The following is a 144,179-nucleotide window of genomic DNA, read 5'->3' on the forward strand; positions in this document are numbered from 1 at the left end:
ATGCTGGCCCTGGCTGAAGGACACAAGCCCTGCCTCATGTTTGTGCAGGTGTTCCTAGAACAACTGCCCGAGGACAAACATCTGCTGTTGGCCGACGCAGATTTCAGTGACCCCCGGAAGGTGGCGGCCCGGGCAGACGTGCTGTGGAAAGCCAAGAGGGAGAGCAGGGCGTCCGTCGGACAGATTACCAAGCCACGCGCCCAACAGCAGGCCAGACCAGGCCCGGCAATGGAGCACACACAACCCAGAGGCAGGAGTGAGAAGGCTAATGAACAGTGGTGTTTCTACCACCAGCGGTGGGGTACGGAAGCCCGCCATTGTCGCCTGCCCTGCAAGTTCCCGGGAAACGCCAGGGCCAGCCGCGGCTAATGGCTATGGTGGCTGGCCACCAGGACAGCCTCCTGTACGTCTGGGACAATCAGTCAGGACGCCGCTTCTTGGTTGACACCGGAGCGGAGATCAGCATCTTACCCCCGACGGGGTATGACACCCACAACAGGGAGACGGGACCCACCCTGAGGGCCGCAAACGGCAGCACAATTTGGACCTACGGCTCCTGCACAGTGCAGCTACATTTCGGCGCCAGCCGGTTCACGTGGGACTTCACACTGGCCGCAGTGGCCCAACCACTCCTGGGCGCAGACTTCTTGTGAGCCCACAGCCTGCTGGTCGACTTGCAAGGGAAAGACTGGTCCATGCCAAGACTTTCCAGACGTTCTCCCTGGGTGAAGCTAAGTTGCCGGCCCCACACCTGGACTCCATCACGCTGTCTGACAATGAATTCATCAGAATCCTGGTGGACTTTCCATCAGTTCTGGCACCACAGTTCATGGCAGCCATGCCCAGACATGGAGTACAGCACCACATTCTGACCCAGGGACCACCCCTCCATGCCCGCCCACGAAGGCTCCCCCCCCCGGACAAGCTCCGACTGGCGAAGGAGGACTTTAAGAAGATGGAGGAATTGGGTATCATACGACGGTCCGACAGCCCATGGGCCTCCCCCTGCACATGGTGCCCAAAGCATCCGAGGGCTGGAGACCATGTGGCAACTACCGCAGACTGAATGAGGCTACAACTCCAGACCGCTACCCTGTGCTGCACATACAGGACTTTGCAGCAAACCTGCATGGGGCAAGCATCTTTTCCAAAGTAGACCTCGTCTGGGGATACCATCAAATCCCGGTACACCCTGAAGACATCCCCAAAACAGCACTCATCACCCCGTTCGGCCTGTTCAAATTCCTCCGAATGCCGTTCGGCCTGAAGAATGCCGCACAGACGTTCCAGCGACTAATGGACGCGGTGAGACGTGACCTGGACTTTGCGTTCATCTATTTGGATGATATCCTCATAGCCAGCAGTAGTCGTCAGGAGCATCTGTCCCACCTCCGCCAGCTCTACTCCCGCCTGAGCGATTTCGGCCTCACGATCAACCCAGCCAAATGTCAGTTCGGACTCGACACCATCGACTTCCTGGGCCACAGGATTACCAAAGATGGGGCAACATCTCTGCCCGCCAAGGTAGACGCGATCCGCCACTTCGTCTGGCCTAACACAGTCAAAGGCCTGCAGGAGTTCGTTGGTATGGTGAACTTCCACCACCGCTTCCTCCCCTCAGCAGCCTGTATCATGCACCCTTTGTTCACCCTGATGTCGGGTAAGGGCAAGGACATTACTTGGGATGAAGAGGCCGCAGCCGCTTTCGTTAAAGCCAAGGAAGCCTTGGCAGACGCCGCGATGCTGGTGCACCCCAGAATGGACATTCCAACCGCCCTCACAGTGGACGCATCCAACACAGCAGTCGGTGGGGTGCTGGCAACCGCTGGTGTTCTTCAGCAGGCACCTACGGCCACCCGAACTCAAGTACAGTGCCTTCGACCGGGAGCTGTTGGCACTATATCTGGCAATCCTGCATTTCAGGTACTCCTTAGAAGGCAGGCCGTTCACCGCGTTCACGGACCACAAACCATTGACCTTTGCGTTCACGAAGGTGTCTGATCCCTGGTCGGCCCGCCAGCAGCGACATCTGTCCTACATCTCTGAGTACACGACGGACATCCAGCATGTCTCGGGAAAGGACAACGTCGTGGCAGACACACTATCCAGACCAGCTATCCAGGCCCTGTCCCAGGGGGTGGACTATGCAGCACTGGTGGACGCGCAGCAGGCAGACGATGGGATGCCCAGCTACAGGACCGCAGTCTCGGGTATGCAGCTGCAAGACTTCCTCATAGGCCCAGGTGAGAGGACCCTCCTGTGTGATGTGGCTACCGGCCAACCTCGCCCCATCGTCCTGGCAGCCTGGCGGCAGCGAGTTTCCAACTCCATACAATGCTTGGCGCACCCATCTATCAGGACAACCGTCCGGATGGTCTCCAGCAAGTTCGTGTGGCATGGACTTCGCAGACAGTCAGTGAATGGGCCAAAACGTGCACTCAGTGTCAACCAGCCAAGGTGCAGCGGCACACCAAAGCCCCGCCACAGCAGTTCGAACCCACCCGCCGGAGGTTCGACCACATTCATGTGGATATCATGGGGCCCCTGCCAGTGTCGCGAGGAGCGTGGTACCTCCTAACTATGATAGACCGGTTCATGAGATGGCCAGAGGCAGTCCCGCTCAACGACACCGCCAATTCCTGCGCCCGAACACTGATTGCAACCTGGGTAGCATGCTTCGGGATACCAGCCCACACTACCGCCAACAGAGGCACCTAGTTCACCTCCAGCCTGTGGTCGGCCGTGGCCAGCCTGTTGGGAACACAATTACACCACACAACTGCCTACCACCCACAGTCGAACGGACTAGTGGAACACTTCCACCGTCACTTAAAGTCAGCTCTCTGGCCTGCCTGAAAGGGCCTAACTGGGTGGACGAGCTTCCCTGGGTCCTGCTTGGAATCCGCACAGCACCCAAAGAGAATCTGCACACCTCGTTGGCCGAGCTGGTGTACAGCACACCCCTGGTCGTCCCAGGAGAGTTCATACCAGCCTCAAGGGGGCAAGAGGAAGAACCCGCAGCAGTCCTGGACAGACTACACGAAAGGCTCAGCAACCTGGCCCCCGTACCTACTTCACAGCACGGACAGATCCCGACCTGCGTACCCAAAGACCAGCAAAACTGTAAGTTTCTATTCGTACGAAGGGGCGCACACCGGGAACCGCTACAGCAGCCGTACGAAGGGCCGTTCAAGGTGATCAGTAACAACGGGTCCACGTACGTTCTGGACATTGGGGGGAAAGCGGAGGTTTTCACGGTGGACCGACTCAAACCGGCCCATGTGGACTTGGCGCAGCCGGTCGAGGTTCAGGCACCGCGGTGTGGAGGCAGACCACCCAAATAGTGACTGATCCAGACTGTGGACATTGGGGGTGTATCGCTGGTTCTGGGAGGGGGTTTATGTGGTGACCCACTTTCTACACAAGCGAACCGGCTCACAAAATAGCCCGCGTGCGGGGAGAGACTTTTGTTATGCACGTCTGACGTCTTTCCCGCTCGGTGTGGGCTGGAAGGGAACTGCTTAAAAGCCAGTGCCGCAAAGTTTGAATAAACGAGTCTCGAGTGCGACTTACAGACTGCGTGTCATTATTTCTAGCTCTGTGTGTAGCACATCGCTACATTCTGTCAAATATACTAAACGACTAAGCAGCCATTTTAGTCCCATGTGGAAAATTTCTCTGTTTCTCATTCCTCAATAGCTGAGCTCTTAACATGAGATTTGACCCCTAGTTCCAGGTTCTAAGACCTGAGGAAGCATCAGCCACCCTGTCAGTCTTTGGTCCCCTCTCACTTTGTATCTATTGTACCTTGTGCCTTCCACCTGATTAGATGTTGTATATAAACAACTCAACAAACGTTATGCATTGTGAGTGACAGAACATTCATTAAGTGCTAAATTGAACACCAGCCTTCATGTTCAATGTTGCTGACATATTACTTACCTAAATCAATTGACCTCCTAACTCACACCTTCAGATCAGCTAAATGATTCAAGGGTTTAACACTTCTGACTTTTCACTGTAAGACCAATGTTATCGAACATGTTTGCTCATGTTTGCTGCCAATTTATCAATATTAAGAAAATCTGACTATATTTTCTTCATGCTGGTTTGTTAGAACCAGTCAACAGGACTGGTTTGACACCATAAAGATGGAATGGTAATTCCACAAAGTTCACCATTGATTGCACTTTCCAGTTTCCATACTTGGCAGATGCTTTGGAGAGCCAGCAGGTCAGCAGAATGTGACTTGTGGTATACTGAGGAATTGGTGTGTGGGCCCCAACTGCTCACCATCTATAAAATGATTTGGCTGGGAGGACAAGACTTACTCACTTCTCGTTGCTGACATTGGGAAAGAGTTACAGGAACCTTAGGTCCCACAACACTAAGTTCAGGAACAGTTATTACTCTTTAAGCACCAAACACCTGAACCAGTGTGGATAATTTCAGTCACCTCAACTCTGCAACCCATGGACTCACTTTCAAGGACCCTACAATTCATGTTCTCAATATGAATTATTTATCTGTCTATCTAATTATATTTTTTATTTGCACATTTTGTCTTCTTTTGCTCATTGGTTGCTTGTCAGTATTTGTTGATGTGTAGTTTTTCATTGATTCTATTGTATTTCTCCATTTTGAATGCCTGCAAGGTCTGTGTCCATCCTAAGCACACAGATTCCGACAAGGAGCTGCACCCAAAGGTCAGTCAGATGCTGATTGACTCTCAGCGTACTTTCTTTATTATAGTAGGACTGAAAAGCTGACTGAAGTAATTAAGGAGGTAGGTATTTTCTGCCTACCTACCTCCTTAATTACTTCAGTCAGCTTTTCAGTCCTACTATAATAAAGAACTACTTTTGTTCTTATGTTATTATGGAGGGAGTACATAATAACATAAGAACAAAGGTAGTAAGAGCAAATAGAGAAATAGGGGTAGTCCACCTGGTCCATTGAGCCGGCACTACCATTCACTAATACCATGACTCAGCTCCATCTACCTGTCTTTTCTCCATAACCCTTCATTCCCCCGCTCTGCAAAAAATCTGCCTGTGTCTTAAATATATTTAATGAGGTAGCCTCTACTGGTTCTTTGGGCAGATAATTCCACAGATTCACTGCTGTCTGGGAAAACAGTTTCTTCTCATCACCGTCCTAAATCTATTACCTCTGAATCATGAAGCTAGGCCCCCTAGTTCTAGTCTCGCTCACCAATAGAAACAACTTTCCTGCCTCTATCTTATCTATCTCTTTCATAAATTCATATGTCTCTATAATATCCCCTTTCATTCTTCTGAATTTCAGTGAGTAGGTTAAACATAGAACATAGCACATTACAGCACAGTACAGGACTTGCCTTCCTGCCTAAAACATAAAGCTATACATTAAAACTGAGCTGGACCGTTTAAGAGTGATGTCAAGCAGCAGTTCTTCAAATAAAAGTTAGAGGAAATTTGGGACTCTTCTTCCCCTAGCAAAAACTGTTGAGGTTATGGGAAAAAATAAACTTTAAAAACTGAGAAGTGTAGAAGTTTGTTTAGGTAAGAAAATGAAGGATTAAAGTGTAAAGGAAAATTGAGGAACCTTGTTATAACTGACACCAAAATAAGTTTGAAAGGCCTCCTCCTCCTCTTTCTATATTCCAATACATACATCCTTCATGAATATTCAAACCTCATAATCTGATGTGACATATTTCAGGATTCTTAGTAGCCAATTTCCTTTGTTGCTTGAGCCAATGTTTAAGTGAGATCAAATAGATCAACTCTAGTTAAATATGGCCACTATTGTGCTTCAGAACTATTTTCTGAAACAATTGTTTTAAGTCCATTCTCCATTCCCATTCTGATATGTTGGTCCATGGCTTCTGCTACTGCCAGGATGAGACCACACTCAGATTGTAGGAGCAACACCTCATATCCTATCTGGGTAGCCTCCAACATGACAACATGAACATCGATTTCTCCAACTTCCAGTAATATCCCCCTTTCCTCTTCTCTCTTCTTCCATTCCTCTTTCTGGCTACCCTCTCACCTCTTCTCTTCTCCTAACCTGCCTGTCACCTTGCTCTGGTGTCCCTCCTCTTTCCCTTTCTCCCATGCTCCACTCTCCTCTCCTATTCTTCTTCAGTCCTTTCCCTTTTCTGCCTGTCACCTCCCAGCTTCTTGCTTTATCCCTTCCTCCTCTACTCACTTAGCTTTCCCCTCACACAGCTTCACCTATCACCTTCTAGCCTGTACTCCTTCCCTTCTCCTCACCTTCTTATTCTTGCTTCTTACCCCTCTCTTCTAGTCCTGATGAAGGGGCTTGGCCCGAAATATTGACTGTTTGTTCATTTCCATAGATGCTGCCCTGACCTGTTGAGTTCCTCCTGCATTTTGCCTGTGTTGCTTTGGATTTCCAGCATCTGTAGAATCTCTTGTGTGTATGTATAAACATTTCACTCATTGTGATTCTAATCTTATTTTAGAGACTTGAAAATTTCCAGAGGAGTCTTCCAAACTGTATTAGAGATTTGTTTTGTTGTTAAACACGAACTATAAAATTTCCTATATTGGTTGGATTGAATGTTCTCTGATCTTGGCAATTTACTTGAAAACCATGTGAGGAAACATCGTCAGTACGCCGATAATGTCTCCTATTACCTTTTTTCCCTCATTTCCAACATCTGCTGCATTTGCCGATAATGTCTCCTATTACCTTTTTTCCCTCATTTCCAACATCTGCTGCATTTTACGTTTTCATTTAACTGCTTGACAAACTCTTTATTCTTAACAAACTGGAATCTAATGGAATTACAAAACAAAAACAAAAAATTATAGGTAATGGCAAGGTGTGCAGGCTAGATTGTATTTTTGCTCACTTCATATAGAACCTGCAAACCAGGTCTCCAATCAATGTACTCTGAGGTGTCACAAACAACGTCGCTCTGACAGCTTTGGCCATCAATTAAAATTAAGCAATTAGATTAAAATTAACAAAACATCTGCAAGTACAAACATTTGTAAATTCCCAAGATTGGAGAACAACTCAACCCAACCATCGACCACCTGAGGTACACATTTTCCGAATTATTTCCATTGCCTATATTTTTTTATTTTTGTTTTGTAATTCTATTAGCTTCCAGTTTGTTAAGAATAAGGAGTTTGTCAAGTAGTTAAATCAAAACATAAAATGCAGCAGATGTTGGAAATGAGAAAAAAAAGATAATAGGCTATGCCTGAAATTCTTCACTGATCAGGCAGCAGCTATGGAGACAGGGCAAGGTGAGCAGGCTAGATTGTACGTTTGCTCACTTCATATAGAACCTGCAAACTAGGTCTCCAACCAATGTATCCTGAGGTGTCACAAACAACGTCGCTCTGACAGCTTTGGCCATCGATTAAAATTAAGCAATTAGAAAAATTGATTTATTTACTGACATAGAAAATAGAACAGTACAGCACAATCCAGGACCAATAGCCCACGATGTTGTGCTGACCCTTTAACTTACTGTAAAATCAATCAAATCCCTCCCTCCCACATAACCCTACATTTTCCTTTCATCCCCGTATCTAAGAGTCTCTTAAATGTCTCTAATGAATCTACCACTATCACCACCACCCAGGTAGTGCTTTCCATGCACTTAAAATTGATGTGTTAAAAAAAACCTACCTCTGACATTCCCCCATATGTTCCTCCAGTTATGGCTTCTCATATTAGCCATTGCTGCCATGGGAAAAAGGTGCTGGCTGTCCACTCCATCTGTGCCTGGTATCATGCTATACACCTCTATCAAGTCGCGTCTCATCCTCCGTTGCTCTGAAGAGAAAAGCCCGAGCTTACTCAACCTTTCCTCATTTACAGTGTTCTCTAATCCTGACAACATCCTGGTCAATCTCATCTGCACCCTCCCTAAAGCTTCCACATCCTTCCTATAATGAGGTGACCAGAAATGAACACAATACTCTAAGTGTGGAGTACATATTAATAATAATAGGCATCTGTTAGTCTCGTGAAACCATAGATTTTCGCCTTGGAAGGTTTCCAGGGCACAGGCCTGGGCAAGGCTGTATGGAAAACTGGCAGTTGCCCATGCTGCAAGTCTCCCCTCTCCATGCCACCGATGTTGTCCAAGGGAAGGGCACTAGGGTCGATACAGCTTGGCACCGGTGTCATCGCAGAGCAATGTGTGGTTAAGTGCCTTGCTCAAGGACACAACATGTTGCCTCAGCTGAGGCTCAAACTAGCGACCTTCAAATCACTAGACCAATGCCTTAACCACTTGGTCACACATCAACACGGAGTACACATTAAGCTACAATTAATTAATGTGGACAGATAAATGGCAGATGAAACTTAATGTAAGTGAATATAAAATATTGCAAATAGGAAGCAGAAATATTAGATATAAATGTACAATAGGTGGGTCCTGAGTTAGAAAATGTGCTGTATAGATGGATTTGGGTGTCTTGGTAGACTCATCACTATCAACATCTAGACGGTGCACAGAAGTGATTAGGAATGCTAATAGAATGTTGGGCTATATAATGCACTCAGTGAAGTTCAAGTCTACAGACGTTCTCCTTAAGCTATACTGTGCACTTGCGAGGCCACACCTTGAGTACTGCGTACAGTTTTGGTCTCCATATTCTGTGAGGGATGTGAAGGTATTGGAGAGAGTTCAGAGAAGGGTGACTAGACTCATTCCAGGTCTGCAGGGTATAAGCTATGAAGAAAGATTGAAAGAATTAAATCTTTTTAGCCTGACTAGACATAGAGTGAGAAGAAACAGGATAGAAGTGTTCAAAATCATTAAGGGTAGAAGTAAGGTGGATGCCAGCTACTACTTCAAAAGTAATCTATCATCAAGGACATGGTCCATAGGTTGGGACTAGTTAAGGGGAGACTTCAGACTAACATCAGGAAACATTTCTTTACACAGCGAGTTGTGGACACATGGAACAACTACCTAGTTGTGTAGTTGAGAGTAGTACCTTAGAGCCTTTCAAATCTAAACTCAATAGTTATTTCAACACACTATGTGAATAGGAATCTGGCGAGCTTTGTTGGGCTGAATGGCCTGTTCTTGTCAAAAACTTTCTAATGTTCTAATAAATACAGAAGAATATTGCAAAATAAAGAACTTAACTAAATCTTTTAAAGGAAGGTTAAAGAAAAAAAATGGGTTGATGCAAGATATGGTCGGCGTGGAGTGGAGTGTGGATACTTTAGCTTGTTAAGCTATGGGAAGCCCTGGTGGTGAATTTACAATGATAAACACAGGAGATTCTGCAGATGCTATGAATCTTAAGCACAACACATAAAATGCAGAAGGAACTCCACAAGTCAGGCAGCATCTATGGAAGGGAATTAACGGTCAACATTTTGGACTGAGACCCTTTATTAGGATTTACAATTCTGTTTCCAGGGTTGGAGTGAGAAATCAAATGTGCCCATATCTGACCTCCTGAGCATTCTGTGTTTCAATAGTTGGCACTGAAGTGCAGCCGGGATTACTATTCTTGAGGCTCCAGGATACCAGGTCAATCCTGACCTTGAGTATGTTCTGAGCAGAGCTTGCACATTCTCTCAGTGACCAACCCACATAAAATGTTGGAGGAACTTAACAGGTCAGGCAGCATCTACAAAGGGAAAATAAAGCGTCGACATTTTGGGGCGAGATCCTTCATTGGGACTGGAAGGGAAGGAGACAGAAGCCAGAATAGGAAGATGGGGTGAGTGGAAGGGGAAGGTATCAAACTGGCAGGTGATAGGTGAGGGAGAAAGAGGGTGGATGGTCCAAAACATTGACTGTTTATTTCCTTCAATCAATACTGCCTGGACTGTTGAGTTCCTCCAGCATTTTGTGTGAGTTGGTTAAGATTTCCAGCATCTGTAGAAAGTCTTGGTCTCAGTGGTCTCTCTGTGACCACTGAGATTTCCTCTAGCTTCATCCATAATTCAAAGATACTTCAAATGTCTCCTCACTTGCACATCACTTCCTTCTGGTGCCTTTCCTCCTTTCCTTTCTCCCATGGCCCACTTGTCCTCTCCTATCAGATTTTTTCTTCAGCCTTCGGCCTATGACCTGCCAGTTTGTCCTCCTTCCCTTTCCCTCACTCTCTTATTCTGGTTTCTTCCCCCTTCCTTTCCAGTCCAGATGAAGGGTCTGGACCCGAAATGTCAACAGTTTTGTTCTCTGCACAGATGCTGCCTCTCTACTGAGTTTCTCTAGTATTTAGTGTATTGCAATATACCCCTTACTGCAGGTTAATGCCACAAAGAATTAATGCAGAGTTGATGGGCATGGGTGAAAGAGAATAAGCAAAGGGTTATAAGGGAGGGGAGAATAGGATGAAAGGGATTGTTCCCCTGGAAGTCAGCGTGGACCCTATGGATCTCTTCTGTGGCCATTATAAACATAATGCGACTGAACAGAATGAGAGTCTGAAACATATTGGAATTAACCAGCAGTCTCCACTAAATATCCATACTGTTAGTACAGGAAATCCTTTCTAGCTATCTATCTATCTATCTATCTACTTCTCTATTTCTCTCTCTCTCTATCCATCTCTATCTCACTCTCACTCCATCTCTCTCTCTATCTACTCTTCATATATCTATTGATTTATCTTCGGTATCTAGCCATCTATTATCTACCTATCTACATATTTATCCATATCTCTTTCCCTCTGTCTGTCTAACTATCCAACTATCTATCTATCTATCTCTACTTCTGTCAATCTATCTGTCTATCTAACTATCAGTAAGCAAATTCTAAAATAAGGAAGTGAGGTACATTCAAAGTCGGAGCAGTGGTCTCATCGGAATATTATTATCTTTTCCCTGCACATGCGGCCAAGCCAGCTGAAAATACCCGTCATTTTCTGTCCAATTACGTAGTTGTATCCCATTTTTGTTTTGCCGTGCCTGTCTACCTGTGAGTGAAAAAACAGAGAGTGGGGCGGAAGGCTTAAGTGTGCTGGCTGCAGAATGCAATGACCAGCCAAGTGCTGGTAAGGCCTGCGTCAATTATGCTGCAAATCCACTGAGAGCCAAATCTAGTCAGAACTGATCTGGGGGCTTAAATGATAAGGAGTCCCAGTCTGCAAATGTGGAAAATGTAGCTACATTGATATTTATAACTTATTTTAAAATTATTTTGTTCTATGTTTTTAAATATTCCAAAGGGACTAATGCATTTTTAGGTATCCTTATCTTTCATTTCATAATTATTTAAAGCAACCGTTAGTTTATAAATGTCTCAAAATATCAATCCCTGACCTTGCTTCAGGGTGTTGTGAGGGCAGGACTTCAACAGTGCATCTTCTCTCTACTCACTGTTGAGGCATTGTGGCAATCAGCTTGTCGGGCCCTCAAGTGTGTGGGTGCGTGACACGGGGGAGCAATGGGTGGAGGACCTGATCTGACTTGAGATGGGCCGTATGTTAGAAGTACATGGACAGAACAAATTAGCCCTGTAGAACTTGTGGTGGGATGACTTTTCAGGTGGGACACCTCTTCCATCACTCCATGTGTCAGCCACTGCTTCTCTTTATGATTTATATTTACACTTTAACCTCTGTTCTATATTATTCATCAATCTTCACAGACTGACAGTGGGACTAATGCCATCAGACTGGTAGCAGTGGAAATCTCAACACTCAGGCACTTAATGTAGAAAGCTGTGAAGAGACACGTATGTGAGTGGTGGAGTAGGCTGTATATTAATCTTATTTCATTGTATTTTGAGCAGGAGGTCCAGAGGGACCTGTGACTATGCATAAACATGATTCTGGACTGGATATTGAAGCTCTCATGCTGGGTTCAGCATGTTTTAGTTTTAGTACTTTTCAGGCAAATATTTGAGACATGGAAAAGCCTGTTAGCCAAGAGAATAGTCAAAGACAATATAAAGTCTGAGTTAAGAATCCACATGATGCTCTAAAGTAGGGGGTTCAAACCTTTGCTATGTCATGGGCCCCTACCATTTACCGAGGGGTCTGTGGACCCCGGGTTGGGAATACCTGCTCTAGAGGGAGGTGACACTGAGATGGTGAGCTAACAAGGTGATCAATCACCCTCAACACAACCTTGTGTTTTGTTGCCCACTACCCTTCCAGTTCTCAATTCTGCTCAGTTGTCAACTAGTTCCTCCTGTTATTCATCGACACCAGTCCACAACTATGAATATTGAAAAAAGTGTTCTGCAAGCTAACTTCTTCTATATCCGTTGGTATATTAAAGTTAATATATGACTCAAACTTAATTCCTGTTTAATAGTGTACAATCCGATTACAAAGTAGTCTGAAATCCATCAACTAGTTAAAGAGCAGATTGTTTGCCACATGCTTCCTCAGCACCTGGAGAAACAGATTACCTGAAAATGTAGACTGTAAGATCATAAGGCATAAGAGCAAAATTAGTCCATTCAGCCCATCATCTGCTTTGCAATTCTATCATTGCAGATTTATTTTCTCTCTAAACCCTATTGTCCTGCCTTCTCTCCATAACCTTTGACACCCTTACTAATCAAGACCTATCTGCCTCCACTTTAAATATTCCCAATGACTTGGCACTCATAGCCATCTGTGGCAATTAATTTCACAGATTCACCACCCTCTGACTAAAGAAGTTCCTTCTCATCTCTGTTCTATTCTGAGGCTGTGTCCTCTGGTCTTAGCTTCCTCCACTATAGGAAACATACCCTCCATATCCACTCTATCTAGGCTTTTCAATATTCCATTGTTTTTTTACGGATCAGCCTCAATCCTGTGCTTATAAGACTTTGAAAGGCTTCCTAACCTGGCAAGATGGACTCTTGACTTCAGAATGTACCTGGTTATGGCCTTGCACCATATTGACTACCTGTGCTACATTTTCTCTGCAACTCTACATTTTATTCTGAATTCTATTATTGTTTTTCCCCTGTACGACCTCATTTACTGATGTGAAGAAATGATCAGAATGACTGGCATGCAAAACGAAGTTTTTGACTGTACCTCAAAACATGTGACAATAATAAACTAATAATAAATGAAAAATCCTACAAAAAGCAGTGGATACAGTTCAGTCCATCATGGGAAAGTCCTCCCCACCATTGAGCATATCTACATGGAGCACTGTCGCAGGAAAGCAGCATCAATCATCAAGGACACCCAAACCCAGGTCATGCTCTTTTCTCACTGCTGCCATCAGGAACAGTTACCTCTCAGCCATCAGGATCTTGAACTAGAGTGGATAACTTCATTCAATTCCGCTTGCCCCATCACTGAACAGTTCTCACAACCTTTAGACTCACTTTCAAGAACTCTTCATCTCATGTTCTTGATATTTATTTATCTATCTATCTATCTATCTATCTTTTTATTTATTTATTTATTTATTATTCATTTTTAAAATTTATTTTGTCTTTGCACAGTCTGTTGTGCTTTGCATGCTGGTTGTCTGCCCTGCTGGTATGGTCTTTCATCGATTCTATTATGGTTTATTGGATTTATTGAGTATGCCCACAGGAAAATGAATCTCAGGGTTGTATATGTTGACCTATACTGTACTATCTGCTGATAATAAATTTACTTTGAACTTTTTGAACTTTGAACTTTGAAACTAACTTAACTATTAGTTATTAGGCTTTTCTCTTTTCTATTGTACCAATTCACTGTGGTAGGAGAGAGTTCAGAATGGATATCGAACTATTAAGCAGACTCCTAAAAGCCATTGTTGTTAACTTCAGTCTTGGTGCCAAAGAATGTAGCAGAGAAGAAATACTTTAAGGTACTTTAGGAGTGTTTTTGCATTATAGTAAGACATTTCATTGGATTTTAGTGTCTGGCATATATCGTCCTTCACTTCTGAAATGAAAGGGATTGCATGTATGGCTAACTCAGGATATACAATAGATGAATTTATTGTCATAATCTGAGCCCTGTAATCAGAAGAAAAGTCCTGCAGCAGTGAGTGCCAGAATATTCCAGTATTTCATGTGCATATCTGCAGCTGGACACTTTGCTAATACATTTCATTTTGAAACATTTCATTTTATAACAAATTATTTTTGGCGAAGTGGACTGGCAGCTATTGCCTAACACTTAAGATGTAATTTCATTGGGAGTGAATCTGCATTAAGGCTGATTTATACTTCTGTGTCAACTCGACGCCGTACCTACGGCGTCGCCGTGAACCCTACGCAGAGCCTATGCGGATCCCTACGCCGTAGACTGACACACACCTCTCCCAAAATATAACTACGTGCCGCGGCAACGCAGAATGCAACAACTGTGATTGGCCGCCTGGGAGCATGGTATTTCCTCCTATGCTGCAATAGCTTCCCATTGGCCGACTGAAGGGCAGGGAAGGATCTCTGACTGCAATGCTTTCCATAAAGCTTTACAGACCTTCGGAATTATGGAGGATACATTTCGCTTTTACGAAAAAAGACGCTTACTTTAAAATTGTTTACCCCGAGAAAGACTACCATGACCATGAAGCCTTGCATGTGCAGGTGTGTGCGCATGCGCAACGTGCCTGAATTGCAGAGCAACGCAGACACACCAATGCACAAGTATAAATGCTTACAACGCGTGTAGGCCACTTGCGTAGGTTACGGCGTCGAGTTGACGCACAATTAGAAATCAGCCTTTATAGATAGAACTTTTTCTGTGCTAGTTTATTTATAAATGTACAGTGGATTCTGGTTAATTGGGCTATTGGTTCATCAGAGCAGCTGTTTCTTTGAAATTCTTAAAGAACAAAGACAAAACGGAGAAAATAGCTGGGATTCCCTTAGCTTATTTGGGACACTATGCCTTTTAATTGGTCAGGAGACTGTTGCTGAACAGGTTCTAACTAATGTCAGTCACGTGCACTTGGTGGCCATTAGATGCTACACCATGCTTAGAGCAAACAGTTTGAAAATGCATCAGTTACGTGTGTTTGTGTTCAAAAGCAGTGATACTTGTCACTGATAGTTGGTGAGAAATAAGCAGTAAGACAATTCAGAACTGTTTTGCTCACTGCAGTTTCAAGCATTCAGGCTTGGAGACGTCAGAAGTGGCTGTGAGTGAAAATGTTACGCAGAAGCAAACTGCCATCAAAGTCAATGTAAGTATTTACATTCAGTTTGCAGGATCATTTTTAGATAGTACTGAAAAAAAAGCATTTATATCCTTGAATACCTCATTTCAACCAACACTGTTTAGATATACTGTGAGGTTAAGACTATGTATTTAAATGTAAATATACACAAATATTGACATGTAAATTGATTTACACTCGGGGCCACTTTATTAGGTACAGTAGGTAACTAATAAAGTGGCCACTGTGTGTACTTCTCCATGTTCGTGGTCTTCTGCTACTGTGCACACCCACTCCAAGGACTGACGTGTTGTGCATTCAGAGATGCTCTTTTGCACAGCGCAGATGTAACGTGTTATTATTTGAGTTACTGCCACCTTCCTGTCAACTTGAACCAGTCTGGCCATTCTCCTCTCACCTCTCTCATTAACAAGGTGCTTTTAGCCACAGAATTGCCTCTCACTGGATGTTTTTTTTTGTTTCTCGCACCATTCTCTGTAAACACTAGAGACTGCTGTGTGTGAAAATCCCAGGAGATCAGCAATTTCTGAGATACTCAAGCCACCCAGTCTGCAACCAACAATCATTCCATGATCAAAGTCAGTTAAATCATATTTCTTACCCATTCTGATGTTTGTCTGAACAACAGCTGAACCTATTGACCATGTCTGAATGTTCTTATGCATTGAGTTGCTGCCATATGATTGATTGATTAGGTATTTACATTAACAAGCAGGTGTACAAATATACCTAATAAAGTGGCCACTAGGTGGATGTGTTTGCTGAATTCAGGAGACTATATTTAAGCCCAAACTTCATTGCTTCTGTACCTGAGGGGTAAAAATTCACATTTTTGCTGGGACAGCCTGTTATTATAACACACCAGAAGGTTTGCCTTTGATTTCATTTACAAATGTTATTAAGACCATTAGACCATAAGACATAGGAACAGAATTAGGCTATTCAGCCCATTGAGTCTGCTCCACCATTCCATCATGGCTGACCCTGGATCCCACTCAACTCCATACACCTGCCTTCTTTCCATATCCTTTGATGCCCTGACCAATCAGAAAACTATCAACTTCTGCCTTAAATTATATGCACGGACTTAGCCTCCACCGCTGTCTGTGGCAAAGCATTCCACAGATTTACAACTCTCTGGCTAAAACAGAGTCCTCCTTACCTCTGTTCTAAGAGGTCACCCCTCAATTTTGAGGCTGTGCCCTCTAGTTCTGGATACCCACCATCGGAAACATCCTCTCCACACCCATCCTATTTAGCCCTTCCAACATTCGGTAGGTTTCAATGAGATCCCCCAGCATTCTTCTAAATTCCAGTGAGTACAGGCACAAAGCTGTCAAAAGCGCCTCATATGTTAACCCCTTCATTCCCAGAATCATCCTTGTGAACCTCCTCTGAACTGTCTACAATGACAATACATCCCTTTTGAGATTTGAAGCCCAAAACTGTTGACAATACTCTAAGTGAAGCCTGACTAGAGACTTATATAGCCTCAGCATTATCTCCTTGCTTTTATATTCTATTCTTGAAATAAATGCCAACATTACACCTGCCTTTTTTACCACTGACTCAACCTTCTTGGAGTCTTGCACAAGGACTCCTAATTCCCTCTGCACCTCTGATATTTGAATTTTCTCCCGATTTAGATAATATTGTTTTTGATCTTTGTAATAATGTCCAGATTTAAATTATTTCACTGTTAACTTTTGCTGTTTTCTTCATTAAATTGTCTTGGTCTTACAAAATTATATGCATTGCTACACTCACTGATTTACATTAATATGAGTCATCCAGATGTGAAGAAAGGATTTTAATTTGAGGCCAGGTTAGTTGCCAATAAGTTGTGTTTTTAATGTGAGATGATTTTGTTTGACAAAACATACAGAACAGAAGTAGACGCATATTAATAGTTTTTTGAGCATAAGACACAGGAACAGAATTAAGCCATTTGGCCCATCGAGTCTGCTGTGTCACTCCATAATGGCTGATTTAATATCTCTTTCAATCCCATTCTCCTGCCTTTGCCCTGTAATATTTGACGCCCTTACTAATCAAGAACATATCAACCTCCACTTTAAATATACCCAGTGACTTGGCTTCCACTGCCATTTGTGCCAATGAATTCCACAGATTCACCACTCTCTAGCTAAAGAAATTCTTTCTCATCTCCATTCTAAAGGGAGGTTCGTGTATTATGAGGCTGTGGCTGACTATATGAAACCTCCTCTCCACATTCACTCTATGTAGGCCTTTCCAGTATTTGATAGGTTTCATTGAAATCGTCTCCAATAAATTCCACAGAGATCAGTCCCACAGCCATCAAACATTCCTCATACATTTCATTCCTAGGATCATTTGTGTAAACCTGCTTAGGACCCTTTCCAATGACAGCACATCCTTTCTTAGATAAGTGATCCAAAACTGCTCACAATACTCCAACTGTAGTCTGACCAATGCCTTATAATGCCTCCGAATCAGAATCAGGTTTAATATCACTGGCATGTGTAGTGACATTTGTTGCTGTGCAGCAATGCATTGCAATACATAATAATAAAAAATGTAAATTACTCTAAGTATGTATATATATTTTTTAAAAGTTAAATTAAATAAATATGCAAAATGAAAGGAAAATAGTAAGGTAGTGTTCATGGGTTCAATGTGCATTCAGAAGTTAGATGGCAGAGGGGAAGGGGCTATTCCTGAATCACTGAGTGTGTGCTTTTAGGCTCCTGTGCCTCCTCCCTGATAGTAGTGACGAGTTAAGGGTATGTCCTGGGTGATGGTGGTCCTTAGTGATGGATTCCGCCTCGTCGAGGCATCGCTCCTTGAAAATATCCTGGATGCTGGGGCGGCTAGTACCCGTGATGGAGCTGACTGAGTTCACAACATTCAGCAGGTTATTTCAATCCTGTGCAGAGCACCCCCCCACCCCTCTTCCCAAACGGTGATGCAGCCAGTTAGAATGCTCTCCACGGTACATCTGTGGAAACCTGTGAGTGTCTTTGGTGACATACAAAATCTCCTCAAACACCTAATGAAATATAGCTGCTGTCATGCCTTCTTTATAACTGCATCAACATGTTGGGCCTCAGCATTAAATACTTAATCCTCAACATTACATTTCTGATGGTACCATATTGTGTAATTCAACTGTTAAGTAGGATTACCCAAATGTGGGTACACTTGGGACTCATTTCAGTGAAGGGCAAACCATTTGTGCTGACTCTACTGGTTTAAAAAACACATTCCCGTCTTCTTATTGTCTACAGGATATAGGGGGTGGTGTGAAATTCATGATACAGAATGAACAGAGAATTGAGAAGTACACCTCTCTGACAGACTATTCGTCTAGGGATCTTTCCTATGGAAAAGACTTTGTTGACAAGGTGATTTTATATAGTGGTGCAGCTAATAGAGCTGCTACCTCACAACCCTAATACCCTGGGTTGAATCCTGATCTATCTGCCCTCTGTGGAGGGTTTGCATGCTTCCCCTGTGACTGCATGGGATTCTCTCGAGTGCCCCAGTTTTTCTCCACATCCCTAATACACAGATTAGTAGCATATTTTGGCGCTGTTTATTTGCTTCTAGTCTGCGCAGAGGGAGTGGTTGAATCTTGGGGAGTAGGGTGTGAATAGGTGGGGTAAGTGGATGGGTTACAGAGAAAATGTCTGTGGGTGAATGGGATTGATTTTGAAGGGCAGGAATGGATTCAAGGTGGCAGAGATGCCACCTGGACTCCTCCCATGTCTAAGAAAACAGAAGCTATGATCCAATCAAAGTCTTGCAGTTTGATGCTGTTGACATTGAGAAGGTGTAATACATACAAAATGCTGGAGGATCTCAGCAGTTCAGGCAGCATCTATGGAAAGGAATAAGCAATTGGCATTTTGGGCCGAAATCCTTCATCAGGATTGGAAAGAAAGGGGGTATAAGCCAAAATAAGAAGGTGGTGGGGGGGGGGGAGAGGGGGAGAAGGAGTGCAAACTAGAAGGTTACAGGTGAAGCCAAGTGGTGGTGGGGGAGGGATGAGATAAGAAGCTGAGAGGTGATAGGTAGAAAAGGTAAAGAAGTGAAGAAGGAACCTGATAGGAGAGAAGAGTGGATCATGGGAGAGAATGTAGGAGGAAGTCAGCAGGGGGTAGTGATAAGCAGCTGGAGAGAAGAGCAGAGGTAAGATAGGAGCCAGAGTGGGGAATGGAAGAAGGGCACCAGGGAGAGGGGGAAATGTTACCTTAAGTTAGAGAAAACGATGCTCATGCCATCAGATGAACCGGAAGGAATATGAAAGTTGCACTTCCAACCTGTGAGTAGCCTCATTGTGGCAGTAGAGGTGAGCATGGCCCAATATGTTGGGAATGAAAGCTGAAATTAAAATGTTTGGCCACCGGGAAATTTTGTTTGGTGCAGATGGAGCAAACGTGCTTGACCAAGCAGTCCTCCAGTCTATGTCAAGTCTCACCAATGAGAAGGTGAGAATTGAGAAGGTGGGACTTCAAATGAAAACTCGAGGACCGTCATTATTATATCCACTAAGGAATTTTAAAAGAATTGTTACCTAGAGACTGTTTACAATATGAAACCTTTTGCCAAGTATAAAGTGGATGCAAACAATAGAGTCATGCATTTAAGAGATGTCTTGATGAGAGATAAAGGATATTTAATAGGTTAAGCAGCATGCAATGAGGCTGTGTTAATCATTTTCTGAAGCTTAAGCAAATAGGACCAAGTAGCTTGTAATTATGATGTAAATAAAATGTTAGCATTGTATTCCAATCCATTAACAAAGCCAACAGTGTCTGCAAAGTCTGAGTCAGAATCAAGTTTAATATCATTGGCATAAGTCGTGAAATTTGTTGTCTTTGTGGCAGCAGTACAATGCAATACATGATAATAAAGAAAAAATGTGAATTACAGTAAATATATATATAATAGTTAAATTTAAATAAGTAGTGTAAAAATAAAAAAAAATCTCCATTCAGAAAGCTGCTGGTGGAGGGGAAGAATCTGTTCCTGAATTATTGAGTGTGTGCCTTCAGACTTTTGTACCTCCTTCCTGATGACAGCAATGAGAACAGGGCATATCCCGGGTGATGGGGGTCCTTAATGATGGACCCTGCCTTTTTGAGATGAAAATAAAAAATAAAAAAACATGCTTGATACTTCTGTAAATGAAAAGGGAAAAATTAAGAATAAGAGAAATCTTTAAGCTTTTCAAGAACAGTGAGAGTTGTCAGCTTACATTTCTCTGTTGATTATAGGAAGATGTTAGTGAGTTAGGTCTTTTAGTCAGTATCAATGCATAGCAATGAATTCAAAGCCAACTTGTTAACAAAACTAGTTGACCTAACAGGAGAGGTAGGACTTTTTGGTATATTAATGATATAATTTTAGAAATTCATTGATGAACACTTTGTTTTAATCATCAAATTGTAAAATGTTATTGATGAATTTTGCCTTTTTGAACTTATGTGGTATTGACAATTCTAGAAAATATAAGGACATTTTCTGCTTGTCAATATGTTTTCAGACTTCTGCACTGTCAATGTTCGGTAATTCAGATATTAAGTGGAATTGGGAGGGGGTAGATAAAGAGGCACAGTTTTCACAAATGGAGAATCCTCAGACAAAAAAAATGGTATTGCCTATCAATTAGAGCAGGGGTTCTCAACCTTCTTTATGCCATGGACCAACACCATTAAGCAGAGAGTGCATGGAGCCCAAGTTAATTTTAAATATGAAATAAATAGATTTTTGTTAAATAAGAGTATTAAGTAATATGAGGAAAAAGACAGGTGTATGGGATTAGATCTCAGATTAGCTGTGATCTCATGGAATGGTAGAATGGTTTATTCCTGTTTTTCTCTATGGCCTGATTGTGATATTATTTATATACATATGTATATGTATAATATCACAAGAACTTGAGCTCTCTATGTATATGGATTTTTTCCTACCTTGGAATTTGGTCCACAAAATTTCCCACTTCCATCACAGAATACAGCTCTATTTGGGGAAACATTCATTTTGAAATTTTTTGACGTTTTGTGATTGATTTTGTTTTTGACCCAAAAGCAGAAATCTGGGCCCTTCACAATTTGGCAACAAAGCCACGCCCCTTTACATTCAATAATTTGGCTGGGATGAAAAAAATGTTCTCATCATTTTCAATTAAAGATAATATCCACCTCATGAGGAGAGAATGATGTTTTGACCTTTATTTTCTCCCCACTTCTCTGCCTGTGAGTAATTTCTCCGGCCCAAATTTGACACACATGCCTTTACAGACATTGAAGTCAAAGATCCTAGATGTTACTTTTTACTGAGTACTGTTAGGCCTTCTGTATTCCAGAACTGTTATTGCTCTTTATATGGAACGGCTGCCAAGTTAAATACTGGTAACCTTAAATTTATCCATGGATTATTATGAACTATCATTGTAAGCAAGCATGTGATAAAACCAATTTCAACAGGTTAGAGTACTACCCTCTGTCAGAACTGTTTTGAAACCCCACCATTAAGCAGAAGGTGTACCTCATGTCTTAATTGGTACAGTTTCTATATACACGAAGTAAAAACCATTGCAGCTGTTGGATCTGGTGATATTGATCCAAAGATTCATCAAAAGTCAAGAATGAGGCATTAAAATTTGGTGGTTATGGCCAATTTTTATGGCCATTCTTCTCTCATCAGCCAAAGCTGATGAGAAAAGAGGCAGAGAAAAAGGAGGTTCATCTCATACTCAGACTCAAGATAACAGCATAATGTTATCATGATAACAGTACAATAAGGAGGGGAGGAGAAGATGGCGTTGCGACACAGTGCGCGCGGCCGCTCCGAAGTGATATCGTATTTGTTAAGTAGGATGCCGTGCACAATCCTGATTTCATGAAGACAGACGTGAGAAGCATAGAGGAACATCTGGAGAAACTTCTGAAATGCCTGCTTCACTGCCACTGCTACTGTGCGATCGAGAATCTTTGGAGGGGAAGGCCCCAAATCCTTGGCTTTGCCTATTGCCTGTTGCCGGGGTTGAAGCGCTCAGCAGAGATGGTGCTCAGTGCTCAGTGTTGGAGGGCTGGTCGGAGGCTTAAAGTTTTCAGACGGACTCAAGAGTTGGCTGTGGTTGGGTGCTTCCAGGGTGCTGCATCGGCAAGTTTGCGGCACTGGAGGTTCATGGCGGGGAGAGTTTTCTTCCTTCTACCGTCTGTGTGAGATGACGGGACTTTCGAGAGACTTTGAGAATTTTTTTTACTGTGCCCATAGCCTGTTCTTTATCAAATTACAGTATTGCTTTGCACTGTTGTAACTATATGTTATAATTATGGGGTTTTGTCAGTTTTTTTTAGTCTTGGTTTGTCTTGTGTTTCTGTGATATCATATTGGAGGAACATTGTATCATTTCTTAATGCATGCATTACTAAATGACAATAAAAGAGGACTGCGTGTCCTCATAATCTAATCCTAATCTAATGTTCCATTGATAAAATGTAACCTGTAGCATAGCCAGATTCAAGTGGCATGACACCTGCTATAAAAAATTGAGAAGCTTCTAGAAAATACAGAATTTCTACAAAATTCACTGAACAATTACACGTATGTAGGTGATTCTATAAAAAAATTATTAGCCAGCATAGGAAATTTAAACTACAAGAAAAATAACAATTCTAAACCCTAATCCAACACAGCTAGGTGATGAACTGATTTCCCTGCACTGGATTGTTGATCAGGAGACATGAATTTGAATTCCAACATGGCAGTTGTGGAATTTAGATTAAATAATTAAATACATTCAGACTTTAAAAGACTGCTATCAGTAAGGAGGACTATGAAACCACTGGTTGTTGTGAGATCCCATATAGTTCTCTGGTCTTTCAAGGGAAAAAATCTGTCATCCCTACATGCCTAGTATTGATGTTATTCTGACTGCCCTATGAAGTGATGTAGCAAGCCTCTCAGTACAAGAATACTGAATTCATGGGTTTCAAGCTTTATCTAAAGCAGGGCTTCCCAATCCTCAGTTAATGGTAAAGCTCATTGGTGTAAAAAAGTTTGAGAACCCCTAATCTAGAGAATGATTTGCTAAAAGATAACTTAGTCTTAGTAGAATAAACTCATATCACACAGAAACAGTACTTATACTGTATGTCTATACCAAGCATCAAATACCTACATATATTAATCCCATTATTCAGCACTTGGCATATAGCCTGCTAAACCTTGTCATTTCAAGTGCCCATCCAGATGCCTTTTAAGTATTGTGAGAGTCTCTGTTTCCACCAACTTCTCAGACAGTGCAAACCAGACTCTGGGTGAAAAATTTCTTCTTCCTATTCTCTCTGAAAATCTCATTTCTCATCTTAACCCTATGTTCTTACACCACTTTCCTACCACGTACCTTATTTATAGAGAATAGACAACACAGTACAAGTTCTTTGGCCTAAAAGGATATTGTCGTAATTTTATGTATTCCACTGTACTGCTGCTGCTGCTGCAAAAAAAAAAAATTTCATGACATATGAGAGTGATGATAAACCTGATTCTGATGTGGGTCTCTGTTGTGGACTGAGAGTGGGAAGGAGGCCGCAGAGAGAGGGAAATCATGGTTGAGAAAGGGGGAAGGTAGAGGAGAGGGAATAGGAAGCACCATTGTGTAATGATCAATAAACCAACTGTTTGGAATCAAATGACCTTGCCTGGTGTCTCAGGGTTGGGTGTGTATGTACCCTGCCCCTGGCACTCCTTCTCTGCCACCTGTCTCACATCCTTCCCACTGCACTCCACCTTTGCCATTCCCAACATCCTTTGCTCCTTCCAGATTTACAAATTTGCTTTCCTTTCCACATTGACACATGCAAAAGTACTGTGCAAAAGTCTCAGCCACCCTAGCTATATATATGTGCCTAAGACTTTTATGCAGTACTATATGCTGGCCTCATCTCCTCTATTGTGCCTGTTCCTCATTACTCTCAATTCCTGGGTCCTTCTTCACCTTAAATAATCTGTCTCCACCTTAAATATATCTAATATTCTTCCCTGCGTCACCTTTAGGGGCAGAGAATTTCAGAGATTCACTACCCTTTCAGAGATAAAAATTTCTATGCACCTCAGTTTTAGATAACTGGCCCTTATTTAGTAGCTACATCCCCTTTGTCTCTCAGTCCCACGTGTCATAAAATACCCAGTGGTCTCATGATGTAAGGCAATCAAAAATGCTCAGCCTCACAGTGTTTCCTTAGTGATCAATTTAACCTGCCCTTTGACCATCTGGGGAAACGTGTTCTGACAAATTGATTAATATTACCCTTTGCCAGGGAAAACACAAGACTTATTGGACAGGGGATCAACAAGTCAAGCAAGTTTGAGACTTTCCCAGAGTATTTTGTATTCTCTAATACACAATATGAAACAAGCTGTCCTTGCAACATTACATAAAATAAAATTGATGCAGACAGGACTTTTTGAAAGCAATTGCACATTATAGAACAGTTTTAAAGACAAATATTACAAATAAATTTGACATCTACGTTTGTGAGCTTTTTGAAATAGCTGTTGTTAATGGTATGATTGAGACTGAAACACAGGAGTTTTGAGTACAAAATTGTCATAAGCTTCCTACTTTTTTCTACCCCATTGGGTTAACTTATCGATGTTAATGTAGGTGATATTATGTCTGTATGTAGTACTTATGGTATCACGATGGTGCTAGTGTTATGAATGTGGCTGATAGCCTTAATTGTGCTCAATCTGCTACCCTCTGGAACGTAAACACAAGAGATTCTACAGATGCTGGAAATCGAGAGCTACACAAACAAAATGCTGGAGGAGCTCAGCAGGTCAAACAACATCCATGAAAATGAAGTTGGGTCATGACCCTTCATCAGGACTCAGTTGCCTCTTTATTCATTTCCATAGTTGCTACCTGACCTGCTGAATTCCTCCAGCATCTTGTGTGTGACCCTATGGAATGTGTCATGTTCTTCACCCTTTATGACCTTTTTAGGGTAATGAGCCCCAAACCCCAGCCATTTATTGACTGAACTAATTTTTTTTAATCAACTCCTCTCTAAACAATTGACCAGTTAACTTGAATCTATGTCTTTTACTTACAGTATTTCTCTGGTTAGGGACACTTAACCCTGTCAGAATCAGGTTTATTAACATCATAGCAGTTAGTGGGAAGCTATTACAGCTCGGGGCATTGGAGTTTGGAGTTCAATCCTGGCGTCCTCTGTAAGGAGTTTGTACATCCTCCATAAGACCATAAGACAATAAGACGTAGGAACAGAATTAGGCTATTCAACCCATCGATCCTGCTCCGCCATTCCATCATGACAGATCCCAGATCCCACTCAACTCCATACACCTGCCTTCTCACCATATCCTTGTTGCCCTGACCGATCAGGAAACGATCAACTTTCACCTTATATATATGCACGGATTTGGCCTCCATCACAAACCGTGGCAGAGCAATCCACAGATTTACTCCTCTCTGGCTAAAAAAATTCCTCCTTACCTCTGTTCTAAAGGGTCGCCCCTCAATTTTGAGGCTGTGCGCTCCAGTTCTGGATACCCCCACCATAGGAAACATCCTCTCCACATCCACCCTATATAGTCCTTTCAACATTCAGTAGGTTTCAATGTGATCCCCCCACATACTCCTAAATTCCAGAGAGTACAGACACAATGATGCCAAACGCTCCTCATATGTTAACCCTTTCATTCCCAGAATCTTCCTCGTGAACCTCTTCTGGACTCTTTCCAATGACAACACATCCTTTCTGAGATTGGGGCTTTGAGTATCCTGCTTTATGTTATTGGCTAGTTTGTCCTCATATTTCCTCTTTCACATTTTTATCCTGAAGGCCTGAAATAATCAACAGGTCAGGCAGCAGCTGTGACTCAGAAATTTGATGTTTCAGATGGAAGATGATAAGTTAATCCTTGCGTCCAAACTAACACTTACCTCTTAAACAATACTACTATAACAGACTTGGTATGATCACAGCCATGACTGCGAGAGTTTTCCGTGCGTTGTTGGGTTTGCCACATTACATCAGTGACTATGGTTTGGCATGAATAGGCTATGGCCATCAGTGTTAAGTTTTGAATCTCTTGAAGTTGTTAAATATTATTTAACAATAGAAGCCTTGCTTTGATTCAATATTTTTGGTGAAGCGGAAATTAATTCAAATATCCTTAATACAGCAACAGGCAGTCCTATAAAGAAACCATTGGTTTCAAATTTGCATTTTCTATTGACGCAGGTCAATGTTTTTTTTTATTCGTAGAATCATAGAGAAGTACAGCACTGAAACGGGCCCTTTGGCCCATCTCGTCCACGTCAAAGCCATTAAAACTGCCTGCCCTCATTGAACCACCCGGCCCATAGCCCTCTATACCCCTACATTCCATGTACCTATTCAAACTTCTCTTAAGCATTGAAATTGAGCTCACATGTGTTGGCAAGAATCTCACACTTGATTTTCCTTGATTAAATCAAAATACTTTGGGGAGAAGATAGCGGCACGATGACAGCGCACGCGGCCTCTCCGGTGATGAATATCTGTTATCTGTCAAGTCGGGGACCGTGCACAGTTCTGATTTGATGGAGACAGATGTGAGTGCACAGCAGAACATCTGGAAAACTTCTGAAATGTCTGTTTTGCTGCCACTGCTACTGTGTGGTAACCGGAATCTCTGGAGCTGAAGACCTCGAAATCCTTGGCTTTGTGTGTTTCAGCAGCCAGGGAGAGGTCGAAGGTGCTCGGCAGAGGATGACGCTCGTGAGGCTGTATCGGAGACGCTGCTTGGCAGCTCGGAGTTTTCGGATGGATGGACTCAGGGTCGGCTGTATTCGGCTGCTTCCAAGGTATCGGCAAGTTGACGGTGCCTGGAGGTTTATGGCAGGGCGTTTCTCCCTTTCGCCGCCGCTATCGGGGATTTGGGAGTCGATCGACTCAGGGACTTTGAGACTTTTATTTACTGTGCCTATGGACTGTTCTTCATCAAATTATGGTATTGCTTTGCACTGCTGTAACTATATAATTATTTGGTTTTGTCAGTGTTAGTCTTTGGGCTGTCCTGTTTTCTGTGATATCACGCCGGAGAAACATTGTATCATTTCCTAATGCATGTATGCATTTCTAAATGACAATAAAAGAGGACTGAGTGTTCTCATAATCTAATCTATCTAAATCAAAGTACCATAAAATGGGAGTACTCTATAGAAATACAAAGATTTTATTTTATACTTTGATTTTTGAGTAGTTTATTACTACTTGTGTATCATTTAAATGCTAAATGCACTAATTATTTGGAATTGAATTTTAACCACATACGCAATTCACTGACACCTATAAATTCTTTCATTTTAGCATTCTTGCATGTTAAAATAACGTTCCTTCAGAGGTTCGACCAGTTTTATGTGAGTTCTCAGGAAAGTAATTTTCCAGTGTGTACAGCATATAATTTGTTGTGTAAATTTATTTATTTATTTATTTATATTTATGACATAGAGCATTGAGTAAACCCTTCCAGCCCTTCAAGCCGTGCCACCCAGCAATTCCCCAATTTAATCCCAGCCTAACCATGGGACAATTTCCAATGACCAATTAACCTATCAACCAGTATGTGTTTGGAATGTGAGAGGAAACCAGAGCACTTGGATATTTACTCCATTTGCTCAGTGCATATGACATTTATATAACAGGGTGACATTTTCATCACAGGTGACGATGGTGCATACCAGGAGGGTTGGGATACAATTGGCCAAAGCATGTTAGGCCAGCACAGAGCTACAAGCTTCCTCTAGTAAAAATGTCCTAGCTGATTGTGTAATGCAAAAGAAATTTTATACCATAGTATTTGTTTTTCAAAGTTAGATGAGAGCAAAAGAAGGATGTGAATGTTGAAAGCTGAGTAAGGTCGCTGTGTTGTGGATTGTCCAATTCAGGCTGTGTGGACAAGTTGAATGATGTTGCCAATAACAGCTCTAAGAGTTAGGTGCCAAGCTGAGAAATTCATCATGTAGACAAATATTTCTATTGGCATCTGCCAAGGATAAGAGAGCAGTTCCATTCATTAATCTTGTGCCTTCTATGTTGGATACTTGTCTGCAGTCAATGACATTGTTCTGGAGAAGGCGCAAGCTACATTTGGTCTCATTTTCAATAAAGGGAGACCTGATTCTAATTTCCACAGCACATGGGTTTGTTTGAATAGCTGTAATTACTGAGTTATTGATTTTCTGCGTGGTCTGAAGCAAATGTGTTTGAATATTAGAATCTGCATTGCACCCCTATCTGCAATCAATTGTGTACAGATACTAGACCAGAGTAAGAAACACCAAATGCTGGAGGAACTCAGAAGGTCAGGTAGCATCCAATGAGAGGAATAAATAGTTGATGTTTAGGGCCGAGACCCTTCATTGGGACAGTTTTTTTGTTTATTCCTCTCCGTTGATGCTGTTTGGCCTGCTGAGTTCTTCTAGTATGTTGTGTTTGTTGTTCTGGATTTTCAGCATCTGCAGAATCTCCTGCGTTTAGACCAGAGTAAGAATGGAATGGAAGACTTCAGGGGTGGGCATATTTCAGCTCACTAAATGGGACAATGAAAAATGCAAACATTAAAACTACACAATTAATAGTTATTTAATCAAAATGCATCCACTGAATTAATCTCATTGAGCTAGGCCCCTTACCTAAGAAAGGATGTGGTAATATTGGAGGGGCTTCAAAGGACATTCACGAAAATGATTCTGGGATTGAAAGGCCTGTCATATGAGGAACATTTGATGGCTCTGGGTCTGTACCCACTGGAATTCAGAAGAATGAGGGGCAACCTCATTGAAACCTATCGAATGTTGAAAGGCCTCAATAGAGTGGATGTGGAGAAGGATGTTTCCTGTGGTGGGAGAATCTAGGACCAGAGGACACAGTCTCAGAATAGAGGGGTGTCCTTTTAGAATGGAGGTGAGGAGGAACGTCTTTAGCCAGAGAGGGGTGAATCTGTGGAATCCATTGCCTCAGATGGTTGTGGAGGTCAAGTCATTGGGTGTATTTAAACCAGAGATTGATAGATTCCTGCTGAGTCGGGACATGAAAGGATACAGCAGGAGCTTGGGGTTGAGAGGGAAAATGGATCAGCCCTGATGAAATGGCAGAGCAGGCTTGATGGTTCAAAAGCCCTAATTCTGCTCGTATATTATGGTCTTACATGGATATGTTTTGCAATGTAATTAGCTCTCAGTGTACTTGCATCACATCTCATATTTATGGTCCTGAAGTCAAACTAATTTACTTCTGGTAGCAGTGGGATAAGATCAATAGTTGTGAATGGACCCTGTTTGGTACCTTCTTGTAACTGTATGCTGAATGGTTTTATAGGTGCTGGCAACTCTTCTCTGTTCTCTGTCCACCCTCATGGGCACTCAGGGGCCTCTTCTTCATTTATATCACCTATCCATTTATTTTTTCTGTTCAACCACAGGAGTGCCAGAGGCAAATCTAACTTCTCCTCAAGCTATCTACATTCCCACTGGTCTAGAATACTTTGATTGCTTTCTTTCCTGGTGTTGGTACCAAGTGAAGATGCAAGTTTAGATGCTACCTAGACTGAAACAATGTCTAGTGATGGAGTGTGGGCACTTTTCTGATATAGAATATAGTACTGGAATAGGTCTTTTGGTATGCACTGTTGAGCCTAACTCTGTAAGATAATGATGCCAGGTTACACGAATCCTTTTGGCCACCATATGATCCACATCCCTCCATTCTCTGGTATTCAAGAGCCTCTAAATGTTTTTATCATATCTGATTCCACTTCCACCCATGGGAGTGAATTCCTGGCACCCACTGTTCTCTGTGTAAACAAAAAACTTCTCCTTTGAATTTTCCCTTAAATGCATGACCTTGAGTATACTCTCACTCTCTCCTTCTAAGGAACCTGCCCTTTGGTTATTGGTGTCAAGCTTGTGTTTCTGTTTTGGTGAGACTGCCCTTCCCTCCTTGAGTCTTGATGAAGCCATGCCACTGGGTATGAAGCCATTGTGACATTGTCTGGCATCCTCAAGGTATTGATTATCACCATTTTGTATATGTTGCCTTTGTGGTTACCTGATCTACCTTGTTGCCCCCTGGGAGGCCTGTCAGCAAATCTGTGTGAGCATTTTATTCACCCCTCATTCTGCCCTGAGTTTGTCCCCTTGACCCTTCACGGTCAAAATATCATTGTGGGTTGTATTTTTATTATGGTGTGAGATATTTATTTGAATGATACATTACGTTCTACTTAAACTGGTGGATTACAGCTTGGAAAGGCCAGATCTCCTGAGGGTGGGATATGTAGAAGTCAGGACCAGTATGAAATACAGTGTTGGGAAGTGTACAATAATGCATTTTGGTAAAAGGAACAATAGTGTGAACTATTATCTGAATGGGGGGGAAGGTTCAAACATCAGAAGTGCCGAGGGACTTAGGAGTCCTTGTGCAAGACTCCCAGAAGGTTAATTTACACGTTGAGTCTGTGGTAAGGAAGGCAAATGGAATGTTGGCATTTATTTCAAGGGGAATAGAATATAAAAACAAAGACACAATGCTGAGCCTTTATAAGACACTAATCAGGCCACACTTGAAGTATTGTCAACAGTTTTGGGCCTCATACCTCAGAAAGCATGGGTTTTCATTGGAGAGAGTCCAGAGCAGGTTCACAAGGATGATTCTGGGAATGAAGGGGTTAACATATGAGGAGCATTTGGCAGCTTTGGGCTTGTACTCACTGGAATTTAGAAGAATGCTTGGGGATCCCATTGAAACTTACTGAATATTGAAAGGATTAGATAAGATGTTTCCTATGGTGGGGCTATCCAGAATTAGAGGACACAGCCTCAAAATTGAGGGGTGACCTTTTATAACAGAGGTAAAGAAGAATTTCTTTTTCGCCAGAGAGTAGTGAGTCTATGGAATTCTCTGCCACAGACAGCGGTGGCCAAGTCCGTGTGTATATTTAAAGCAGAAGTTGATCGTTTCCTGATTGGTCAGGGCATCAAAGGATATGGTGAGAAGACAGGTGTATGGGGTTGAGTGGGATCCGGGATCAGCCATGATGAATGGTGGAGTAGACTCGATGAGCTGAATGGCGTAATTCTGCTCCCATGTCTTGTGGTCTTATGGTCTTACGGCCTAGTGTTGGGGCTAAGCAGTGGCTGTGATATCAGGGATGCTATGCTTGGGGTTTTGTAGATGGAGCTTCCCACCAGCTAGGTGGAAGTAGGTGTCAGGAGGAGACCCATCCAGGAGCTGAGAGTCTGACTGAGTGTACAGAACTCTATGGAGGAGCCTCTGTCCCTTTGCGTGACACCTCCCGATCAGATTGTGGCAACTTTCCAGACAGTGGATTACAGCATTGTGAACTGGTGACACCTTCTCTCATGAAAGCCACATCCCGGACTGATTCCCAACCTCCTTGATGCCTCAAGGAGCCAATCCACCGGGAGGGGTCACATCACTCTCATTGTGCTGGCTGCAGCCAGTGTTGTCACTGGAGGAAAAACAGTAACTGTGGAGGGATGTCACTCTGTGACAGCAACAGGGAGAAACTCGCTGATGCTGTCATCACTGCTGCTGACCTTTCCTGTGAAGCCAAGGATTCCAATCTGGACCATGGACTTGATAGCTTCGGAAAACCTGGAGGCGAGGTGGACTCATCCTGTGCACTGCTGTTGGTGGACAATGGGGAGGAAGGCAGTCCGCCATTATCGGAGTAGTGGGCACTTCTGTTGCGTGCCGCATCCCCTGGTGAAGACTCAGAGCCAGTGCCTGAAGAGCAGTGGTACAAAATGGAGCTTAAGTTCCATTCAGATGCAGAGGGCGAGGCATTTCTGCCACCTCTCCATGCCAGGCTGAGGAAACGTATCACGGGGAAGCTTCTGCCTTATGCAGCAGTCTGTCCTCACTTAATTCACACCCCCAATTCCCTTCATGGACAGAACAAAGACTTTCCCATAAATCGAGAGAGGACGCAGGGTCCAAGACAGATCCTCCAGCCATCTTGGTATTCTTTCAATGTAGCTCAATGTGTGCTAAATCTTTGAAGAAATGCTTCAAGAAGACACTGCGGTGTTGGCTGATGAAGAACCAGCAAGTTTCTGAGACTTAAAACTTTGCAGAGATGCCTGACTGTAAATAATTCCTTATTCATGTGTCTCTAAACTATATAAATTCAATATAAATCATCGTAGGTAAAGTAATTGCCCGGTTGGCGAAGTTATGAACTGATAGCAGTGGTTTATTAGTTTCCTTCAGTCAGTTAGTCCTGACGAAGGGTCTCGGCCTGAAACGTCGACTGCACCTCTTCCTACAGATGCTGCCTGGTCTGCTGCATTCACCAGCAACTTTGATGTGTGTTGCTTGGATTTCCAGCATCTGCAGAATTCCTGTTGTTTGTGGTTTATTAGTGTTGTTTTGTCATTGTGATGTGTACTGAGATACAATAAATATCTTTTGCTTTGTATGCTTTCCAGGCAGATCATTCCACACACATCGGGCAGAAAAAAGACAACAAAATGCAGAATGTACACTCGATGCCCACTTTATTAAATACCTCCTGTACCTAACAAAGTGGTCACAGAGTGTATGTTTGTGGTCTTCTACTGCTGTAGTCCACCCTCTTCAAAGTTTGACACATTGTGCATTTAAAGATGCTCTTCTGCACACCCATGTAATATGTGGTTATTTGAGCTGCTATCACCTTCCTATCAGCTTGAACTAGTCTGTCTCCTCCCACCGCTCTCATTAACAAGGCATTTTCACCCACAGAGCTGCCACTCAGTGGATTTTTTTTTGCCTTTCGCATGTTTCTCTGTAAAGTCGAGAGACAGTTGTGCATGAAAACCGGCCGATGCAGTGCAACTTTTTTTTCTCTGCTGCTGCTAAATTAGCAAATTTCACGACACATGCCGATGATAATAAACCCGATTCTGATTCTGAAAATCCCAGGGCTGTGGGGTGATGGGAACTGACAAACTGTAGGAATTTGGGGTGAGAGTATGAGGACTGACACAGAATGAAATCCAAGTTCTTTTTCCTGGGTATGCGAATTCAAAGTGAGTGAGTCCTGATTAACTTCCGAAATACGACCACACATCCACTCTGCTAATTCCATTTGCCGACATACTCCACCCTCCCGCCCTTTCCAAAGCCTCCACCTTCTTCCTATAATTTCCCCTTTATTTCATAATGAAGTCTGCAGGGAAGCTAAGCAATTTGTTTGGAGGCATAAATGCAACAGATTCTGGCAGAATAAACAGATGTTTCAGGCTGAGACCCTACATCAAGACAGATATTTCTTTTACTCCAACTACATCTGTAGTTTTGTGTACAATCATCTAGTCTTCATTTGTATATGGTTACAATGTCTTGTGATATATCTCATGTCCAACCTGAATAAGGGTGAGCTCTTGAAATTTCCTCAAACTTTCTTGAACTTCCAGTAATTGCCTCTCCCCCTTTACCATTTCCATTTCTGTTTCCCTCTCTCACCTTATCTCCTTAGCTCCCCATCATCGCCCTCTGGTGTTCCTCCTGCTTCCCTTTCTTCCATGGTCATCTACTCTCTCCTATCAGATTCCCCCTTCACCAACCCTTTATCTCTTTTACCTATGAGGTTCCCAGCTCTTTATTTCATCACTCCCCCGCTCCCAGTTTCTCCTATCACCTACCACTTTGTACTTCTTCTTCCTCTTCCTCTTCTTCCTATAATGGGATGTCCATTATTGAACACAAATTTCCCCTTTATTTCATAATTAAGTCTGCAGGGAAGCTAAACAATTTGTTTTATAGACACAAACGCAACAGATTCTGGCAGAATAATTCTGGTCAGACTTCTCATCTTCTTTTTCCAGCCCTGATGAAGGATCATGAACCAAAACGTCATCTCTTTTCCATAGATGCTGTCTGGCCTGCTGAGTTCCTTCAGCTTTTTGTGTGTATGTTGCCTGAATAAGGTCAACCTTTCTGGGTGGGACATGGGTGGTATATTTTGGGGTTGAGTGGAAACTTAGAAACAGCTACCATTTTCTTTATAAATGGAGACTGATGTGAAATACAATCGGAGCATGCTAGCATAATGAGTCTCTCTGATCAGTCCAATGTCACAACCCTTGTGCCTGTCTGTAGTATTAAACTGAATTAACCATTCCCTAAGCAAATTCAGCACCTTCTGCAAGGGTCATCATCTAACTTGCACTCAGCAATGTATCTAATGAATCAAAAATTCTATCCTAAGCACTGGAATAGCATAAAAAACGGTTTAGTCGTTTTCCAGTGCACGATTCTGTGCCAACTTTAATCGAAATCATCCTTTCCTTGTGCGGAGTGTGGGACCAATTGAATAGGGGTTGGCTTCTCATAACTCCAGGATCTTGAGAGGATTAACCCCTCATTATTGCACTGGGATGTGTAGATCCACCTTTCGTTATTACACTGGGACTCAAGGATTAACCCCTGGTTATTGCTCTGAGATGCATAGATCTGCCTCATTATTATACTGAGATAAAAAGATTAACCTCTCATTATTATGATGATATTAAAGAATAAACTCCTTGTTATTATATTGGGCTGAGGGGATTGACCCCTCATTGTTATACTGAGAAGAGAGGATTAACGTCTTGTTATTATACTGATATTGAAGGATAAACTCCTCACTATTATACCGGGATTGAGGTATTAACTATCATTATTACTCTCAGATCACAGAATTAATTTCTCTTTATGCTGGGATTAGAGGATTATTATATGATATAAAATGGGTGGCAAAGATTAACCCCTTGTTATTTTATTAGAATGAGAGGATTAACCCCATCATTATACAATTAGCTCCTTGTAATTATATCAAGATATAAGAACTGTGGTATTATATTGTGGGGAGAAAAAACACCTTTTCATTATCGTTGGTTGGGCGTCATTTTTTTTATATTATGGGATGTGAAAATGAGTCAGTTTCTTCATATTATTTTAGGATAAGGGACTTGTTACCCATTGCTGTATAAATTAATAAAGCAGGTCTTGGCAAGATGGTGGACTAATTTCACCCACTCCTGGCATTCAGTTTTCAGTTTTCCTGTTCCAGCCCTGGATTTCTTCATCAAGAAAAACAAGTATCTCAATTGCTTCTCAAACATGTGAAAATCTGTGGGTGCTGGAAATCCAAAGCAATAAATACAAAATGCTGAAGGAACTCAGCAGGCCAGGCAGCATCTATGGAAGATCAGAATCAGAATCAGGTTTAACATCACTGGCATATATTATGAAATTTGTTAACTTCGCAGCAGCAGTACAACACAATACATGATAAATATAGAAAAACATAAATATATTACAATAAGTCTATATGTATATTAAATATTAAAAATTAAAAATAATGCAAAAACAGAAAAAAAGTGAAGTAGTGTTCTTGGGTTCAATGTTCATCTAGAAATCAAATGGCAGAGGGGAAGAAGCTGTTCGTGAATCATTGAGTGTGTGCCTTCAGGCTTCTGTACCTCCCTCCTGATGGTAACAATAAGAAGAGGGCATGTCCTGGGTGATGAGTGTCCTTAATAATGGATGCCACATTTCTGAGGCACCGCTCCTTGAAGGTGTCTTGGATACTATGGAGGCTAGCATCCAGGATGGAGCTGATTACTTTTACAACTTTCTGTATCTTCTTATAATCCTGTGCAGTAGCCCTCCGCTCCCTCCTGCCCATCCACCCCATACCTGACAGTGATGCAGCCAGTCAGAATGCTCTCCACGGTACATCTGTAGAAGTTTTCAAGTCTTTTAGGTGACAAAGATGAAGATTAAAATCTACCATTGTTAGAGGATGCTGGGAAGACTCAGGAGGCCATGAGGCATCTGAGGAGAGAAAATTAGAGTTCACCTGACATCAAATTTGCTGTAAGGTTAAGACATAGTGTAAGGTGCAGAGAAAATAACATGGAAAGAGTAAAAGGGAAGGTCTGTGATAGGGTGGTGGGCATCATAAATTTAAAGATAGATAGAGAGGATAGAGTGCAATGCAGATGAGTGTGACAAAGGTACAAGAAACATGGGATGGATCCACAGGAGATGTAAAGAGAAGTATATGATCATTATCTGAAATAGCTGAATTCCATCGTGAGTCTGGAAAGCTGTAATATGCTCAGTCAAAGGACGACTTGCTGTTCCTCCAGAGTGCTTCAAAAGTACTTTATAGCCTGTGAAGTGCTTTTGGGATGTCCTGAAGTCATGAACAGTATTAATGTCAGTACCTTTTTGTTAGACTGAACTCCAGATCTCCAAGGGTTGGAACCAGAAGCCAATCATATGTTGGCTGGTGCCTTTAGGCCATGTATATATTTTTTCAAACAGCTTCCAGCCCGGAACAGGAATGAGATCAGGATTTAAGTGAGGTCTGGGAGTTAATATTATCCTGGGCTTCATCTTCATTTCTACAGCTGCAGATAAAATTCCAGTTTTGGGAATTCTTTTTCCCCTAGATTCAGAATGTCAGCCATTAATTTTTGAGTGGTGTGAGATGCAAAAGCAAAATGCTGTTAGAAAACTGAATTAGAACCAATAAAATGCTGGAAATACACAACAGGCCAGGAATATTTATGGACAGAAAGCTAGTGTTTCTGGTTGATGACCTTTCATCTAACCTGGAAACGCTAATTCTTTTTACTACAATGCTTAGTTGTTAGAGAGAGTAGAAAGTTAGGAATTCTTGTATAAAACAATATGAATCATATTAACAAAAAAAAACACTTTTGAGTTACTATTGGTGTTAAGTAGTTCTGTTCTTCTGCAGACATCTTACTTGAGTCCTTAGGAAGCAAATGAATAACAAATTTGAGGACATATGTCAGTGACAATAAACCTGATTCTGAAGTGTGTGGCTTTGAAGACGTTTTATCAACGACAGCAAAGCTAACATGGCAAGATAAAAAGTGAAGAAATGTCTATTGAACATTCCTACAGATGGGGGGGGGGAGTGGGGTTAAAGAGGGCGTATTCCTTGAAATATAGATAAATGAGCGAGCAATTTGTACAGACAGATTCTTTCTCTGTGAAGGAGATTTAGGGTTAAATGCCCTGCACAGACAAACCCCTCATTCCAAGTCCAATTCCTTGAGGGCTTTGCCATATTTTCTGCTCCTCTACCCTCTGGGTCCTCATTTCCATAATGTATGCGTGGAGAAGGCAGCTTGCCTGATGCCAATTAATTTGTTGCAAAATGTGGCAGTGTGTGAGAAATGACATTATGTTAATATCATCTATGTTCCTTTAAGTCATGCATGTCATATGCTGCAATCAAATTTCAAACATCTTCCACTGCTCAAAGTAATTAAAATGCATCACATTGAAGGATAATGAGACCCTATAGTTAAGTAACTCACATCGGATTCGCATTTAGTGAAAAAATGTCTCATACAGGGACGATAGGATGCATTAAATGTTATTTGCAGCTTGGCCTGCATAGGATGTAAATTTTATTCAATACTTGGGACCCAGACATTGCTGGCAAATATCTTGAGAAGGTGGCGTCCTTCTTGAACCATTGAAGTGCTTGTCATGAGAATGCTCTCGCAGTGCTCTTTTGGAGAGTGTTCCAGGTATTAGACCTCGTGATGATATAGGAACAGTGGTATATTTCAAAGTCAGGATGGGATGTGACTTGGTCAGGAGCTGGCATGTGGTGATCTCTGTGTACCTGCTGCCCTTCTTACATCCCTGTGGTAGAGGTTGCAGGTTTGGGTGGTGGTGTCAAGTTGGACTTGGAGATTAAAAGTCATGAATTTTATATGTAACCAGGTGACAGTCGGACCGTCGTATCGTTAAAAGTGTACTTAGGCATCCATCCGGGTAATGATAGAATAGTTGTCTGTGCCTTTAAGGGAGACGGTGATGTCATTATGCACGCGTGGGATAGTGGGAAGATCATTTTCCTTCATACTGAAGACGTGGTTAGGCGTTGGAATCTGGTTTCTCCCAGAGTGTGTTGGGCATGGTGAGGAAAGATGAGCATTAATTGACGATATCCATGTGAATTCATTTATTCTTGCTGGCGAATTGAGAATATTGGTAGTTTGACATGTTTTACATGTGGATGCTTTAGATTTTCTCAAGTGAACGTCTCAACTTTGGATCGTGTGGCTTGGGCAAAGTTTCTCACCATCCAAGTTGGTCAGGCATTCTGTAATTTAACTACCAGGCAACATCTTATGAAAGTTGTGCCAAAGTGTACCTTTTGTCTAACTTTATTGTATTGGGTCTGATTGTGCATGTAACCGTGTAGTGTGAATGTTTAGTCTCTGTTCGGAAGTTCAGCACGTGTGTACGTCTTAGATGAGATATATTCGCTTACATTTTTCGCTGTTATGTATAAGATGCAGGGTGGGTGGGATTCTAAAGTTGTTTGTATTGTGTTCCTTCAGAATTGCCACTACCATATTTGTACTGTATTTGTACCATATTAGTACCGTGTTAGTTCTGGTATTTTTATACTGCATACACAATTCTGTCCATATACAAGGGTGTGAATCGGAAGTTAAACTGAGATTGTAACGGCAAGAACTGGTTGTAAATTCGTTCATTTTGTTTTGCGACCCTCTACTGACACTTAAACATCGAAAACCAATAGAGGAATTAAAACCCGAAAAAGTCTTTGTTGTCCTGAGCGTGTACTTTTCCCCCAGGCTACATATAGATGGCATGAATTGCAGTTGTGGTAGAGCTGTTGAATGCTTAAGGTAATGGACACAGTGACATTCAAGTGGGCAGCTTTGTTCTGAATGGTATTCGGATCCAGTGTACTCACCTTAAAACACCCTGAGACTTTGCAGATTCACCAAGTTCAATGGTAAGGCTGGTATTCAATATTTAGCCTGGTTGCTCCTATCAATGTTGCAAAAAGCAGTGGCGTGCATCCTTGCTAAACCATTGGTTGTGATTTCAGATTAATTAGTGGCTTGCAAGACCAATTCAGAGGTTGGTTAAGAGATAATCAAATTGTCACTCTAGAGTCAGACATGCAATGAACTGTGCAAAGAAGGTAGGATTCTTTTCCTACTGGAAATGAGTGAAATTACAACAGTTTAATAGATTGGTGATTTTTCAAAAATATACTATTTATGATCAAACTTCTAAAATATGATGTCAAATTCTCAAATATGAACTCTGAATTATTTATCCCTGAAATTCTAATCCCTGAAAGGCCTAGATAGATGGATGTGGAGAAGATGTTTCCTAAAGTGGGGTGGTCTACGATCAGAGGGCACAGCAACAGAATACAAGGAGAACAGAAGTAAGGAGGAATTTCTTTAGCCAGTGGGTGGTGAATCTCAAAATTAATTGCTTCAGACGGCTATGGAGGCCAAGTTGTTGTGAATATCTAAAGCAAAGGTTGATAGGTTCTTGATTATTAAGGGTGTCAAAGGTTATGAGGAAAAGGCAAGAGAATGGGGTTGAGAGGGATAATAAATCAGCCAAGATGGAATGGCATAGCAAGCTTGATGGGCCAAATGGCCTAATACTGCTCCTATGCCTTATGGTCTAATGCAGAAACACAACCATTTCTGGAAATCCAGGAGAAAACATATCAAAGTTTCAACAGGTCAGACAGCATCTGTGGAGGCAAAGGGATAGTTGCCATTTTGGGTACAACCCTGTGTTAGTACTGAGGTCACAGAAACTGAATGAATAATCGGTTGTCTTTTGATTGTGGGAGCAATTAATGCACCTTAGTTTGTTATTTATGTTTAGATTCATCTGCAGATTTTATCCTTACCTTCATAAGTCATCATGTGTTACATGCGTTATGTGTATTACTGTGCTTTACACGCTGGATCGAATAAATGTTGCCTCGTTTCTATATACATTATATGGTTATTTACATTATATACATGTATATAGTTAAATTACAATAAACATGACGACTTGATTTGACTTGACTTGACTATTCAGTTGGGAACACTTTTAAAAGTACAATGGATATTTTATTTCATCCAAACAGATCTATGAGATCTCAGTTTAAGTTTTCTGTTGCAACCGATGATTAATGGTGAAACTCTCGTGAGTTTCATATGCTAATACATAATTTAACAAGACATCAGAGAAGGTGCTGATGGAAAATGATGACACATCACAATGCCAGTGAACGGGGAGGAAAGTGTCAGCAATGAAGGGTCCCCCAGTCATCTGTATTCCATACCCCTGAGCCCTTACACCTTTCTGTTAAAGACCTTGTGGTGGCTGTCCATGCATTAGCCTCCCCACATTAAACAAAGTCATGAACAGGCGTTCTTCGTTAAGGGACATATATGAATCCCAGACTGGCCTCTACGGCAACCTGAAGACCCACCAATGGACAACCTCTAACCAACTGATTAGTAACATTGTTTATTGCCCTTGGATACTGCAGTTTTATTTGCTGTTATTTATGCACATTTTATTCCATATCTGTACCTTAGCCTCTAGCTTTATATCTCATATCATCTTTTTATAATTGTTGAATATTGTTTTTTCATGTCACACCACAACAAGTTCCTAATACACATAAATGTAGATGACGAATGAAACTGATCCTTGATCCATGATTTCTGGGTACTATCTTTGCATCTGATCTTATGTTTAAGTGCTTAATACATTCATCATTATAGTCATTATGTGACATGTCAGTGACCATGATAGTTCTTAGCAAATTTTTCTACAGGTATAGTTTGCCATTGCCTTCTTCTGGGCAGTGTCTTTATAGGATGGGTGACCCCAGCCATTATTAATACTATTCACAGATTGTCTGCCTGGCGCTAGTGGTCACATAATTAAGACTTATGATATGCATCAGTTGCTTATATGACCATGCACCACCTGCTCTTATGGCTTCACGTGATCCTGATCAGGGGGCCAAGCAAGTGCTGTACTTTGCCCAAGGGTGACCTGCAGGCTAGCAGAGAGAAGGAGTGCCTTACCCCACCTTTAGTGGAGACATATCTCCATCCAACACATAAGACCATAAGACCATAAGACAAAGGAGCAGAATTAGGCCATTTGGCCCATCGAGTCCACGCCGCTATTCAATCATGCCTGATCCTTTTCTCCCCTCCTCAGCCCCACTCCCTGGCCCTCTCCTATGATGCCATGTTCAATCAAGAACTTATCGGCTCTGACTTAAATATACCCAACAACCTGGCCTCCACAGAACCCTGTGGTAACAAATTCCACAAATTCACCCCCCTCTGGCTAAAGAAATTGCTCTGCATCACTGTTTTAAATGGACACCCCTCTATCCTGAAGCTGTGCTCGCTTGTCCTGGACTCCCCCATCACGGGAAACATCCTTTCCACATCTACTCTCTCTAGGCCTTTCAACATTTGAAAGGTTTCAATGAGATCTCCCCTCATCCTTCTAAATTCCAGCGAGTACAGAGCCAGAGCTATCAAACATTTCTTGTATGATAGCCTCTTAATTCCAAGAATCATTCTTGTGAATCTCCTCTGAACCCTCTACAATGCCAACACATCTTTTCTTAGATGAGGAGCCCAAAACTGTTCACAGTACTCAAGGTGAGGCCTCACCAGTACCTTATAAAACCTCAGCATCACCTCCCTGCTCTTGTATTCTAGACCTCTTGAAATGAATGCTCAAATTGCATTTGCCTTCCTCACCACTGACTCTACCTGCAAGTTAACCTTTAGGGTGTTCTGCACAAGGACTCCCAAGTCCCCTTGCATCTCAGAATTTTGGATTTTCTCCCCGTTTAGAAAATAATCTGCACATTTATTTCTACTACCAAAGTGCATGACCGTGCATTTTCCAATATTGTATTTCATTTGCCACTTTCTTGCCCATTCTCCTAATCTTTCTCAGTCCATCTGCAGCCTATCTGTTTCCTCAACACTATATGCCCCACCACCATTCTTCATATCATCTGTAAACTTGGTAACAAAGCTATCTATACCATCATTTATATACAGCATAAAAAGAAGTGGTCCCGACACTGACTCTTGTGGAACACCATTAATCACTGGGAACCAACCAGAAAAGGATCCTTTTATTCCCACTCACTGCCTCCTACCAATCAGCCAATGCTCTAACCATGACAGTAACTTTCTTGTAATGCCATGGGCTCTTAACTTGGTAAGCAGCCTCATGAGTGGCACCTTGTCAAAGACCTTCTGAAAGTCCAAATATACAACATCTGCTGCATTCCCTTTATCTATCCTACTTGTAATCTCCTCAAAGAATTCCAACCGGTTTGTCAGGCAGGAATTTCCCTGAAAGAAATCATGTTGACTTTGTCCTATCTTGTCCTGTGTGACCAAGTACTACATAACCTCATCCTTAACAATTAACTCTAACATCTTCCCAACCACTGAGGTCAGGCTAACTGGTCTATAATTTCTTTTTTGCTGCCTTCCTCCTTTCTTAAAGAGTGGAGTCCCATGGGAAGATAGCTTGGAAGAGGCCTTTGAAAGGAAGCTCTCCAAGTACGCAGGACTGGTCAGCAGGCTGGATGGAGAGCGAGGTTGGTTGTAGGGGATTTGCAGCCCGTTCCTTAGTTAGAGCCTTCAGCAATTTGGGCATCGAGGGAGAGAGAAAGTGGAGAGCCATCCACAGTACCACCGATGCGGCAGAGAGGGTCTCAGGATGGCTGTGGCTCAAAAGAGGGGAGCCATGGAGTCATAAGTAGCTAGCCATCTGGACACAAACTGGGGTCTGATCAGTGCCGGCTGGGTCACCTGGTGGAGTTTGTATGATGTTGAAAGACCCGAAACACCCGATGATTCCAGGAACATCACTGAAGATGTGTCCAGAAGCATCAGTAGATGTACGTACACAGCTTTCTTAAAGAGTGGAGTCATATTTGCAGTTTTTCAGTCCTCTGGCACCATGCCAGAGTCAAATGCTTTTTGAAAGATTATTACTATTGCCTCCATAATCTCTACTATTACCTCTTTCAGAACCCTAGGGTGCAATTCATCTAGTCTAGGTGACTTATGTACCCATAGACCTTTCAGTTTTTTGAGGACTTTCTCCCTTGTAATAGTAACTGCACTCACTTCTCTTCTCTCACACCGTTCAACATCTGGCACAGTGCTAGTCTCTTCCACAGTGAAGACTGATGCAAAATACTCATTTGGTTCATCTGTCATCTCCTTGTCCCCTGTTATTATTTCTCCAGCCTCATTTTCTACCGGCCCTATATCCATTCTCACCTCTCTTTTATTTTTTACATACTTGAAAAAGCTTTTACTATCCACTTTGATATTGTTGCTAGCTTGTTTCATGTTTTCCCTCCTAATGATTCTTTTAGTTGTTCTCTGAAGGTTTTTCAAAGCTTCCTAATCCTCTATCTTTCCACTATTTTTTGCTTTGTCGTATTCCCTCTCTTTTACTTTTACATTAGCTTTGACTTCCCTTGTCAACCACGGCTTTACTATTTTGCCACATGAGTATTTCTTTGTTTTTGGAATACATCTATCCTGGACTTTCTTCATTTTTCCCAGAAACTCACACCCTGCTGCTCTGCTGCCATCCCTCCCAGTAGCTGCTTCCAAGTTACTTTGTGCAATTCTTCTCTCAGACCACTGTAATTTTATTTACTCCACTGAAATACTGCTACATCAGATTTTACTTTCTCCCTATCAAATTTCCAGTTGGATTCAATCATATTGTGATGACTGCTCAGTAGGTCAGGCAGCATCAGTGGAGAAAGGAACAGAGGGGTAACATTTCAGTTCAATGACCTGATGTCATTGACCTGAGATTAGATTAGATTATGAGGACACGCAGTCTTCTTTTATTGTCATTTAGTAATGCATGCATTAAGAAATGACACAATGTTCCTCCAGAATGATATCACAGAAACACAGGACAAACCAAGACTGAAAAACTGACAAAAACCACATAATTATAACATATAGTTACAACAGTGCAAAGCAATACCGTAATTTGATAAAGAGCAGACCATGGGCACGGTAAAAAAAAGTCTCAAAGTCTCTTGAAAGTCCCACCATCTCGTGTAGATGGTAGAAGGAAGAAAAACTCTCCCTGCCATGAACCTCCAGCGCCGCAAACTTGCCGATGCAGCACCCTGGAAGCACCCGACCACAGCCGACTCTTGAGTCCGTCCAAAAACTTTGAGCCTCCGACCAGCCCTCCAACACCAAGCACCGAGCACCATTTCTGCCGAGCGCTTCGACCCTGGCCCCGGCAACAGGCAATAGGCAAAGCCAAGGATTTGGGGCCTTCCCCTCCAGAGATTCTTGATCGCACAGTAGCAGCGGCAGTGAAGCGGGCATTTCAGAAGTTTCTCCAGATGTTCCTCTGTGCTTCTCACGTCTGTCTCCATCAAATCAGGATTGTGCACGGTACCTACTTAACAAATACGATATCATTTCGGAGTGGCTGCATGCGCTGCGTCACGCCGCCAACTTCCCCTCCCCTTCTATGTTAACTTTGTAATTATTTGATCTATTATTTAAAGAATTTGTTAATGTATAATTCATTCTGCCTGTCGGTTAATAGGGCCAGCCACTTGTTTGGGACAATTCTTAAAGAATAAAAAAACTAATTGAGAAAATAGATGGAATTCCTTCATTTATTTGGGACATTACGCCACTTAAATGGGACAGGAGACTGTTGCCGAACAGTTTCCAACTAGTGTCAGTCGTGTGGCTGTTAGATGCTAAACATGCTTACAGTGAATGGTTTTTAAAGAGCTCCTGTTGCGTGCTCAAAAACCAATCATTTTTGTCACTGGTACTTGGTGAGGAAGAAGCAGTAAGACAAATCAGAACTGTTTTGCTCATTGCAGTTTCAAGCATTCAGGCTTGGAGATACCAGAAATAACTAGGAGTGAAAATGAAATGATTTCACTACTTTAACAAGTTAATAGCAATTTCAAATTTCAGAGTAAATTTTATTATCAGAGTACATACATGTCACCATATACAATTCTGAGATTCTTTCTCCTGTGGGCATACTCAGCAAATCTATAGAGTAGTAGTTATAACAGGATCAATGAAAGATCAAGTAGTGCATAGAAGATTACAAACTGTGCAAATGCAAATATAAATACATCGCAATAAATAACAAGAACATTAGATAACAAGATAAAGAGATTCTAAAGTGAAATCATTGGTTGTGGGAAGATCACAAGAGATGAGTGTAGTTATCCCCTTTTGTTCAAGAGGCTGATGTTTGAGAGGTAGTAACTGTTCTTGAACCATGTGGTGTGAGTCCAGAGGCTCTTGTACCTTCTACCTGATGGCAGCAGTGAGAGAAGAGCATGACCTGGGTTGTGAGGGTCCTTGATGATGGATGCTGCATTCCTACGACAGTGTTTCATGAAGATGTGCACAATGGTTGTATGGGCTTTACCTATGACGTACTAGACTGAATCCATTACTTATTGTAGGAATTTGAATTCAAAGGCAAGGAAGAATTTCAAGGTATCAACAATCATCTTAGATGACACTATGAGATTAAGGATTTGGCGGATGCAATCATTGACAGCATTGTATGAAGGCAGTCCATCGTCTACACTAGGTGTCTAACAAATGAACAAACAGATTTTGTTCATTTACAGTCAATCAAATGAACACGGCAGCGTACACTGGATGAATTCCTCCATTGATAACTATTAGGAAGTAATACACAGTTTTATAGTACTGTAGTCATATTAATACTGTTCTAATTTGTTCTGCATTTCATTTAAATACGTAATTTGTTACTCCATTAAATGGTTGTTTTTCCCCCTTTTTTATACCTTTTTACGTAGTATTGTATGTATTACATAGCATGTAGTATGAATATCTTGGCAATTGAAGGGAAGACCTATAGTGGACTGAAAAGCTTGAGGATGTAGATATTAAGAAAGAGGATGTGCTGGAGCTTTTGGAAAGCATCAAGTTGGATAAGTCACCAGGACCAGACAGGATGTACCCCAGGCTACTGTGGGAGGCGAGGAAGGAGATTGCTGATCCTCTGGCAATGATCTTTGCATCATCAATGAGGACCAGAGAGGTTCTGGAGGATTGGAGGTTTGCGGATGTTGTTCCCTTATTCAAGAAAGGGACTAGAGATATCCCAGGAAATTATAGGCCAGCGAGACTTACTTCAGTGGTTGGTAAGTTGATGGAGAAGATCCTGAGAGGCAGGATTTATGAACATTTGGAGAGGCATAATATGATTAGGAATAGTGAACATGGCTTTCTCAAAGTCTGGTCTTGCCTTACGAGCCTGATTGAATTTTTTGAGGATGTGGCTAAGCAACTTGATGAAGGTAGAGCCGTAGATGTAGTGTATATGGATTTTAGCAAGGCATTTGATAAGGTACCCCATTCAAGGCTTATTGAGAAAGTAAGGAGGCATGGGATCCAAGGAGACATTGCTTTGTGGATCCAGAACTGGCTTGCCCAGAGAAGACATAGTGTGGTTGTAGATGGGTCATATTCTGCATGGAGGCCGGTGACCAGTGGTGTGCCTCAGGGATCTGTTCTGGGACCCGTACTCTTTGTGATTTTTATAAATGACCTGGATGAGGAAGTGGAGGGATGGGTTAGGAAATTTGTTGATGACACAAAGGTTGGGGGTGTTGTGGATAGTGTGGAGGGCTGTCAGAGGTTACAATGGGGCATTGATAGGGTGCAAAACTGGGCTGAGAAGTGGCAGATGGAGTTTAACCCAGACAAGTGTGAGGTGGTTCATTTTGGTAGGTCAAATATGATGGCAGAATATAGTATTAATGGTAAGACTCTTGGCAGTGTGGAGGATCAGAGGGATCTTGGGGTCCGAGTCGATAGGACACTCAAAGCTGCTACTCAGGCTGACTCTGTGGTTAAGAAGGCATATGGTGCATTGGCCTTCACCAGTTGTGGGATTGGGTTTAAGAGCCAAGAGGTAATGTTGCAGCTATATAGGACCTTGGTCAGACCCCACTTAGAGCGCGGTGCTCAATTCTGGTCACCTCACATAGGAAGGACGTGGAAACCACAGAAAGGGTGCAGAGGAGATTTACAAGGATGTTGCCTGGATTGAGTGTGGCATGTGGCCAAGTGGTTAAGGCGTTAGACTAGTGATCTGAAGGTCATGAGTTCGAGCCCCAGCCAAGGCAACGTGTTGTGTCCTTGAGCAAGGCACTTAACCACACACTGCTCCAGTCTACCCAGCTGAAAATGGGTACCGACAAAATGCTGGGGGTTAACCTCGCGATAGACTGGTGTCCTATCCGGCGGGGGGAGTTTCGTACTGTCAGTTATCTTACGCCACAGAAACCGGCATAAGCATCGGCCTGATGAACCTATAAGGCTCGGGACAGACTTTAACTTTAACTAACTGCCTGGATTGGGGAGCATGCCTTATGAGAATAGGTTGAGTGAACTCGGCCTTTTCTCCTTGGAGTGAGGGAGGATGAGAGGTGACTTGATAGAGGTGTACAAGATAATGAAAGGCATTGATCGTGTGGATAGTCAGAGGCTTATCCCCAGGGCTGAACTGGCTAGAACGAGAGGGCATAGTTTTAACGTGCTTGGAAGTAGGTACAGAGGAGATGTCAGAGGTAAGTTTTTTACGCAGAGAGTGGTGAGTGTGTGGAATGGGCTGCCGGCGGCAGTGCTGGACGCGGAAATGATAGGGTCTTTTAAGAGACTTCCTGATGGCTACATGGAGCTTAGAAAAATAGAGAGCTATGAGTAAAGCCTAGGTAGTTCTAGGGTAGGGACGTGTTTGGCACAGCTTTGTTCGCTGAAGTGCCTGTATTGTGCTGTATGTTTTCTATGTTTCTGTGTTTCTATGTTAACTATTTCCGCGAAACTTCAACTGATTGGGGCAGCCGCTTAATTGGGCCAAAATGTATTGGTCCCAGTGAGTCCCAATTTACCAGAAACCTCTGTATTCACTTAGGGAATACATATGATAATGGCAAATGCAGCATTTATTCTGAACTACCCATTTACCTGTATTCTGAACTAAACAGGCAGCGGCATCAATCTCATTAGTGGCCCTGTAGTTTGTACATGAGGACTTCTTGGAGAGTGAAGAGCACAAGCTTCCTTGGTGTACCATAATGGACAATTCAAACTTGACTGTGTGGTGAGGAAGATGCAAGGCATCAGGCCACAAGACCCTACAGAGGATAGCAAAAACCACCAAGAGGATCAGTGGAGTCGCCCTGCCTCCTATCTGAGGACATTTACTGGGAGAGTTGTATACGAAGGGTCTGAAGCATTGCAGTATTGAAGAGCCCTACTACTCACTCACAATCTCTTTGGCCCACTACTATCAGGAAGGAGGTGCGGGAGCATCAGGACTAGGACTGTCATGTTGGGTACCAGTTTCTTCCCTCAGGTTTTGAGACTGATGAATACCCTGCCCCCACCGAGGTCTTATCACTTGGACAGCGAGCTGCTGACTGTTTACTTGTGCTAAACACTTCACATGCAATTTGAATTGTACTTCATTAACTAAATTTGTGGTAATATTTTATGTGCTGTGTACTTGAGGCTATTTTAACAGATTTGAATTGGAAAGAATGAGTGATTAACTTTGCATTTCTGTTGTCATTTTGAAAAGCGGACAATAAATCAGTTACCATTGAACGTTTATTTGATAACATGGCAATGTAGACCATGTGCTTTTCAGTTCAAAAATAGCAGCCGGTCACATCTAAGAGAATACAGTATCTCTCTTCACTTCCAGTACTACGTAAAAGCATTAGGTAAATACAGTCCTGATGAAGGTTCTCAGCCCCGAAACGTTTACTGTTTATTCCCATCCATAGATGCTGCCTGATCTAATGAGCTCGTCCAGTACATTGTGTATATTGCACTAAATTTCCAGCATCCTCAGTACCTCTTGTTTTTATCTATAGCTATATATACTGTAGCTATTTGTCCTTTATTTAGCCAAAGCTAATTACCCACAAATAATCCTATTGCTACTTATGAAATCTCATTGTATGCAAGTCGGCATGCATGCATTTCTTAAATTGGACCCTGACTACATTTTTCTTGGTTGCACATTCTGACGTTGTGGAAGGTGCTATGTAAATGTAAGTCTTGTTTTCTCTGCATTGTTCTTTTGGTTCTCGTTGTAGCAAAATTCACCAAATTCTTCATGTCTGTTGGGTAATTGACACAGGGGGTCACAGAGGAGAAATGTAATGGAGGATGTGGTCAGTGTAACACCACTCTATCAGAAGTGCATCAGGAGTGTGAGATGACCGCACTTTGACAGTGTGGATTCTGATGATGTAGTGCATAAATGTGAAATGTAGAGCATAAGTGTGATCTGGGGGTGTGCCCATGCAATTTCATGCCACACGTAACAGATTACAGTATTGATATGAATCTCAAAACTGGAAATATAGACCAAAACAGTAAAGTAACCAAAAACACCATTGAATGCACAAGTCATATGATATGACTTCTCTTACAGAGAAGTACAAAAACTTTAAACTATTTCAAAGTTGAAAGTCCAAGGTAATTTATTATGAAAGTACATATATGCCACCATATACTACCCTAATACGCAAACACGAGGAAATCTGCAGATACTGTGAATTCAAGCAACGCAGCAGGCCAGGCAGCATCAAGCATTTTGTGTGTGTTACTACCCTAACGTTCATTTTCTTGTGGGCATTCACAGTAGACTAGAGAAATATAATAGAATCAAAGAAAAACTATGCACAAAGACTGACAAATGTGCAAAAAAGACAAACTGCAAATATAAAAAAGCAAATAATAATAATAACAATAAACAAACAAACAAATAAATAAATAAATTTGAAAAAAATAATATTGAGAACATGAGTTCTAGAGTCCTAATTCTTTTAATAATACCATATCTGTGTGATTGAGAATCTCCAGAGGGAAGGCTCCCAAATCCCCGGCTTTGCCTGCTGCTGGCAACCGAGGCTGAGGTCAAAGCGTTCGGATAGAAATGGTGCTCGGTACTCGGTGTCGGAGGGCTGATCAGAGCACGAAGTTTTCGGATGACTCAGAGTCGGACTGTGGTCGGGCATGGCAGGGAGAGTTTTCTTCCTTCTCCCGTCTACGTGAGATGTGGGACTTTCGAGAGACTTTGAACTTTTTTACTGTGCCATGGCCTGTTCTTCATCAAGTTATGGTATTGTTGCACTGTTGTAACTATATGTTATAATTATGTGGTTTTGTTAGTTTTTCAGTCTTGGTCTATCCTGTGTTTCTGTGATATCACACCGGAGGAATATTGTATCATTTCTTAATGCATGCATTACTAAATGACAATAAAAGAGGACTGTGCGTCCTCATAATCTAATCTAATACTTTATGAGTTGAAATTCTTCTTCTGAGGTTTTATGGTGGTTGGCAAACAGCTTTAAGCGGCATTACCGCGACCTTCTGAGCAGGAGTATGTCATGATATCTAATCTAATCTATTTATATTTGTATTAAATCTTATAAAAATACATTTATTCATGAGCTGAAATTAGTTAATTTAATTTTTAAGGGATATAACATGATAACAGACCATTCTGCCTCACGACCCTGTGTTTCCTAATTAACCTCTAATCGCCCATGTGACCAATTAACCTCTTAACCCTGTACATCTTTGGACTTTGTGAGGAAACCAGACCACCCGGGGAAAACCCATGCAATCATGCATTTAACATACACACTCCTTACAGACAGCAGCAGAAAATGAACTTGGATCACTGGGACTGTAATGGCATTACTCAGAACGCTATGCCACTGTGCCATCCCAAATTCAGAATTTAAGTCACCAGCTTCAGTCTTTCAGAACTGATAAGCAGAGCAGGGAGTCCCTCACTGCGTACTGGCCATATTGTGCAGCTGATCTGCCAGGTCTCCACCACTACACTGCCACTCTTTAATGATTGGCTGTAAACCTGAAGTACAAACTTTGCATGTGGCCTCCATAAAGGCATGGCCAACTGCATAATCTCCTACGTGGTTATTTCATGCTTTAACTTGAAACTCTAAGTGTTTTGATCGTGACTGGAGGGGTTGTGCATTGGGGGGTGAAAGTGAGGGTAAAGTGGGAAGAGTAACCTGGATATCCTACAGTAATCCTATGGCAGAGGAATTGAACACACTACAGAAACAGAGAACTTTACTGTGCTGTACTTTACTCTGAACCGCCCAATTCTGCAGCTTCAGTTGTTGCCTTGCAGCGATCCGCCTTACAACAGGTTTATTACTGTCACATGTACTGACGTATGGTTAAAAAACCTCATCTTGCATACTGTTCATACAGATTAATTAATTACAACAGTGCACTGCAATAATGCAAGGTCAAACAAGAACAAAACGCAGAATAAAGTGTTACAGTTACAGGGAAAATGCAGCACAGGTAGACAATAAAGTGCAAGGTAGACTGTGAGGTCAAAAATTTATTGCGCTAGGGAAAAGTCTTATAGCAGTGAGTTAGAAGTAGTCCTTGGGCTTAGTGGTAAGGCTTTCAGGCTGTTAGGTTACCCCTACACTCTCTTGTTTTTTTTCATATAATGCAATCAATCTCATGGACTGCACCTACAATGATCAGAGTGCTGGGATGTCAAACTTGTTAAAGATTCAGACTGAGGTGTAAATTTGCAATCTTCTGACTTGGAAAAGGAACATATGTAACTAATGCGGGCTGATGCTGGTCGAGGTTGGTGGGGAGATGAAGAGGCCCTTCCAGTCCTTTGAGTCACGGCACCCCAGCAAAGCCCAATAACCCCAATGAACCCTAACCTAATCACAGGACAATTTACAATGACCAATTAACCTACCTTTGGACTGTGGGAGGAAACCGGAGCATCTGCCGAAAACCCACGCTTTCCACAGGAAGGATGCACAGAGAATCCTTACAGACCATGCCGGAAATGAACTTCAACACCCCAAGTGTAAAAGCGTCACACTGGCCACAATGCTACTGTGGTGCCCACTGAGAACGTGACAGGAGTTACTGGAGTTCACATGTTGCTGTTAATACAGACATCCAGGAGATGGTGTCTATGGTTCCCCACTCTTCCACACGATATGTTTTGTAGCTATTTCCAACACAGTTGTTTCCAGTCACAACTTCAGCTGCAAACTCACCTTGACCCCAAAACACTGGCTTTATACATGTGGATTGTAATCCTCCTAAAGAAGTGTTTCAGATTATAACATATTTTAAGATAAATATGTTAAATAAATGGTCTGTAAATTGAAATGCGTTGGTTTATTATTTATTTATTGAGATACAGTGCGGAATAGGCTTTCTGGCCCTTTGAGCCCAATTTGGCCTCTGCAGCCACCTAAAGGCCCACCAATGGACCTTAAGAGAACATCATACTCAACCTGAGTGATCGCACTACTACTAGAGGCCAATTCAACATCTATTTCAATCTTATTAGAATATGTCTTTGTTTTATGTTGTGTAAAGTGTTTAAACCAGATTAAAAATTGTGCTTTACTTTGTAGCTGGTTGGCCTTGTCTACAGAGTTCTTCAACTGCACAGCCTGTTTCTGGTATTTACTATTGTTAGGTGCCAGATGTCCACAGGAACTAATGCCTGTCAGGAAAGGAAAAGTGTACTTTTAAAGAGATTGCTTGTGGGGTCAGTAAGGTTGTGATGTCCTGGGCTTTTTAAATGTTCCCATTTAACATATAATCCAACAGATTGCAAATAATGCACAGGAAATTATACTTCATGGTCTGAGCAGAGGGTTAACAGAAGTAAACTGCAGAATGTGAGGGAGCAGTTGTTAGAAGCGATGCTTAATGAAGGGAACAGAAAAACGGATTTTTCTTTTTGCTTTTAACTGAGTTCCAATCATCATGACAGACACCGTTTTCTAATGGAAGCACTTGGAAGTAGGATTGACACAGAGAAGAGTGTTTCCTGATCCCCATTAATGTTATCTTGTCTTCTGTGCAGGAAATATGTGGACAGGTGTAAATAGAAAGCATTAAAGATTTATTAGAGCATCTGCCAGTGATATTATAAAGTTGTTTATTATTACAATAGGTAATGCTTAAGCGAACCTGTTATCACCCATAAAACTCCATCAAGCTAAGCTGGTCCTGGTACGTGTACATCTGGTGTTTTTCAGATGTCTTAATTTTTAAACTATCCATCATACTGGTGGCAGCGGCCGCAAAACAGCCGCACTGGCACTTTTCAGATTGTTCAGCTGTGGAGCTCGGCTCTCTGTCACGCGACAGCACAAAGGAGCTGGGAATGTAACTACACCAACAACATTACTTCCTGAGAGGAATGGCAGACTCTGACCCCCTTCAGCTGGTGAGCAGAGCCTGCTCTCAGACTGCTGACCAGCTCACTCGTTCTTAGCTTGTCAGTCGGGATGGCTCCTAACGAGCAGATGGCTCGGGGGTCGGTCTTAATTCAAAAGGCACTGCATTCAATTGAAGCTTCGTGTTATCAGATTACTAGATCTCTGATGGTTGAGGGTAGGAAAGGATACAAAACAAACTTGAAAGAAAGTTAAAGTTTAGTTTGTTCTAAATCCAAATATATAATTTCACTGTTAGCTACGAAGAAATTATACAGTACTGTGCAAATGTCTTAGGCACATTAATAGAGTGCCGAAGACTTTTTCACAATTCTACAATAATTTTATGTATTGCACTCTACCGCTGCTACCAAGATAACAAATTTGAAGACATATGTGAGTGATGATAAATGCCATTCTGATACGGGTCTCTATTGTGGACTGAGAGTGGCAAGTGGGCAGGGGGGGTGGCATCATGGTTGAGGAAAGGGAGAGAGAGAGGGGAAGGAGTTGGAATCTCCAAAAAGACATTCTATAATGATCAATGAACTAATTGTTTGGAATCAAATAACCTTGCCAAGTGTCGTGGAGTTGGGCGTGTCTGCACTCGTGCCACCCCACCGCACACCCTACCCACCCCTCTACCCCTTACCCCCAACTACGGCAGTCCTTCTCAGCTTCTGTGCCACCTGTCCCACACAGCTCCTGTGGTGCTCCACTCTTGCCATTCCCATCATCCTTAGCTCCAACCAGATTTACAGACACACTGTCTGCTCTTTGTTGATAAATACAGGACTGTGCGAAAGTCTTAGACTAGTATATATAGCTAGGGTGCCTAAGACTTTTGCACAGTACTGTATATTTGGAATAAGAATGGAAGATGGTCCAGAGGAAGTTTGGAAGAATGATCCCAGGAATAAAAGGGTTAACATATGAGGAAATTTTGATAGCTCTGAGCCTGTATTCACTTGAGTTTAGAAGAATGAGGGGGTTCACATTGAAACTTATCAAATATTGAAAGGTTTGGCGATGAACGTAGAGAGTATGTTTCAAATGATGGGGGAGTCCAGCACCAGAAGGCATAGCCACAGAATAGAAGGATGTACCTTTAGAAGGAGGAACTTCTTTAGCCAAAGAGTGGTGAATCTGTGGAATTCATTCTAACAGATGGCTGTGTGGGCCAAGGCATTGGGTATATTTAAAGCAGAGGTTGACAGGCTCTTGATCAGTAAGAGCATAAAAGGTCATGGAGATAAAGCAGGAGAATAGCAATAAGAGGAAAAATATATCAGCCATGATTGAATGGCAGAACAGACTCAATGAGCCAAACGGCCTAATTCTGCTCCTGTGTCTTATGGTCTAAACTGCAATATAACTACAAGGCATTTCCTGCTTAAGATAAATGCCACTAATGCCATCAATATTTTCAAGCCCGTGTCAACAACATTGGCAGAGATGGAAGGAAGAAAATATTATTAATATTGCATCTTCTAGGCTGAAGCACCACTCAAAGCAGGCTCTCTTCTCACTGCTGTCGTCGGGTAGAAGGTACAAGAGCTGCAGGACTCACATCACCAGGTTCCAGAACAGTTACCATCCCTCAATCATCAGGCTCTTGAATAAAAGGGGATAACTACACTCACTTGCCCATCATTGAAATGTTCTCACAGCTAATTAACTTACCTTAAGGACTCTTTATCTCATGCTCTCGTTTTTTATTGCTATTTATTTACATTTACATTTGCACATTTTGTTGTCTTCTGCACTCTGGTTGATTGTTCATTGATCTTGTTATAGTTACTACTCCACAGATTTGCTGAGTATGCCCACAAGAAAATGAATCTCCAGGTTGTAGATGGTGACATGTATGTACTTTAATAATAAAAGTTATTTTGAACTTTGAAGCAGAAATTGCACCTGTCACCATATACATTGCATCATTGTAGGTGGTTGATTACTGGTAGGGAGTAAGTGGACTGAAGGAGCTCCTTCCCTGCTCTATTTCTTGATGACCCCATGTCTAATTGACTTACTCTTGACTCCACATAACCTTCTTCCTATCTATGACACACGCCACTTTATTGAGGGCATTTACAACAATGCTTAAACATATCAACCTCATTCAGGGCAGAGCATCTTTCTTGATTGTTCCCAGCATTTAAACCACCAAACTACATATTGCCACTTCATCCATCATTGGATCATTTCATCATAGTAACCTTTCTGATGAAGGTCATGTCGCATTAACACTGCTTGTCTCCCCTTACATCTTCCACCACTTAAAGGAAGCAACAATATTGTGTAACCATCGTCACTTGTAGCATGTTGTTGGATCAATATCCTAGAAATGCTACATATTGTAGAAATGCTACTGATATATGGAGACAGCAACATATGCCATTTAGTGTGCCGTTATGGAGCCATAGAGCAATACAGCATAGATACCACTCCTTCTGTAAGGGGAATGGCTCAATCCAGAGTCAAACTCAAGTCACTGTGTTGAAAGTCCCACACTCTAGCCCTGTACCACTGAGGATTGTGAATGGACCTATTCGCAGGAACCACGATGCAGATAGGAGTTGATGTGCAGATCCAAAAGCAAGTTCTGCTTCCTTTTAACCAACATGGATAAAAGAGGTGGCACGGTAGTGCAGTGGTTAGCACAATGCCAGCGACCCAGGTTCAATTCCCACCGCTGCTTGAAAGGTGTTCGTACGTTCTCCCCGTGATCCCATGAGTTTCCTCCAGGTTCTCCAGTTTCCTCCCACAGGCCAAAGACATACCGGTTGGTAAGTTAATTGGTCATCGGCATTAAATCAGCAGATTTCCTGGTGGTGCAGCTCAAAGGGCCAGAAAGGCTTATTCCATGCTGTATCTCAGTAAATAAATGAATAATTAGAACAGGCAAACAGTCCAACTCAAAAATGCAGTAATCCAAGATCTTCAGGCACAAATAAGATCAAAAACTGGCAGGTACAAGCAGACTCACAAAAAAACAATACCAGAGGCTCTTGGTACTTACAAGATCACACTTCAAGACTGAGCAAAATAGGGTACAGAAATCAAGTTTTAAATACGCAGATATTAATTGGAAATGTGTGCAGCCAATGATCGATAACAAGAAAGTTCAAAACAATCGGTTCTGAAAAAAAACGAGAGAACTCTGTCTGCCCTGCTGGCTAAACCTGGCATAAACCGGATTCCTAACACCGTCGGCCCAAAGAGTCTATGCTACCCAGCTAGTACCAATTTCCTGCTTTTGGCTCATATGCTTCTTAGTCCTGCCCTCCAAGTTCATATCCAATTGCTTCCTATTGTACCTGCCTCAACTACTTCTTCTGGCAGCTCATTCCATATACTCGCCACCTTGTGTTTGAAAAAAGTTGCTCCTCAGGCCTGTTTTAAATCTTTGCCCTTTCAGCCTAAACTCATGCCCCATAGTTTTGGATTCCTCTGCCCAGCCTATCATCCATCTTACCTATCCCTCTCATCATCTTAAAGCCTTCTATGTCCCTCATTCTCCTACATTCCAAAGAATAAAGACCTTGCCTGGCCAACCTCTCCCTACACCTCAGGCCCTATAGTCCTGGCAACATCTTTGTAAATCTTTCCAGCGCCCTTTCTAGTTTATCTATATATTTGCTGTAACAGTTTGACCAAAACTGCACAGTGCTCCAAGTGTGGGCTAACCAACGACTTAAACAGCTGCAACATAATGCCCCAACTCGTGTAACATAATGCCCCAACTCCTGTACTCGGTGCCCTGACATTTGAAGGTTAATGTATTAAGTGCCTTTTTTTACCACCCTATCTACCTGTGATGCTACTTTCAATGTACTTGTGCTTCTAGGTCCCTCTGTTCCATTACACTCCCTAGTGCGCTACCATTCATAGTATACGCCCTACACTGGTTTGACTTTGCAAAATTCATCACCTCACGCTTATTTGTAATGAAATCCATTTACTACTCCTTGGTTCACTTCTCTAACTCATCAAAATCTATGATAAAATTCTTCACTATCACCAACTCCTCCTAACTTTATGTCATCCTCAAACTTACTGATCAAGCCTTGTGCCTTTGTATTTACAGAATATAAATATTGAATAACAATTTTCCTAACATAGTCATAGTCGTAGTCATAGTCATATTTTATTGATCCCGGGGGAAATTGGTTTTCATTACAGTTGCACCATAAATAATAAATAGTAATAGAACCATAAATAGTTAAATAGTAATATGTAAATTATGCCAGTAAATTATGAAATAAGTCCAGGACCAGCCTATTGGCTCAGGGTGTCCGACCCTCCAAGGGATGAGTTGTAAAGTTTGATGGCCACAGGCAGGAATGACTTCCTATGACACTCCGTGTTGCATCTCAGTGGAATGAGTCTCTGGATGAATGTACTCCTGTGCCCAACTAGTCCATTATGTAGTGGATGGGAGACATTGACCAAGATGGCATGCAACTGAGACAGCATCCTCTTTTCAGACTCCACCGTGAGAGAGTCCAGTTCCATCCCCACAACATCATTGGCCTTACGAATGAGTTTGTTGATTCTGTTGTGTCTGCTACCCTCAGCCTGCTGCCCCAGCACACAACAGCCCTGTAGTACACCGCTAATCACCCCCTGAGTCAAACCTCTAAGCTAATATTGAATCCTTCTAACTGGTTCTCCCTGGAATCCATGGGATCTAACCTTCCAGACCAGTCTACCTTGTGGGACTTTGTTGAAGGCCTTGCTAAAGTCCAAATAGACAACACCCACTGGTCTACCTTATCTGATGCAACACAGTCAAAATCTGGAGGAAATTAGCAGGCCAAGCAGCATCTATTGAAAAGACTGAACAGTCGACGTTTCAGGCCGAGGCCTTTCATTAAGACTGGAAAGGAAGAGGAAAAGTCATTTCCATAGATGTTGCCTGACCTGCTGAGTTCCTCCAGCATTTTGTGTGTGTTGCTTTGGATTTCCAGCATCTGCAGATTTTCTCCTGTTTGTTGCCCTATCTCATCTATCTTTTTAACTACCTTTTCAAAAAAAAAATCTAAAAGGCTTGTCAAGCATGACTTTCTACACACAAAGCCTTGATGATGCCTCCCAATCAGGTTCTGACTATCCAAATAGGTAGATCCTATACCTTAGAATTCCGTTCAATATCTTCCCCATACTTGTGTCAGGCTTCAAGGGGAATGGTCAATAATGAGCAAATTAGACCAGTTTTGATGGGCATTGTGGTTGGCATACACTAGTTGGGCCCAAGGGCCTGATTCTATGCTGAATGATTCTAAAATGCTGATTGGTCTTCCAGAGATTCTAACCTCCTAAACATGAATGAAAAGGAACACTTCATTGATGCATACACCATCAGGAAATGGTCCTGACACACTGCTCCATTGGTATATATGGCAGTACAATGAATGAAGTTAAATTCATGTAGGCTTATCCAAGTTCACAGGTCAATTCATGGTTCTTTTCAGCAAATAAGTTATCACTGAAATTGAAGTACAGTGTCAGCCAATTAGTGCCAAAAAAGAGTCAGCAAATAGCAGTAATTGCAAGTATCCAGTTAATGCATTTGACATCGGGGATTGAATGAAAGCTGGCCAGCCCACCAGAGAGGTTGCAACACCAACCTGAACTACTGCAGCACTCTTTCCAAGTACAGGCAAAGTGTGTTTATTGGCTACCAAGGAATGGTGAGCTGACATATTCTCAGTAACAACTTTTCTGATGTTCTGACTGTTCTGGTGGAACTGAGGGAAGCAGTTGTACATCTCTGATTTCACTGGCTCCCCGTATCAGAGGATCCAAGAGTCTATTCTCTTTCTCTTCTCTTCCTTTTTCTTTCTCTCTCCAACACTCTCTCTCCTTATCCTCTCTCCCCTCTCTTTCTCTCTGTCCCTTTCCCTCTCTATCTCTCTCTCTCTCTCACTCTCACTCTCACTCTCTTGCTCTCTCACTCACCCCCACTCTCTCTGTTCCATTTTCTTCTCCCTCTTTCTTGCTCCCTGGCTCTTTCTCTCCCTCTCACTCTTTTCCTCTTGCTGTCTCACTCTCTCCGTCCCATTCTCTCTCACTCACTGTCTCTTCCCTCTCTTTCACTCTCTGTCTCTCTTGTTCCTTGCTTCACTCTCTCTTGATCTCACTCTCACATGCTTTCTCTTTTGCTCTTGCTCTGATTTCATCAAACATTTTTTAATTATTCATTTTTCAGCATCTGTGAATGTCTGACGAGACCAGCATTTATTACACATCCCTAATTATCCTTGAACTGAAAGTCTCACCAGGCCTTTAAAGAGGACACTTAGGAATTATTCACATCACTGGGTTGGAGTCACATTTAGGCCAGAATAAATAGGGGGTAGATTTCCTTCCTGCATAGTATTAATGAATGAATGAGGTGAGTTTTGCAACTATCCAGTAAATCTGTGGTGGTCAGTTTTAAAATTTGAAATTATTAAAACGATTTAAATTCCATTGTCGAAATTGGAATATTATTGCAGATGTTTAGGTTACTCGTCTGGTAATTTAACCACAGCACCACCACTGCACCCCTGCTCTATAAATTGAATGGTACATGTGAAATGATTTTGCTTCCCAGCAACAATTAAGAAGCAGACACATTTTTACCCTGTTACTGTTTCAGAGGTGTGGACAGTAGAACAAACTACATAAGCTTCTCCTCTTCTGCTTCTTCACAGGAAATAAAAGCTGAAAATGCCAGAAATACTTAACAAGTCAGGGAAGATCTCTGTGTAGCAAAGTTTGTCTGCAATGTGCAGGCAGCAGTAAAACTACACTGGTCAGCACAATGCTTTACCGTTCCAGCGATTCAGGCTCAATTCCCACCGCTGTCTGCTTGTACATTCTCCCCGTGACTCTGTGGTTTCCTCTGGGTGCTCCGGTTTCCTCCCACAGTCCAAAGACGTACTGGTTATTCGGTTGGTTGATCATTGCAAATTGTCTTGTGATTAGGCAAAGGTGAAATCGGGGGATTGCTGGGTGACACGGTTCGAAGGGCCACAAAGGCCTATTCCAGGCTTGATCCTAATAAATAAAATAAATAAAAAATTATCCATAATATTCTACTTATAGGTATCATTAAGCAAGTTTTACTTGACGGGATTTACCTTTATGACAGTTTGGCAAAAACTGCATATCCATCAGGTCAATAATGGCTAAAAACAGAATCAATATCAACATATTGAACATTGAATTCTCGAACTTCCGCTAATTCCCTCCCCCTCCCTTCCCCTATCCCAGTTTCACTCTGCCCCCTCCCCCAGCTGCCTATCACTTCCCTCATGGTTCCGCCTCCTTCTACTACTCATTGTGCTTTCCCCTATTCCTTCTTCACCTTTCCTGCCTATCCCCTCCCCCACCCCTTTGTCTTTCCCCTTACTGGTTTTTCACCTGGAACCTACCAGTCTTCTCCTTCCCACCTTCCCCCCACCTTCTTTATAGGGCCTCTGCCTGACGAAGGGTTCTGGCCTGAAATGTTGACTGATCATTTCCATGGATGTTGCCCGACCTGCTGAGTTCCTCCAGTGTGTTGTGAGTGAACCAATATCAAGATCACCACATTTCAGTTGTTTCTGTTGTTAGTTGACTAATTTTAACAAAACGTTTAATAAACACTTGAATTTTAATTTTTTTGAGGAATTGATAGCCTATTATCTTTATTCCTGTTATATTTCTATGATATATCATAGATGAAGATAATCAATCCTTGAAATCTACAATAAAACTAGTAAAAGGGTGACATGATAGCAAATGGATAGTGTAATGCTATTACAGTGCCAGCTGTAAGATCAGGTGTCAATTGTGCCGCTGTACCTAAGAAGTTTGTTCGTTTTTTCCCGCAACCGCTTGGGCTTTCTCCTTGTGCTGCAGTTTCCTCCTACATTCCAAACATGTACGAGCTAGGATTAGGGTTTTGATGCCAGAAGCGTGGCAACACTTGTGAGCTGCCCCCAGCACATCTCGGATTATACGTTGGCTGTATGCGTAAGCAACACATTTCGCTGTATGTTTTGATGTACATGTGACAAATAAAGCTAAACTTATAAAAATGTTGAAAATGTTCACTAAGCCAGGCAGCATCTGTGGAGAATTAATGTTTCAGGTCAATGATCTTTTCTCACAATGGGAAATCGATAAACATGTTTTAAGATGCACAGTAACATTGTAGATTGGAAAGAGGAAAGTCAGTTATAGGGTGGAGGCAAGAGAGAGTAAGTGATCAAAAGCCTGATAGTAGAAGGAAGAAGAAAATCCAGAGAAGGTAGAGATGTAGAGTGATATATCCATCTTCCATTGGGAGATTTGAAAATGTTGCTTTCTTATTTGCAATCACTTGTGCTTTTCAAGTGATTTCATAATTGCTAGAATTACATTTGCACTGAGACCCTGATACAAGGAACTTGGGGAAAATATGTTTACGTTAGTCAGAATTAAACTAGAAGATGTCCAATTTTTCTTGTCAACTGTAAAATAAATTTCATAACGCCCCATTGCAAGTGCATTTTCATTTTTTACAGTCTTGCATAACATTTCAAAAATAGTCATTTATAATAAATTTGAGAGTTTTACAGTCCTGCTTCCACAATGGCGCATTATTCAGCTTTTCTAAATATAAATGGCTCAGGCAATCTACAAGACCGAGAGCACAAGTATGCTTCTTATTTTTTTTTGTGCTAATGCTGTGAAATATTGTTCCAGTGTACAGTTGATGGCAGATGGTTTATTATTTACTCAAAAGTACTTGAGATTAAAACTTCCTGCAAAGCCTCGCCTTTGCTGTCAACAACTCCTTACTTCAGCTCATTTCTGCTTGGGAATATTGTTGAGTGTGTGATTTTTTTTTTGTGAACTGTAAAGTGAGATTGTATCATGGTGTGCATCTGTGCTGTTTGCTACTATACTGTAGAGCCTGCCAATCCCACCAAAATAACATCCACTCCTCTATCATCCTTGAAGCCTAATTACTCAAATTAACATTTCTTTCATGTAAAATATATTGTCACCTCAAACTTCATTTTGCTGACTTTTGTTTAGGGGTTGTTTGTGCTTTATAAAATCATGTGAGCTGTTTAGATTTTGATTTTGTTGTTTTTGGAGTAAGCAGTTCAATTAATAGCCGAGGGCATGTCACTCCACAAGAATGTTCCTCCTGACTGTTATCCGCACGCCCTGAGACCCTTGTTTGATTCTCAGTTTTGGCAAAATGACATATTTTTGCCTCAGGATCAGAAGGTAATTGGTTAAACTATCACTGGGATAATTTGGGTATGTTGTATAGATTCAAGGTTCAGTTAAATAGTGAAGGACAGCCGCAATGCTCAGTTGCTGCTTCCTGACATAATGTTGTTCCAATGCTCCATTTTCCCTTTAAGATGAAGTTTAAAGTTTAAAAAAAATCCTGTGGATCCATTCACTGAACAGGAGGGTAAAATCAGCCTTCCTAAATATAAACACGAGAAAGTCTGTGGACGCTGGAAATCCAAAGCAACACACACAAAATGCTGGAGGAACTCAGCAGGTTAGGCAGCATCTATGAAGATGTCAACATTTTGGGCCAAGAAACTTTTTCAGGAATGAGAAGGAAGGCAGAAGATTCAGAATAAAAAGATGAGGGGAGGGGAAAGAAGCTAGCTGGAAGGTGGCAGATTAAGGTAGGTGAGTGGGAAAGGTGAAGGGCTGGAGAAGAAGGAATCTGATAGGAGAGGAGAGTGGACCATAGGAGAAAAGGAGGGAGGAAGGGACCCAGGGGAAGTAATGGGCAGGTGAGAAGAAGTAAAAGGTCAGAATGGGGAATAATGGAAGGGGGGGAAGAATTTATTTACCAGAGGGAGAAATCGATATTCATTCCATCAGATTGGAGGGTACCCAGACAGAATATAAGGTGATGCTCCTCCACACAGAGGATGGCCTCATTTTGGCACAAGAGAAGGTCATGGATCAACACATTGGAATGGAAATAGGAATCGGAATTAAAATATTTGGTCATCAGGAAGTCCAACTTGTGGCGGATGGTGTGGAGGTGCTCGACGAAGCGATCCCCCAATATAATATAATCAGGTCAATTATCTCAGTGTTGTCTGAGGAAACTTGTAATGTGCAATCAGCAATTGCATTGATCAATGCAAAACAAAATGTTCTTTTGGACATCTCCATTCCTTTTAGAACAGAGATGAAGAGGATTTTCTTTAGCCAGAGAGTGGTGAATCTGTGGAATTTGTTTCCACAGGTGGCTGTGGAGGCCAAGTCATTGGGTATATTTAAGGCAGAGGTTGATAGATTCTTGATTAGTCAGGGCATGAAGAGATATGGGGAGAAGGCAGGAGACTGGGACTGAGAGGAGAAACAGATTAGTCCTGATGAATTGGCAAAGTAGACTCAAAGGGCCAAATGGCTTAATTCTGCTCTTATATCTTATGGTCTAATTGAATGAGTAAATTGCCAAATAAACATGTACATTCCTCTTATTGAAAGTAAAGAACTGTTGTCTGGGTTTGAAACTTTGCTTCTGGATGCAGTTGCTCTTCTCTTGCGGCTTAATTTTTTTGTATTTCTATGGATGTAGGACTGACCAAATAGAACCTGACATCCTGGCTTTGTGAATAATCAAAAAGTGGTCTCAGGTGATACTCCATCCACTCATTCATGTTACCTGAATCATTGCAACCATTTATTTCAGTTAAACCTGCCCTTCTTTTGTCCAAACGGCACATACTGCCGCACTTAGTGGCAAAATTACTGTGATCATCGCAATGCCACACAACTTCGTGATTTCTTAATTTTCCAGATTATGTCAAGTAATTGTGGAGAGGGATTTGTGAAATCCTTGAGGTGTGCTGCACCACAAGTTGCACTATATTCTGGAGAAATAGCCCAAATAATATGGTAACTTGTTCATTCCTGAGGTGGGAACAGAATGGATTTAGAGCATGTGTGCATCCTGCAAAGCTTAGTGTAAGATTTATGTTAAGATCAGCTTTGTACATTTCATTACTTCCTGTATCCTGTCCAATGTTTCACATGGAGACTTTTTTCCCTGAATTTTGCATGACAATCTTCAAAGTCATGCAATATAATTTCAGAAAGCACCAGTGAATATTATACATTGTTGCAAAAAGCTTGTTAAAATTGTTCTCTTGAAAGTTTAACATTTACGTTTACCCTGTCTGCTATCTCCTTAACCTGTCTCACAGTCAATAAATTTTCTGCTAGTTTTCAGACTTGGAAGAGAAGTATAATTTTCGTAAGTACACACAAATGGCTCACCAGTTGTCAGGGACAATGCTATTAATTAACTCTTTGAGATCCGAATTTTGTGAACAGCTTGGCATTTCTGCTTTGCATAGTTCAGTTTAAAATGTAGAGAAGAGGATTTTGTAGAATCTGAAAAATATTAGTAGAACATTCCCTATATTTTCAGTAAGTAAGTTTGAATGACTTCAGAATCTTGATTATTTTATTCAGGATCTCAACAACTGTTATCCCTTCAATGGCATTATATGTAGGGACAATATTCTGTTTCATATAGTTTCAGATTCAGATTTATCAATCAAGTGTATATCAAATCATTTGATGAAATATGTCATTTGCATTAACAGCCTACATACCCAAGGATGTGCTGGGGCAGCACACAAGTATCACCACACAATCTGGTGCCAACATTCCAGCATGCCCACAATGTTCAGCACAACACAAGCAGCGACAACACAGCAACACCCGCACCTCCAACCCCAGATGGGCCACTTCTGGGCCTCTAGTCCTTGGCCCTAGACACTCAAATTCACAGATATCGGGCCGACGATCTCCAGTCTCTGGCCTGGACTCCCAGACTTGAAGATATTGGGCCTCCAACCTCCATTCTCTAGCTCGGACTCGCCCTCTACCCCTGGACTTGCTGACTTCAGTCTTTAGTGTTTGGTAGCCAAAGTATAAGCATGATTAACAAAAGTGCTTCAGGTTACTCTTCGCAAGATGTTTGTATATTAACTTGAGATTATTTTGTTTATTAAAATAACATTATATAAGAAAGCAATTTATGTTGTATTTTTTAATTCCATCTAGGGTTACCTAAATGTGAAAACAAAATAAATTGTACTCAAGGTCTTGTACCATGAAATTAACATTAATGGTATGAGCATCTTATTTTAGCGCAACATCAGTATAGTAACACACAAGTTAAACTGGATTAACTACATGAGCTATCAGCCCACCTTGGCAACTTGGGAATATAAATACTAGAGAATACCTACAGAATGCTTGGAGGAACTCAGCATCTATAGAAAAGAATAAAGAGTTGACGTTCCAGGCGAGACTCTTCATTCCTTTCTATAGATGCTGCCTGACCTGATGAGTTCCTCCAGCACTTTGAGTGTGTTACTCTGGACTTCCAGCTTCTGCACAATCTCTTGAGTTTATTAATATAAGTACTCTGCTGATTCACTGTTGACATTCAGGGGCGGAAATTTGCCATCCTTAAGCTATGTGGTCTGCATGTAACCCCAGGCCCACTGCAGCAGAGTTTCTCAATCTTTTTTATGACATAGACTCCTGCCATTATCCAAGGGATCTGTGGACCCCAGGTTGGGAACCCCTGCACTGCAGTATGGTTGTTGAATTTCCGGCCCCATCAAATGACCCGCCATGGCAGTCAATGCAGGAAAACCTTCTGAGAGGCAATACTTGTTGACCCAGGCAACTCAATCCACATCCCATGAATGAGTAAATGAAACAATGTGTCTCACTGCTGATGTATTTCTCAGAAATAGTTTTCCTCATGTTTTCAAGATTCATAGTGCCCCTTACTAGGTTTGACACTCAGATAACTTGAACTCCTCAGATTTCTTATGACTATTTCCTCTGCAGTGGTGGTGTGGAGATACATCTCTACCAAATGAGGCGTAAGGCACTTCTTCCTCCTGCTGGCTTGCAGGTCGCCCTTGGGCACCTGCTTATCCCCCTGATCAGGGTCACATGAAGCCATGGGAACAGGTAGTGGTTGGTCATATGAGCAGCTAGTGCATATCACATTAAAAATGCTGGTGAATGCAGCAGGCCAGGCAGCATCTATAGGAAGAGGTAGAGTCGACGTCTCAGCCCGAAACGTTGACTGTACCTTTTCCTATAGCTGCTGCCTGGCCTGCTGCGTTCACCAGCATTTTTTATGTGTGTTGCTTGAATTCCCAGCATCCGCAGACTTCCTCGTGTAGTGCATATCACAAGTCCTGGTTATGTGACCACTGACGCCAGACAGATAATCTCTGAAGAACATTGATAATAGCTGGGGTCACCCATCTTGAAAAGACACTGCCCAGAAGAAGGCAACAGCAAACCACTTCTGTAGAAAAATTTGCCAAGAACAACCATGGTCAAAGAACATAATTGCCACATGATGATAATTTCCTCGGCAGGCAAGGCTTATTTTTCATTATTACCTTCAGAGTACATTCAAGAATGATGCATACAAGGGCTGTGCCAGTGATGCACGGTCTTGCTCAAGATGGTTACGAAACGTTCTTTCAATTGTATTTCAGCATGAATCCCCCAAGTTTGAGGTCCCCAAAATACTGAGTTGTTCAGACAGAGAAAGCCTTCTTTTCACAGCGATAGATAATGTGAGGACATTTACCGCTTAACCAATAGACCAATTTGTGAAGCATAATGAGATGTTCCTTTTAATTGAAGTCATCAGTAAGATTAAGGACTAGCTGATTTAGTGCTAATTCATCCTGGGATCTGGTTTGACCTTTCACCTAGAATTATTTGATGAAAGTCTTCTCTTCCTGTTTACTTACCAAATGATTTTTAGCACAATCAGTTGTGCACTGATGACTCCCTATGATTATAAACAATTGATCATGTAAAACAGCAATTTGAAGTGTAAAGACCTTTGGAACTGCCTGTGTTTCTTAACTGGAAAATGCCACACTAGTGCAGCAGGGGGTGCTCCCCTGTCATGGTAGCTAACAATTGTTGTTTAGGCTGAGAGGGAGGGAGGGAGGGAGGGAGAGAGAGAGGGAGAGAGAGAGAGAGAGAGAGAGAGAGAGAGAGAGAGAGAGAGAGAGAAAGAAAGAGGGAGAGAGACAGAGAGGGTGATGTCTGTTCATTTGACTTTATCTACCTTGACCATATTAACAAAACCACCAAAAGGTTTGGAGTGTCCCACAATTCTTCTGCACTTCAAAAAAAAATCAATGTGAATATTAAATGTCTCCATAAATAGAAATTAACTATGAAAGCACATGACAGTTTTGATTCCTTTAGGTACACATTTTATATTCTATATATAACTTATTGTGAAAGTTTCATTCTGAACCAGGAACTATTAGGTTTCAAACCTGTTATCAGATAATACCATCCTGCATTTCTGCATTTTATTTTTTAATGTTACAGTTGATGAAAATAAAAATGAAGTACTCTGCAACTCGCACTCACATGACTATGTCACATAATCATGAGAGTGCACATTCTTCGAATGTATCAATGTTTAGACCTTGGTAAGGTCACTCTAATAATAGTGTTTTTGAGAATATTAGTCTATTCAAATAAGTTTCAATGAGCTTACATTAAAGATTTTAAACTGTTAATTGTGTATTCATGTTGGAAGCAATATCAATAATCTGGCCGGTGTTATTGGCAGACAAATATTGATTAACTGCCCGGCACTGGACTCTTTAGAAGTGAACTCTAATCTGTCATGCTTTCCTGGTCTTGACAGCACAAAGAGTTCAATAATCAAAATTCCCTTCAATTGCTTCAGTGCTGGCTGCGATGACAATAGAGGGCCTCAAGCAAGCACCATTCTCTATTACCTTCAGGAATGAGGCCACTGGAATCAGAGCCCCAGAGTACTTCTTACAGAAACATCTGCATGATGCTAAGCTAGGGCACATCATCAATGATGTTGCCTGGGGTCGTCGAGTGTTTCGGGTCTTTCAACATCATACACCCTCGCCCAGGTGACCCGACCGGGGTTGATCAGACCCTGGCCTGTGCCCTAGCAGCAGCCCACGGATCTGCCCTCTTTATCCAGAGCCATCTTGACGCTTTCTCTGCTGCATCTGTGGTGGTAGAAATGGCTCTCCTTCTTCTCTGTCCCGTGATTCCAAGTGCAGTGTATACTTTGCAGAGCGACTGGCCTACAAAGCCATGACACCCGACCTCTGTGGGCCAACACTTTGCCCTCCAGCCTCTTCTTTGGCAGTTGTTCTTCAAATCTTCATATTTAGCTCTTTTCTGCTCGTCGGCCTCCTCCATGCAATCCTCCCATGGCACGGTAGACTCAAGCATAAGAACATGCTTCAATGAGTCGGACCACAACACAATGTTGGGCTGCAATGTAGTCTCTGTGATGTGGGGAGGAAACTGCAGCTGTTTTCCCAGGTCTGCTTTTAGCTTCCAGTCCTGTGCAGTGAAGAGCAACCGGGTTGCTTTCTGGTGTTCTATTGGTCTTTCCCCCTCTTTGACAAAGCAGATGGTATTCTTGACTGGACTTGTTTTCCGGCAGATGTTAAGAGTGCTGCAGATTGTCTCAGCAATTGTTCGGAGGACCTGGTCATGCCGCCACCGATAATGGCCATCGGCAAGAGCTATAATAGACATCTATCCGCTTGCGATGGACACTTCCATGGAATTAGTGAGCGATGAGCCATTTAATTCAATTTTCTCCATAAACATCAGTGCACTTTGATAAGATTATGCCATGTGTTAATACTGTTCATTAATTATGCCCATGGTAAAGTGACCTCTGTTTGGAGTCATAGCTAAGCCGAACTTGGGTAAGGTCTATATCTTTTGATTCCTGTTGCATTAAGCAAAGCCATATTCTTCACTATGGTACTATCTGTCCTCTCACTGTAAGAATTTGCTGAGACGTGATTTGTGACACTCCTAGGTTAGGGCTGGTTAAATGGAAGAAAGAAATTTTATTCTTCTGGAGCCAAATCATAGCATGTCCTGAAGTGCTTCCCATCCTGTGATTTACAGAACTTGTGCAGTGCAATCACTTTTGACAGTTGGATAAGACAGTATGTCTTTTGGTAAAGACAGTTGAATATTTATGCACAGACAGTCCCACAAGAATCAAATGAGACAAGTATCTGGTTAAATTGTGCTCGGTCAGGTCAATATAGAGGAATGCTTATAAGCACAAAAAAAAGTGCTACGTTTTGGTAAATTGCAAATTTGTTAGAGTTGGACCAATTATCACATTGCCTGGCAGAATGTAGAATATGTCTTTGTGTGTTATTGAGTTAGGAATTACTTTGACTATAATCTTATTACATATAGGAATTCATATTGCTGAAGATTTTTATCTTTGGATTTGCCTTGAGAATTTAGGCTTGCACAAAGCAAAATTCCAATTTCAAACATAACTAGGTTACGATATTAAGAAAGTATGATTTACTTTCAAGGCTGTTTTATCTTTTCAATACCATGACTATGTGTGGCTTGATTAATGACAATGCTAGAGTAAAGCACATTGTCTTTGCAAAAAATCAAAATATTTGTGCTCTTTTAACATCTGTTGAGGTTTTGAATACAATGGTGAAAATTGTCCCAACAAACTTTATATGTTTGATGCTGGAAACCTGAAATATACATTAAAAAATAGAAAATGCTAGAGGTACGCAGCATTTGTAGAGAAAAGAACAGAAATTAATATTTCAAATTAATAACCTTGTATCAAAACTGGACTTGAAAAGTGAGAAGATCTGTGGAATTTGTTGCCACAGACAGTTGAAGAAGACAAGTCATTGGATTTATTTAAGGCAGAGGTTGATAGATTCTCGATTAGTCAGAGCATGAAGGGATACGGGGAGAAGATGGGAGATTGGGGTGGAGAGGGAAGTATGTCAGCCATGATGAAATGTTGGAGCAGACATGATGGGCCAAATGGCCTAATTCTGCTCCTATAGCTTATGGTCTTATGGTCTAAAATGCATGTTTTACATTGTATAGAAGGGAAAGTTAGAAAGAAAGAACAGAATGCCAATGATAGAATGATAGAATAACACACATCGAAAGGTCTCGGCCTGAAACATCGACTGTACCTCTTCCTAGAGATGCTGCCTGGCCTGCTGCGTTCACCAGCAACTTTGACGTGTGTTGCTTGAATTTCCAGCATCTGCAGAATTCCTGTTGTTTGCGTTTTTAGAATGATAGAATGCCTATTTTGGTGTTGGGGGTTGTGTATATGCATTGACGAGAGGAAGGAACAGGGTTTGTTTTGCTGTTGTTGTTTTGTTGCTTGTTGTGTTCTGTGTTGACCTGCTGAGCTTTGTTGGTATACTATGTTGGCATCAGAATGTGTGGTGACACTTGCGGGTAGCCTCTAGCATATCTCTTGGTTGTTAATACAATCTACATATTTCACCGCATGCTTCCATGTACATCTAATAAATAAACCTGAATGTTGAATCTTGATAGCATGGAGAGTGAAGGAATCCAGGAAGAACAAGTGCTGTTGATACTGTCGAAGAGAAGGTGATGAATGCTTGCTGATCTGTGTGATGGAGGTGGAAATAGGATGAATGAGGGAGGAAGAAACAAAACAAAACAAAGAATTGTGAGACATAGAAAACTCCAGAACAAAAAAAAAGGATCAGCCAGTCAGCTAACAGTTGAGGAGAGAGGAAAGGTGAGTTAATACTATAGGCAGATATTATTGCTACAGAATTATTTGGTATTAGCACAAACAGGAAATAAACAGCGTGAGCGATTCTCAGCTGCCTCCAAATTCTACCACTCACCTACACACTCGGGACATTATAGAGGGGCCAAATACCTTAATAGTCTTCTTATCATTAGGTTGTGGAAGGAAACAGGGAGAGAAACTGTGGTATTGATCAGAGGTAAATGCACCAAACTTTTGTTAACATACATGCTGCGGTCGTCACTGTTTTACAAATTAAGCTATTTTTAAAAATTTAAGGATAAAATAACAAATAACTTGTTTCCATAAGTAAAAAGAAAGTAGCTACAGATGTAATATTTATCAGGGTTACATGTTGCTACAAATGATTGCAATTCCTCGTGAATAACAACATATATCGCAGTCTTGGAATTTTGTGACTGAAGATATCCATAATGCATATCATGGTACTTGCTTCTTACTGAACATTGAAATCCACATTATGTATAAATTTCAAAGTTCAAAGTAAATTTATTATCAGGGTACAGTATGTTTATTGTACATCACGATATATTACCTTGAGATTAATTTTCTTACAGGCATTTACAGGAAAATAAAGAAATACAATAGAATTTATGAAAAAACTACGCATAAACAATGAATGTGCAAAGGAAAACAAATTGTACAAAAGTGAAAATAAGTAGTAAATAAATAACACTGTGGACATGAGTTGTAGAGTCCTTTAAAGTGAGCTCAAAGGTTGTGGAATCAATTCAGTGTTGAGGTGAGTGAAATTATCCACACTGGTTCAGGAGCCTGATGGTTGTAGGGTAAGACTGAACCTGGCAGAGTGGGACCCAAGGCTCCTGTACGTCTCCAATAGTAGAAGCAAGAAGGGAGAATAGCCTGAATAGTGGGGTCCCTTGATGTTGCTTTTTTGTGGCAGAGCTCCTTGCAAATGTGATCTATGGTGGAGAGAATTCTGCCTGTACTCTTGAAATATTTTTGAATTTAATTTATCTGTTAAAATAATGTGTGTTTATTGTCACATTGAGATTGACCTCACATATTACACGGGAATATACAGAAATAAATTCAACTATGATCTTGAGCAATGGTTTTCTTACATTTGATTTGGCTTTAAAACTAACTTAAAACAAAGGAGCCTGACTGAATGAATGGGCAGATTAGAATGAATGTAACTCCTATTGTTAGTGACAAAAAATCTGCCTCAGTTGGGGGTGGCGGCGGGGGAAGGAATTGTCAACATTTCGGGTCAAAACCCTGCATCAGTCACTTGCGATCCCTGATCCCCTTTGTTAGCCCATTTTAAGATACTAAAAAGACAATTCCAAACTAATTTCTAAGCGCAGTCATATAGATAGCATTTCCTCAAACACATCCAACAGAGTAAAAAGTGCACATTATTTGTTAATGAGACTTCATTTGTAAATTATATGCTTCACTCTCAGTTTAGATTTCAAATAATGAAGCAGATTGTCATCGTGAGTATCAGTAGCTTTCTTTCAGGAGAAAGGTTAAAAATACATTCAAAAAGAAATTAGTAGTGAACATGATCAGAATGTGATGATTCAGCTACAACAAGGATACCTAATTTTAAAATGAAAATCCCTATCAGACCTCGAGCCAACTGTCATAATTAATTCAGCCTGATATCCAACAAAACAGCTGCTTTTGCCTGGTGACCACCAGAGAGCACACTTCATCTAAATGACGACTAATTGGCCAGTTGCCGTTTCAGGGGTAGTGCTGATCCTCTCATTTATACTGAGCACTTAACACCATCCAGTCATGGCCCTAATTAAACTGCCACAGATGACCCAAAGCCTGTTTTAAAGTTTGATGAAGAATTGATCAGATTAACAAACAAGAAACTTAGAAGAGCACGGTGGTAATGCTCGCACAAATGCAGAATGAGGGACTGGGGGAAATATAATGAGAGTAGTAACTGTCAAATTTCCTTTTAGCAGGGCAGGATACAGCCAAAAAAATAAACGGGTTGTAAAAATCTGATGTTTACGAATTGGAGTTACATGGACCGGGCAGAGCTCATAACATAGGTGGCATGTCTGGTGATTAACCCTTACTGGGAAAGCTGCAGAGTTGAACCCAATGCACGATGTGGCAATTCCCTTTCTTCTGTGCTGCGCTCAATTAGAATCAACAGCTGCTGCGGGGTGGAAGCAAGAGATAAAGGGCAGCCACAGGAATAGTTTCCCAGAACATCATTGGCCACTCCATCTCACTTTCAATAGCATAATTTGTCTTGTGGCAGGAAATAAGCTGCAATTCATTAGAGATGTCAGTTACTACTTAATAATTTCTAGTCCTTTGTAATGTATTTACTGGCAGAGTCTGATTGTTGGATTTCAAGCAGTCTTTCTGAATGGAGCTGATAGAAATGCCAATGGGTAAAATGGTCCTTAATAAGCTGGGATGTTTGCAGCCTTCACCAGTGCTAATTGAGTTATGTGCAGCAACAGTATAAAATAAAATAAAGCTTCCCTCAGCTTCGCGTGGCGGGGTGGCGATATGTCTGTAAGGAGCTCCTTCCCCCTGCTAGCCTGCAGATCACCCTTGGGCAAGCTGTCCCACTGGCTTAGCCCCCTCCTCCTCCCTCCCCCGCCCGGATCAGGGTAATGTGAAGCCATGGGAGCAGCTGGTGCATATCACAAGTCCTGGTGATGTGACCACTGACGCCAGGCAGACAATCTCTGAAGACTATTGATAATGGCTGGGGTCACCTGTCTTGTAAAGACACTGCCCAGAAGAAGGCCATTTCTGTAGAAAAATTTGCCAAGGACAATCATGGTCATGGATAAGAGATCGCCCACATCATACGACATGGCACATAATGACGATGATGATGATGATGGCGACCCTCAATTTTCAATTTACCAAAGTTTTGGAGGTTCTGCATACATTGGCATGGCATGTTGGCTTTAGCAAATATCATTGTGATGACGTTCAGGATGACTTAGTGTAGAACACTGGCACAGTCACAGAAACAAACAACAAGTTTCCCAAACACCAGAAATATGACAATGTTTTAAATAATATCTTATGAAGGGAAATATGTAGACAATATACTTTCAGTGATACACTCTCTGCTTGTATCAGATTTCTCTTCAGCTCTTTACCTCTTTCACCTATCACCACCCAGCTTCTCACCTTGTCTTCCCTTCCCCCATCCACCTACCTTCCCCCTCCTGATGAAGGGTCTTGGCCCGAAACATCAAGTGTTTATTCATTCTGTAGCTGCTGCCTGACCTGTTGAGTTGCTCCGGCATTTTGTGTGCATTGTTTCCCCCTCACCTAGCCTCAACTCTCACCTGCCAGCTTGTACTCCTTCTTCCCTACACCTTCTCCTTCTGGCTTCTTCCCCCTTCCTTTTGAGTCCTGCTGAAGTGTCTCAGTCCGAAATATCAACTGTTTATTCTTCCCCATAGATACTGCCTGACCTACAGAGTTCCTCTAGCATTTTGTGGGTATGTGAAAAATATTCTCTTTTTACATTTACTATTTTGTAAGGCCTGGATAAGTTTGCTTCTATCTGGGGAACAGTGAACAATTTTAGTGTCGTACCCTAAAAAGCGATAGTGGGCATGTAATGAAGATTCACCAGACGAATTCTTGGGAAGTCTGTCAATAGAAGAGGGAGTAAGCATTTTGGGCCTTATTTCTCTAGAGTTTAGAAGAATGAAAAGCAATCTTATTGGAACATATGAGATTCTTCAGTTTATAAATGTTAGAAGGATAAAGGAGTCAAGAATGAGGGGTTACAGTCTCAAGATAATGAGTTTAGGACTGAAATGAGAAGACATTTCTTCACTCAGAATACAGAGAGTCTTCGAAATTCTCTAGCCTAGAGGGCTATGATGTCTCGGTCATTGACTGCATTCAAACCTGACACCAATAGATTTCTGGATAGCAATGAATGTGATAGAAGGCAGGAAGATAGTGTTGGGGTAGGAGAGTAATGATCTCTTAATTGAGAGGATAGACTCAAGAGAACAAATATCCCACATCTGTTCCTATTTCTTTTGTTCTATTTGTTTCTTCTATCTGTTACAGGAATTACATATTTGTAAATAGTTTGACGGACTAAAAGACAAGGACATTCAAGTACATTGGTACTTTCTTTCATGTCATTGGGACTGACTTAATCTCACCATTTGGTATATTTTTTCTCTGAATCTCACTCTCCTGCCTCCCAACTCCTTCCCTCCCCCCCCCCATAACCTTTGATAGCTTTACTAATCAAGAATCATCAACCTCCACTCTAACTATACCAAATGATTTAGCCACCACAGCCATGTGTGACAATGAATTCACAGGTTCATCACCCTCTGGCTAAAGAAATTCCTCCTCATCTCTGTTCTAAAAGGGATGTCCTCCTATTCTGAGGCTGTACCCTCTGATCTTAGACTCTCCCACTAATGGAAACATCTCCTCTGTGGAAACCCTTAGCTAAGTCTTTCAATATTTGGTAGGCTTCAGTGAGATCACACCTTCCCCACCCCCATTCTTCTTAACTCCGGCAATTACAGGTTCAGGTTCAAATGCTTCTCATATGCGAGAATGTAAAGGCAAGGATGTAATGTTGAGACTTTATAAAGCACTGGTGAGGTCTCACTTGGAGTATTGTGAGTAGCTTTGGGCCCCTTATCTTAGAAAGGATGTGCTGAAACTGAAGACAGTTCAAAGGAGGTTCACAAAAATGATTCCACAATTGAATGGCTTGTCATATGAAGACCGTTTGATGGCTCTGGGCCTGTATTCACTGGAATTCAGAAGAATGAGGGGTGACCTCATTGGAGCCTATCGAATGGTGAAAGGCCTTGCTAGAGTGGATGTGGAGAGGATGTTTCCTATGGTGGGAGAGTCTAAGACTGGAGGAAACAGCATCAGAACAGAGGGGCATCCTTTTAGAACTGAGATGAGGAATTTCTTTAGCCTGAGAGTGGTGAATCTGTGGAATTCTTTGCCACAGGCGGCTGTGGAGGACAAGTCATTGGGTATATTTAAGGCAGAGGGTGATAGATTCTTGATTGGTCAAGGTATGCAGGGATACAGGGTGAAGACAGGAGATTGGGGCTGAGAGGAAAATTGGATCAGCCATGATAAAATAGTGGAACAGACTCAATTGGCCAAATGGCTTAATTCTGATCCTATAGCTTATGGTCTTTCATTTCTGGGACCATTTTACTTAACCTCCTTTGGAGCCTGTCAAATACCAGCGCATCCTTTCTTAAGGCCCAAAACTGTTCATAATACTCCAAATGTGGTCTGGCCAATGCCTGATAAACCTTATGAAGCCTTTTATAGGTAATCAAAGTTATTCTAAGTAATATAACTGCAGGTCATTGAAGGCAATAGAATGAGTTCTGAGGCACCGTCAAAAATATGAGTTCATGCAGTGCATTTATTGTTACCGACCTCATATGGATTTCTAGACAAATACTCTCAGGGATAAAATTAAAAATAGCTCTTCAGTAGAACAGATATTTCTCTTCCTTTGCTTTTACTTCTGTAAGTGTGAATTTGCTGAGGTCACTACGTTTATAATGTGTGGAAACAGCATCATGTTTTTTTGTGCTGAATTGTGTTAATATCTCAGTGAAATATTTCAGTAAAAAAGCACAAGTCGACGCTAAGAATGTGGAGTTGCTTCTGCATACCTGAAAAAGCCATATCAATCCTTCAACTTTTGGCTGATGTTTGCTGCACCTCTGTTGCTGGGGCAACTCTACTTTCATAAAGAAGAGAGAGCCTCTGGAAATATAGCAGCAATGTGAGTTCAGTACTTGATGAAATGGAAGCATGTTATGTACTGATGCCATTTGAATATTGTGAGATACTTTTGTCCCTGTAACTAAGGAAAGATGTGCTTCTTTGGAGAGGGTCCAGAGGAGGATTGCAAGAATGCTCCCAGCAGTGAAAGGCATGACATATGTGGAATGTTTAATGATTCTGGGCCTAAACTCGGTGGAGTTCAGATGGATGAGGAGGATCCTAGTGAAACCCACCCAATACTGTAAACCAAGTAGAATGGAGATGAGAAAGAATTTCTTTATCACAGATTGGTGAAACTGTGGAAGATGTTGCTACAGAGGGCTGTGGAAGCCAAATTATTGGGTGTATTTAAGGCAGAATCTGATAGATTCTTACAATACGCTGGAGGAACTCAGCAGGTTGGGCAGCATCCGAGGAAAAGATCGGTTGACGTTTCAGGCCGGAACCCTGAGACCTGGCGAAGGATTCCAGCCCAAAACGTCAACCAATCTTTTCCACGGATGCTGCCTGACCTGCTGAGTTCCTCCAGTGTGTTGTGAGTTTTACTTTGACCCCAGCATCTGCAGATTATTTTGTGCTTCTGATAGATTCTTGATGGGTAGGGAGGGTTAAGGGTTATGGGGAGAAGACAGGAGAATGGGTTCAAAGTCAAATGATTCAAAGTATATTTGTTATCAAAGAATTTATGCAGTATTCAACCCTGAGATTTATCTTCTCCACAGACCATAGAACCCGTTCAAAGAAAAACATCAACCATGTGCTAAAAACAAATCCCGCAAATGGCAACAAGAACAACAACTCCCCCCACACACGAGAAAAACAAATTGTACAAACAAAACAAGAACATCAATTCCCCCATGTGCAAAAAAAATCGAAAGGCGTTGAGAGAAAAAAGAGCCGTGATTGAATGGCAGAGCAGAGCAGAAGGGCCGAATGGCCCTACCTGCTCCTAAGTCTTGTGGTCTTTGGTTTTATGGTCTTATATGAGCCAATGAACTTCAATGTGTTGGCTAAGGGATGGATGTTACATTTAATCTCATATATACCAAGGTTTTGATACAAAGTGATGTTTTGGGATTATAAGACCATAAGACAAAGCAGCAGAAGTCGGCCATTGGCCTCATCGAGTCTGCTCCGCCATCTTATCATGAGCTGATCCATTCTCCCATTTAGTCCCACTCCCCCGCCTTTTCATCATTACCTTTGATGCCCTGGCTACTCAGATACCTATCAATCTCTGCATTAAATACACCCAATGACTTGGCCTCCACTGCCACCTGTGGCAACAAATTCCATAGATTCACCGCCTTCTGGCTAAAAAAAAATTCTTCGCATCTCTGTTCTGAATGGGTGCCCTTCAATCCTTAAGTCATGGCCCTCTTGTACTAGTCTCCCCCATCATAGGAGACAACTTTGCCACATCCACTCTGTCCATGCCTTTCAACATTCGAAATGTTTCTATGAGGTCCCCCCTCATTCTTCTAACTTCCAAGGAATACAGTTCTAGAGTGGACAAATGTTCCCCATAAGTTAACCCTCTCATTCCTGGAATCATTCTAGTGAATCTTCTCTGTACCCTCTCATTTATGACCAGCAATATCTCACAACTGGGGAATTTTTAGCTTTGATGGTTCAAGTTATTTATTCTTTTGCAACATTCTTGTGCATTAAGAGATCGACACAAAGATTGATGATGCAAAAACACATTGTAACAGAAATTTATCCTGGGGAATATTTTTAAACATATGATTTAGCAGAATGTATGTGATGCACTCTCTAAGATTGGGGCATATGACTTAAAGGGAACTCAATTTCAGAAGCAGTGTTCAACTTATTCCCACTATCATATTGCAAGCATAGCTAATTGCATCTTAGGGCAAATCTCCATCCTAGTGTTTATCTTTCCAAGTGTAGAATTTTTTAAACAACAAACAATCTGCTGGAGGAGCTCAGTGCATCTGTGGAGGAAAGGAATTGTCGACTTTCCATTGATGCTGCTCAACCCACTGAGTTCTGCCAGCAGATTGGTTGTCACTCCATGCTCCAGCTTCTTGTTCTTCACTTTTTTAAACTTTGCATCAATGCATCCCTGATTGTGACCATGACTGTCATGTGATTATATTAAATGATGGAAATCTCGCATAGAGAAATGCAAATTGCACAAAGTGTAGTTTTTGTCACTCTTACAATACACTTTTTTTTCTTGCCAGAACATTTTAATTCTGCAATTCTTCCCCTCAGCCCTAGGTTTGAATACCACTGGCTTTGTCCTGAATGCCACTTAGCAATACTTGGGCCAGGAATCAATGCAGCAAACTAACAAATTGAAGAAATAAAGTGCTGAAGACATTCGACAGGCCAGACAGCAACTGTGCGGAAAGAAACACTGCTGATGCTGCAGGTTCATCATTCGTCTGACAAAATGGAGCATTCGGAGCAGGTATATCAATTTGAAAAGAAAATTAAGAATTAACTCCAAATGTTTGTCCAACTAAATCTTTGTACAATAGCTCCATTTAAAATCCAAGATCTCAACTAATTCTCAGCAAGACATTCCTTGGAGCAGATTTCGACATTTCCTAATATCAATACCTAACAGTCCTGAAGAAGGGTCTCGGACAAAACATCGATAGTTTATTCATTTCTATAGATGCTGCCTGACCAGTATTTTGTGTCTGTGTTGCATTAACTGCATCCTTTCTTTTTATTGTCTCTCCATTCAGTGGAAAAAGTCAAGTTGCAGAAAAGAAGAAATATCAGCAAAAGGTAAGATTTGCCTTATTTTTACAAAGATTTTTTTTTGTGGGTTCAGACAATGCATTGTTTATACCTCAAGGATTTTGGGCGACTACAGCTTCAGTCTATTCTTTCTCTTTATTTTTTCCGATCTCATTATAACCAAATGTGATCTGCTCCTTGTTGTTCCCGATGTAAACAAGGCTCTTGATCTTTTCGCCTTCCCCCGCAGATAATTCATTAAGATGGCAGGTAGCTCGAATCTGTCTCTCTTCAGTCATCAATATTTCATAAACTACAGTGACAAATTTATTTTAATGTGCTTCACAGCTGCTGGTGATTGATCAGAGGCTCAAAAATATGACACGTTTCAAAGCGGGATATTCATGGAGTATTTTAGTGAATACATTAGTCAGTGGAATGGTGAGTGAATTTATCATAGTTATGGGTCTCAGATCCATCCATTTTGTTTAGCAAATGACAGCTGCTATCTGCATGACGATATTGATTGAGCACTGAGGTTCATCTTCAACCACATCTAGTTAGTGCAGTTTGTATGAAATTAATATAATATGGAAGACTGAAGTGAGAACAATCAGTGCATGGCTGAATTATTGATTAATAATGTCAGAAAAATATAACATTGCACTATTAAAAATACAAATTATATAGCTTGCCAGTTACCTCCTCAATTTTTCCTTCTTATTCATAAAATATTGAGGGAAGTAAATGAAACCAGAATGCTCCTCGTTCACTGTGACGTTAGACTTGCCAAGGTCCCTGCTGCTCACATTTAACAAGGCAAAAGAGCCCTTGCCATCTTCAATTTTGTGTTGAGCTTGCAATCTTAAGCACAGCAACAAAGGGAGCAGGTGGGCTGAATCGTTCAGAAAAAGTCTTTTTTGCATGGGCAATTTTAGGTACATATGTTATTTGTACACGTAAAAAGAAAAGGGTGTGTGTATCATTCTTCACTTTTCCTGAAGCAGTTAGGCTTGGAAGGGGATTTGAGAAAGGGTTTCAACTCTGTCCCTTTTCCTGGCAGATGTAGGTGTCCCTTTCGAGTCATAGAGTCATAGAGCCATGTAGGGTTTCAACCGGAAGCATTGACTCTGTATTGCTCTCCATAGATGCTGCCTGACTTGCTGAGTTTGTTTACTGATTTCTTTTTTTATTGAGAAACAGTGTGGAATAGTCCCTTCTGGCCCTTCAAGCTGGGCCGCCCAGCAATCCCCCAATCTAATCCAAGCCTAATCACAGGACAATGTACAATGACCAACTAACCTAGCAACTGCTACATTTTTGGAATGTGGGATGAAACTGGAACACCTGGAGGAAACTCACACGGTTGAGGGGGAGAACATACAAACTCCTTATAGGTAGTGACAGGAGTTGAACCTGGGTTGCTGGTGCTGTATAGCATCGTGCTAACCATTACAGTACCATACCACCCCCAACGCTAGTTCTTCTAGCATTTTCTGTGTGTTACTCTGGATTTCCAGCATCTGCAGAATCTCTTGTGTTGTTACATATGTGGCAACATTTTAGCCAACCAAATTGGAGATGACTGGATAATTCTTCTTTCAACCAACCTTGAGGAACAGACTGCTGTAGTTGGTTGTGACCAATTTTATGTGTAGCTAAAGCCCCCTCACTATGTCTCTTCTTGGAAGATTTGCTACCACATCTCCTTTCTCTGCTTTTAAAATAGATTCTATTTCCTCAATAAATTGTTTTACAGCTGACCATTTCCTTGGTGAACAGAAAGACTGCACTAATGGAACATTTAGTCTAGTTTGCTACTTTGCAAATTGGCTACCACATTTCAGACATACGCCAACCATCAAGATCTCTTCTTTACCTGTAAATTGTTGTTGGAAGCCCTGATGTAGATAAGGACAATATAAATGCAATTCTTTTAAACTGTCCAGAATTTGCTGATATGGTGACATTGATGACAATTGCCATTGCCGATGGTGGGTTTTCACCATCAAAATTTGATGCTCTTCTTAGGTTGCAAATCTGGCATGGACGGTTCCAACCCCAGTTGTAAAAGGAGAAGGGCAGGGCATGAGGGTAGCCAATCCCGTTCAGTGAAAACCCACTGCTACAGGAACATCAACAGAATCTCCAAAGACCTCATTCCTGGGAAAAGAAAGGATGCAAGAAGACGGGTTACACCTGGACTTTAGCAAGCTGCTGCTGTTGGTCTATGCTCCAGTAGGGAGTCATAGGTTACACAGAGCATGGTGCCATGACCAGAGGTTTTAAGGCATCCAGTGGAGTGAGAAGACTTAGCAGGGACAATTACATAGCTCCCCCACCTCCACTCCCTGAACTCATTAAGCATGTGGAAGACATTTGAATATATATGATTTGAGTATAGTTTGCACAGTTAGTATCCCTGCAAAATGTAAGATCCTGAATGTTTTCCAAAAGCACAGTTTCTGATGAGGTAACAAGACACTGGTGTTCATTGCTTTATTTTATTTATTTATTGAGATACAGTGCAGAATAGGCTCTTTCGGACCTTAGGGCCTTGCTGCTCAGTAACTCAAGCCTAATCATGAAACAATCTACAATGACCAATTAACCAACTAACTGGTATGTCTTCAGTCTGTGGGAGGGAACTGGAGTCCCTGTAGGAATCCCATGCAATCATGGAGAGAACATGCAGACTCCTTTCAAGCAGCAGCAAGAATTGAACTTGGATCTCCTGTACTATGAAGCGTTGCACTATGCTGCCCTACACTGTGGACAGCTTGAAAGACATACAGTGGAACAGGAAAACTTAGCAGAGACAACTACGCACCTCCCCCACCTCCACATCCTATATTCATGAGCATGTGGAAGGTATTTGTATATGTATGATTTGAGTCTAGATTGCACAGTTTAGTGTCTCTCCAAACATCCTGAATGTTTTCCAAAAGTAGTTTCTGATGTGTTGACAAGATGCAGGTGTGGGATCATAAAGAGCATCAGTTGTTCACTCCTTTCATGGAAATAAAACAGCTAAACAACTCTGCAACATATTAAAATCAAAAGTTGGAACGAGTTTCATGGAACATCTGCACTTAATTATTACATGTTCCTGTCACCATATCCCTGTCCCTCTGCACCCTCGCTTCCCTCACTGAACTTGGTTGCAGACAGTGATGAGGATTGAACCTAGTCGCTGACGCTGTTACACTAATGGTATGCTACCGTGCCGTGATCTCTAACATTGCGAAGAGAAAATTAACTCACATGTAGTTTTCATCCATAAGAAATGTTGATATGTTGCTTTAAATTGTCTTGGACCTTTTACAATGCAAGAAACCTGTCCATCATGCATGTGCCTGCAGCTGGTATTAACAAAATCAGGACTGTATCAAGGATACCTCTCAACACTCAAACATTGACATTTAAACATTATTGTCTCTCTCGTCTGGGAGATGAAAGGACTTAGAAATGATATATCGGGTTCCTTCAGGGGCCAATTTCTGTTGACAGTCCTTTCTTTCCTCCTGATTTCACCTACAGTGACTTATTAATAAGTGGTTTGATTATTTTTAATGACATTTTCATATTAAAAAGAATAACGCTGGTATAATTTTGCTTGCCTGTGCTGTGATTACTGCTGGGACCATGTTGATAGTGATCTTTAAAACTGCTTGTAGTTTTTGGTGTATTAGTTAATGTGCTATATAATTGATTGCATTGAAATAGGAGGAAGAAGAAACAGGGTTTAATAGAGTGTGATTGGTGGGCTATGATTGGTCAGTGGGTGAGGAGAAGGACAGGAATTCCTCAATTATCCCTGTTATTTCCTCATTTATCATTAAGGACTCGCATCACCTGGACAATGCCGTCTTCTCATTGCTACCATCAAAAAGGAGGGACAGGAGCCTGAAGACGCCCACTCTACATTTTAGGACCAGCTTCTACCCTCTGCCATCAGATTTTTGAATGGACATTGAACTAACCCATGAACACAACTTCACTATTTTTGTTTGCTCTTTTTGCACTATTTATAATTTAATTCTTATATACATATTTCTTATTGTAATTTATAGTTTTATTGTGTACTGCACTGTTTTTTTTAGGCACCTGTTAGTCTCATGAGACCATGGATTTGCGCCTTGAAAGGTTTCCAGGGCTCAGGCCTCGGCAAGGTTGTATGGAAGTCCAGCAGTTGCCCATGCTGCAAGTCTCCCCTCTCCATGCCACCAATGTTGTCCAAGGGAAGGGCATTAGGACCCATACAGCTTGGCACCGGTGTCATAGCAGAACAATGTGTGGTTAAGTGCCTTGCTTAATGACACAACACACTGCCTCAGCCAAGGCTTGAACTAGCGACCTTCAGATCACTAGACGAACACCTTAACCACTTGGCCACTTGCACTGTACTGCTGCCACAAAACAGCATATTTCATGACATATGTCAGTGATATTAAACCTGATTCTGAGGATTTAACCTAGTTTGGATGATTTAAGCATCAGGCCAGATTAAAGTGGTCAAGATGTCGGCATTGGAGGTGAGAGTCGAGCCAGTTTGGCTCGCTGCTCTGCAGGGTTTGCTCATCTCTGTGCTGGATTGAGGCTGTAGACTTCTAGATTGGCTGCAATGATGCCTGGCATTGCGAACTTCAGTTCTGAATGCTGTTTGCTTGCTTTTATTGTTTGGATGATTTATTTTTTTCTCTCTCTCTGCACACTGGGTGTTTAATGGTCTTCTTTTGTTTTTAATGGGTTCTATGGGGTTCTTTACTTCGTGGCTTCCTGTAAGGAGAGGACTCTCAAGGTTGTATATGGTATACATACCTTGATAATAAAATGTATTTTGAAATTTTAACTTCGAACATTGATTCTGATTCTGTCTTTAAAACACAAGTGGGAGCTGGAGTGAGAGGGGTTAACATTTTCTTTAGGGTAATTCCCATTGCTGCACATTTTATTCAAGTTCAAAGTTCAAAGCAAATTTATTATCTAAGTACATATATATAACCATATACCTACAACCCTGAAATTTATTTTCTTGTGGACATAGTAAATTTAAAAACCATAATAGAATTATTGAATGACTGCACTCAATAGGGCAGACAAATAACCAATGTGCAAAAGACAACAAACTGTGCAAATACAAGTAAATAAATAAATAAATAAATAAATAAACAAAATTAATAAGCAATAAACATTGAGAATATGAGGTAAAGTGTCCATGAAAGTGGGTCCATAGGTTGTGGAAAAAGTTCAGAGATGGGACAAGTGAAGTTGAGTGGTCATCTCACTGGTTCAAGAGCCTAATCGCTGAAGGGTAATAACTTTTCCTGTTCCTGAACCTGGTGGTGTGGTTCCTGTACATTCTTCCTGATGGCATCATTGAGAAGAGAGCACGACCTGGGTTGCAAACATTTGCAATATTCCTTCAGATTCTGAAAATGTAAACAAATTTTTGGTTTAGAAATGGTAAAAAAAGGGAGTAAATATTTGATAGTAAATACTGCCACCTATCCAAGTGCTGGTGGTTGGTGTTTGGTGGAATGTGGTGAACTTAATGGTATACCCACTCTTGAAGGAAACTCAATGACATTACCAGAATATCCAAAGTAAAGAGAGTTTGTACCTTTTAATAAAGAAATGTTAAAAGGAAGTTGCAGAGTCATAGAAAAGCACAGCATCTAGTCCATGCTGAACCATTTAAGCTTCCTGGTCTCATAAAGCTGCACCTGGACCATAGCCCTGGTCCAAGCCAAACTTCTCTTAAATGTTGAAATCAAGCTCGCATGAACCACTTGCGCTGGCAGTTTGTTCCATACTCTCACGACCCTCTGAGTGAAGTAGTTTCCTCTCATGCTCCCCTTAAACTTTTCATCTTTCACCCTTAACCCATAATCTCTAGTTGTAGTCCTACCCAAACTCAATGGAAAAGCCTGTTTGCATGTATCCTATCTATACTCCTTATATCACTCCTCTATCAAATCTCCTCTCAATCTTCTATGATCCAAGGAATAAACTTCTAAACTATCCAATCTTTCCTAATAACTCAGGTACTACAATCCTGGCAACATCCTTGTATATTTTATCTGTACTCTTTCAATCTTATTTATATCTTTCCTGTAGATAGGTGACCAAAACTACATACAATACTCCAAATTAGGTCCTATACAACTTCAACATAATATCCCATCTAATGTACTCAATAATTTGATTTTTGCAGGCCAATGTGGCAAAAGCTTTTATTATGTCCCTATCTACCTGTGCTACCACTTTCAGTGATTATGGACCTGCATTCCCTGATCCTTTTCTTCTACCACGTTCATAAGTACCTTACCATTCACTGTGTACGACTTGGTCAAACTGAAGTGCAACACCTCACACTCCTCTGCAATTAGTAGTATTTCTACATTTGCAGCCTTTGTATCACTGTTTGGAAACACATTCCTGAATAACCAAAAATATACAGGAGGGTCTGCAAAAGTACTTGCCACTTTTTCTTTCACCTTCAATTATGTTATCTCCAAAGCTCAAAGACATCTTCTATCCCATTAGGATAAGACTTTTAAATGGACTTCTTGTGAAATTAAAATAAACTCCTGATGTCACAATCTACCTTGTCATGGTCCTTGCACCTTATTGTCTACTTGTATGGCATTATATTCTGTATTCTGTTATTATTTTCCCTTTGTACAACCTTAATATCCTTTTGTTCTGAAATTACCTGTATGTTTTGCATGGAAAACACTAAGTTGTTCAGTGTACTTTGGGTCGCCATAGACAGCTGTAGTTGCAAAGTCATTGGGTATGTTTAAACAACACCCATCCAAGTTGCTGGTGAACGCAGCAGGCCAAGCAGCATCTCTAGGAAGAGGTACAGTCGACATTTCAGGCCGAGATCCTTCGTCAGGACAGCCTGAAACGTCGACTGTACCTCTTCCTAGAGATGCTGCCTGGCCTGCTGCGTTCACCAGCAACTTTGATGTGTGTTGCTTGAATTTCCAGCATCTGCAGAATTCCTCTTGTTTGGATATGTTTAAAGTGGAGGTTGATATGATCTTGATTAGGAAGGGTGTCCAAGTTTACAGGGAGGAGGCAAGATAATGGGGCTGAAAGGGAAAATAAAGCAGCCGTGATCGAACGGTGGAGAAGACTTGATGGATTAAATGGCCAAATTCTGCTCTTATGTCTTATGGTCTTACATAACAATCATAAACCAATTATCAATTATCAGGTACCTTGGAGGCACAAAATAATCTGCAGATGCTGTTGTCAAAGGAACACTCACAATGCGCTGGAGGAACACAGCAGATCAGTCAGCATCAGTTGAAAAGATTAGTCGACGTTTCGGGTCGAAACCCTTCGTCAGGACTGAAGGAAGAACTTTGGGGTGGGTTTGAAGAATGCTGGTAGTTGAAAAAAACAGTAATTTTAAAGACAAAGGGCTGGGGGAGGGGAAGCAGGGAGGTAATTGGCAGGAGAACAATGCAAAATAGTAGAAAGAGGCGTAACTATGAGGGAGGTGATGTGAAATAGGGATAGAGGAAGGGTGGGAATTACCGGAAGTTGGAGAATTCTATGTTCATAACAAGGGGCTGGAGACTACCTAGACGGTATATGAGATGTTGCTCCTCCAACCTGAGTTTAGCCTCATCATGGCAGTAGAGGAGGCCATGTATGGACATATCTGAATGGGAATGGGAAGCAGAGTTGAAGTGGGTGGCTACCGGGAGATCCTGTCTGTTGTGACGGATGGAGTGGAGGTGCTCGACGAAGTGGTCTCCCAATCTGCATCGGGTTTCACTGATGTAGAGGAGGCCGCACTGGGAGCACTGGATGCAATAGATGACCCCAACAGATTCACAAGTGAAGTGTTGCCTCAGCTGGAAGGACTGTTTGGGGCCCTGAATGGTGGCAAGAGAGGAGGTGTAGGGATAGGTGTAGCACTTACGCTTACAGGGATAAGTGTCGGGTGGGAGATCCGTGGGGATGGACGTGCGGATAAGTGAGTTGCGGAGGGATTGATCCCTGCGGAAAGTGGAGAGGGGTGGAGAGGGAAAGATGTGCTTAGTGGTGGGGTCCTGTTGAAGATGGAGGAAGTTGCGGAGGTTAGTGTGCTGGATCTGGAGGCTGGTGGGGTGGTAGGTGAGGACAAGGGGAACTCTGACCCTGTTGTGGTAGTGGGAAGATGGGGTGAGGGCCGAAGTGCGGGAAATGGAGGAGATGCGGGTGAGGGCATCATTGATCACCGTAGAAGGGAAACCACAATCCTTAAAGAAAGAGGACATTTGAGATGTCCTGGAACAGAGAGCCTCATCCTGGGAGCAGATGCGGCGGAGACAGAACTGGGAATAGGGAATGGCATTTTTCCATGTGGTGGGATGGGAAGAGGTATAGTCGAGGTAGTTATGAGAGTCAGTGGGCTTGTAGAAGATGTCAGTGGACATTCTGTCTCCAGAGATGGAGACCGAGACATCGAGAAAGGGGAGAGAAGTGTCAGAGATAGAGTAAGTGAATTTGAGGGCTGGGTGGAAGTTTGAAGTAAAGTCGATGAAATTGACGAGCTCAGCATGGGTGCAGGAAGCAGCACCAATGTAGTCGTCAATGTAGCGAAGAAAATTTGGGGAGCAGTACCAGAATAGGTTTGGAGCACAGACTGTTCCACATAACCAACGAAGAGGCAGGCGTAGCTGGGTCCCATGTGAGTTCCCATAGCTACACCCTTAGTCTGAAGAATGTGGGAAGAGCCAAAAGAGAAGTTATTAAGTGTGAGAACCAGTTCCGCCAACCGGAGAAGGGTAGTGGTGGTGGGGAACTGCTGAGGTCTATTAAATTATTAAGTCGACTAATCTTTTCAACTGATGCTGACTGACCTGCTGAGTTCCTCCAGCGCATTGTGAGATACCTTGGAGGACTTGCTGGAAGGCATGTATAACTCTCCTTTAATACTGCTTCCTGTACTTCTGCTATATTCACCTACAGATGCATGAAGATCTGTAGTTCACCTACAGAAGGTTCGAAAAGTTATTGTTTAGTTCTGTCCAATTCACTTACACTCTGTCAACTCTATACTCTTCCTTCCCTACTTGTTTGTTCACGGAAAATGCAGTTGACACATGATTTAGACGTTTACTTTGATCCTGAAGTGATCTTGGAGCCTCTTCCAATCTGGTGCTAGCATTGGATTGAACATGCTGCCCAAGGAGGTGGGGAAGGCAGATCTAATTACAGCATTTAAGAATTATCTGGATAGTTACTTGCAAGTCAAGACATAGAAGGAAGTCTATGGGCCTAACATGAGCAAATGGGATTAGCAGAGTTAGGTACAGCAATTAGAATGGGCGTGATGAACCTGTTCATATAGGATCATACAGCACTGCAGGACAAAAAAAAACAGGTCCTTCAATCCATCTAGTCCATGCCAAACTATTTTTTGCCTAATTCCATCGACCTGCACCAATTAAGTCATAGAGGACTAAAGCACATGACTCTGTGATACCTTCGGCTTTGGCAACTCTGAATCCATGCTTGTTTATGGTTCTGCCTAACCATCTGGTGGTGAAGGTTAGAATAGGATGTTCACAGAATCCTCATCCTTTGCCACCTTGTTAATGGACATTATCAAATATTTCTGTCAGCACTCCCTTTAAGCATTTGCACTGTTTCATTGTGCTTGTACAATCATCACACCTGCTTCTGCACATTTCCTTTTTCTCCAAATTCCCAGGTACAATTGTCATTCTTTTAAAATTCCTGCATGGTCTTCCATTTGGCTTGCTTCTCTATCTCTGCAGCTCCTTTTAGTTAACATTAACCAATTCTGAGGTAAAGAAATGTCTTTAAAACACACTCTGTCTTGCATCTGCACTTTCTGCCTTAAAAAAACATTTTTTTTGAAAAAAGGTTCTTTTTTTTGATTCTTTGATCTCCTCACCAAACCTGCTATACTTGGTATCCAATTCTCCCCAGTGTAAAAACTCTATGAGATGCTCTTTTATGTGGGAAAGATGCCATAAAAGTGAGTTTTTGCTGTGGTTTGTGTCAGTAGAGAAATAGATTTGCTCAAGGCAAAACCTGAGAATTAGTTTTAGTGTTAAATTGTAAATGGATTTGTGATAGAAAAATCTCTTTGGAATAAAATGTAACATCAGGGATTTCTATTCATGACAGGGGACCAGTATTATTCTCTTCACAATATTAAGATGTATACTTTCAGCCAATATGAATAATCAACTGACTAAAAGCCCTGCCACTATAAGATTTTATGAGTTTCTGATATGTTCTTGAAATTACACTCAGTGGCCAATTTATTAGGTACACCTACTCATGAATGCAAAAATCTAATCAGTCAATCACGTGGCAGCAATTAAATGCATAAAACCATGCAGATATGGTCAAGCAGTTCAGTTGTTGTTCATACCAAACATCAGAATGGGGAAGCAATGAGATCTAAATGATTTTGACCATGTAAAGATTGTTGGTGCTAGATAGCATGGTTTGAGTATCTCAGAAACTGCTGATCTCCTAGGATTTTCATGCATAACAGTCTCTAGAATTTACCGAAAATGGTTTGAAAAGCAAAAGATATTCATTGAGCGGCAGTTCTGTGGGTGAAAACACCGAAGAGAGATCAGAGGGAAATGGACAGACTGGTTAAAACCGACAGAAAGGTGACAGTAACTCAAATAACCATGCGGTACAACAGTGCTGTGTGGAATACTCTGAATGCACATCACGTCGAACATTGAAGTGGATGAGCTACAACAGTAGAAAACCAAGAAACATGCACACAGTGACCACATTATTAGGTACAGGAGGAACCTAAAAAGCAGATACTGAGTGTATAATCACAAAACAGAGCTAAAAATTAATCTTTTGTTGCTGACTATCAAATGGAGGTGTACTATTGGTTACCATTACATCAGTGTCTGATTCCATTTCACAAAATAGAAGAGGGCATTGCAGAGGAAGTACTGTGGAAAGCTATTAGTGTTCGTTCAGCCCTAACAACCAAAAGCATTCGGTATTTTTTAATTAATGTATCAAGTAACTTGACAGTGGAAGAAAGGTCAGTGAATTGTTAAGGCCTTTAAATCCTTCTAATGTGAAAATTTGTTTACCTAAACTGTGATGTACTACTCTACTAGTTTTAAATGGCACTTATGCTAATTTTTAATTTGAAAGCAATAGCCTGATTTGTTTCAGAAACTAATTTTCGATTATACCTATGTAGTGCAGAAGAACTTTCACTCCAAAATGTGGCAAAAAACTACTTGCTATGTTTTAGATTATTCGCTTTCAAACTTAACAAAGATAAAATGTGCAATGATGTGCACAACAGATTTTCAATTACTATCATCATCTCTTACTGTTATTTAGATTATTGTTGCAAAGTTTTCATTTTCCTTTTCACAATAGAATTGGGTTTATTTGGATGAATGCTGTTTAGTCAATTCCTTTGTCTCTGCAGAATATTTAAATAGAATTGCTCTCTGGATTTTCTTGCAAGACCAGCATGCAACGCCCTTCTCTCTTCGCCTTACAAATAGTTTGATACAAATAAGTGGATTTCTGGGCCACTTCTGGGGTGGGGGGGCACCAAAGGGTTAGCCAAGCAACACACAGAAACACACACTTCGTAGTCTGCCGAAGGGTTTCAGCCTGAAGCGTCAACTGTATTCTTTTCCACAGATGCTGCTTGGCCTGTTCCTCCAGCACTTTGTGTGTGCTGCTGGGATTTGCAGCATCTGCAGATTTTCTCTTGGTTGTGAAAGAGTCAGCCAGGTTATTTTGACAATTGGGTCACCTATAGACCAGACCAGATAAGGATGGCAGGAATCCTTCAGTGAAGAATTAAATGAACAATTGAATAGCCTTTGGTCCCTTTAGTTGACACAAACTTTTTATTTCCAGATTTTTGTTAATTCCGGTCAAGATGGCGCCAATGAACAATGATTCCTTGGGCAACATCTGTCAGATAGTCAATAGTTTTTCTATGTCTTATAACTATTCTTTTTATCTTAATTTTGTTTTTGAAACTGTTGGAGCCTGTGACTTACAGTCTGTAGTTTGATTGAGTGAGCTAATGCTCTGCTGTCCCGAGAAAACTCCACAAGAGAAATGCAAGCACGAACTACCACAAGGAGAAGCTCAGAGAGATGAGGTGCCATGATCGACTACATTTCTCGCCGATTAAAGTATCAAGGACGACTGAAACATCGAGTCAAATGCGGAGGAGAGAGAGAGCGGTTCTTGGAGAGGTTGCAAGTTTGAGTTGCTGCCCTTGGAGGGGCTGACGGGTTCAAGTTGCTGCCCTCAGGAGGGCCGCTGGGTCCCAATACTCTCGGAGATATTATCAAAATTCTGAGATTTATGGATTGAACTGTCGTTCATATCGGCCTCTTTCAGTTCTATGTTTTTTTGTGTTCTTGCCCATTCTTTCTTGTTGCTGTTCGATGGGCTGGGGTTTGGCGTTTGCTGTTCTTGTTGTTATTTCTCCATGTGCGTGGGGGAGGGCTTGTATGAGGGAGGGGTTGGGCGTGGTTTGGGATTTGTGAGTTTCTATTTCTTTTTCTTTATTAGCGGGGGGGGGGGTGGATTGATGTCTTTCTTTCAACTACTTCTATGGTTTTCGGTGTTTTATGCCCATCTGAAGAAGACAAATCTCACAGTTGTATTCTGCATACGTACTTTGATAATAAAATGAACCTTTGAACCTTTGTCCAACTGTCCCAAAAGAATTTCAACTCATATATTCTGGGCTAATCCTTGGCCACAAATTCACAGTCCATCGGCATAACCTCTACGTTACAGTACTTGATTATATGTCACAGACCACTGATCAACTGAGATGTAATATCTGATACAATTTTCACTGGTATGCATTGTTGTCATATCCAAATGTCTAAGGAAAGTGTTCTCCCAAAATCCCAAACTCCAGCCTGCAGGACAGAAAACAAAACTGCACAGCAATGTAAAAAGGCATAAAGTCGTAGTTTCCTTCAAAATCTGCGCATGCAATTCAATGATTTAGCATGAAGTCCATTGATTCTGTGACTATGTATGCAGGACAAAGAATGGTGTGCTGGATAAGTTAGGAATAATTGGTAAGAAGGTGTAAAAACATGGTTGTATTTGAGAGAGGGTGAACGATTTCTTGTCTTTTGTGAACACATTGAAGTTAACAGAAAATAAGAAATCATCACAATCATCACTTGTAGTGAACAGTACAGTGGTAGATGATACAGTATTGACAGCGTGAAGCCTTTAGAGGAAAGTAGGCTTTGTTCCATTAATTAAATCTGTGAAAATGTATAAAAATCACCATGTCAGTCATGTCAAAATTGTCCTGTGGCTTATTTCACATTACATTAAAAAAATCAGTTTAGAAACCCCTGATACCCTGTTAAATTTCTCCTGAAATTGTGTCAAATTATTCATCAAAATGAACAATCTTCTTTTCAAAAAAAAAATTCACCGCAAGCATTAACCTTCTTACATTTGCAAGGTGAAAACAAGTCTTTAACCATGCGACAAATTAAGTGGCGTTTTTGTGACATCTCAACAGATGGCACTGATTCACTCATCGAAAGTGAAGACTGAAGAGACAAAATAAAGGGAACAATGTGAGGTGTGCTGGAGCCCATGTTCCTGTCAGATTGGAGCAAGAGAGTTCAGCAAATGATACCTCAGGTGTCAGTCATTCAAACGCTTCCGAAAATGTGTTGTGACTGAAATCATGCTGATGCTGTAACAATGATGATCGTCTATGGATAAGTAATTATTATGCATCATGAAAGGGAAACCAATGTTCTTTAGGAAAAAAATGCATTAATTAGCCCTCAGGTATTTGCAAACATCACTATTCAAATAAATGAGATGTTCCACTTAAGTAAAACCTGCTGTTTCTTGTAGCTAGAAAGACTTTTTTTTCTCTTGGAATGAGACATTTCGGCAAATGGAAAGGATTACAAGATACCCTACTCATACAGATTAATTTCCTTGAACAGATTATACCATACAATAACTGTACTGACATATGGAGAGTAAAATAATTACAGATAAAGATTGTGGAGATGAGACTGCAGCATATTTTTAATACTTTCTGTTTAAAGATTGTACATTAGCAATATTAAATAGATTGATGACACTTCAGTTTCGGTGGAGTGTAGTTTATTGTTGAGCTATGTATGTATACGTGAGCTAAGAGAATTGTACTGTGTAACAAAGGCAGAATATTAGGAGGAATTATAATACCTCTACATTTGGCAGGAAAATCATGTTATGAATTGTTATTTAAGAGTAAAATATACAATTTTGAGTGGTTATTTTTCTGCATTGTTAGAAAAACTTTGTGATGTTAATTTGGTTGAGGAAAAGTTAATTGAAACTGTTACATAAGGAGAAATAGAGTAGGAATCCTTGAATCCCGCCATTGCCTATAAGCAGTTTGTATGTTCTCCCAGTGACCATGTGGATTTCCTCCATGCACTCCGGTTTCCTCTCACAGTCCAAAGACATACTGGTTGGTAGGTTAATTGGTCATTGTAAATCGTCCTGTGATTAGGCTACAATTAAATCAGGAGTTGCTGGGCAAAGCAGATCAAAGGGTTATTATGGGCTACTGTGCTCTGTATCTCAATAAATAAATGAATATGAAATGGATGCCATGAGAAGCAGCTTAGGATGTTTTCATCTAGTGTTCTTGGGCTTCTTGGTGAAGGACCAGCAAGTAGGAGCAGAACGTTCTTTACGAGGAAAGTGAGAGCCCTGATTTGATACTGGAATCGATTTAACTTGCACTCTATTCAGCTCAGTAGAAATTGCCATTTATCCAGTATAGGAAAGTGTCTATGCTTCAACTCATATCCGAAATGGATGAAGATGGGAGGTCTATAAATGGTGAAAGATCCTGATGAAGGGTCTTGGCCCAAAATGTTAACACTGCATTCCTCTCCTTGGGTGCTGCCTACCTAAACTGCTGACTTCCTCTGGCATTTTATATGTGTTACTTTGAATTTCCCAGCATCTGCAGAATCTCTTCTGTTTATGAATAGTGAAATTCTTAAACTGATAAACGCGCTGTGCAATCTTAGTCATTTCCATTTTTCAAGATTTTTACTTTTCCTGCAGCTATTTTATTTCCTTTCAATGTTTTATTATATTTCCCTTTTTCGCTTGCTTTGGGATAATCTTCAGAATGTGTGGAGAATGTTGATACCAAAACCTAAGGAGTTGATGTCAACAAAAGTTTGCTCATAATTGAAATATTTAAGTGACTTTTAGCACACCAGGGCTGAAAGAAAGCAGACATTTATGGGAACTCGATGAACCTTCACAGGAACTCTGGGAGGACTGGAATTCTTTCTAGAAGCAGAAAACAATGTTGTTGCTGAGTCGAGATGAATTTGGAGATGTATATCTTGCATGTTGTTAATATAAAGAGAAGGGTACAGAATCAGAATCAGGTTTAATATCACTGGTGTATGTCATGAAATACAAATATATAAAGCATTTTTCAAATCCACAGCATCTACCAATAATGATGAGGAGCCTGGGAACAACAAAACCTCATTGTATTAATTTATATTTAATTTACATCGAGGGTGTTGTCTGAACTTTTGTGTCCATAATGCTCTTGCAAGTTTTTCACTGTATCTGCACCTCACCATACTTGTTCTCATGATAAAAAATTTACATGACTTGACCTGCAGGTTTCCCACCCGGGCTTGCAAATGAATGGCTGATCTTATAACCATATAACAATTACAGCATGGAAACAGGCCAGCTCAGCCCTTCTAGTCCATGCCGAATGCTTACTCTCACCTAGTCCCACCGACCTGCACTCAGCCCATAACCCTCCATTCTTTTCCTGTCCATATACCTATCCGATTTTTCTTTCAATGACAATATCGAACCTGCCTCTACCACTTCTACTGGAAGCTCGTTGCACACAGCCACCACTCTCTGAGTAAAGAAGATCCCCCTCATGTTATCCCTAAACTTTTGCCCCCCTACTCTCAACTCATGTCCTCTTGTTTGAATCTCATCCACCCTCAATGGAAAAAGTCTATCCACGTCAACTAACTTCATCTATCCCCCTCATAATTTTAAATACCTCTATCAAGTCCCCCCTCAACCTTCTACGCTCCAAAGAATAAAGACCTAACTTGATCAACCTTTCTCTATACAATTGGACAATGTCTCCCATCCACTACATAGTGCAATGGTTGGGCACAGGAGTACTTTCAGCCAGAGACTCATTCCACCGAGATGCAGCACTGAGCGTCATAGGAAGTCATTCCTGCCTGTGGCTATCAAACTTTACAACTCCTCCCTTGGAGAGTCAGACACCCTGAGCCAATAAGCTGGTCCTGGACTTATTTCCATCTGGCATAACTTACATATTATTATTTAATTATTTATTGGTTTTATATTGCAATATTTATACTCTATTCTTGGTTGGTGCAACTGTAACGAAACCCAATTTCCCTTGGGATCAATAAAGTATGTCTATCTATCGATCTATCTAACTCAGGTGCTGAAACCCAGGCAACATTCTAGTAAATCTTCTCTGTACTCTCCCTATTTTATTGACATCTTTCCTATAATTCGGTGACCAGAACTGTACACAATACTCCAAATTTGGCCTTACCAATAGCTTGTACAATTTTAACATTACATCCCAACTCCTATACTCAATGCTCTGATAAGGCCAGCATACCAAAAGTTTTCTTCACCACGCTATCCCCGTGAGATTCCACCTTCAGGGAACTATGCACCATTGTCATTGGGTCCCAATCTAGGAACTCCCTCCCTCACTGAAAGCTTTTCAAGTAAATGCAATAAATAATGCCCTATAATGCCAACTATGCCCTTACTCTGAAAATGAACAAAATGGAATTGTATAGAAGGCTATAAGAATATAGGACATAGGAGCAGATTGAGGTCATTTGGCCCATTGAGTCTGTACTATGGCTGATTTCTTATCACTCTCAAACCCATTCTCCTGCCTTCTTCCTGTAATCTTTGACATCCTTACTAATCAAGAATCCATGAACCTCCGCTTTAAATATACCCAATGACTTTGCCTCTGCAGTCGTCTGTGGCAATGAGTTCCACAGATTCACCACCCTCTGCGTAAAGAAATCCCTCCTCACTTCTGTTTTAAAGGGACATCTTTCTATACTGAGCCTGTGCTCTCTGGGTCTAGACTCCACCACTGTTGCAAACATCCTCTCCACTCTCTCGCTGGGCCTTTCAATATTTGATCAGTTTCAGTGAAATCTCCCTCGTTCTTCCAAACGCCAGCAAGTGCAAGCCCAGAGTCATCAAACAACTTCCTAAGTTGTTAATATTCATAAGAAGCTTTGTAACACTGAATGATGATTTGGTAAATCTTTATATGGTCAATGGCTGCACCAAATGGTACCAAGAAAGGGCCACTCACTGTCCTCGGAAAAATCTGTGGCATTGTACATCCCCTAGCTAACTTGTGGTCATTTTTAAAGAGGCATTCTGACTTCCTCCCTCAACATAATAGATTGTGGCATAGTATTTATGTTATTGAAGGCCTGCATGAATGTTCTAGACATATGAATTCATGTTCCACATGGTAGCTGGGAAGTTTAAATTCAGTTAAAAAATAGATCTGTGCTAAAAAGCTATTATTGGTAATGGTGAAAATAAACCTAATACCTGTGTCACAAATAATTTCATGGCTAAGTTCAAGTTTAGTTTTCATTCAACCATATACATGTACTCAGCTAAACAGAAGTGTTCCTCCAGGGGCCAAGGTGCAAAATACAGTGCATGCTGTCTCACACAAGCGTATATAGTTACAATAGCACATACAGTCAGAAAAATAATATTAGCACAAGTCTCTGAGTGGCATAACCTGAATATTGATGGTGCATGGGATGTTCTCCCAGAGCCACGTTTCTGCAAGAACAAGCACACTACAGTTCCTCATCTCGTGCTGAAGTAGTACTGGTGTTTCCTGCTCTGGTCTACATGCGACTCCAGCACCACAGCAGTGCAATTGCTTCTTAATTGCCTTCTGAAATGTTTGAGTGTACAACTTATTTCAAAGGAAATGAGGGCTGAGTAATAACACTGATCAATCATTTACTTCATTTATTCATCGTCATCACCAGCATCATGTGCCATGTCATATGACGTGAGCGATCATTGTCTATCCTTGATCATGGTGGCTCTTGGCAAATAGTTCTGCAGATTTGGCTTGCCGTTGCCTTCTTCTGGGCAGTGTCTTTACAAGACAGGTGACTCCAGTCATTATCAATACTCTTCAGAGATTGTCTGCCTGGAGTCAGTAGTCGCATAACCAGGATTTGTGATATGCACCAGCTACTCATACGACCATCCACCACCTGCTCCCATGGCTTCACATGACCCTGATCGGGGAGCTAAGCAGGTACTACACCTTGCCCAAGGGTGACCTGCTAGTGAAGGGAAGGAGCGTGTGGAAATATGTACTGAACTTTGTACACTTTTGTAACCATTTGATGTGACCAAATTAGAGTTGTAGACAATCCCACAGTGCTAAGCTAATATGATGCAATATATGTACATGACTAAAAGAAATGTGTTTAGTAAAGGAATACATGACTGTTGGCACCCAATGCACTAAAATAAGGAAGTAGCAGAAATGAGTTAACTGCAGATGGGAGAGTACAGTAAATGTATCAGAAGGACTGAGCTCACTGGAAATAGTAACCTTGTCTCATTTTCATTTATAAAAGAATGCTATGTAAACGGTATGTGGGAGGTCTCCTACTATCTCTGATGGGAGTGGAGGTGACCTTTCCCCTTGCAAGTAATAAAGGCAAGTGATAAAGATTCACTGTGTTTTTATGAGACTTACCGGGGAGATACTCGACAAGCGCCTTGCATCTCCTTTGGCAGAGACGTATCTCCACCCTGGCACGTATAGATACAGCACCGAATAGGCCCTTCTGGCCCTTAAGCTATGTCACACAACAACCCCCAATTTAACTCTAAATGGGACAATTTACAATGACCAATTAACCTACTAACTGATATGTCTTTGGACTGTGGGAGGAAACCGGAGCACCCGGAGGAAACCCACGCATTCCATGGGGAGAACATGCAAACTTCTTACAGAGGATGCCAGTATTGAACACCAAATATCAACACCCTGAACTGTAATAGTGTCACACTAACAGCTATGTTACCGTGGTGCCCCACTGATGCCCACTGGTTATGACTGAATGAGCTTTAAAAACAAACATGCATTGTATGCATCGGTCAGAGCAAAGTATTATGAGGGCAGTAGGATTTCACTACAGTAAGATTAATCTGTGAACCTTCCATTTTCTTGTTGCAACGGAAAGTAACTAGCAGTTGCATTCAGTGGCCACTTTATTAGGTACACCTGTACAGCTGCTCATTAATGCTAATATCAAAGCAGCCAATCATGTGGCAACAATTCAATGAATAAAAAAAGTTTCAATTGTTTTTAGGTTAGATTATGAGGACACGTAGTCCTCTTTTATTGTCATTTAGTAATGCATGCATTAAGAAATGATACAATATTCAGACCAAACATCAGAATGGGGAAGAAATTTGATCTAAGTGACTGACAGTGAAATGATTGATGGTGCCTGATGGAGTGGTTTGAGCATCTGAGGAACTGCTGATCTCCTGGGATCTTCACCCACAACAGTCTCTAGAGTTTACGGAGACCGGTGCAGAAAAAAAAACGTCCAGTGAGTGGCAGATCTGTGGGTGAAAGCACCTTATTAATGAGTGAGGTCAGAGGAGAAAGAACAGACTGGTTCAAGTTGACAGGAAGGCAACAGCAACTGAAATAACCACACGTTACAGTACTGGTGTGCAGAAGACCATCTCTGAACCCACCAAATGTTGAAACTTAAAATGGATGGACTACAGCATTAGAACACCACTGACATATACTCAGAGTCTACTTTATTAGGTATGAATCATAGTCATAGAACACTACAGCACTGAAAAAATGCCATCTAGTCTATGCTAAACTATTATTATGCCTAGCCCCATTGAGCTGCACCTGGACCATAGCCCTGCTTACCGTTCCCATTCATGTACCTATCCAAATTTCTCTTAAATGTTGAAATTGAATGTGAATTCATCACTTCTGTTGGCAGCTCATTCCACACTCTGAGTAAAGTTCCCCCTCATGCTCCCTTTAAACAGTTTACCTTTCACCCTTAACCCATAACCTCTAGTGTAGTCTCACCCAGTAGAAAAAACGTGCTTGCATTTAACCTATCTACGCCCTTCATAGTTCAGTATACCTCTATCAAGTCTTCTGTCATTCTTCTATGCTCTAGGAAAAAGAGTCCTAATCTACTCAACCTTTCTCTGTAACTCAGGTCCTCAAATCCAGGCAACATCCTTGTAAATTTCCTCTGCACCCTTTCAACCTTATTGACATCTTTCCTGTAGATGGCACAGAATACTCCAAATTAGGCTTCGCCAACATTTTATACAATTACAACATAACATCCCAACTCCTGTACTCAATAATTTGATTTATAAAGGCCAATATGCCAAATCCTTTCTTTATGACCCTATATAAATGTGATGCCACTTTCAAGCAACTATGGATCTGTATTCCTGTATTCCTGAGGAGTTCTAACAGACTCCTCAGTACACCACCGTTCTCTGTGTAAGACCTACCCTGGTTTGTCCTCCAAAATTGTAGCACCTCACACTTGTTGGCCTTAAATAAAAGGCTGCCTGCCATTTTTCCAGCTGGTTCAGATCCTGTTGCAGGCTTTGATAGTCTTCCTCGCCTTTCTCTACACCCACATTCTTGGTGTTATTCATAAATTTGTTGATCCAGTTTGCGACATTATCATAGAGGCATGGAGTCATAGTCATAGAAAAGTACAGCACAGAAACAGGACCTTCGGCCCATCTAGTCAATGCCGAAACCACTTAAATAGCCTAATCCCCTGGATCTATATCGTTGATATAGATGACAAACAACAATGGACATAACACCAGTCCCTGTGGCATACTTTTACCCACAGGCCTCCAGTCAGAGAGGCAATCTTCTACTATCACTCTCAGGCTTCTCCCATGAAGCCAATGCCTAATCCAATTTATTACCTCTTTTTGAATGTCAGGCAACTGAATCTTCTTAACCAACCATGCAGGATCATTTCAAAGGCCTTGCTAAAGTCTGTGTAGACAACTTCCACCTGTCTTGCCTTCACCAGCTTTCCTCGAAAAACTCACTAAGTTTGGCTAGACATGATCTACCATGCACAAAAGCTATGTTGACTATCCCTTATTAGTTCTTGTCTGTCCAAATACATATATCTAGTCCCTTAGAATACCTTCCAATAGCTTACCCTCTACTAATATCAGGCTTATGGGCATATAATTTCCTGAAATATTCTTAGGCCTTTCTTAAACAACGGAACAACATTCGCACTCCTACCGTTCTCCAGCTTCTCACCCATGGCTAAGGACATTTTAACTATCTCTGCTTGGGCCCCTACGATTTCTGCATCTTGTTAGACCCCGGGGATTTATCCACCTTAATTTTTGTCAAGACAGCAAATACCTCATCCTCTGTAATCTTTATATGACCCATAGCCTCACTGCTGATTTGCCTTTCCTCTATCGTCTCTGTGTCCATACCTGAGTAAATACAGGTGCAAAAAAATATCCATTGAAGATCTCTTCCATCTCTTTTGGCTCTGTGCACAGATAGCCACTCCGATCTTCCAGAGGACCAATTTTGTCCCTTTTTGCTTTTAATATTTTTGTTGAAGCCCTTGGGATTCTTCTTCACCTTGTCTGCTGGAGCAATCTCGTGCCTTCTTTTGGCACTCCTGATTTCTTAAGTGTCATGTACATTTCTTAAGCTCCTCAAGCACCTCATTTGCTCCGTCTTATACCTGCTATGCATCTCCCTCTTCTTCTTAACCAGGGCCACAATAACTCGAAGAAACATGGCTCCCTAATCCTGTTATCCTTGCCTTTTATTCTGACAAGAACATACAAACTCTTCACTCTCAAAATTTCACTTACCAAGTACACCTTTGCCAGAAAATAACCTGTCCCAATCTGCACTTGCCAGATCCTTTCTGATACCATCAAAATTGACCTTTCTCCAATTTAGAACCTCAACCCGAGGACCAGACATATCTTTCTCCATAATTATCTTGAAACTGATGGCATTATGATCACGAGATGCAAGATGTTCCCTAAAGAAACATCTGTCATCTGCCCTGTCTCATTCTCTGATAAGAGATCTAGTATCACACTGTCTCTGGTTGGAACGTCTATGCACTGATTAAGCAAACTTTCCTGAAGACATTTGACAATCTCTCTCCCATTCATCCCTTTTACAGAACAAGAGTCCAAGTCAATATGTGGAAAATTAAAATCATTTATTATCACAACCTTGTGTTTCTTGCAACAGTCTGCGATTTTCTACAAGTTTGCTCCTCAAAATCTCATAAGACTGATGGATGGTCTATCATATAATCCCACTGGTCATCCCTTTCTTCAGCTCTCCAGTCTGTCCTGTCTGAGCACTGCCATGACTTTTTCTATGACTAGTAATATTATCCTTCCCCCTTTAATTCGTCCTGCTCTATCATGTGTAAAACAACAGAACCCCAGCACAGTCCTGCACCTTCTCCAACCAAGTCTCACTGATGGCTGCAATGTTATAATTTCACATACAGGTCCATACCCTAAACTCATCCATTTTTCCCTCAATACTCCTTGCATTGAAATATACACATCTCAGAACATTGCTCAATCTTTCGTTTTCTGACTTTGTATGCAGGCTTAACAACATCTTCCCCCACAACCACTGCTCTGGACATACCTGATAACGTGGCCAGTGGGTGTTAATGTTATGCATCTCACAAGGAAATATTTTAAAGGGCTAACACATCTTTCTATTACACAGACTGACTGCTCTGTTGTGCATTTCCAGCGTTTTCTGTTTCTCTTTAATTGTAAACGATTGTGGTTTCCCTTGTTTTCTTTTTTCCCACTGTCACCACCTACAAATGGTGCTGGGCTAAACCTATTGTTCTGTTACTAGTGGAAGATACTTCAAAGCTTGTCCATCTATTTGCCTGCCTATTTCTACCACACAATTTGTGGATGAGAGACTGATTTTTCAGCAGTTCCATTGCAAACAGGTACAATGGCAGTATCTCATCTCTTTGGACGTATACTGATGCACTTTATCCCGTGGAATTCAGTGGGTAAGCTGTAAAACCTTATCACCTTGACACTTTTTGACAAGATTCAAATAATGCATGAAGTTGTCACAGGAAGGATCAAAGCATAAATATCCATTTATGTGTCTGAGTACAGCAAGGTACAGATGCTCATGCTTATTCTGTTGTCTTTTCCAGACAAAATTTCTGGATGTCAAGTGGAAGTAAATGTATTTTCCATGTAATAATAACAGATGTAAAGCTACTGTCCTTTGTAAAATTGATGAGGGAACAACTTATCACCGGCACAACATGAAGGAAATGTGAATCTCTTGATGTGTACAACACAAGGAAGTAAAGAAAGTCTTCATGCTGGTGAGTGTTGGACTTTGCAAGCAGAAACCAGGGTCAACAGAATTTACTTGGAGGATGGGTGGGCGGGGAGGAGCAGGGAGGGTAATTGAAGGGGAGGTACTTGACTTTGTTCATGTTTGTGCGATGTCTTATCTGTTCCCAAGAGGGTTCCATTTCCTTCATTGTTTTTTAAAAAATTTACACTCAGTACAGGAGGTACCGAATAAGGTGGCCACTAAATGTATGTCTGAATAGAGGAGAAGATTAAGATTAAGTTTCGCTTTATTTGTCACATGTACATCGAACATACAGTGAAATGCATTGCTTGCATAGGGAAAGGGCTGGGGCAACCTGGGAGTGATGCCGCACTTCCAGCGCCAACATAGCATGCCCACAACCCATTAACTCTAACCCTAATGTCTTTGGAATGTGGGAAGAAACCAAAGCACTCAGAGGAAATCCACACTATCACAGAGAGGATGTACAAACTCCGTACTGTTAGTGGCTGGAATTAAACCCTGATCTTACAGCTGGTGTGCTATAAAGTGTTGCACTACCCGCTACACTGTCATGTTGCACACTGATGGGATTACCCCGGGAGCTGATTTGATTTGATGGGCCAAATGGCCTCCTATGTTGTGAAAAAATATAAAGCGTGTATCAATTTTTGGTGAAATCAATAGTAACACCAATGAACTGGTTAATTTTTTTGACAGAATCTTCATGCATGTATTCGTAACTTTTGTTCCCTCCCATGTTTTCACTCTTCATTTTCTTCTTCGATCCTGATTGGTCAGTGATCTATATGAGCATTTTGAAAGTCATGTGCAGCATCCCAAAAACAAAATAGATAATAATATAAAATTGACATGGCTGAGGTTGATAGTTTTTTACCATTGGTGAAGAAAGCATTTTCCATTGATTAAAAATCCAAACAAGAAATCCTGCCCTCACTATATTGTAATGCATAAGAAAAGTGCCTAGAAATACAAGTTCTTTTTAGCTTCTCCTCGTTAGTGGCTGCTTGCAAACCATTGATCTGCATTGCAACTATTATTTGACTTCATGTCCTGATATCCTACTTCGAGAGGATTTTTCAGTGATTACAATACAGTTGTTTCTGTAACTTTCTAGAACCGTCTTAGCTTTGTGTGCTACTTGAATCTGACAATTTTATAGGTTAACTGTCATCTCTGAAATTTTGTTTATCTCTATCCTGAGTATGAGAAAACTATGACTGCTTCTTCCTTCATCCTTTTGCTTTCTTGACACTTCCTTGCTCTTGTAACACTTAATAAAATGATTGTAAGCTATAAGCTTTATGTCTCATTCTTTACCTGAAAAGAACCTGTGGATCATAAAAGCATCTCGATCCAATATCAACTACACTCTAGGACCACTGCTTAGACCTGTGACCTCTGCTACTAAGAATGATAAGAACAACCTGGGGACATCAGCACCCTCAGCTTCCCCTCGGACCTCTTCAGCATTCTCATTTGGAATTGGATTACTGTTCCTCCATCACCTCTGGATCTAAATCCCGAAACTTTCCACCCAGATGGAAGAATCTTCATTGGAAGGAATGCAGTGGTTAAGTGAAATAATACTCATAATTTTCAATGAATAAATGAAAAATACATAACGATTCAAAGAACATTTATTGTCGAATTATATATGGAATATACAACCCTGGGATTTGTTTCCTACAGACAGCCATGAAAGAAAGAAACACCATGGAGTGCGTTTAAAGTAAGCAGCAAACACCCTATGTGCAAAAATATAGAACAAATCGTGCAAACAGCAAAACACACAGGATATAAGAATTCAAACTATAGAGTTATTGAGACAGTCTAATAGCTTTCAGCTTAGTTCAATCATAAACAAGAGAAAATCTGCAGATGCTGGAAATCCAAGCAACACAGGCAAAATGCTGAAGGAACGCAGCAGGACAGGGAGCATTCTTGGAAAAGAATAAAATGTTGACATTTCGGGCTGAGAGCTTCTATCAGGACTGGAGAGAAAAAAGATAAGAAGTCAGAGTAAGAAGGTGGGGGAGGGGAGGAAGAAATACAAGGTAGTAGGTGGTAGTTGAAACCAGGAGGGGGAGAGGGGTGAAGTAAAGAGCTGGCAAGTCGATTGGTGAAAGAGATAAAGTTCAGTTTAATTTAGCATTGTGTCATTTGTTGACTGCAGGCCGCAAAGCCAGTCCACTCCGATCAAAATCGCACAAAATAACAATGAAAAAAGAGTAACCAGAAACCAGAAAGGCATCATAACATTGACTAGAGTCCAGCCCACAAGCTGCATCAATTAAATCAGTTTATGGATAAGTAAAGATGTTTCAAAATTGGTAACCTTCTTCCAATTCTTCTTCCAGTTTAAGTCAAAAATGTTTTAGAATGCAGATGTGTATTTTATGTGCACTGATCCCTGTTGTTTTCTTTTTGCTCTCTCATGCAAAACTCTGAATATTTCGCAGTTCTTTTCAACAATGGAGTTCTCATTTTATCTTTTATTGATTCGTTTTTTATTGCAGACCCTACACGTAAATTTTAACTCACAAAGAAAAACAGCATTGAGCAGCACATCGGCAATCTACAGTCAGTGTGCCAGGAGAATATGATAAAAGTAATTGCTAAAACTCAAAGAGCTCCTCTAGCCACACTTGCACTCTGGGATATTCTCTAAGGCTCATCTGGGAATCAAAAAATGTGATTTAAAACAGCATGATAATTCTTCGACTTGCAGAAGCTTTAAGGATGATTTATTAAAGTTTATGTAGTCTCAGACGGTGGGAGTCCCTGTGATTTAGGGTAAGCATCCCATTGAAAAATAGAAAGAATTATCCCTTAACCAGATGTCAATATTGAATATTATACAATTAGATATTCCCATTGTCCTGTTCAAAGTGCATGTTTAATCCTACTTCTAGTTTTTTGATTCCCAAAGCAGATTCAGTTATATCTGTAAGTAGGACTGTAATATCCTTGTTGTTTTTTCACTTCTTTGTAGGACTAATTAATCACTAAATCTTACAATTGATTCTTAACTGGTAATTAAAGAATTCAGTCATTCATCTCGAAGATTTCACCTCCATCCACACTATCTGATCTCGCTATAAGGTGCTGATACTCTTCACAGGCTTTCCAATTGCTTTGCATGTTTTGTGTCTGTGATCCCTGCCCTCTTTGCACTTCATGTGATGCTATCCACTTTAAATATCTGTTCTTATTTTTCAATACTTTTACCTTTTTATTTCTGCAAATTTACAATGACTTGGACTCCACAGACATCAGCTTTAGTCCAGTGGGTACTTTGTAGCACCAACTTACTTCCAAGTTTGAACCTGCTCCCCCACAGGCGCTCCCTGATGGTGGGTTCTGGCTAGCTCAGTTGGTAGAGCATGAGACTCTTAATCTCAGGGTTGCTGGTTTGAGTTCAATGTTTGGCACCTTCCTCAGAATTGATAAATGTCCATTTAGAACAGAGATGGGAAAGAATTTCCTGAACCAGAGGGTGGTGAATCTGTTAATTCATTGCCACAGATGACTGTGGAGTCCAAGTCATTGTGTATATTTAAAGCAGAGATCGATATGTGCTTGGTTTGTCAAGGCATCAAATGTTACTGGGAGATAGCAGGAGAATGGGGTTCAGAGGGATAACAAATCAGCCATGAAGGAATGGAAGAGAAGACTTGATGGGCCGAGTGGCCTAATTCTGCTTCTATGTCTTATGGTCTATTTATCTGTCATTACGTTTGGATGTGGCCCAAGCGTGGACAGAGAGAGAGACACTGAAGAAGGTCGATAGTTCACAGATTTTAAGCAAACAGAGTTTAGAGGGAAAGGAAAATAATAAATGCTGGGCCAAACAGGGCCGCTAACTAAAACTCTCAAATGGAAAATGATGCCAACGCTGCGGCTGAAAGGAATTACTAATTATAAAATGAATACCATCTCTGTAGGTGGAGCACACTGCACCTATACTGCACGTGAAATGCCTGTGGCGACTGGTTTGATTATTTAGGATGGCCATACAGATGGAATGCTGTGTCTTGGATTGATGTCAGGATCTAAATTCCACACTGAAAAGGATCAGTCACAATGGTTAGATCTCCAATTGATCACAATGTAATGTCTTTCCATAAATTGGAGCCAAGGTGCTAATTTCATTTCATACTCGATAATTAGCTGTCTCTTTGATTGTTTTGGATATTTGAATCTCTTTTTATTGTTTTATTAAATTAGTGTCAAGGATTCTTTTTATCAGACTAAATGCTTCATTGAAATCTTCTAGTGTGTAATGAAATGAAATTGAAACATATAATAAAACATGTTGTACAGCTGATTTAACTGCAGAATTCTCCTTGCTGCTTAACTGTGTAACCAACTTTGGCATGCTGTTAAATATCAAGCAATAAGTAGATGAATCTGTTCAGCTCTTTTGGTCTATCTCTTTCCCAGAAGTATTGCAGAGTGTAGAGCAGAGCTTCATAAACACAAGAGGTTTTGCAAATGCTGGAAATACAGAGCAACACACACAAAATGGAGGAGCTCAGCAGGTCAGGCAGCATGCTGATGAGGGGCTTGGCCTGAAATGTTGAAAACATACTCCCCTCCTAGATCCTGCCTGACCTGCTGAGTTCCTTCAGTATTCTGTGTGTGTTGCTCAAGAGTAGCGCTCTTATTTCCCCCTATCATTCGAAAAGAATGAAATTCTGTTGCTTCCAGGAGCTTGAACAGATGTCATTTGGAGACTCCAAGAGATTGGAATCTGGAGCAACACATAAAATGTTCAGTGGGTCGGGCAGCATACATGGAGGGAAATGGACAGTTGATGTTTCAGGTCGAGACCCTTCATCTGGACTGAAGTCGACAATTAGGGACATTTATTCTGTACTGCAGCCATTGCTTCCCATTCAACACATCACTCCAGTTTGGATTCATTCAAACTGGAGTAATGTGTTGAGAATGACTTAGCTGAACTTAGTTCTATGTTAGGCTCAGTTATGTAACTGAGAATTGGTAATAACAATAAAGGTTTGGATATTGGACCCCAGTGGGTTCTCTACCATTTTCCCGCTTGTAGCAAGCTTCTTTCCACTTAACTCCTTCAGTCGGAAGGTGCACAATTGATGGTGCAGGAATGGGCACCTTACAATTCGCTTGAATTGATTTTATCTTGAGTACCTGTGGATGCTTCTAACAAGGACCATCTGTTCCTCCTTTTAATGTATGTTGCCTTGTCTTCTTTCCCTTCCCCAATGGATTGAATTCCATTCATTAATTTTCCATCCAGCTATTCGGCCTAATCATATCCTTCCACGGCTTAAGTGCCATCTTTTTTACCTACCACGGGAGTTCTCCAGGATCATTTTGGTAGCAGTTTACATTCCACCTCAGGCCAATGTCAATCAGGCTTTAGATGATCTGAGCAATGGGATCAACATGCATGAAACAGCACATCCAAATGCCTTTACCATCGTTTTGGGAGATTTTAACCAGGGCAGTCTGAAAAAAATCACTAAGTAATTACCATCAACAGATCACTTGCAATACCAGAGGAAACAACACACTGGACCATTGCTTCACCAGCATCAAGAATGCCTACTGTGTTGTTCCATGCCTTCACTTTGGGAAGTCTGATCACCTGGCTGTACTTCTACTTCCTGAGTATAGGCAGAGACTGAAGACTGCAGCACCAGCAGTGAGTACCAAGAAGGTATGGACAAGGGAAGTACAGGAGCGCCTACCGGACTGCTCTGCTTCAGTGGACTGAACTGTATTCAGGGATTCATCTTCGAACCTGGATGAGTATGCTGCAGTTGTTACCAACTTCATTAAAACCTGTATGGATGAGTGTGTGCCTGCAAAAACTTACTGTACATTCCCAAACCAAAAGCTATGGATGAACCAGACGGACGTTGTCTTCTGAAGGCTAGATCTGTGACATTCAAGTCTGGCGATCCAGGTCTGTATCAGAAAACCAGGTATAATCTGCAGAGGGCTATTTTAAGGGTGAGGAGACAATTTCAAACGAGGTTGGAGGCGACATTGGATGCACGACAATTCTGGCAGGGCTTGCAAGACATTACTTCCTACAAAGCGAAACCCAATAGCATGAATTGCAGCGGTGCTTCACTACCAGATGAACTCAATGCCTTCTATGCCCACTTTGAAAGGGAGAATACAATTACAGCTGTGAAGATCCCTGCTGCACTTGATGCCCCTGTGATCTCTGTCTCAGAGATCAATGTTAGGCTGTCTTTAAAGAGAGTGAACCCTCACAAGGAGGAAGTTCCCGATGGAGTACCTGGAAAGGCTGTGAAAACCTGTGCCAACCAGCTGGTGGGAGTACTCAAGGACATTTTCAACCTCTCACTGCTATGGGCGGAAGTTCCTACTTGCTTCAAAAAGGCAACAATTATAACAGTGCCTAAGAAGAATAATGCGAGCTGCCTTAATGACTGTCGCCCAGTAGCACTCACATCTACAGTGATGAAATGCTTTGAGAGGTTGGTCATGACTAGACTGAACTCCTGCCTCAGCAAGGATCTGGACCCATTGCAATTTGCCTATCGCTGCAATAGGTCAATGGCAGATGCAATCTCAATGGCTCTCCATGCAGCTTTTGACCACCTGGACAAGACAAACAGCTATGTCAGAACGCTGTTCATCGACTGTAGCTCAGCATTTATTTCCACAATCCTCATTGAGAAGTTGCAGAACCTGGGCCTCTGTAACTCCCTCTGCAATTGGATCCTCGACTTCCTAGCTCAAATACCATCTATAAATTTACTGACAATACAACCATTGTTGGTAGAATCTCAGGTGGTGATGAGAGGGCGTACAGGAGTGAGATATACTAACTAGTGGAGTGGTGCCCCAGCAACAACCTGGCACTCAATGTCAGTAAGACGAAAGAGCTGATAATGGACTTCAGGAAGAGTAAGACAAAGGAACACACTAATTCTCACAGAGGGATCAGAGGTGGAGAGAGTGAACAGCTTCAAGTTCCTGGGTGTCAAGATCTCTAAGGATCTAACCTGGTCGCAACATCTCGATGTAGTTATAAAGGAGGAAAGACAGTGGCTATACTTTATTCGGAATTTGAAGAGATTTTGCATGTCAACAAATACACTGGAAAACTTCTATAGATGTACCGTGGACAGCATTCTGACAGACTGCATCACTGTCTGGTTTGGGGGTGGGGGTGGGGGTGGGGGCTACTGCACAGGACCGAAAGAAGCTGCAGAGGGTTGTAAATTTAGTCAGCTCCATCTTGGGTACTAGTCTACAAAGTACCCAGGGCACCTTCAGTGTCTCAAAATGGCAGCGTCCATTATTAAGGACCATCACCCAGAGCATGCCCTTTTCTCACTTTTCATCAGGTAGGAGGTACAGAAGCCAGAAGGCACACACTCAGTGATTCAGGAACAGCTTCTTCCCTTCTGCCATCTGATTCCTAAATGGATATTGAACCCCTGGACACTACTTCACTTTTTTAATATATAGTATTTCTGGTTTTTTGCACAATTTTTAATCTATTCAATATACGTATAAAGTATACTAAGTAAGATTTACCTAATTATTTATTATTATTATTTTTTTTCTTCTGTATTATATATTGCACTGAACTGCTGCTACTAAATTAACAAATTTCATGTCACATGCCGGTGATAGTAAACTTGATTTTGATTCTACGTATTTCTCGGTCCAGAATGTCGGCTGTACTTTTTTCCATGGATGCTGCCTGGCCTGTTGAGCTTCTCCAGCAATGTGTGTGTGTTGCAAGGATTATGAAGAGAAAGCAAGAAACCAATATTGAGATAGAAAGTCATCTATGGATAGTGATATGGACCAAACACAGACAAATGGGACTAGCTTAGATGGGAATCTTGGTTAGCATGAACTATTTGGCTTGCTTCTATATCGTATGAATCTACACGAATTGAATGGTAGAGCAGACTCAAAAGCTGAAACAGCCAATCTCCTCATGGTCCCATTCTCTATATTTCTATAACTATCTTTTCATTAGCAGTATGGTCAAAAAATACAGGGGGCATAGATTTAAACTAATTGATCGAAGGATTAGAGGTGAGGATTTTTTCTACTAAGCAAGATCTGACATTTACTGTCTTAAGGAGTTAGGAAATCTCGGTACATTTAAAAATAGTTTGATGAGTATTGAAAGGCCCATGACCTGTCAGGCTCTTGGCTTAGAAATGGAGCATGAGGCTAAGTAGTTATTTTTCAATTGACGTGCATATGATGGACTGAATGGTTGCCTCCTATGTAAGAAATTTACTGTGGGTCAATCCTGAATGAGATATGAAGGGGACTACATAAATGCAAGACTCTCTATCTTTTTTTTTTAATTGCCTGCTTATTGCCCCTTCAATCTGCAGAAGCCTGTCATTAGGGTCCATCTATCCGAGAGCTCTTTGAAGTAGGTATCTGCTCAGCAGGATCCTCTGAAATGCAACATCTGTCTTGCCTCACCTACACAATTCTTAAATACTTCCTCCTATTGCTGATCGGACTGTAACAGGAGATGGCCCAGAAACCATACATCAAAGCAAATGTAAAAGTGGAGAAGCTTGCCAACTCTGGCCTCTGCCTACTTTATATTCCCTGATGTTTGATGCAAGCATACATACATTATTGCATTTAGTATTCCTTCTGACAACAGCATTTATATATCACTTTAACATTATTAACAAAATTCATTTGCGAGTGCATCATTAAACAAAATTTGGAGTGGAGCTACTTTGAGAGATGTTACGCAGATCAAAAGCTTGCTCAAATTTTTGAGAAGTATCTTCAAGGAGCAAAGTGAAGATTAAGGGGAAGGAGGTTCAGGGGCAGTTCCCACCGCAGTCTGTAAGGGGTTTGTGCCTTCTTTCTGTGACTGCGTGGGCTTCCTCCAGGAGCTCCAGTTTCCTCTCATGGTCCAAAGATGGTATGTTAATTGGACATTGTAAATTGTCTCATGATTAGGCTAGGGTTAAATCGGGGGTTGCTTGGTGGCGCAACTCGAAGGGCCAGAAGGACCTATACTGTGTTGTATCTTTAAGTAAATAATTCCAGAGTTTAGTGTTTCAATGTTTAAAGCAAGACCATCAGTAGGGCTGGGACGAAAAGAAACAGGTGGGTGGGTGGGCAAGAAGCCAGAATCAGAGGAGAGCATTTTATCCCAGAGAGTTATTTTCCCTTTGTTTCTGAGTCAGTCTAGTTTCCCAGAGAGATGAGATGATGCACAAACTGTTAAATTTATGTGTTGGCCAGGCAAGGTGCCTGATGGAACTGTTCCTATCAGTTTATGTTCCATGGTATGAACCATTTCCTGGCCAGAAACTTCTATTTGTGAAGTGCCAGTATTTGGAGCCAACAGTCCTCATGTATGTTGGCTGAATTGATCGAAGCTTTTGGCAGCTAATTGCATCTGCAAAGGCCATTCAGTTGTTGGATTGAGTATGGTTAATTTAAAAACACTATTGTTTGTAGTTTGAGTGCCTCCTGTAAAGACACAGAAACCTGACTTTATTTCACGAGAATGAAATCCGAAATCAATGTTGAGATGCTCTTGCTTGCTCCAAAAATACTCAGCAGTATCTTACACAAATTAATTTGCTTTCCAAATGTAGGTTTTAGGGACCTATAAATAAGGATGGCAGCTAATTTGTACAGTGTAGCAGTGTTGTGTGTGATTAAATTTAATATTTTTCCACGGGTTTTATGACAGGACTGTAGGCATTAAGAAGCTGGGTTGCTGGTTTGGCTTATCACAAAACTAGTCCCTTAAAAAATCTTTAATTACAGTTTAAGGTTGTTAAAGAGAGTTGATTCATATTATGGAAGGGCAAGATAGATTGCAAACACTGATTCCAAACCTTGTGAACTTGCAGTTTGGGGCTAAATTATTCTCTTTGATATTTGTATAAGATGAACTGTACCTCCTCCCAGCTAAAATGTGAGTAGATTGATGCTATCGTCTTCAGCTTTTGCTGAACACTGTTCCTCGTTGTCACCAATTCTAGCCCCAACCTGCCATGCTGAATTACCCCAATTGTACTCCCTTCCTCTCTGGACTGATCAGCAGGCTTCAAAACCCAGGCTTCTCTACCTCCCGCTACAAGTGGATCCTTGATTAGCTCATTGGGAGACCACACTCGGTGTGGAACTGTAATCTCATCTCCTCCTCAGTGACAAGCAACACAAACGTAACTCAAGGATGTGAGCTTAGCCCACTGCTCTATTCTCCCTATACTCATGACAATGTGACTCGGCACAGCTCAATCGTCATGTATACCACTGTTGTTGGCCGAATCTCAGGTGGCGAGAAGGAGGTGTGCAGGAGTGAAATAGATCAGCTGGTTGAGTGGTGTCACAACAACAAGCATGCGCTCACTGTCAGCAAGACCACGGAATTGCTTATGAACTCCAGGAAGAGGAAATCGGGAGAAGACATACCAGTCCTCATCAAGGGGTCGGCAGTGGAAAGGGAGAGCAGCTTTGTTCTTGAAAATCTATTGTGAGCCCAACATATTGATGCAATTATTACGATGGCACACACCAGTGGCTGTAGGTCATTAGGGGTTTGATGAGATTCTGTATGTCAGCAAATGACTACAGAGGTACTGAGGAGGGCATTATGACTGGCTGTATCATGGTGTGGAAGGTAGGCTCGAATTGAAAGAGGCTGAACAGGGCTGTAGACTCAGCTAGCTCCATTATGGGCACAAACCTCCCCACCACTGAGGGCTTCTTCAAAAGGCAGTGCCTCAAGAAGGTGGCATCCATTGATCAAGAAGGCGTACCATCTGGGACATGCCCTCTTCTCAGTGCTATGATCAGGAGGTACGGGAGCCTGAACACACGTTCACAAGCATTTTAAGATAGCTTATCCTCCCAGACCATCAGATTTCTAAACATTCCATGAGCCTATGTACATAACTCTCCACTCCTCTCTTACACTATTTATTTACTTTATTTTTTATTGTAACTGGAAGTAATTTTTTTTATGTCTTATGCTCTACTGCTGGCACAAAACAAAAAATTTCACCACATCCTGTCAATAATAATAAGCCTGATTCTGATTCTGACCTTGTATGACCCTGAAGTGACTTTCAAGCTCTACAACCTCAAGGGCAGGAGGTTTGGGGGGCAGCACGGCAGCATAGTGGTTAGCGCAACACTTTACAGTACTGGTGTCATGGGTTCAATTCCCGCCGCCATCTGTAAAGAGTTGAATGTTCTCAGTGAGACCAGATGGGTTTCCTCCGGGTGCTCCGGTTTCCTCCCACAGTCCAAAGACGTATTGGTCGTTAGGTTAATGGGTCATGGTAAATTGTTCTGTGATTAGGCTCTGATTAAAAAGCGGTGGATTGCTAGGCAGCACGGTTCCAGGCCGGAAGAGCCTATTCCATGCTGTAAATTAATAAATAAAAATAAAAAATCCTATCCCCAAACATTTCCGCGGCGCCTAAGGGCAACTCGTGTAGCAGCAGAACTCTCAATGGATACGATTAAATATTTTCGTTTCAGCCTGATACAGTTAAAAAGCACACCTATTTCCAAGGTCAGTACAGTCAACGAAGATGTCTTAATGCACTTAAATGAACTATCGCTATGGAAACAATACTGATTGTGGACGGATGCGGCCTTGTAGGGTTCCACACAGGAAGTGCGGCTGTAGATCAGGGATACAAGTGCGCTTAAGGAAATAGGGTTTTAAACTCCCAATACTAACTATCTTGCTGGCAAATGTGCAGTCTCTGGTGAATGGGATCGGTGATCTCAGAGCTAGGGTGCTGAATCAGAGGGACATTAGGACTGCGTGTGTCCTTTGCGTCACGGAATCCTGGTGAGCCTCTTCCATACCGGATGCAGCAATCCAGATCGACGAGTTTACTATACACTGTCAGAATAGATCTATAGAGCCTCTCAAAAGCTGAGGTGGAGCAGTATGCCTCACATGATCAACTCCTCTTGGTGCACAAATATATCAGTGCTGTCCCAATTCTGCTCGCAAGACCTGGAATATCTAGCAATTATGTACAGTCCTTTTGACCTACTACAGGAGGATCTCTGGGATCATTTTGGTAGCAGTATATATTCCACCTCAGGCCAATGTCAATCAGGCTTTAGATGATCTAAGCAATGGGATCAACATGCATAAAACAGTGCACCCTAGCGTCTTCACTATCGTTTTGGGAGATTTTAACAATGCCAGTCTGAAAAAATCACTAAGCAATTACCACCAACAGATCACTTGCAATACTAGAGGAAACAACACACTGGACCATTGTTACCCCACCATCAAGAATACCTACCATGCTATACCACACCCCCACTTCGGGAAGTCTGATCACCTGGCTGTACTTCTACTCCCTGAGTATAGGCAGAGAGTGAAGGCTGCGGTAACCAGCAATGAGGACCAAGAAGGTATGGACAAGGGAAACACAGGAGAATCTACAGGACTGCTTTGAATCAGTGGACAGGACTGTATTCAGGGATTCATCTTCGAATCTGGATGAGTATGCTGCAGTTGTTACCGACTTCATTAAAATCTGTGTGAATGAGTGTGTGCCTACAAAGGCTTACTGTACATTCCCAAACCAAAAGCCGTGGATGAACCAGGAGGTATGTCATCTGCTGAAGGCTAGACCTGTGGTATTCAGGTCTGGCAACCCAGGCCTGTACCAGAAAACCAGGTATGATTTGCGGAGGGTTATTTCAAGGGCGAAGAGACAATTTCAAATGAGGTTGAAAGCGACATCAGATATATGACAATTTTGGCAGGGTTTGCAAGACATTACTTCCTGCAAAGTGAAACCCGATAGCATGAATTGCAGTGATGCTTCACTACCAGATGAATTCAACGTCTTCTATGCCTGCTTTGAAAGGGAGAATATAACTACAGCTGTGAAGAACTCTGCTGCACCTGATGACCCTGTGATCTCCGTCTCAGAGGCCGATGTTAGGCTGTCTTTAAAGAGAGTGAACCCTCACAAGGAGGAGGTTCCCGATGGAATACCTGGTAAGGCTCTGAAAACCTTTGCCAACTAACTGGCGGGAGTATTCAAGGACAATTTCAACTTCTCACTGCTATGGGCAAAAGTTTCCAGTTGCTTCAAAAAGGCAACAGTTATACTAGTGCCTAAGAAGAATAATGTGAGCTGTCTTAATGACTATCACCCAGTTGCACTCACATCTACTGTGATGAAATGCTTTGAGAGGCTGGTCATGACTAGACTGAACTCCTGCTTCAACAAGGACGTGGACCCCATTGTAATTTGCCTATTGTCACAATAGGTCAATGGCAGATGTAATCTCAATGGCTCTCCACACGGCTTTAGACCACCTGGACAACACAAACACCTATGTCAGGATGCTATTCATCAACTACAGCTCAGCATTTAATACCATCATTCCCACAATCCTGATTGAGAAGTTACAGAACCTCAGCCTCTTTACCTTCCTCTGCAATTGGATCTTCAACTTCCTAACTGGAGGATTGCAGTATTTGCGGATTGGTGATAACATCTTCTCCTCGCTGACGATCAACACTGGTGCACCTTAGGGGTGTGTGCTTAGCCCACTGCTCTACTCTCTCTGTACCCATGAGTGTGTGGCTAGGGATAGCTCAAATACCATCTATGAATTTGCTGACAATACAACCATTGTTGGTAGAATCTCAGATGGTGATGAGAGGGCGTACAGGAGTGAGATATGCCAACTAGTGGAGTGGTGATGAGAGAGCATACAGGAGTGAGATATGCCAACTAGTTGAGTGGTGCCACAGCAACAACCTGGCACTCAATGTCAGTAAGATGAAAGAGCTGATTGTGGACTTCAGGAAGGGTAAGACGAAGGAACACATACCAATCTTCATAGCGGGATCAGAAGTGGAGAGAGTGAGCAGTTTCAAGTTCCTGGGTGTCAAGATCTCTGAGGATCTAACCTGGTCCCAACACACTGATGCAGGTATAGAGAAGGCAAGACAGCGACTATACTTCATTAGGAGCTTGAAGAGACTTGGTGTCAACAAATACACTCAAAAACTGTGGATAGCATTCTGACAGGCTGCATCACTGTCTGGTTTGGGGTGGGGGGGAGGCTAATGCACAGGACCAAAAGAAGCTGCGGAAGGTTGTAATTTTAGTCAGCTCCCTCTTGGGTACTAGCCTACAAAGGAGCAGTGTCTCAGAAAGACAGCTTCCATTATTGAGGACCTCCAGCACCCAGCACTCACTGTTACCATCAGGTAGGAGGTACAGAAGCCTGAAGGCACACACTCAGTGATTCAGGAAGAGTTTCTTCTCCTCTGCCATCTGATTCCAAAATGGACATTGAACCCTGGAGCACTACCTCACTTTTTTAATATATATTATTTCTGTTTTTTGCATGATTTTTAATCTATTCAATATACGTATACTGTAATTGATTTACTTATTTATGATTACTATTTCTTTCTTCTATATTATGTATTGCATTGAACTGCTGCTGCTAAGTTAACACATTTCACGACACATGCCGATGATAATAAACCTGATTTATTCTGATTGTGAAGACCCTACCTCAATGTGACTCCTGACTTAAAATGTTCAAGGAAATGCCTTTGACACCTTTGACATCACTACACTTGCACTTGTTCCACGTACCATCTACCATAAACACTGCCTGGGCAGGACAAAAAGCATTATCAGGGATGCATCTCACCCTAGCCATGGACTTTTTACTCTCCTCCCATCCGGTAGGCGCTATAGGAGCCTCCGGTCCCACACCAGCAGGCACAGGAAGAGCTTCTTCCCTGAGGCTGTGACACAGCTAAACCTCTCATCACAGCGCTAAGCAGTATTGCATCTGTATTGTACTGTCCCAGTACTTTCATATTTGCGTGCTGTAGCACTTTTTTTATTCACAGTTATTTTGTAAATAACACTATTCTTTGCATTTCTGGTCAGATGCTAAATGCATTTCATTGGCTTTGTATCTGTACTCGGCACAATGACAATAAAGTTGAATCTAATCTAACGTAGGACTGGCCCAGCTGAATGTTGTAAATTGGGTGTAACAGTAATGTAGCAGCTAGTGTAATGCTTTACAACGCCAGCTGTAAGATAGGGGACAATTCCCACTGCTGTCTGTAAGCTCTCCCCGTGACTGTGTGCTCCACTTTCCAAAGAGGTACCGGTTTGTAAGTTGAAAGCATACTATGTTGTCACCGGAAGTGTAATAACACCTGCAGCCTGCACTCAGCGCAGTTGCAAACTTTATTGGCTGCTGATGCAAATGACTCATTTCACTGTATACTTCCATGTACACGTGGCAAATAAAGGTAATCTTTTATCTTTAATTGCTTAAAGCTAATCTTTCCTTTTCTATATCTGCATTAATTATCCTTGTCCAAAAATCTGCCTTTTCTATCCATCTATCCATTGTAACACCGAGCCCTCTTCACCAATTACTCTGCTATCACCAATCTACAGTGTCTCCCAGTTCCTCCATGGATTAAATTCAAAATCTGTTTCCAATAAATCCCCCAACCTATTTGAGCAATCTTTGTCTCTTTAGAAAATGTTCCTGGTGCCCAAACTTATGACAAAACTATCACTTGTTAAACCTTCTGTTCCGGACAAGCTGAGACTTTTGTCTATTTAGAAAGTACCTTTGGACTTTGTTCAATGTTAAATCAAGGGAGCATTATTCCGCATGTGTGTTTGTTGAATCAGTCACAACTAAGTGCAGTAATTTCACTGAAAAAGCTGATGAGTCTTTTAACAGTAAATTTAAACCTGAATAAGTAATTAGATGATAAAAGTCTGTACATTTTTGTACATGAAAATTGCATCACATTACTGTATTCTGATGGTATAATTGCGATAAATTATTATTTGTATTTGTAATAGCATTATGGTTAATGTGTTAATAAATTATGATAATTATTAGGGTTGCTACCTAATTTTCATAAGTGTGAAAATTAATCTGTTTGGATATAAACACATATGTAAATACACAGGCCTATATATACACTTGCATGTAATTGAACACTTAGATCCAACATGTTCTCCCCAACATATGGAGTCTGATATTTTCAATACACTAAGAAAGAGTTTGAATTCTTCCTTATAACCTTGCAAAGCTCACTTTAAACACAAAACATATGGGAATTTCTGAAGTTAAACTACAATGTTTTTCATGCCTCCTGTGTGCTGAACTTTGCCCAATGCAAACAGGCATTTATGTTTTTTTATGATGTCAGCATTGTAAGTTGGATGCCAGGTTGTATGTCTGCAGTATATGTGTATTGTTTATTGCTATGTATTTTTAAAATATTAGATATTTCATGTTTTGCTGTGAGACTTGGCAGAAAGGTCAACAAGCAGAGGAGACAGATTTCAGCTAATTGGAAAAAGAGCCAGAGGGTCAATGAGGGAAATTCTTTGTGGGATGCACAATGCTCAGATCTGGAATGCACTGCCTGGAAGGCTGGGGGAAGCTGGCTGAATGAATACAAATTTTCAAAGGGGAATTAGATAAATACTTGGAGGAAATATTGCATTGCTCTGGAGAGCTAGACTAATTCGACCGCTCTTTCAAAGAACCAGCACAGTACAAACTGGAAGTCTCCTTTTCTGAAAGGCTCTATGGTTCTGTTACCTGTCTCATGCATGGTGACAGTGCGAATTTTCTGCAGTGACTTGTACATATCTGGTGTCATTTTATTTCTGTTGTTACCGGTTGATTAACCTCATGTAAAAATGACATTATAAATAGATGACCAGTCCAGATAACTTACCTGTGTGTTAGTCTACAGGAAGGTTAACATCCATGCTCTGTTCTGGAAGTCATGTCAAGGTGAGTATTTCTCTGTAAATTACAATCCATCAGTTTCTAGGTTTTGTTGTGAATCATGATGTTAAACACAAATTTCTGCATCAAATTGTGTTTTTGATCCTATTCTGTTCCTGATTTGTTGAGGAGTTTGTTCCCTATGCATTGAAGAAGTCCACAATAAAACATCACAGGATGAGTCAACCGATGAATGCATTTATTTTCTCTTGTCATTCCCTTTTGCTATTAAATAACTTTAATGTGGCAATTTGTTTTAGAGTTTGCACTGTGTTGTTGGTCTGCTGGATGTGATAGATGCTGCAAGAATAAGGTTGAAACGATCCCTTGTGTAGCTGAAGCAGGTAAAATGTGTTTGTCACAGTTTAGTGTCAAACGGTTCCCTGACACCTTGTTTGAACTTTGTACAAATTGCTCAAACCCTGGCCCTGTGGTCAATAGCAGCAGGCCAATAGTGTCCATATGGATAGCCTGCCTGATCCTTTTGTAGCTGTTGGCTTCTTGCTGCCTTTACAATTACTCACCCTTATTGACATATTCCAGGCTGCAGTTCAAAAGATGCTGGGCTATTTCTACTTTGTTGACAACTGTATCCTCTTGAATAGCATGGTGACTGCTTTTTGTGAGAGGAGGCTCTATCTATCAGCTCTGAATGCAACTAAGACTCACTGGTTTTGTTTCCAGAGATAATTAGGGTTGTTTCAGAGTAGGAAGTGGAAAAAGGCAGGTATAAAAGGATGGAAAAAAGAAACCACTCACTTTAAAACATGAGGAGATACATTAGTTGAAAAGATTAGAGAAGTCACAGTAGTTATTGTAGAATATAGACATTTAAAGATAGTTTTAACAATGTCCTATCAGGTGGAAGGAAAAACTGTTGACAGAGTAAATAAAGAGAGATTGTTTCCTCTGGCAACAGTGAGAAATCTCTTGACATACATTTAAGAAATTAGATAAAGAACCAGAATCAATTGTACTTGTCCTAATGTTTTAGAGTAGTGTTTGGCCCAGTTCACTCTCTTTTGTTAAATCTAATATCGAGGAGCAGCTGAGATAAAACATTGCTTCACTCGTGATGAATGTTCATGAAAAAGAATAATAATGAATGCTTCAAAACCACAAGATAGAAATAAGTGGAATAAAAGAAAAGATCTTTTATCCTAGAAATCACATTTGGCATCCAGTTTAAGAATTTCTTCACAGCTCGTTCAAAAATGGTGCCCCGAAACCTTATATGAACAAAATACTTCGAAATCAAAAGACGAAAGCCAGACTTCCATTTTAATGAGTACTTTACACATGTAAATAGTTTGCCATTTCATTTTACTCATGCTCAATGTTATATACTTAAAGATTATCCAAAGCATTACTACCAGAATATAGGAAATGATATCTAAAAAAAGTCTCCTTGTTGTATGGAAATTGGCTGAAAAGTTTTTTACATTACAATAATGGTTATCTTTTGAAAGGCACTTTATTGGTTGGCGGGCACATCCCAAGGTTGAGCTGGTTTCAACACATTTCACTGCATCTTTCGATGTACGTGATAAATAAATCTAAATCGGAATTTGGTGACATGTTTTGGATTGTCTCGAGATTACAAAAGGCTGAACAAATGTAAGTTCTTTCATTGTTCACTTATGTCGTTATTTATGCAAAAATACACTCACTCAATGGCCTCATTATTAGATAAACCTGTATGCCTGCTCACTAATAGAAATAACTAATCACCAATCATCTAACAGCAACTCAATGCTCAAAAGCATGCAGACATGGTCAAGACATTTAGTTGCTCAGATCAATCATCAGAATGGGAAAGAAATGTGACCTAAGTGACTTCGACTATGGAATGATTGTTGGTCTCAAAAGCTGCTGATCTTCTGGAATTTTCATGCACAACACTGCCTAGAGTTTACAGAGAATGGTGCAAAAAACATAGAACTAGAACAGTACAGGCCCTTCGGCCCACATTGTTGTGCTGACCCTCAAACCCTGCCTCCCTTATAACCCCCCACCTTAAATTCCTCCATATACCTGTCTAGTAGTCTCTTAAACTTCACTAGTGTATCTGCCTCCACCACTGACTCAGGCAGTGCATTCCACGCACCAACCACTCTCTGAGTAAAAAACCTTCCTCTAATATCCCTCTTGAACTTCCCACCCCTTACCTTAAAGCCATGTCCCCTTGTATTGAGCAGTGGTGCCCTGGGGAAGAGGCGCTGGCTATCCACTCTATCTATTCCTCTTCATATCTTGTGCACCTCTATCATGTCTCCTCTCATCCTCCTTCTCTCCAAACAGTAAAGCCCTAGCTCCCTTAATCTCTGATCATAATGCATACTCCCTAAACCAGGCAGCATCCTGGTAAATCTCCTCTGTACCCTTTCCAATGCTTCCACAGCCTTCCTATAGTGAGGTGACCAGAACTGGACGCAGTACTCCAAGTATGGCCTAACCAGAGTTCTATAGAACTGCATCAAACAAAAAAAATCATCCGGTGAGCAGCAGTTCTGTGAGCGAAAATGCCTTGTTAATGAGAGATGTCAGAAGAGAATGGCCCGACTGGTTCAGCCGACAGGAAGGTGACAGTAATTTAAATAACCATGCACTACAAGAGCGGTGTGCAGAAGACACAACACTTTCGAAACTTGAAGTGGATGGGCTACATTAGCAGAAGTCCACGAACATATACTCAGTAGCCACCTTATTAGATACAGGTAGTATTAAGTAAAGTGGCCACAGAATGTTATTCCTCAGACTAACAGTACTAAATTACAAGCTATGTACAGCCCATGGCCATTTTGTTTTTAACATGTGATCTATCTGCAAGTTTCAATAGGACTGGTGCCATATTAACTAATTATACAGAGTTTAATCAACTTATTTTTATAGTTAATATTTGGTATATTGATGACATCAAAGGGTTAACTAGCACTCATTTTTGTGTTCCAGAATTTTAGTATCACTATGTCTAGTTGTGTGGATTTTGTTTCAAAGTGATCACAGTTCTCTAGTCTGTAACGTTTAAACCACTTCCATATATCTTCATTGGGAATATTGACTCAATAGTTGAATTTATTCTTTGAAAACTCAGATGGAAGTGCAGACTTGGGCAAAATAAAATGAGATTTGTGCGTGAACTTTGCAAATCATTTTGAATAATTCTCTGGTGCAGTAGTAATGCTTTATGTAAACTAGATTGAAACGCGGACATTGATGTTCCAGTTCCCTTTGTTTAGCCACAGTGCAGATACAGCCAAAGCAGAGCTCTTTACAGAATGCTTTGTCAAAGAAGAGACTTCTACTCCTGAGCCGTTAAATTGTTCAAATCTCTCTCTCTCCAGAGAGGAGGTGTCTGATTGAAGTATTAACCTGGTGGCAGGAATTGATTTCACAATTCTTTTGGAGAACCCAAATTGGACCTGAGAGTCGAAAGCCAGATATGTGTGGGGGGGGCAGGGGATGGGTTTCAAGCAGTGTCCTTACCAGCCAGGGCTCAGGAATTTAAAAACAAATATTCCAGCCATTCAAACTGGAGTACATGAACATACACTCGGTAGCCATTTTATTAGGTACCCCTTGTATCTAGTGACCACTAAGTGTGTGTTTGTGGTCTTCTGCTGCTGTAGTTCGTCCACTTCAAGGTTTGAAGTGTTGTGTATTCAGAAGTGCTCTTCTGCACACCTGGTTATTTGAATTAACCTTCCTGTCAACTTGAATCAGTCTGGCCATTCTCCTCTGACCTCACTCATTAACAAGGGATTCTAGCCCACAGACTTACTGCTCACTGGATGTTTCATTGCACTATTCCCTCTAGAGACTATGGAGCATAAAAATCCCAGGAGATCAGCAGTTTCTGAGATACTCAACCTCCCCGTCTTGTACCAACAATCATTCGATGGTCAAAGTCACTTATATTCCATTCGTTCTCCATTGTGAAGTTTGGTCTGAACAACAACCGAACCACTTGACCACGTCTGCATGCTTTTATGCATTGAGTTTCTACCATGTGATTGGTTGATTAGTTATTTGCATTAATGAGCAATGTATGGATGTACATAATAAAGTGTCACTGGGTGTAGCAATATTGCCTAGCAATATACAAAGCAATATTGGAGTGAATTCTCTAAAAACTAATTTGGAATTACAGACTCCACAATCATTGTTCTGTTGCCTGCTTAGAATATACAAAATCTCCTTTGATTTACACTGTAGTTATTTCCAATCTAGAACCCAAAATGTCTGATGAGGTTCAGAATTGCACATAGACTCACTCTGCACTTAGAAACTGCTATTCCATCGGACAAAATCAGTACTCTGAGGTGAGGTGCAGATACAATGAGGTTACGTGCTTTCTTATTGGAGGAGATGCATGCAGCACAGCACTCCACAGCATCAAATAATCCTGCTTCAAAATTTCAGAGCAAGTGAACTCTCACTTGGAAGCAATGTGCTAAGAATAATGAAATGGATTCTAAAATTAGTTCTTTAGTTTTGATTATTGTTTATAACATGGTTCCTAGTTTGCAAACCCTAAAGTGCATTGCAATACTCACGAATTTCTCAAAGGGCACTTCTCTGTTTTTCTTCTCCTTGTGTGAGGTATTATTAAATTCAACGTTCAATGTTCAAAGTAAAATTCTAATCAAAGTACATATATGTCATCATACACAACCTTGAGATTCGTTTTCTTGCGGGCATACTCAATAAATCTAATAACCACAGTAGAGTCAATGAAAGGCCACATACAACAGGATCGATAAGCAAGGTGCAAAATACAAGATGTGTAAATACAAAAGAAGAAAAAGAAATAATACTAATGCTGAGAAGGGTATTTGTCATTTAAGGATATAAATTTTCACTGGATTTTGTAATTGTAAACGATCAGGTCCAACTGTGCTTTGTGACATTGCTACATACTAAGCTACTGATTTTGAAGTGTATAGGTGCGTTGGTTTGAATTCTTGGATTCTCCTCTAACCGTATCCGATAGAGGCACAGTTTATTTTGTGATTTAAGCAAAGCACAGGATGCAATTGATGCCCAATAATTTGGTAAGTAAAGGTTCAGGTTGTTAAAGAACTGATCTGGGTTGCATATTATTTTTCAGATTACATTTCGAAATTTTTTGGTGCCAATTACTTACATATCCAAATAGAAATTGGCTTGGAGAGCAGAGGTGAGCAATTCTAATTTATTTTGTAAGTTGGTTGATCATTTGACGTCATTCTTGATCTTCTGTGTTATACTGAATACTGCACTAAATAAATAGTGTCATCACAGGTGTTTAAGTAATTTAGGTGTTTTGTCTGACCATGTAAATTTCAACAAAGCTGGTAAAATGATTTTCCATCCTGTAAAGATGCCTGCACTTGGAAAGGGTTGATTAACTGTTTAATCTACTGTTGGAAGAGTAAAACTTACTGCCTTGGGAGTGGTAAACTCCTCGAGTTTGGGGAAGGGTCTTGAAGCTTATAAAATAGGGAAGACAATATGGACTTGGATGGAGTCTAAACACTGCAGACTATGCAAAGAAATGTATAATTGTTGGGCTGAAATGTTAAGTGGCAGTTATTGCATTTAGAAATAGAGAGAATAGAGTAACAAAAGCTACAATTGCAGTGGATCTCTTCAGAAGACATAGAAGCAGAATTAGGCCATTTGGCCCATTGAGTCTGATCTATCATTTCATCCTAGCTGATTTATTACCCCTCCCAAACCCTTTCTCCTGCTTTCTCCCAGTTAACTTTGACACCCTTACTTATTAAGAACATATTAACCTCACTTTAAATATACCCAATGACTTGGCCTCCACAGCAGTCTGTGGCAATGAATTCCACAGATTCACCACTGTCAGGCGAAAGAAGAAATTCTTCTTCATCTCTGTTCTAAAGCAACGTCCTTCTTTTCCCAAGCTGTGCTCTCTGGTCCTAGGCTCCCTCACTATAGGAAACACTTTCTCCATGTCCATTCCATCTAGGCCATAATAAGACCATAAGACCATAAGACATAGGAACAGAATTAGGCCATTTGGCCTATCGGATGTTATCTGCCATTTCATCATGGCTGATCCATTTTCCTCTCAACCCCATTCTCCTGCCTTCACCCCATAGCATTTCATGCTCAACTAATCAAGAACATATCAACATCCGCCTTCAATGTAGCCAATGTCTTGGCTTTCACTGCCTCCTGTGACAACAAATTCCACAGATTCACCACCGTTTGGCTAAAGAAATTCCTCCTCATCTCTGTTCCAAGTGAGCATCCCTCTATTCTGAGGTTATGCCCTCTGGTCCTGGATTCCCCCTCTATAGGAAACACCCTCTCAACATCCACTGAACTAGCCCTTTCAACATTCCATGGGTTTCATTGAGGTGCCCCTCATTCTTCTGAACTCCAGTGAATACATGCCCAGAGCTATCAAAAACTCTTCATGAGATAACCCATTCATTTCAGGAATCATCCTCTGAACCCTCTCCAATTTCAGCACATGTCCCCAAAACCGTTCATAGTACTCCAAGTGCAGCCTCACCAGTGCCTTGTAAAGCCTCAAAATTACATTCTTGCATTTATATTTAAGTCGTCTCAAAATAAATTCTAACATTGCATTTGCCTTCCTTGCCACTAACTCAACCTGCAAGTTAACCTTTAGGGAATCTTGTATGAGTACTTTCAGCTCTCTTTGCAAATCAGATTTTCAAATTTTCACCTAATTTTAAAAATAGTCTACCCTTTTATTCCTTCTACCAAAGTACATACACTTCCTGACACTGTAATCCATCTGCCACTTCTTTGTCCATTCTCCTAATCTGTTAAGTCTTTCTGCAGCCTCCCTGCTTCCTCAACACTGCCTCTTTCAGAACCCTGGGATGTAGGCTATCAGGGCCAGGTGATTTGTCTACCTTTGTACCTTCCAGCTTCTCAAAAATCCTCTTCCTAGTAATAGCAACTACACTCACTTCTGCCTCCTGACAGTCTCGAATGTCCAGCACACTACAACTATCTTTCACAGTGAAGAATGATGTAATATACTTACTTAGTTAATTCGCCATTCCCTTGTTCCCATTTATTACCTCTCCAGAGTCATTTTCCAATGGTCTGCTATCGACTCTCATCTCTTGTTTACCCTTTATATATCTGAAAAAAACTTCTGGTATCTTATTTGATATTATCGGTTAGCTTAACTTCATATTTCATCTTTTAAGACCATAAAACCTTTCCCCTCCTTATGGCTTTTTTAGTTGCCTTCTGCTAGTTTTTAAAAAGTTCCCAATCCTCTAACTTCCCACAAATTTTTCTTTTACTATATGCCCTCTCTTTGTTTTTTTATGTTGGCTTTAACTTCCCTTATTGGCCATGGTTGCGTCATCCTCCCTTTAGAATACTTCTTCTTTGGAACATGTCTATCCTGCTCCTTCCAAATTGCTCCCTAAAACCTGGTTTACTGCTGCTTTGCTGTCATCCCTGCTAGTGTCCCCTTTCAATCAACTTTTGCCAGCTCCTCTCTCATGCCTCTGTAATTCCCTTTACTCCAAGTAATACTGATACATCCAATTTTAGCTTTTCCGTCTCAAACTGCAAGATGATTTAGATAGATAGATAGATAGATGTACTTTATTGATCCCTATCATATTGTGATCACTGTCTCCTAAGGGTTCCTTTACCTTAAACTCCATAATCAAATCCAGTTCATTACACAATACCCAATCCAGAATAACTGATTCCCTAATGGGTTTAACCAAAAGCTGCTCTAAAAAGCCAACTTGTTAGCACTAGACCATAAGACATAGATGCAGAATTAGGCCACTCATCCTTTGAGTCTGCTCTGCCATTCCATCATGGTTGATCCCGGACCCACTCAACCCTGCCTTCTTGCCATATCCTTTGAAGCCCTGACTGATCAGGAAACTATCAACTTCTGCCTTAAATATACCCATATACTTGGCCTCCACCACATTCTGTGGCACAGCCTTCCAAAAATTCTCTAATCTCTGGCTAAAAAAATTCCTCTTTACTTCTGTTCTAAAATGTTGCCCCTCAGTTTTGAGGCTGTGCCCTCAAGTTCTGGATACCCCCACCATATCCTCTCCACATTCTCCCTATCTAGTCCTTTCAACATTTGGTGGGTTTCATTGAGATCCCCCCACATTCTTCTAAGTTCCAGTGGGTACAGGCCCAAAGCTGCCAAACGCTCCTCATATGTTAACCTCTTCATTCCTGGAATCATTCTCGTGAACCTCTTCTGGACTCTCTGCAAAGACCACATATCCTTTCCGAGATATTGGGCCCAAAACTGGTAACAATACTCCAAGTGCGGTCTGACTATCGTCTTAAAAAGCCTCAGCATTATCTCCTTGTTTTTATATTCTACTCCCCTTGAAATAAATGCCAACATTGAATTTGCCTTCTTTATCACAGACTCAACTGGTAAATTAACCTTCTGGGAGTCTTGCATGAGGATTTATAAGTCCCTCTGCAGCTCTGATGTTTGAACTTTCTCCCCGTTTAGATAATAGTCCGCACATTTTTCCTTTTATCAATATGCATTATTGTACATTTCCCAACACTGTATTCCATCTGTCAAGTTTTTGCTCATTTTGCCAATTCGTCTAAGTCCTGCTGCAAACACATTGCTTCCTCAGCACCACCTACCCCTCCACCTGTCTTTGTATCATCCGCAAACTTTGACTTAAAGCCACCATAGAAACCATAGAAACCATAGAAACTACAGCACAGAAACAGGTCTTTTGGCCCTTCTTGGCTGTGCCGAACCATTTTCTGCCTAGTCCCACTGACCTGCACACGGACCATATCCCTCCATACAGCTCCCATTCATGTATCTGTCCAATTTATTCTTAAATGTTAAAAAAGAACTCGCATTTACCACCTCGTCTGGCAGCTCATTCCATACTCCCACCACTCTCTGTGTGAAGAAGCCCCCCCTAATGTTCCCTTTAAACTTTTCCCCCCTCACCCTAAACCCATGTCCTCTGGTTTTTTTCTCCCCTTGCCTCAGTGGAAAAAGCCTGCTTGCATTCACTCTATCTATACCCATCATAATTTTATATACCTCTATCAAATCTCCCCTCATTCTTCTACGCTCCAGGGAATAAAGTCCCAACCTATTCAACCTTTCTCTGTAACTGAGTTTCTCAAGTCCTGGCAACATCCTTGTAAACCTTCTCTGCACTCTTTCAACCTTATTTATATCCTTCCTGTAATTTGGTGACCAAAACTGAACACAATACTCCAGATTCGGCCTCACCAATGCCTTATACAACCTCATCATAACATTCCAGCTCTTATACTCAGTTCTTTGATTAATAAAGGCCAATGTACCAAAAGCTCTCTTTATGACGCTATCTACCTGTGACGCCACTTTTAGGGAATTTTGTATCTGTATTCCCAGATCCCTCTGTTCCACTGCACTCCTCAGTGCCTTTCCATTAACCCTGTATGTTCTACGTTGGTTTGTCCTTCCAACGTGCAATACCTCACACTTGTCAGTATTAAACTCCATCTGCCATTTTTTAGCCCATTTTTCCAGCTGGTCCAAATCCCTCTGCAGGCTCTGAAAACCTTCCTCGCTGTCTACTACACCTCCAATCTTTGTATCATCAGCAAACTTGCTGATCCAATTTACCACATTATCATCCAGATCATTGATATAGATGACAAATAACAATGGACCCAGCACTGATCCCTGTGGCACACCACTAGTCACAGGCCTCCACTCAGAGAAGCAATTCTCTACCACCACTCTCTGGCTTCCTCCATCGAGCTAATGTCTAATCCAATTTACCACCTCTCCATGTATACTTAGTGACTGAATTTTCCTAACTAACCTCCCATGCGGGACCTTGTCAAAGACCTTACTGAAGTCCATGTAGACAATATCCACTGCCTTCCCTTCATCCATTTTCCTGGTAACCTCCTCGAAAAACTCCAATAGATTGGTCAAACATGACCTACCACGCACAAAGCCATGTTGACTCTCCCTAATAAGTCCCAGTCTATCCAAATGCTTGTAGATTCTGTCTCTCAGTACTCCCTCCAATAACTTACCTACTACCAATGTTAAACTTACTGGCCTATAATTTCCCGGATTACTTTTCGATCCTTTTTTAAACAACGGAACAACATGAGCCACTCTCCAATCCTTCGGCACCTCACCTGTAGACAGCAACATTTTAAATATTTCAGCCAGGGCCCCTGCAATTTCAACACTAGTCTCCTTCAAGGTCCGAGGGAACACCCTGTCAGGTCCCGGGGATTTATCCACTTTAATTTTCCTCAGGACAGCAAGGACCTCTTCCTTTTCGATCTGTACATTTTCCATGATCTCACTACTTGTTTCCCTTAATTCCATAGACTTCATGCCAGTTTCCTTAGTAAACACAGACGCAAAAAACCTATTTAAGATCTCCCCCATTTCCTTTGGTTCCACACATAGCCGACCACTCTGATCTTCAAGAGGACCAATTTTATCCCTTACAATCCTTTTGCTCTCAGCTTACCTGTAAAAGCTCTTTGGATTATCCTTCACTTTGACTGCCAAGGCAACCTCATGTCTTCTTTTAGCCCTCCTGATTTCTTTCTTAAGTATTTTCTTGCACTTCTTATACTCCTCAAGCACCTTATTTACTCCCTGATTCCTATACACGTCATACAACTCCCTCTTCTTCTTTATCAGAGTTGCAATAACCCTTGAGAACCAAGGTTCCTTATTCCTATTCACCTTGCCTTTAATCCTGACAGGAACATACAAATTCTGCACTCTCAGAATTTCTGCTTTGAAGGCTTCCCACCTACCGATCACATCCATGCCAGAGAACAACCTGTCCCAATCCACGCTTTTTAGATCCTTTTTCATTTCTTCAAATTTGGCCTTCTTCCAGTTAAGAACCTCAACCCTAGGACCAGATCTATCCTTGTCCATGATTAGTTGAAACTAATGGTGTTATGATCACTGGAACCAAAGTGCTCCCCTACACAGACTTCCGTCACTTGTCCTAACTCGTTTTCTAACAGGAGATCCAATATTGCATCCCCTCTAGTTGGTCCCTCTACATATTGATTTAGAAAACTTTCCTGAACACATTTTACAAACTCTAAACCACCTAGACCCCTAACAGTATGGGAGTCCCAATCAATATATGGAAAATTAAAATCCCCTACCACCACAACTTTATGTTTCCTGCACTTGCCTGCTATCTCTCTTCAGATTTGCACTTCCAATTCTCTTTGACTATTGGGTGGTCTGTAATACAATCCCACTAATGTGGCCATACCTTTCCTGTTTCTCAGCTCCACCCACAAGGACTCAGTAGACAAGCCCTCTAATCTGTCTTGCCTGAGCACTGCTGTAATATTTTCCCTAACAAGCAATGCCACTCCCCCACCTTTCATTCCTCTGCCTCGATCACATCTGAAACATCGGAACCCTGGAATATTAAGCTGCCAGTCCTGCCCCTCCTGTAGCCAAGTTTCACTAATTGCTACAACGTCATAATTCCACGTGTCAATCCACGCCCTCAACTCATCCGCCTTCCCCGCAATACTCCTAGCATTGAAATATATACACCTCAGAAGATTTTTACCACCACTCACAACCTTTCTATTAGCGGATTTGCTTGAACTTTTAACATCATTTATTTTCACCCCAGCCACACCAATTCCATTATCCAAATCATTGACAAACAATGTGAAAAGTAGAGGTTCTAATACTGACCCCTGAGGAACACCACTAGTCACTGGCAGCCAACCAGAAAAGGCCCCCTTTATTCCCACTCACTGCCTCCTTTCTGTTAGCCATTCTTCTATCCATCCCAGTATCTTTCCTTTAATGCCTTTGGATTTTATCTTGTTAATCAGCCTCATGTGTGGCACCTTATCGATGCCTTCTGAAAATTCAAGTAAATGATCTCCGCTGCCTCTCTTTTGTCTGCCCTGCTTGTTACTTCCTCAAAGAACTCTAACAGATCTGTCAGGCAAGATTTCCCTTCACAGAAACCATGCTGACTTTGACTTATTTTATCATTAGTCTCCACGTATTCCGAAACCACATCCTTAATAATCGACTCCAACACTTCCCTCGCCACTACAGTTAGGCTAACTTCCTAATTTCTTCTGCCTTCCTCCCTTCTTAAAGAGTGCAGTGACATTTGCAATCTTCCAGTCCTCTGGGACCATGCCAGAATCAAGTGATTCTTGAGAGATCATGACCAATGGATCTGTTATCTCTTCAGTAACCTCGCTCAGGACTCTAGGATGTAGTCCATCTGATCCAGGTGACTTATCCACCTTAGGTCCTTTGAGTTTGCCTTGAACTTTTTTCCTTTGCAATGGCAATGGCACTCACTCCTGCTCCCTGATGCCCATGACTCATTGCTAATGTCTTTCATGGTGAAGAGTGATGCTAAGTACTTAGTAAGTTCATCTGCCATTTCTCTGTCCACCGTCACTACCTCACCAGCATCATTTTCCAGTGGTCCAATATCAACTCTCACCTTCCTTTTACTTTTTATATAACTGAAAAAAATTAATATCCTGCTTTATATGAATTCTCTTCCTTGGGATCCAGCACCAACCTGATTTTCCCAATCTACCTGCATATTGCAACCCTACATGACAATTGTATTATTACCATTTTGGCATGCCTTTCTTTTCTCCCCTGTTGTAATTTGTAGCCCACATCCTGGCTACTGATCAGAGGCCTATATATAACTCCCAATGGGTCTTTTTAACCTTACTCTTTCTTAACCCTACCCACAAGGATCCTACAGTTTCTGATCCTATGTCTCCTCTTCCCAAGGATTTGATTTCTTTTTTTTTACCAACAGAGCCACACCACTCCCTCTACATAGCTGCCTATCCTTCCAATGCAATGTGTATCCTTGGATGTTAAGCACTCAACTATAATTTTCTTTTAGCCATAACTCAGTGTTGCCCTCAGTATCATACCTGCCAATCTCTAACTGCCCAACAAGATCATCTACTTTATTCTGTATACTGTGCATATTCAAATATAACTCCTTCAGTCCTATATTTGTCAACTTTCTCTATTTTGTACCCCTTTATATTCCAACTCATCCCACTGACCGCATTTTTGCCCTATCATCTGCCTGTCCTTCCTGACAGTCTCACTACTGGGGCTGAGAGGGATCCAGGATCAGCCATGATGGAATGGTGGAGCAGACTCGATGGGCTAAGTGGCTTATTTCTGCTCCTATATCCTGTGGTCTTAAGGTCTTAGACATTGCTTGTGTAGCAACTGCCCCATCACTCAGCTTCCCACCCCTGTGCTAAATTAATTAAAACCTCTACACCCCTCCAACAGTTCCAGCAAACATGCCCGCAAAGATATTTGTCCCCCTCGGGTTCAGGTGTAACCTGTCTCTTTTGTACAGGCCATGCCTTCCCCAGAAGAGATTCCAATGATCTAGAGATCTGAGTCCCTTCCACCTGGACCGGTTCCTCAGTCATGGACTCATCTGCCAAATCATCTGATCAACATCAATGGAACTGCAGTTGAGAGGGTGAGTAGTTTCAAGTTCCTTGGTATACACATCACCAAAGATCTCGCCTGGACCATACACACCGGCTGTGTGGCAAAAAAAGCACAACAGCTCAACAGGCGACTGAAGAAGTTTGGCATGAGCCCCCAAATCCTCAAGACCTTCTTACAGGGGCACCATTGAGAGCATCCTGACTGGCTGCACCACCGCCTGGATAAGGCAACTGCACTAACCTTGATCGCTGGGCACTGCAGAGGGTGGTACGGACTGCCCAGTGCACTGGTGGATGTGAGCTTCTCTCCATTGAGGACATGTATAGCAGTAGGTGCATAAAGAAGGCCTGGAAGATTGTTGGGGACATCAGTCACCCCAACTATATATTGTTTCAGCTGCAAACACGAGGAAATCTGCAGATGCTGGAAATTCAAGCAACACACACAAAATGCTGGTGGAACGCAGCAGGCCAGGAAGCATCTATAGGAAGAAGTACAGTTGATGTTTTAGGCCGAGACCCTTCATCAGGACTAACTAAAAGAAGAGATAGTAAGAGATTTGAAAGTGGGAGGGGGAGGGGGAGATCCGAAATGATAGGAGAAGACAGGAGGGGGAGGGATGGAGCCAAGAGCTGGAAAGTTGATTGGCAAAAGGGATACAAGGCTAGAGAAGGGAGAGGATCATGGGATGGGAGGCCTAGGGAGAGAGAAAAGGGGAGGGGAGCACCAGAGGAAGATGGAGAATAGGCAAGGAATTATTGTGAGAGGGACAGAGAGAAAAAAGAGAGAGAGAAAAAAAAAAGGGGGAAATAAATAAATAAACAAATAAATAAATAAATAAATAATGGATGGGTTATGAGGGGGAGGTGGGGCATTAACGGAAGTTAGAGAAGTCAATGTTCATGCTATCAGATTAGAGGCTATGCAGATGGAATATAAGGTGTTGTTCCTCCAACCTGAGTGTGGCTTCAACTTGAGAGTAGAGGAAGCCATGGATAGACATATCAGAATGGGAATGGGACGTGGAATTAAAATGTGTGGCCACTGGGAGATCCTGCTTTCTCTGGCAGACAGAGCATAGGTGTTCAGCGAAATGGTCTCCCAGCCTGCGTCGGGTCTCTCCAATATAGAGAAGGCTGCATCGGGAGCACCGGACACAGTATATCACCCCAGTCGACTCACAGGTGAAGTGCCGCCTCACCTGGAAGGACTGTCTGAGGCCCTGAATGGTGGTGAGGGAGGAAATGTAAGGGCATGTGTAGCACTTGTTCCGCTTATGTCGACTCTACTTCTTCCTATAGATGCTGCCTGGCCTGCTGCGTTCCACCAGCATTTTGTGTGGGTTGTTTCAGCTGCTTCTGTCTGGCAAATGCTGTTGCAGCATTAAAGCCAGGACCAACAGGCTACAGGACAGCTTCTTTCTACAAGCCATTAGATTTATAAATTTACATGTCTGTACATTGTGACAGAATCATAACGCAAAGATTTTTACTCCCTCATGTTGTGGAGTGGATGTAAGATTTTAAATCAATTCATTCAAATTCATTCTTTCTTTATTACCTTCGCTGGTCCCCGTGGCACTGACAGCAATCCATAGGTTACTACCATGGAGATCCTGCTTTTCAGCTTTCTACTTAGCTCCCTAAATTCTCTCTTCAGGACCTCCTCCCTTTTCCTATCTATGTCATTCATATAAATATGTACCAGGACTTCTGGCTGCTCACCGTCGCTCTTTAGACCGCTGTGAACCTGATCTGAGACGTCCCTAACCTTGACACCTGGAACAATGGGAACTCCATGGATCTGTCTGCCTCTGAGCCGGTATCATGACGCAGGCGCACATGGCCCTGATGTCTGCGGAAAACACGCCCATCAGTCATCTTAACAACATAGGAGATGGGACCACTCTGCTTAAGATTAACCCCAGGCAGCCATTGCTGATTGTTTCTCACATAGACATTGTCATCCAGTTTTAACTGTCTCTCTCGCGCACGTTGATCATGTCTCTCCTTCTGCTTTTCCTGTTTTCTCTCCACTTTTGTCTTCATGTCTGGGCACAGCAGATCCAATCTTGATTTGGGCCTACACCCCATCAGCATCTCTGCTGGAGTGCGGGTAGTCGTAGTCTGTGGCGTGAGGTGATATTTAAACAGGAAATGTGAAAGCCGCATGCTAAGAGAGTTCCCTGTCATCTGCTTCAGGCCTTCCTTCAATGTCTGAACAGCCCGCTTAGCCAAACCATTGGAGGCTGGGTGGAAAGGGGCCGTCCGAATGTGATGAATGCCATTCTGCTGCATGAATTCACTGAACAGTTCACTGCTAAACATCGGGCCATTATCAGTGACCAGAGTGTCAGGCAACCTGTGGACTGCAAACACTTGCCTGAGTTTGTCTATGGTTGAGGGGGCTGTGATGTTGCGCATGACATGAGCTTCGATCCATTTAGAATGCGCATCTACCATTACAAGAAACATCTGCCCCATAAAAGGGCCAGCAAAGTCCAAATGTAGCCTAGACCAGGGGTGGTCTGGCACTCCCATGGATGCAAAGGAGCTGGTGGTGGCATATTCTGATTAGTCTGACATTGCGTGCATGATTTTACCTTGTTCTCCAGATCCTGATCTATTCTTGGCCACCAAACGTAGGATCTTGCAAGGCTTTTCATTCAAGACACTCCTGGGTGAGTCTCATGAATTTCTTCCACAATCTGTGAACAGCCACGGGGAGGCACGATGACCCTCGCCACCCAGAAAATGCAGCCATCCTGCAGACTGAGTTCTGTCTTGCCTTTGGCATAAGGCCTCAGTTCCTCTCGTTCCACGACTCTGGGCCAACCTTGTAAAAGAAAAGTCTTGACTTGGGACAGGACTGGGTCCCTCTCTGTCCACTGCCTGATCTGGGTCACCTTTACAGGTGTCTCTGACAGCCTCTTCAATGAAATCACAGTCTCTGGAGGCACATATGTAGTAACAGGTGTCTCAGGTAAAGGTAGTCGACTCAGTGCATCAGGATTTGCATTATTCCCACCCATTCTGTCAGACTACCGGTGCACTATAGTGTACAATGTATGAGCCCAGCGCTGTATCCTGGCTGAGGCTAGCGGTGGGATGCATCTAGTCTCACTGAACAGGCTCATCAGTGGTTTATGGTCTGTATAAATTGTAAATGTGCGTCCATAATGGTACTGATGAAAGCGTTTGACCGCAAAAACAATGGCCAGACCTTCTTTGTCTAGCTGTGAATATCCCTTCTCAGCAGCTGTCAGGGTATGTGAAGCAAAACCAATAGGCTTCTCTGAACAGTCCTTCATTACATGAGAGAGAACTGCCCTGACTCCATAGGGTGAGGCATCACATGCAAGGGTGATCTCCTTGTCTGGGTCATAGTGAACAAGCAGCTTCGCTGAGTGGAGGAGTTCTTTCACTTCCTTGAAAGCTTTCTCCTGCTCTTCACCCCATTACCACTTAGTGTCATTGTGAAGCAGCTTATACAGTGGGGTCAAAACCCTGGAGAGGTCAGGAAGAAACTTGCCATAATAATTCACCATGCCCAAAAATGATCTGAGTTCCGTGACGGTCTTAGGGCTATTCTTAATAGCTCTCACTTTGTCCTCCACAGGGCAATGCCCCTCAGCTGTGATCTTGTGTCCCAGATAAGTCACACTCGATGCCAGGAACACATATTTTCCACATTTCAACTGCAGCCCTGCGTCTGAGAGCTTCTTCAGCAGCCGTTCTAAATTAGCCAGATGCTCCACCTCCGTAACCCCTGTGGTCAAAATACATTAAGGTACACTGCTACGTGTGGAATCCCCTGCAGCAAAGTGTCCATTGTCCTTTGGAAAATGACAGAACTGGATGCCACTCCAAACACCAGGCGATTGTATTTGAATAATCCCTTGTGCGTATTAATTGTGATGTACTCTTTTGAATCCTCGTCGAGCAGCAGCTGTTGGTAGGCGTGGCTCATGTCCAGCTTTGTGAACAGTTTACCCCTGACGGGGTCGCAAACAGGTCATCCACCCGTGGCAATGGGTTCTCCTCCAGCCTAGAGACCTGATTCACCGTAAGCTTATAATCCCCACAGGTCCTCACCGTTTTGTCTGGCTTCAAACTGGAACAATGGCAGCTGCCCACCTTGAAAACTGGACAGACTCAATAATGCCCAACCTCTGTAAACTTTCCAGCTCCTCCTCGACTTTGCCTTTCATGGCATAGGGCACCGAACTGGGCTTAAAAGAACGTGGTGTAGTCTCAGGGTCGACGTGGAGTTTCACTGTCACGCCGTTCAGTGTTCCTAGCTTGTCCCTGAAAACGTTACTGTACCGCTGCAGAAAGTCCTCCGCCACGTGTGCATATTTAATTTCATGCCAGTTTAGTGGGATTTTGCAAAGCCTATAATGACCCAAAGGACTGGGCCCCCTGCCCTTAGCTATCACTAGCCTGGCTTCAGCCTTCTGACCCCCGGCTGAAATGTCCACATATAACACCCCTAAATGAGGTATGGGCTCCCCCGTATAGGTCCTAAGTTTGAGCTTTGGCAGTCTAATGGGAGGCAGGTTAGACCCCCCCGTCCTCCTGTAGGTCTCCTCACTAATGACCAATGCAGTAGCCCCTGAATCAATCTCAAACTTAATGTCCTTTCCCCTGACAGTGACTGTGGCATAATGTGGTTCAGGTGGTTCCTCATCTGTTTCCACTGCAAACATGTTGTAGGCACACGCTGCCTCTTCATCTGCATCTTCCAGATCGTGTGTGGCTGCCTGAGCCTGTTGAGCTTTCCCCTGCCCAGGCTTAATCTTACCCTTTGAACTTCTGCATCTTTTAGCTAAATGTCCCTTTTTGCTACAAGCATGGCAGACAGTGTCTTTGAATTTGCAATCATTTGCATAGTGTGTCCCTCCACGCCGGAAACTTTCCACCCGCTTTGCCTGTTTACCAGTCTCCCTCCTGACTTGGTGCACTGCCGCCAACTGCGACCCCCCATGTCCTTTCTGGATATCCTTGACATTATTAGCAGCCATCTCCATGCCTTGGGCAATCTCTAAGGCTTTTTTGAAAGTCAACGGTGGGGTTTCCCCTAACAGGCAGCATTGTATGCTGTCATTATTAATGCCGCATACCAATCTATCACGGAGCATGTCATCCAACACCGCTCTTAAATCACAATGCTCCGACAGCTGCCGAAGCTCGGCCACAGACTGACCTGGCTTCCTGAAACGGCTGTGAAACTTACACCGTTGGACTATCACAGAAGGTTTCGGATTGTAGTGGTTCCCCACGAGCTTGACCAGTTCGTAATATGGAATGTCCCCAGGTTTCCATGATGTGGCTAAATTCCTTATTAGCTCGTAAGCCTTTGCCCCACACACACTCAGGAGAATAGAGCACTTCTTAGCCTCCTCAGTAATTCCATTAGCACAGAAAAAGTGTCCCAACCTTTCCTCATACTCTGGCCAGTCCTCGTTTCCTTCCAGAAATTCACCGATAGTTCCAAACGTAGTCATCTGAAACGCAAAGCTCCCGTTCGAAAAATGTGCCGGTACGTTCACCAAACCAGTTCACCTCGTCATCAAAAATATGTAGTAACTTCTACTTTGAAAAAGGCATACTCGACAACTTCATGCCAAAGAAACAACTTAATCTCGAACTTCAAAACAGTTATGTATATATAGAGGCTTTCACAACCCGTACAGCATGGCAGGGACGCTATTTCCAAAGCCCACTGGAAGTAAAAAGAAGAACGGAAGTAAAACCCCCCATTTTCCTAATTAGTATTAACTTACTTTTAATAATGCTCACGTTACAACACATACTATCTGGGTGTCTGTATCGCATCCACAGAATGTCTATTCCTCTAACTACGGAATCCCCGTCACTCCTGTAGTCCTCTTCTCTGTCATTTCCTTCCGAGCCAAAATGCCAGACTCAGTGCCAGAGACCCGATCGCTAAGGCTCCTCCAGTAGGTCATCCCCATCAACAGTATCCAAAATGGTACACTTATTGAGTGGAATGGCCACAATGTACTCTGTACTGGCTGCCCATTTCTCTCTCCTACCAATAGCCTGGTTTTTGCCTTCTGCAACTTAAGGGTGACTACCTCCCTGTAACTCCTATCCATCACCTCCCTCTGAGCCAAAGATCATCAAACTGCAGCACCAGTTCTTTAACATGTTCCCAGAGGAGCTGCAGCTTGGTGCAGATGTGGTTATCTGGGAGGCTAGACGCTTCCAGTATTCCCACATCTCACACAAAGAACATAACGCAGCCCCCAGAGCCATTCTCAATGCTCTAGCTATGCACAAGCAAATGAAGAATTAAGAAGAAGAAGCCTACCAGTTACTTACCTCACCCAAGCCTGTACTCGACGAAACTGATCTGGTCCACTCCAACAACGGCCGCTCTGCTTGACCCTGCTTTAACTTTATCTGTTGTTGCTAATGAATCATGATTTGAATAGGCCGCAGGAAAATGCCGAAAGCCCTTGAATGCTCCTTTTTAAATCTCTCTCAACGACCTGTGAATTGCCTCCTCTCTCACTCCCGATTTAATTAGGCTGATGGAAAAAAAAGTTTCAATAACAATAACTTTTGCTTAACAATAACATTTCAAAAAATGGCCTTTCAATATTAGACACTGGGTTTCAATGTAACCCCTCCCCACCCCCACCAAGGTTCTAAGCTCCAGAGAGTACAGGTTCTGATTCATCAGATGCTCCTCATACATTAACCCCGTCATTCCCAGGATCATGGATCATTATCATCAACCTCATCTGGACCCTCTCCAATGCCAGTACATTCTTTCTTGGATAAGGGTCCCAAAACTGCTCACAATACTCCAAGCGTGAACTGATCAAAGCCTTATAAAGCCTCAGCATTCTCAGATAAAAATTTTTTAATATATTGAAAGTTTGACTTTTTGACTTGGATATCTGCACTCTACAAACATATAAAACAACAGATTTGTGGTCGTCATATAGGGTTGGTGCTTTGTTAAAAGTTATTTCAAATCTGCAGTTTATGTGATAGGTTCTGGAGCATAACTGCTCCCAAAATATGTTAAATTGTTTCAGAAGAACCCTCTTTCCATTTCTTAAATCTGTTCAGGCATGCTACTTTCTGAATGGAGTATAATTTTGCAAGCAGGATGTACTGAAGGGTACAGATGTAATAAAAATCCATTCATCGTGAACCTTTAATCTTTGATCATTGCCAGTAAGCTCTGCAAATTGCCTCCGACAAGATCAGTTTTTGCTTCAGGATGAAGTTTTCCATCAACAAAGGTGAAAGCAAACCCATTGGGACCAGTCTATACAATGAAAGGTAAGTCAAAAAAATCCAGGCTGTTGCTTTGATAGAACTGAGGAGGAAGGAAGATAGTGAGGGTGCGTGATGGTTTATAATCTGACTGACAGAACACTGATGTAGGAAATGGATCAGCTCTCATTTAGCATAGACAACTGGAGCAGAATGGGTCACATGACTGCAGAGGAAAAGACTGCAGGAAGCCCCAAAAGCCTTTGCATCCTGTTCCTGTCATTCTCAGTGAGATTCATCATTTGCGATAATGTATACAGTATGTTCAATTGCTGGCCTATTCATCTCAAAATAGAACAATGGACATCAGTCAGAATACCTGGCATGTTTGTTAAACTTTGTAACCTTTCCCAGCATGTAAGTTTTCCCAAAGCAAATATTCAATCAGTTCCAAATTGGCAGCTTTTATAAGTGACCATCAGTTACTTTGTATCTCAATATTATTCTTTAAAGGAGAGACTACCTCAAATGAACTTCACTACTCTGGCAATAAAAATAAATCATTTAGTCTCCAGAACAATGGATCAAAATTGTTTTGTTCAAAGCTAATTTTCTAACTGCATTTAGATGTTTGCAAGATAATCAGAAGTACTTATCAAAACCAATTTTATTAAGAAATTTCCATGACATGCACAGAGACTAACAATGTTCTGTAGGAGATAAAAGTATTATTAGGGGTACTCAAATAAATTCAAACTCTTAAGCTGACATGATGTTTACCCTTTAGGGAGAAACAAGAAACAAGGGACCTAGTTTTAGAATAAGGAGTTGTCAATCAAGAGAGAGAGAGCAAGAAAGAATTCTCTGATCTAGAGAACAGTGAAAGTTGAGTCTTTGAATACAGACAAGGCTGACTTAGACATATTTTTGGGAAATGGTGGAATTAAGAGGCATGGAGGCAGAAGAGAGGAGTTGAGGCAAAGATTAGATCAGCTGTGATACTGTTGGATGACAGAGTATGTTTATGGCTTACTCCAGATTCTATTCTAACAGCAGCATGGAAGATGAAAGCAGGGAAAAATGCTGAGCCTTTTAGAACACTGGTCTGGAGTCAGTTGGAGTATTATTCTTGGTTCTGGTCAGAACATTATTGGAGGAATAAAGCTGTAACAGAAAGATGATTGAAAAGGTTTAGGAGAGCTATTCCTGGAATTAAGGACTACCACACAATAAGGAACTGGATAACTATATGGTGAAGAAAAAGTTGAAAAGCTACAGAGAAAGAGCAGGTGATTGAAATTAATGAGGTGCTCTGATAGAGAGCCAGTACAGACCTGATGGGCTGAATATACTCCTTCTGGCTCCTACCATTTAGTAGTCAATAAAGTCAAGTAGTCAAAGTAAATTTAATATTGAAATATGTATACGGTATTATATACTACCTTGAAATTCATTTTCTTGCAGGCTTTTACAGAAAAATGAAGAAATACAATAGAATTTGAGAAAAACTATACACAAACAAAGGCCAACAAACAATCAATGTGAAAAAGACAAACTGCGCAAATAAATAAAAGTAATACTGAGTTTTAGTCCTTGAAAGTGAGCCTGTGGGTTGTAGAATCAGTTCAGAGTTGAGGTGAGTGAATCCACACTCTTTCAGGTGTTTAATGATTGTAGGGTAATCAACGTCCTTGAACCTGGTGGTGTGGGATCCAAGGCTTCTATATCTCCTTCCTGAAGACTGCAGCAAAAAGAGAGCATGACCTGGATGGTGCGGGTCCTTGATGATGGATGCTGCTTTCTTGTGGCAGCTCTCCTTGCAGGTGTGCTCAATAGTTTCTTAATATTGGTATAATCAATGAATTTCCAATTATAATTGCACAGATTTAAAATATAAAGGTTAGTATAGCTATAAGCTAAATTTAAAGCTCTTTGCAGATGGCATTCAGAAGTAAAGATAAGGTTCAGGTTCAATTCAGTTTATGCCTGTGTAATGTATGAAGCAGCTGTGTGAATAAGGTTGTGCCTGTTTATAGACAGCAGGAATTGTCTGATTATATATCGCACATGATATTCCGAGATCAGTTTAACAGACTGATCAGATTCCCCATCCTGTGCTTGATCTAATCTGATAAATGCTTTTTGTTCAGATCCTTTTTATCTCTTTAGTCCGTGCATTTGTGAGCAATAGCCTCCCTTCTTCTCAGAGGATTAGCAATCCTTGACAAGTGAATAGAATTTATGTTGCACCTGACTCGTGCTGACACATTTGATATACAACACACTCTGGTATTAATTGGAGCAGTTGCTTCTTGTCTAACAGAATCATCAGAATTACAAAAATAAATTGAAGTTGAATGTAATTTCAGCTCACTCTTCTTTGATAGCAGCTAAATGTTCTCTCCCTAAAGAGAGAGTAACTCAATCACGGGGAAGTGATAACTACATTATGCTGTTCTTTAACCTACCGAAAATTGTATTGTATTCTATATTGTGAACATGGCTCTCAAGTGTTGCAGTGGGAGTTGAAAAACACAGTTTAGGGTTTTTCATAAATAGCTTCCTGCATGGAAAACACTTCAGGCTGTTAGAAATTGCCTCTTTTGTGTATAGACTGCCTGTTCTGTTGTCAGGTAGAGATGCACTGAGCACACAGCTCCGCACCAAGGAATTATTCACCAGGGGCTGCTGATGGATATAAACCAAAGTACTCTCAAATAATGCAGTTACACATGACTGGGATCAAATGGGCTTTCAGGCAATTGGTCATGTTGTGACCAGGACAGATTGAGGCAGTCTCCTACATCAGGCTATCTTGTAATAAGTATCAGAATAGGATGGCCAACTGTGTCGGTCTGGAGGACAGTCCTACACATTTGGTTGCATTTCAGCACAGTGATTCTAGATTAGTCTCCTTTACAGGAGTCCTTTGTACTTTGTTCTCTTTAGAGGATAAGCCCATAAGGAACATTAGTATTGATTGTGATTAAGGAGGAATATCATCCTTTTCTGTGTCAGCATACTTTACAAGAGCATGAGTGATTTGCATCTTTGTTATTCTACTTTTTTCCATATTAGAATCAAAATCAGAATCAGGTTTGGTATTACTGGCATACATCATGAAATTTGTTGTTTTGTGGCAGCCGTACAATGCAATACATAAAAAAGCTATACATTACAATAAGAAATATATATTTAAAACGTTAAATGAAATAAGTAGTGCAAATCGAGAGCAAAAATACTGAGGTAGCGTTCATGGGTACATTGTCTGTTCAGAAATCTGATGGTGGAGGGGAAGAAGCTGAGATTTCAGGCTCCCCTACCTCCTCCCTGATGATAGCAATGAGAAGAGGGCATTATTAGCAAGTCAAGAATAGGAATTATTAACAAAAAAAATTGCAGACTTTTAAAGGTGTAGGCTTAGAATAAATATAGTTTTTATCA

The sequence above is a fragment of the Mobula birostris genome, chromosome 2 (genome assembly GCF_030028105.1).
Source record: "Mobula birostris isolate sMobBir1 chromosome 2, sMobBir1.hap1, whole genome shotgun sequence".
NCBI lineage: Eukaryota > Metazoa > Chordata > Chondrichthyes > Myliobatiformes > Myliobatidae > Mobula > Mobula birostris.